Raw genomic sequence first — 133886 nt, forward strand, 5'->3', positions numbered from 1 at the left:
TGAAGAAGGGACTGATTGTCCCGAAAATTTGACAATATTTTACTTCATTGTTCGTGTCGTTGGTTATTTTTAGTGCTTTTTTATATCTCGTCTTATAACCTTGTATCTTTTGATCCGACACTATAGATAACGAGTGTTGTTGGTTTGTTAGTGCTTCATATATATATATATATATATATATATATATATATATATATATATATATATATATATATATATATATATATATATATATATATATATATATATATATATATATGAATCAAATGATGATTTTTTCACTGAAATTCTACCGATTGTGGTAAGTATTCTAATTTCCATTGATTTAAAATCCTTTAAATATCTTACACTTAAGGTTGATAGTCAAGGGAAGACATCTCATCTAGCGATTGCAACTGAAGTTTGTCAATATTTATTCACCTGCAACTAATTTTTCTAAATCTCGTATTCTATTTTTGACAGTAGACTGCCGACTTATGAAGCGATGGTAGCGAAATACAGTAAATAAATAGAAGAAGAACAGCACTTTCATAATACGTATATAGTTGTCATCGGAACGATCGCTGCCCGGTATAAAAACACAATCTGTATGGCGCGCCTAGCTGTTCAAGGAGGGTGGATGGTCTAAAAATCGTCTATCATATTTATCTTGAATTCTAAGGTACATGTACCAATTACCATTTAGTAAAGAAAATACTTTCTTATTTTTCAGCTTTGGAATCTGAACATTTTCCTATACACTGTGGTATAATACGAAGCCCTTGTTTTAAAGGAGATCAATTAGTCCGCTTAGGTACACTGCAAGCTTCTGTCTGATCAGTTGATGTGTCCATAGGTGCGTCCCCTTACTCAATTTTTTGCCTTCCGATCCAATGGCGCTCAATGTTTTTAATATCAATTCAAATCAATTAAGCTTATTTTCTTTCTTTATTCCTAAATTTGCTTTTAACATTGAAACCTTCTATTAAGGTGGTCTGTAACCCTACATGTATGCACATTATCTGTTTTTTGATGTTTTGTAACGTACATGTATACATACCTATTAGATATTAATTCTAAGAATGAAAACGATAAGATTGTTGAATCATTTCAGTTGTCAAGCTGTCACCTTTTCTCTGATACATCGATCCACAAAATCAATAAATTTGGTGACAAAATAGTCCTTGTTTATCCAGGCAATCGGTTTTTAGAACGCAGTTCGCAGTTCGCAGTTCGCAATTGAATAGTGAACTGCGTTCTATAGAACGCAGTTCGCAATTCAAAATTTAGTGCTATTGAATAGTGAACTGCGTTCTATAGAACGCAGTTCGCAATTCAAAATTTAGAATTCATACTTGGGGCCCGCTTGCCTTATATGCAATTGAATAGTGAACTGCGTTCTATAGAACGCAGTTCGCAATTCATAATTTACAATTCATACTTGGGGCCCGCTTGCCTTATATGCAATTGAATAGTGAACTGCGTTCTATAGAACGCAGTTCGCAATTCAAAATTTACAATTCATATTTGGGGCCCGCTTGCCTTATATGCAATTGAATAGTGAACTGCGTTCTATAGAACGCAGTTCGCAATTCAAAATTTAGAATTCATACTTGGGGCCCGCTTGCCTTATATGCAATTGAATAGTGAACTGCGTTCTATAGAACGCAGTTCGCAATTCATAATTTACAATTCATACTTGGGGCCCGCTTGCCTTATATGCAATTGAATAGTGAACTGCGTTCTATAGAACGCAGTTCGCAATTCAAAATTTACAATTCATATTTGGGGCCCGCTTGCCTTATATGCAATTGAATAGTGAACTGCGTTCTATAGAACGCAGTTCGCAATTCAAAATTTAGAATTCATACTTGGGGCCCGCTTGCCTTATATGCAATTGAATAGTGAACTGCGTTCTATAGAACGCAGTTCGCAATTCATAATTTACAATTCATACTTGGGGCCCGCTTGCCTTATATGCAATTGAATAGTGAACTGCGTTCTATAGAACGCAGTTCGCAATTCAAAATTTACAATTCATATTTGGGGCCCGCTTGCCTTATATGCAATTGAATAGTGAACTGCGTTCTATAGAACGCAGTTCGCAATTCAAAATTTAGAATTCATACTTGGGGCCCGCTTGCCTTATATGCAATTGAATAGTGAACTGCGTTCTATAGAACGCAGTTCGCAATTCAAAATTTAGAATTCATACTTGGGGCCCGCTTGTCTAATATGCAATTGAATAGTGAACTGCGTTCTATAGAACGCAGTTCGCAATTCAAAATTTAGAATTCATACTTGGGGCCCGCTTGCCTTAAATTTTGAATTGCGAACTGCGTTCTATAGAACGCAGTTCACTATTCAATTGCATATAAGGCAAGCGGGCCCCAAATATGAATTCTAAATTTTGAATTGCGAACTGCGTTCTATAGAACGCAGTTCACTATTCAATTGCATATAAGGCAAGCGGGCCCCAAGTATGAATTCTAAATTTTGAATTGCGAACTGCTTTCTATAGAACGCAGTTCACTATTCAATTGCATATAAGGCAAGCGGGCCCCTAGTATGAATTCTAAATTTTGAATTGCGAACTGCGTTCTATAGAACGCAGTTCACTATTCAATTGCATATAAGGCAAGCGGGCCCCAAGTATGAATTCTAAATTTTGAATTGCGAACTGCGTTCTATAGAACGCAGTTCACTATTCAATTGCATATAAAGCAAGCGGGCCCCAAGTATGAATTGTAAATTTTGAATTGCGAACTGCGTTCTATAGAACGCAGTTCACTATTCAATTGCATATAAGGCAAGCGGGCCCCAAGTATGAATTCTAAATTTTGAATTGCGAACTGCGTTCTATAGAACGCAGTTCACTATTCAATTGCATATAAGGCAAGCGGGCCCCAAGTATGAATTCTAAATTTTGAATTGCGAACTGCGTTCTATAGAACGCAGTTCACTATTCAATTGCATATAAGGCAAGCGGGCCCCAAGTATGAATTCTAAATTTTGAATTGCGAACTGCGTTCTATAGAACGCAGTTCACTATTCAATTGCATATAAGGCAAGCGGGCCCCAAGTATGAATTCTAAATTTTGAATTGCGAACTGCGTTCTATAGAACGCAGTTCACTATTCAATTGTATATAAGGCAAGTGTATATAAGGCAAGTATGAATTCTAAATTTTGAATTGCGAACTGCGTTCTATAGAACGCAGTTCACTATTCAATTGCATATAAGGCAAGCGGGCCCCAAATATGAATTCTAAATTTTGAATTGCGAACTGCGTTCTATAGAACGCAGTTCACTATTCAATCGCACTAAATTTTGAATTGCGAACTGCGTTCTGTAGAACGCAGTTCACTATTCAATTGCGAACTGCGAACTGCGAACTGCGTTCTAAAAACCGATTGCCGTTTATCCAGGTGAATACTTTAATTTTATTTTATGAAGGTGAAAGGTGGTACATTGAAATAGAGAGAGAAGTTAAAATTTGAGGTTTAAATGGTTTATTAAGAGGACCCGATGCTCTCTGGACCATATGGCTCTCCTTAATAAGAAGAGCTCCTATAAGATATAGGAAAGTATTTAACACTTTAAGATTAAATGTATGTAATTCTTTTTTACTGAATACAAGTTTATTGTTTAAAACATAGTTTAAAAAATTTAAAGTAGATCCGATGGTTAAAATCTTTTGACCACCCAGCCTCCTTCAGGAATATTTATCGCTAAAGTATTTATTACATTTTATTTCTGTGAGTAGTAGTGATTTCCATAAAATTTGGAATCAAAATGCAAAACTATAGCTTAATTTTGCATTTTCGGACTTACACAAAATGAGCACAAGACGTTGCCGATATATATGTTCATATGTAATATATACCTCACGTAGTTCTGCGTCTATTGGATGTTAAGCAAATACGATTCTATACATATAGGGCCCGTGACACCCCCTCCAAAAAATAATAAATAAATGAATTAATTGATAATTTAAAAAAAAATGCCCAGATTGAATACGATACGGTACATCGGTGGCTCGAACCCCATTACCAATGTGTTGTAGAACTTCTTTGAACCACTAAGCCTAGCATTTTGTTGAATAAATGATATACACACTAAAAGACCTTCTTTTTTTTTAATTAAAAAGGTCAATTTATGGTATGAATAAAAATCCGGATAATAAAGAGTTATCGAACATGGCTGACGATCGGAGATCGTTAAGGTGGCTCAATTCACCTTTATAAAAAGTTTCTCAAATCAGCAGAATATTACTTGATTGGGATAGAAAACATAACGATTTAGATAAAAACAAATCAGAAAGTCGTAAACAAATTGCAATTATATGTTAGATTTAAAAAAATTATCGTTTCAAAAATATAGTGAATGTGAAAAAGCGGATGCGAACACGCGATCTACTTTTCACAAGCACAAGTACATTATCCACTTAATTTACAGAATAAAAGAAATGAGCCTCGATGAAATGTTTTTAGATTAAACAACTCTTACATCAATTAATTTTGATATGTTATATTTCAAAATTATTTAAAATTAATTTCACTAAAAATGCTTAAAATGTTTTGTTAGACTGAATATAACATACCACATTAATTAGTTTTACGAGAGAATATTCATCGCTTATTCACACACATATGACCAAAATACATCGATATCTTTCGTTAATTAATGACTTTTTTTACAAGTACAATGTTGTTTTAAATCATAGAGCAAATCATAGAGCAAATAGTGTTTGCACATTTGATTTTTTTATCAACTTTTGTTTCAGCTGATCATGAAGAGAATATCCTAATCATAGAATCTTGATTAGATTTATCAGTTCAACATCATTTTTATTGTAGTATGCTAATTTGAAAATCTCTATTTGATGAAACTAATCTGGTTTTAAAGTCACCTGAGGTACACGATTGACCTATATTGTAATTGGTCTTTGTCCGTCGCCATGCGATGTGCGTGTGCTAACAATTTTACCTTTTTTTGTTAATCATCTTTATAAAAAGAGGAATCGTAATTGTTAAAATAATGTCTCTACCATCCCTTGGGCACCACAAGCGTGGTCATATATGCTAAAAGCTCTAAATTTAAAAAAAAAATCGTCTTCTCTACTCTGAGGAAAAAAACTGAATGCATGGTTATGATGTCCATGAAGTCCACTACCAGAATTGTGAAATTCATGGCCCCTGGGTCAGGGGTTCAAGCCTTAAGGTTGAGCCAATATGACCATATAAATGAAATGTATTTGATCTTAGAGAATCTTCTTCTTTACTACCATATAATTATATTTATCCAAACCTAAATGCATGGTTACGATGTCGTTGAAGTCTTTTACCTAATTTATAAAATTCATGGTCCCACAGACAGGTGTTTATGCCCTAGTGTGTGGCAAATATATCCTTGCAGTGAGAATGTATGAATTCTTAGAAAATCTTCTTCTTTTCCCTCACACATGTGGCAACCAAAACTGAATGCATGTTATGATGTTCACAAACTCCTCTACCTACATGTAAATTGTGAAATTCACGAGGCTCAAAATGAGGATTTGTTAGAAGCATTTCTAATATGATCCGGTAATGGAGTCAGCGTTTGACATTGAAAAGAAAAGATCGGTACATTTAAGATGTTTTCTAATTTGTGGAATTTTAAATTGTACATGTACATGTACATCACCATCTTCCCAAGTCAAGAGGTTCTGATCCTTTCCGCTCTACATAGACTCTTGACCGAAAAGGCAGAGTTTGGCGGGGTTAACATCCTCGAACGCTGGTTGGTGTCATACAAGTTTGCATGATCCAACAAGAAACGTTTCAGATATTAATTGTGAATTGATCAATGTTGAACCGTTGTCAAATGGATTTGAGACAGACTAGTAAGTATTTGCCTTTCTGTTATCGATTTTAAGTCCGAGTGAATCCATATTTTCTAAAAATTTGATTTTGTTCATGAGAGCAGCCATATTGTTCTCTTTATAACACAGTCTCTGATTGGTCAGAACAAGAGGTCACAAAAGTTTCAAAATGAGTACTCTCACTAGATGGCGTAATCGTGTTGTCTTTTCGGTCAAGGGTTTGTGTAGAGCGGAGCGGATCAAAAACCTTTAAGTTTGGAAGATGGTTCGTCACTCGTTCTTAGATTATAATGTGGACTTGTGGACGATATGGTTCTAATTATTCATACAGATACTGAGGTGAAAAACCATTAATGATTAAAAAAAATAAGATTAACTTATGAATTTTCCATCTCGATAGTAAAAGATTCCCATCTAATTCACTATATAGCTTTTTGCGAGAGGAATTACATCTTTATCCTGTGATTATTATGGCAGTTTTATAGCCTTATTTTTGGCCTTTCGGGCTTTATGGGATTTGATCACGTGACTAACCCGTATTTATATCCCGTTAAACATCCAAATGTTATACCTTATTTCTTCCATATTGTCAACAGATTGCTCGATGACATATGTTCTTTTCTTATTAACATATCAGGCTGTGTATTTGCGTTAGCTTTTTGCATACCAAGTTGACATCGGCGTAATTATCTAATATAGCCGTTGATTAGTTGATTAGATGCAAAGAGGGTCAAAGAACAAAGCGATATACTAGTATGTGTTACTTTTTTCATTTACAACATGCAACGTTTGATGACACGTGAATCGACTTTGCTGCCGCTGTCTTACATAAAAAAACAATAAGAAAATTTTTTTAAAAAAATTTAAAAATCTTATTAATAGACTCTTGACTCTTGTAAACTCAATACAATATACACTTAGGTTTGTCTAGTATAAGGTTTCATATGATCTCCAATATCATCTAAATGTCAGCAGCATTACTAAAAAAACACTTCTGTAGTTTCTTTTTTCTACCTTTTACTTAAAAAAAATGTTCTTAAGTTTTGAGACTTAAACATAATGTACATTTCCTGCGATCAATTCTATACATTGAGCAATGACTCTGGGATTGAAAGCTTAACTAAGAGCCGAATGAGTTACAATAATTTAACCTTATGCTTAAGTGAGCATTAAGTAAGATAATAATAAGAAAATTTACTAATCATTATCATATGTCATGCACACAGTTTAAAGACCACAAAATATTGTTGCAATTAATTTTAAAAATCACACTCACCGTCGTAAAATTATTACAAGGTAACAACATTATGACTTATAATATATAATAATCAGGTTGACATTTAAGAAATGACAATCGGGGACTTCAATGAAGATAACTATTGAAAATTGAGTAGAAAAATAGTTATTTGTCATTTGTGCGATTTTAAGTGTCTCATTTTTTCATTCAAAATTCTTTATCTATTTTCAGAGAGTACATGAAAAGAAATCTGTAACAATATCGTCACATAATTATTCTATACAACAAACCTACGTACAAAAATTTGTATAGCATTGCATGTATAACTAGAGCAGAGCTCGTGGCAAAGCCACGAGTAGGTCTTCCGTTGTTGCTGCGGGTTGAAAATATATGTGATATGGTGTCAAACGATTATAATGACTAAACTTTCAGTTCTGCTTTTGTTATAAAAACGTGTTGTGATTGAAAGCCTCTATATAAAACGTGTTTTGAAAAAGAAAGGAAGAAAATGTTTAAGAAAAACTATTTGTCGAACACAATTTGTGTAATCGTTTAAAAAATTCTTCAAAAAATGAGATGTCTAATGGCGAGTTAAATTTTCAAAGGGTAGCAAGCATTGTTATAAACAGTATGTACTCATGATTCATGTCAGGAATTGTATTTTTTTTAAAAACCGAACCCGCCTATAAAACACGTAACCTTTTCTATGGGATAACTTCTTTATTTAAATCTTTCTAAATTTCTGAAGACTATGTGCAAGTTTAGAATTATTACGTGCTGACAAAATTTAGTATTTAGTCAAAATTGATGGCTTTTCTGAACTTTTCTACAGGGAAATGTGTGTTGTCTGATATTATTTAATGATACGAGTAGACTTGGACATTCAAAATATTATATAATCAGCTAAAAAAAAAAGATAAGCGGGAGAATAAATGCAAAAGCGAGCATCTAAATTTTACACCAGATGGTGCTGTTTCATAGAGACACCGCTATGTAACGTGAATTAAATAACCTTATTTACAGAAATGAATATTACTTTTCTCGACAATGTAATCATATGAAAAATCCTTATTTTTATGTCAGTGGGTTGACTAATTAGATTGAAAAAAAACTTCAATTGCGCTTGCGTAAATTGGAATTCTGGGAAGGAATTAGACAGTCCGTGTTAGAGAAATTCGAAGGAGTTATGAAACTGGTTGGTTTTTAGATCAAACTGCGCATTGATGTATTAAAGGACTTTCATGGGTATCGTCTGCCCACGGTCCGTAATCCGTATGTGCAGTCATACATTGTATGTACATCAGATATTCATTGTTCAGCTAAAATTAGTATTCCACTGGCTGTAGCTAACCTTGTAAGTAAATTAAGTTGCATTACAACCTCATGATACACAACTTCAATTTAAAGTTTTTTTTATCAATTTTCATACAATTAGCAATAAATAAAATCCCCAATAACGCACATCTACCTTACTTAAGTGTAACTTTGAGAAGCGCATATATTTTTGGGAGGCAGGTATGTCGCTATATTATAGTCTGCAAGTCAAGTGAATTATCATGGTCTTTCAAAGAAATAGGAAATCTGTCGACACTTGCAGTACTTTGATGAATTCTATGGCGATCGACTGCATTGCATAATGTAGTCGTATTTCCCAAGAACAAAATTTCCTTTGACTTCAAACTTTTAATTATAATACATTATGAATTATTCTGTTCATAACTAAAGAAGTTTAGCGTGTTTAACAGGTTAATTTATTAGCCACATTCTCAGGTTACGATTTCACATCTTCAATGTGAAGATGATTGACTTCGAACAATAGTTTTATTGTTTATAAAAGCATCCTTCCAACTGTTACTCAATTACATATGTTCTGAGAAGCGACACAAGATTTTCGGTCGCACGTGGCGATTGAATTAACACAGACTGACCGAATAAACAAACGAGTGGGAAAACGATACACGTTGAGGAGAAAGTGTTACACATAAGGAGAAGTCACCAAAAATGATTTTCGACAGATCTGGATATCTTTTCGCCAACTTAAAAAAAATCCAGCGCGAGCACTTGTCAGCGGGGCGGGAGGAGGGGGGTGGGGCGCAGCAAACGAACAACCATGTAGAAAAAACTACAGAGTGATTAATATGTGGCCGATAGAATCTAATCTTAATTTGTTTAAAACTCATGTGAATATTCTTTAAAATAATCATCAAATGCCTCAATTCAGGACAATTCAGGACATTCTTTTATCGTGCTAGCACCTACCGCAAACATGTAACATGGGACTTTGATTATAATTTGATTTGATTTGATTTTTAAACTACCTTGTACGCTATCGTATAATTAAATCAATGCTTAATCAACTGTACAAGTAAAACTAGAAAACTGACTAGTCAGGAAGGGCCCCGCTATGACAATTAATATAGAGAAGTGAAAAAAAATTTGAATTCCATCCTCTTTATATTAACAATGATGAAAAATAAATGCCCGGCAGAAGATGTAAAGAACTGGAATATATAGGATCTCGTGATTTGTAGTTGGATATGATTTTCATCCAACAATTAAAGTGTTTTTTTTCTTGAGCCTTAGTGAGGGGATAAAACACACAAGTTGGATAAAAATCATATTATACTACAAATCATGAGATTCTATTTATCCCATATTTTATACACCGCAATCAATGTTTACACTGTTTATAAAACTCTACATTATTTTACTTCATTATGCCTAGGCAAATCCCATTGTAAAGTCACAACTGTGGGATATCAAAAAAATATCCAATGAGTCATATCCACGGGATAAAGTGGGTTAACATGGGATGAAATAAAATTTGTTAAAAAAACAAAGAATTGATACCAATGCAATGATACCTAGGCTTTGCCTCTATTCAATAAAATTATTATAAATCATTGTGTACGGTATTTTAACCAAAATAAAATATGAATATTATATTTTAAATCCATATTTCAAAAAATGTACACAATACTACACATCATTCAAAATTGACCTTAACTTCAAAACAAAGTTCATTTGCAGACACAGGCAGTGCAGTAATTAATCTCAATGTGACAGATAAAGATAAAGCTTAGGATTTTCTTCCTGTGGAAGGTTAATTAATCCCAAAGGAAAAATATTGCACAGCCTTCCATGTATACAATGGTAACATTCTCAGCAGTTATCTCTCTTTGCCCATTCATTCTCAGCAGTTATCTCTCTTTGCCCATTTTTCTTGTGCATAGTTAGGAATCTACCCCACTACCCCAGCTCCAAACCAGAAGACATAGAGAACCAAACTTAGCATCAAAATATATATCTGCCTACTGAACTACCATACCAAATTTGAACTTGATTGGGCAACCATAAAAAAAGTTATTAGAAAAAAACAGGAAATTTGTGGACAGAAGAGTGACAGACGGACGGACGGACAGAAGGACGGACGGACAGAGTGATTACTATAGGGCACCCGCAAATTCTTGCGGGGCCCTAATAATAAATTTATCTTTTCCCCTTAAACCTATAATAGTTGAAAACATAATAAAATATAGTTCTGTCCGTGCAAAATATGAAACATGAACGCGTGATAAGGTACATGTAGAATAACACGAGCCGACCGCGGATCATTGTCCACTCGCTCTGGATCTCCTCGGCCAAGTGCGAGGGATGATCATCATTTAATATTGGTGTGTGTGTGTGTGGGGGGGGGGGGGTTAAAAAATTTTGTATATACAAACCAACCATTAATTTAATTATGTCTGACGATGTTTCCGATTTGGAATAATATCGTTCATTGATATTCACTTACACTCAAATTTTTAATAAAATGAATACAAGATGGACAAACTTTTATAACATAAATAAAACAGTTCTTGTATTTACGGCTATATAAACTCAAACACGTTCATTCATATTCATCAAGTGTGCGTCGCGGTGTGCGAATCTTATGTATTAGATAACCGCTTATCGCTAGCTAGTGCAGCCGTGGCTGATCACCTCGGCCGTGGACGAAGGATAGATTACGTAAAGGTACAACGCACAGACACGCACAGCTCAGAGCCCAGGAAGATTTGAGAAGTTTGCAGTATAATGACCATATTCTATCAAATAGAATTTCTTTATTTTAAACTTGAAACCCACAATTGATATATGTCACATATTGCTTTAGATTGAGAATGACATTGCTTTTATTAATTAACTGAACGATTTCTTAATTGACACCTAATCGTTTAGTCCATAAACTTTTATGTGTAATCAAAACTAAAACAATTCTTGAGTTTGCGGCTAAATAAACTCATATATGAGAGACGCACTCTCGTGTATTAGATAACCGCTGACCGCTAGGTAGCCCAGCCGCGACCATGGTGACCGATTTTCTCGGCCGCGGGCGAGGGAGAGTTTCGTTAACTTGGCCAAATTGCGGCGAGTACTGGTCAACACGTATTACTTTTTACCCTCATATTATGCAATACCCGAACACAAAAACAGTTTTATCAGATCAATTAAGTCACAAACAACATTTTTTGCAGCGACGCCGATATCGAAAAATTTACCGTTTTAGAGTTATGAAGCAAAGACTTTTAAGGAATCTAGACCCCTCATTTTAGGGGCTAGCCCCTTTTTTATGGTATCAAATGAAAGCTCTTAATATTCTGCACAATGTGTTTTTTGAAAAAATTTACAACTAAAAAGTTATTGAGCAAAGATATAAGCAAAATTTAACATTTTTTGAAACCTAAATTTCGATGTAATTTTTTAAGAAGTAAACGTGGGTTAATCAAACATGTAAAACTAGGAGGACAACGTTCAAGATGTCTACTTTAAAGATTTGTAAATTAAAACTACTTGCTACGGATCAACTCGGAGCCTTTGCAGGTACACGAGACCCACTAAAAAAATATTCAAAGGGGAATAACTCAAAACCGGAAGTAGCGATTGCAAAATATTTTGTGATATAGTAAGCTATTGTCATTTCCAATAAACCCTGAAAATTTGAATAAAATCAAATGACAAACAAGCGAGATATTACAGTTTAAAGAAACGTCTAGAAGAAAAAGAAGAAGAAAAATAATAATGAAGAATTTCCAACAGAATCAGTACAAGGTCTTCCGTTGGAAACGGAAGACCTTAATAAAGTGTGTATTTTTATAGCAACAAACGTATTGAAAACGTAAATATATTTACACAGGATTACTATCTATGTATAATCTTTTGTTTATTGCAAAAACTTGAATAATAAATGTTCCACATAAAAGTACATGTAGAAGTTTTTTTTTTATTATTTTGTTCAGATAATTGGGTGGTTTAAAGTTTACCTAATAGATATTTGTGTAAAAGAACCACGCCATGTTAGGGGTTCAAAGCTCGGCACAAATACAAAGATCAAAACTACTTATATTACTCCAGGAATGATTCCTATTTGTTGAAAAATACGGGTAAGTACAAGCAAAATTGTCAAATATGTCGGTGGTGTCAGTGTTGTATAGTTGGCAAGTGCTGAGACTTTATATTCGGGTAATAGTCCAGAGTTTTCTTTGATCATTTGTGCTGAATACGAAATTTTCCAGATTCTTGGTAAACCCGGTTTTTTTTAATGGAGTTTAGGTAAGTCCGAATCATGAGGTGTGTTCGATTGGTCCATTAATGACTTTAAAATATTTCCAACTTAATTATTAATGATGAGAATAAGTTATCCAAAGGAGTAATCTCGCTTCTCATTCCAATTTGTAGTCTGTAAAGCAAAATTTCTTTTGCTAAAATTTAATGAGAAAACTTAAAAGTTTTTCAAAAAAATAATTATTTCTTCTGATCTATTTCTGATATGACGGGTCTAAGACCTACCAGACTTTCACACACATCTGATGGCGTTGATGTTTTCAAGCCTTAAATGTATATGACGAAAACATGTTGAAATTTAATAAATAACTGATAATCCTGTGGTTTTAAACCAGACTCCACATACATAAAGTGTAGAGGGTAATTGCACTTTTAAAATAAAAATAAAGATTCACAAGGGTTACTGGGTTACAGTTTTCACAAAATAATTTTTGTTATTGCATAAAATAATTGACGGCTTCTTTCATTTAGTAATAGACTTTTATTTGCTGTCTTGGATTATACCGAAATGGTTATAATCATTATGTGTGAGCATGATTTCGTCCCCAGTAACTAATAACTGATAGCGTTAAAAGTCAGGTTTGTGATTTTTTCCAAAAAACTATTGTGCTTAAATTGATTTTTCAGCGTTGAAAGCGAAACTCCTTTTGCAAGAAGAGTTGTATGCTGTATCAAGCATGTTTTGAAGTAAATTTGAGTTTCAAAATAAACAAGTGATATCCTCTGCAAGGTCTGGGGGTTGATGATATAATTCTATGAATTCTGAAGTTCTCATTTACGCTTTTAAGCTTGTTAGGTAAGTTATCAATGAAAACTGTATAAAGAAATACAGATAACACGCCCCCTGTTACATAGGAAACCACTTTGACTGTTGATAGTTTACAATGACTGCACTCTTAGGATTGATATGAGAGTGGTCTATGAACACCCACAATTAACCATAAGTGTCCATATTCCTAGTGTGAATAATTTTGTCAAATACTTTAAATAAAGTCGATAGTTATGAAACAGATTGGCAGATATCCGGATTTGTTTTTTGGGTTTTATTTCCACCTTTATAAATTGGGACAATAAAGCGCTGTTTCATACCAAAACGAAATTCGACCCAGGCCAGGTTTTAAAAAACTGTTGAACAAGACACGTATGTTTTCAAACACAACATCTTTTTCATGTATTAAAGGTTTTGTCTTGATTTTATCTGGTCTGAGAGCTTTTGTAAATGTTAATACTGAAATAGAATTGTGAACTTCTTTTTCCGTAATGCTCCCATTTGAACAAAAAATATAATAACGAGTCTCTCGTGACTTGTTGTCATTTTATTTAATAATGATACTAGAAGGCATTATTAGAGGTGTATCATTTTGTTCAGTTTGATATCTTGATGAAAAATATTCAGTAAAGACGGCCGACACGCTTTCCGGTGTATTATCTATCGATCAGCAAACATGTTAAATAGAGAGAGCTATAAGAATAAGCGCTATTGCTCATATCAGATATCTTGTAGGTTGTTTTGTTATTTCACCTTCTTGCAAGAATATTTTTTCCTCAAAATGACCACTCCAAGGTGCATTCATCATTTACAAAGCTGGATAAAATCACAGTTATATACAAACTTATGATAGAGTAAAAATCTATTCTAAAAAATTATATGCAGACGGGCTAATTTACATGAAATTGTAGAATTGTACAATTGTTTGTAACAAGGCATTACAAAACTGAGAGAACACACACAGTTTCTCATCTGAACAAGATGAGAACAAGTAACAATATTTAAGGAATACTGTATGCAGGATTATTTACGTCCAGTGTAAATTTCGCTCTTGTACACTTAAAAACAAACCAAAAATAAAACAGTGGCGAATATTTCCCTGTATACGGTAATTGATATATTCCCAAAAAAAAATTGGTATGCACACGAAGACAAATTCATTCTAAAACACCATCCTATAAGGCTAAAACACTGAAAACTACTGTTAAACCTAACTCAAAATAAGTGATGCATATACACAGAAGGAGACTACGTTGGTACAAATAGTGAATATCATCATACATCTGTCAAGTCTTTTTGCCTGACACATCTTTTTTTCTTGTTTTTTGTTCTGAATATCACTCTGAACTGAGCTTCTTTTCGCAAACATTTCATGCAAAGTACCACTTTGGCCAGAACTGTCTTCTACTAAATCTAATGTACGTGATGAAACGACATCCTTGTAATAAATGTGCAAGACAACCGTCACCATGATAACACTGAAACCATTAAGAATAATCTGAGTTGTAACGTACACGCTAAACCAGGAGATATGTACCGAGTTCTTTGGCATCGAGTCACTAATCATGCTTCCGAACACGGCGAAAGTTAAAAATATGGCCATAGACATTCCCATTTTTTCTCCAGATTCAATAGGCAATAGAGAGCAAAAAGTGTTCATGATTGACAAGGCAATGATCGGAAATATCAAAGACAAAGTTGGAAATAAAGGTATCCTTCTTAGGGTTATTGTCATTTCAAGAGTGTAATAACCAACCTCTTTCACGGCTGTTGAAACTAAATCCCATTCCTCATTTGGAATATAGAATCCTGATTGAAAGCTGGACTGGTTTTGGACCAAATGTATGTTTTGTAGAAAATAATTGGGGGAGAAGAACTCAAAACTACAAGTCTGTGTATCAAAGGGAAAATTTTGAACGTTAAATGAACAAATAATAATACTTTCAATAGTTTCTGAGAGAAAAACACGACCAGTGTTTTCAACACCCACCTCACTACCAGAATTTTTAACTGAACCGTAGGTCACACATTTTTTGCCAGAGATTTCTTGCAGATTACAGACGACTGGAACCCAAACTTTGACCGCAGGTAATCGGAGATACTGAATGTTAGAGAATTCACTCGTATTCCATGTAAGATATTCGTCAGTCCACGTGACTTCTAACCAAGATGCGAGGTGTAATGTTTGCGATTTCACATCCACCTCGTTGAGGGATAGAATATATAAATTAATTCCGACTGGGATTGTTTTGGAATACAATTCAACAGGTTTCCTGTATCTTGTGTAGTTTGTAAACAGCGTGTCTAACAGGATAGTTTCTGTGTCCGCTTTATATTTCCCCTGGCACACGGCTATTTGAACAAGACTAGCAAAGAAAATCACACCCGTCAAAGTCAAACTTATTATTTGGTAACTCATTTTGGAATGTTGCATTTCCTCTTCGTGCTCTAGATATGAAAGTATTTATAAGCGCTTTTTTTAATTCACGATATCCCGGTTGATAAATTTGGATGGATGCATAATTTTATTGAGAATTGGACCATTGATAGGAGATCAAAACTCATACATTCAAAACTTGTTTGCCACTCGGTTTAAAACATACAATCCCATTATTTAACTATGAATTATTCAATGAGCGCCGAGATCATTCCAATTGTTTCATTATTGACCATTTCAATACGTCTAATGATTACACAAATATAGTGCCATTATCTGGTTCATCTTTTTCAACCCAAAACAAATAAAATTCAGGGATGCTTTTTACCATGAAGTGTGCTTGAACTATTTTACATTAAGCTTTTAAATTAACGTATTGCAAAAAAAGTAATTTATGGAATGGGTTAGAAAATTATAAAATGCTGGTTAATTTTGATGACATAAATGCTTTTCAAATTCTCTATATTTAAATTAGCTTTATTTAAAAAAGATTTCTTTATTTGATTACTTAATAAAACGCTAGGTAGAATAATGAAGTTTAAATGTAGCCTCCAACCACTGTCTTTAAGAAGATTTGACTCGACTTTGATTTGATTTGATTTGACTACAAGTCCTTACATTGTTGAATAACACAGCAAAGTCCCTACATTGTTGATACACACAGCAAAGTAACTACATTGTTGATACATATAGTGAAAATATATTTCACAAAATCAAATACAAGTACACATGTTATATACAAGTATATATTAAGTAATATTTGCATATTGTGTTAAATTGCTCTAGTCACTGCATATGTAAACTTTTGTGTTACATTACGTTCATGTATTGCTGTTAAAGGGACCATTTGAGCTCAAAATTTTCAAATTTTACTGTTTTCATTCTTAATGTGTAGAATGATTAATATGGGTTTTGTTAATGATTTCTTAAACTTTTAAAGTCAAATATCGAGAAACAAGCAAGATGAAGAGTTTGAAATTCTTTATTTTGTAAAACAAAGCCGACCAAAGTCTTGTTATTTTTACATATGTGTTGCATTGGTATAAGTTTCAATTCAATTCAATTGGTGCTTTCTTTTGTTGATAATATTATCTATGAACACATTGAATCAGTTTATTTTGGTTGCCACGAGTCATTTTGTCGAAGAAATGGTAATTTCCTTACTTAACATTATTTGTAAACAAATATGAGACTCGAGCCTTGTTTACATAACAATGAATTCTTACCTCTGTATCATACTTGTAACTTGTCATCTAACATTTAAATTTTAGTCTATAATTCAAAATGCACAAGTTAACCATTTTATGCATAAAAATAAAAAAATAACATTTTGATATCAAATCGTGTTTAAGTCTCTTTAAAATATTTCTTAAAAAACTGATCCAGATCCAAATTTCATTATATTTAATTAGTTTTCACGTCACTAATATTTTACACACAGACGAAATTTCAGTAATTTCGGATAGAATCAAGGCCACACACAAAATGAAGACACATTTGCTAAGATAACTCGTCCATGTACACCACGTCATGATAGTTCAAGAAAACGGTATTTGTACAGGGAAATAAGTAAAAAATATGTGATTTTAAAGTTTTATTTAACGAACATTAGCCGTGGTATATTACTTTGTGGGATGTCCATAAAAACACAATTTTTGGGCAAACACACACAAAATCAACAAATACATCAAAATTTATACAACACACAACATATGTTCAAATGGCCACCCCGGGTATAATCTTATGGTTTAACCCCCCCCCCCCTTCACTAGTCAATGATGACAACTTCACAATAATACAAAGCTTAGGTACAACTCAGTTGCTTTTGGTGTGCGCAAGTGCTTATGCCACATAATTTCAAGAAATGAATAGTCTATATAGATAGGTCTTCAACGTTATAATCTGCAAAAACAGAGAAAACCCCGCAGCAAAAAAAAAAAACAAAACAAAACAAAACAAAAGAACAACAACAACAAAACCCAAAAACAACATCAACAACAACAACACCAAAAAAACCCAAAGTGTATATCTGTATTAAAAACTTAGAATTCTAAACAAATTGGGAATGAATGGGCGGGATATTCAAGACGAATGCAAAAACTTTTTTTTTTTACAGGAAATTCTTATATTGCCCTTTCTAAACTATAATATCACTCTTGAGCTTATGTGCATATTGTGCATATGAATTACATCAGGTTTGAAAATCAAATAGCCGGTTACTAAGCAAACATAAACAGTTCTGCGAAAAACAAAATGTCAGGACAACGTTTGCGAGTCGGTAAATACAGTGAGGGTAATCGACTCAAGTGTGAAACGCGCTAAAAACAACAAACGTCAAATTTGCATTTTACGGGGAAAAGAGAACAGGCTTTCGAAATGTCAGCCAGCCAAAATTAATGATGAATAACAACAAGAGATTCGTTGATACACAGAAGTACGACTACAATATGATTTATCAATTTAAAACTATCAAACACCGTTCGCTTTTAAAAAAAAATCTTATATTGAGTTTTAAAATATAAGCAATCTCTATACCAAATTACTTAAGTAATGAAGCTGAGCTCTTTTGATGTGATGAAGATGAACATTGTCATTGAAATTCATGCGCATTGTTTATGTGCACAATTTGTACAGTCTTGTTTTTAAAACACGTAAATAATAAGAAAAACCCTAAAACAAAAACTACATCTCATTAATTCGCAGAAAAAAAAGAAGACAAAACATGGATCTTTGTTAATATGTGGCATAGCAAAAACCTTTATTTTGACGTTCTTCAGTTTTTTCCGTTTATTTATAAAATGGTTCTTTTATGGCAACATTGACAATTTGCCTGCTTTTAGAAAAGCCCGTCTAGAAATACAGTTGTTATTGAAAATATACGCCCCTACACCGCTTCCATATTGGTCAAATGTTAAATACAATGTAACACATATTCCATGTCCTCCCGGGCGACAATACCAACACAATTTTGTCGTTTGATGATAGGAAACATAGTATTTGGCATTGGGCGACATAACACTCCAGACTTTCCTTGTTCCATGGAAGCAAATATTCTGATATGTCGCCCTCAAAGCAATGTAATATTTGTATTATATATTGGAAAAAAGGATTTAAAATGTTTGCACAATATTTTAGATTTTTGTACAATAATCGGAATGATTAAAAGCTCTAATGACAATAAAATTGGAAGGAATTATGTTTTGATAAAATCAAATAAAGGAAAATGAGAATGCCATATACTTGAATGGGCCATCATATATATACACCTATTATTATTTAACTTTGCGCAGAGCAATAAATGTCCTGGTTATAAATACCCTAAAATTCAGTATTACATGTAGATGAAACCCCTCTAAATACATTCTAGACATATACACATGTAGATGTGCTAAAAAGTAACAGAATTCCAATGCTGTTAAAAGCTATTTACCAACTGCAGTTTGGGATCGCATTATCAATGATTATGCTATGATAAGGAGTTTTAAAACGAATATTTGATTGTTATACCCGCACTTTCTAAAGAAAGTTCGGGTATATTGTTGTTACCCTGTTCCGTCCGTCCGTCCGTCTGTCCGTCTGTCATGTTTTACTTTCTCAAACTGCTCTTACATCTTATAAACCAGCAAACTGAACTCTTGGAGTTTGATTTGGGGTATCATGTTGTTTTGTAAAAAGGTTTCAAAAATTTTCTGTTAGTCCTGGGGGTCGAATAATTCGTAAAAAATGACATTTTTTCACAAATAAACCTTCTTTTTCGAACTCCTCCTAGATTTTCAACAGTAGACAAATCATCTCTTGGAATATGTTTTAAGGTATCCTATAGATGCGCAATAAGGTTTCAGAATTTTCAGTTTTGTCCTTGGGGGTCATTTAATGCCTGAAAAATGACGTTTTTTTTAAAGAAAAAAAATGGTTTCAAAAACGTCATTTTTTTGGCAGTAGCCAAATGATCTTCTAGAATATGATTGGGGTGTCATATTGAAGTGTGATCAGGTTCCAGAATTTTATTAAGGGGTTCAGTGGGCAATAAAAAAAAAGTATTGTTCCCAGAACTCCTCTTACAATTTTTGGAGTAGCTATGTCATCTCTCGGGATATAATTGGGGCTGTCCTATAGATGTGCAATAAGGTTTTAAAAATTTAAATTTCATCCAGGAAGTCAAAAAGTAGCAGAAAATTGACGTTTATCACTAAAAGAAACCTCCTAGAACTTTTCTTATGATTTAATGGATAGACACATCATATCTTGGGATATGATAGGGACTGTTCTATAGATGTGCATTACAGTTTTGAAAAATGAAATTTAACCCTGAGGCCCATTACCTACATACCTTTTGATGCCCTTTAATGATCAAGAATATATATGGCTAAGGGGTGGGGATCTCAACCGTTTTCGAGATATTCGTGCTCTTCCTGTTCGAGGGGGGTCACGTCTACCCCCGGGGCCCATGACCTTTATACCGTTTGTTGCCCCTTGACACAAGGAACAAGAATATATATGGTTTAAGGGTGGGGATCTCAGCTGTTTTGAAGATATTATGGGACTTCTTTTCGAAGAGATCAGGACCACCAACAGAGCCCATGACCTACATAACATTTGATGCCCCTTGACATCAGAAACATGAATATATATGGTTTATGGGTCATGATTATAACAGTTTCTGAGATATATGGTAATTTCAAATCCCTGGGGGGTGGGGATGACCCTAGGGGTCAGATCTAATAAACCCTATATATTGCCAGTATTATTATCTTTGTCCGTTTTTAAGTTACCATTTGCAATAGAGTCTACGATTCTTCCTACAAGGTTCAATGTTAGACCCCAAACCCTTTTGACCCCCCCCCCCCAAAAAAAAAGTGGTTGTCTAACCCAAAATGAGAAAAATCAAACCAGGGTGCACAACTAGATATGCAGGCCTATCATATCCTAGAGTTTTGTACAATTCTGTTCAGCCATCTCTGAGAAACAAGTTCAGAGCGGGAAAGAAGAAAAAGAAGAAGACGAAGAATAAAAATACATGTATTAAGAACCGTACAAAAACAATAAGTCTCCAAATTTCATTCGGTAAACTTAATAATAAAGATTAAATAGAGATACCTCCTAGGATCATCAAACATCAATAATTTAAAGATAATTGACAATATATCAAATATATGACTTGGAACCCCCACCCCCAAACAAACTCAAATATAAACTGTTCTCTCCCCCTTAATTGTCGAATGATTTATCAAAATCAAAATATAATTTGGGTGTCTAAAAACTTTTATAAACTGGTAAAAAATGTCATTCTTAAAAAAAAAAAAATTACACCTTGTATAATTGACAAATGATCTATTGAGATATGACCAGAGGTCATATTTCTACCTTGGGATCAATAACTAATATTCATTGACAAGTTAAAATTAATAACAATAAATGATTCAAATTATAAATGTTTATACTCCACATCCACCCCCCCCCCCCCAATCTAACCTGGTTCTAAAGATTCAGTCTTCTTAATACATTCTTACATGTGTACATTAGCACATTTTAAATCATTTCTTGACTGCTTTTTCTCTCCTGATGCACATTAACATTTTGGAAATTGCTTGATTCAATTTTTAGGATTTATAAACAAAATGTTATATGCATGTGTATTCGCCTATTTGGAACAATTGTAAAGTCTCCTAAACAAAGCAGTATCATCATTAGGCTAGGAATTACCCACATGGATCAACCACTGCATATGAATAAGATAAAATACTTTATTATTTCTAGTTCTAAAATGTCAGAGTGTCTCCAAGGGGGCATAACATATATACAATTTGACGCGCAATGACACAAAAAGCAAGAATAAATTATATGGTTTAGTGACGAGGATCTCAGAAGTAAACAAAATATACAGTGTATCATCATTTCCTATTTCATAAAGGGGGGGGGGGTTAAAGACAACACTATTTTATTAGGTAAATAACAGCTTTAAGGTGGTGCAGGGCACTTGCATATTGTGATGTATACTTCCTATTGAGATAAACAATTAAGTATAAATATTAATTAAATATTTACCCCAAAATAATGTTACCTAACATTGAAGCGCAATTGGTTAGAGCGTTTACATGTCTGTGAGAGCATTGTGGTCCAAGGTGTATTTTTGGTAATTTTACTATTGATATAAATCAATTGTCATGGGGGAGGGGGTCTTGACCCCTCACTCCACCGCTTCTCTAAATCTGCATGTGCACACGATGATGTACATGTAGGCACACAGAAGCAAATCTAAACCGGTAACCGCAACGGGGAGGGGACATAATTTAATTTTTAATTTTGTTTGAAATAATTATATAGACCATTATACTTTTCTATGACATGAAATGTTAAGATTATTGATTAACTGAAAATTCACTGCAAACAGTTCAACCCCAAATTGCACATAAAGTGCTGCTCATGTGTATTATCATATGGGATATAATCACATCCTTCAGTTATGAAAATTATAATTTTTAAATTTATTACTTGCATGTCGCCTTCATTTTTAATTAAACTGGTACAAAACATGCAGTGTTTTATGTATTTAGGGGCAAACACTTGGTGCGGGTATTACTGTCTAATGACAGCATCCAGTTATGACTTTATTATTCTTATCATCTTTAACAGTAAATTTCGCAAGACGTTCAAGCAGTGATTTATTTCAAATGCCTCAGTTTAGCGAAATTTTAATCGTAAATCATCCCATTTCCTATTTATACTTAGTAAATAAGGCACAGAACGCAGTATGGTTTGGATATTGACCACAAAATGGTTAAAACAAAATGTGCAAAAGACTGAGATCATTTAAAAGATATTGATTACTCTCCATCAATCTATCGACAAGCTGACCAAATCATAATGCTTTTATCAATCAGCTTATAATAGGCAAATGATTATGTTACTAGTTTTAACCATCGTTCAAAATGGGTTGATGCATTGAATAAGCTTATGTTGACGTAAACTTGTTAGACACCCACTTATCCATTAAAAAAGACACCGTAGCAAAGATCTTTACATTCGATCTGTACAGTGTGGATAACTGCATTCGATACAGCTGGATCTTACCGTCTTCCCTACATTGATTATTATTGAAAAATCAAGATGCGAAAGGTTTCGGTACCTTTAAAGTTAGTGGCTATATTCTTTTGTACTTATGAAGTTGTCGTCTGTGAAGAAAACGAAACTTTGAATACAGAAACGTCTTTGCGTCAAGTGGTGTTTAAAAGCTACGACAGATACAGAAAACCCACGAAGCTTTTTTCAAAACAGTTATCCGTGAGTATCAGTTTGTACATTTTCTCCCTACCAAAGCTGGACATTAAGTCTCAAACTTTACATGCTGCCAACTGGTTGACATATTCTTGGACGGACGAGTACCTTACATGGAATTCCAGTTATTTTTCTGGTATCGATTTCTTAAGACTACCTGCTGATAGAATATGGATTCCAAATGTTTGTAACATGCAGGAAATCTCTGGCAGAAGATGTCTGAGCTATGACTCGGTGAAAGACTCCAGAAGCGAGGCAATAGTTCATAGCTCAGGGTTTGTATATCTGACTGAAACGTTTGATAGCATAATTCTTTGTAAATTCGATGTCACTAATTTCCCTTTTGACACTCAAACTTGTATATTTTCTTTTTTTTCACCAAACGGAAAATTTCAAAATGTAGATCTAAAGTTAAAAGGATCTAGTTATGAATCAAATTATTTCATTGGTAGCGAAGAATGGGATTTGATTTCTACTAGTATTCAAGGAGCTCACGGTATGCTCTATATGAACATTGTGTTAAAAAGAAGACCTTTATTTATTATTTTGACGGTACTTTTGCCTATCATCGCTCTGTCTATTATGAACGCATTTTGCTTTATACTGCCTATGGAGTCTGGAGAAAAAGTTGGAATGGCTGTAGCTTTATTTCTTACATTCGCCGTTTTCGGAAGTATTATCAGTGACACAATGCCCCAAAACGCCGCAAATATTTCGTGGTTTATGGTGTATGTGACAACTCAGATACTTTTAAGTGGGCTGACGGTTATCATGGAAACGGTTGTTTTACACCTGTATCATAAAGACATAGGTACATCAGGTATATCGGACATCAACAACGCAGATGACGTTCACCATGGAACTACAAATAAAATGGACCACACATCCAAGAGAAACGTCAGTTTCAGTAATGTAAAATGGAACATTCGTGCAAAGAAACTTGAGAGAACAATGCTGATTTGTAACGTTTGTGCAAACATCATATCTTTTTGCGTTTGCATATCAATTATCTTGAATTAAACTACAATGCATAAGCATATTTTATTTGAAATTTAAAAAAAAACTACTGTGGAAACAATAGAATTCGTGGTGGCTCATTTTTCGTGGTATTCGTGGGTAGCCCTCCAACACGAATTTAAATCCTCAACGATAACAATTTTAGAAAGAGTTATCTTTGTTGCTGAAACAGTAACCGACGCATCCAAGAAATTACATCCCCACAAATCAGCAAAAAAAGTCATAATCAACGAAAATTGCCCCCCCCCCCCAATTTAAATGATTCCACAGTATTTGAACAACGATGAGTATAATCGTTTGTCACCCAGATGGCAGACTGGGTGTACATGTAGAAAATAAATAGTTTAAACTATACAGCAGCTATTAACAAAAAAGAGGGAACGCAATTTATTGTGATTTCAGTGTTTAAGTAATCAATGTATCAATTTCAATACACTGCTTACTAAAGAAAAATTCTTAATAGAAACATTATTGGCGGAATACCGTGGATTTTTAAGATTAAAATTAAGTTAGATTTTTTTTTTTAAATCCGTTCATGCTATGCATTTTTTTTGTATATGATTGTATTTAATTATGTGTATTTGTATTCAGTGTACATTTCCCTTATGTTTGCATTGGAAAACTGCGACGTTCAATTTTCTATGAATAAATGCGCCATGAGAACAAATATAAACGTCTTCACGTATTTAGAGTAAAATTGTTTTTGTCGGAAGAAATGAAACTTTCAATCTTACATAACCAATTTTAAAATGTACTTTTGAGAAACATTCATATATATATATATATATATATATATATATATATATATATATATATATATATATATATATATATATATATATATATATATATATATATATATATATATTCCCCCATAAAAAAGCTTGATTATCGTGAATGTTAGATTTTTACAGATTAAGTTACTAAAATGAACACTATATATACTACCTTTAAGTTAAAAGGCTCTCTTTTTTTCTTCACGTGTTAATAAAACGAAAATCAGTACGCTTGTTGACTAAAACAAAGAAGATGAATACATGTAGCTACTTTTGAGCAAAACCATCTTGAAATATAAGTGGACACATTTATATTTTTCTCTTTATTACATGTATTCCCCTCAAGGTTTCACTTAATGATCATATGGAACACACGTTTTAATTAAGTTAACCCCCTCTAATGCAATTGAATTTCTAAATCACTAATAAATGATATTGACCAGCATACTCTCTTTTTTTTATCCCTTTATGTTATAACGTTTATTCAGAACGCATTAAAAGCTAATGACAAAGACACTTTGAACACATATTAACTCAGAGCCCGTAATAACACAGAAATGTATTATAATTTGATACAAAAGGATTCAAACAGTATCGAAACAATGAAGAATTTATCAATGTTTACAGACCTAATTCAAAATGATTCGATTTTATTCTACAATGTACATTAGACGATGAGTGGCAAAGTAGTTTCCATTGTTGGTAATTGATGTTATCTCAATGAAGCCATTACCAAATGAAATCAATCAACGTATACACAGTTCACCGGGTCATCCTAAATTAATGCTTTATAAAAGGTTCTTATGAAATTATGAAAAGTTTCATGTTTTGAACACGTATAAAGGAAACATTAAAATATATGGAGGGTTACAAAATGAGTAAACAGATGATATCGTATACTTTGAAGCCCGTGTTTTTAAATTTACCACTAATAAAAAAACTGCGTGTCTAGAAAAAAAACTATACGGATTGATTAAACGTATATGGCCGCATCAGACACAGGAAATCTGTAAAGCTGTATTTCGAAATGATCTGAGTTGTAGTAAATTTTCCATCACTTAATAAGCTGGATATTTAATCGCAAACTTTTCATATTGAATCTTCGGTAGATGTTACGTAGACTAAGAGGTGTCTTACATGAAATTCGATTAAATTCAACGACATCCTGCATGATAATAACGTTCTATATGGAGTAAGCTACTGATAGATAAATAATACCATTCAGTCAACTGAAATGTGACTGATTATTAATTCTCAATATAGAACACAAATTCTAATTTCTTTTCCTTTTAGTAAGTTTGTGTGTTTGAAATGCAAAGTGCAAGGGTGTTAAGTCTGAGTTGCATTTAATTCTGCGAATAAACAAATCGTAACTATAAATTAAGTACTTATACGTGTATGTGTGAAAAACCAAAGAGACAGAACAAATGAATTAGATTAAAAAAACAACATTTTTTCCCGATAAAATAGTTTTTAATACGTAATCTTAGGCATTGATGACGCTATGGGGAAATTGGTGTTCGAAAAACAATGTTAACATATTCAAATTCAAACAATATAAGGGTACTTTTGATTGATTTGTTAAGAATACAACACAGGACTAAAGTATATAAATTTCCTGAAAATTATTAAGAATACTTGTATTCGTTGGCTAGGTTTTCTCATGCCATTGTTTAAAAAAACTACATAAAACAACAACGTTAATTGAATTAAATGAAGTTTGAAGACAATCATATGAGCAATATTAGACAACATGCTATTTTTTTTTATCCCATTCCGTCATGATATTTTCAAAAATTAAGTTTTAAAGCTAACGACAAACACATTCCATCAAAATGATTGATTTTTAATTTAGAACACGTTAGCAGCTAATGCCAAAACTACTATGTATATAATTGATGTTAAAATGCTCTTATTGTTTTCTCCTGAAATATGTTCGTTTTGACTTAAAAAAATGTAATCACATAGAAAATGTGTATTCATTAGTTTAATGGAATACAGCAAGTTTTGAGACAACGAAGTCTCAATTTTTTACAGACTTATTCATAAAGGTACAATTTTCCTTTGTTTAACGTTGTGTGACAAAGTAGTTTAAACTATTGTAATACCGTTAATGAAACCACTTTGATGAAATAAATCAATACCCTCAGTCCAACAGCCTATCGTGAACAAGCGCTTTTTAATTGGCTTCAGAATAGTTAATATTTAAAACACCCATTGCAGACACTTCATAATAGATTAAGAAATATCAGATAAAACTCAAAATGACAGCTTTGATTTTAAAGACTGTGTTTTTCATTTCTACAACTTGTCTAGTGGCCATGTGTCGAGAGAACAATAATACAGACACGGAATTTCGCTTGTTAGACACATTGTTCACGAACTACACCAGATACAGGAAACCTGTGAAGGTGTTTTCGAACACGGTGCCGGTCGGAGTTAATCTATTTATTTTATCTCTCAAAGATCTGGATATGAAATCGCAAATATTACACATCGCATCTTGGTTAGAAGTCATATGGACTGACGAGCATCTTTCATGGAATTCTAGTGAATTCTCTAACATCAAGTATCTCCGATTACCTGCGGACAAAGTCTGGGTCCCGGCCGTTTGTAACCTGCAAGAAATCTCTGGCAAAAAATGTTTGACCTACGGCTCAGTTAAAAACACTGGCAGTGAAGTTGGTGTTGAAAGCTCAGGTCTTGTGACCCTCGCAGAAACGATTGAAAGCATTGTTAGCTGTTCATTTAATGTTCAGAAGTTTCCCTTTGATACTCAGACATGTAAGTTAAACTTTTTCTCCCCAAATTCTTATTTACAGGATACACATCTCCTTTATAACCAGTCCAGCTTTCAGTCAGGATTCTATCTTCCAAATGAGGAATGGGACTTGGTTTTAACAACTGTGGAACAGGAAGAAAACTATTCACTTGAAATGACAATTACGTTTCGAAGGAGGCCTTTATTTCCAACTTTATCTTTGCTTCTTCCAATGATTGCCTTGTCAATTATGAACACCTTTTGTTTTCTGTTGCCAATTGAATCTGGTGAGAAAATGGGAATGTCTATGGCTATATTTTTAACATTCGCCGTGTTCGGAAGCATGATTAGTGACTCAATGCCAAAGAACTCAGAACACATCTCCTGGTTTAGCGTGTACGTCACAACTCAGATTATTCTTAGTGGTTTCAGTGTTATCATGGAAACAGTTGTTTTACATATGCATTACAAGGATGTTGTTTTATCACGTACAGAAGATTTAGTAGATGACGTTGCCTGTCAAATTGGCACTTTGCGTAAATTGTTTAAGAATCTTGAATTTGTAATTAAAGGAGACAGTCAGAACAAGAAACAAGAAAATAAGATGAGTCGAGCGGAAAGATTTGAAAAAAGTTTGTTGATCTTCAGTATTGGCACAAACATAGTTTCATTCTGTACATGTGCAATATTTATTCTTAGTTAGATTAAATTGTAGTTTTCATTGATTTCGGATAGGATTAAAGGAGTAAATTCGTATTTTTGAAAAAGCTCATGAAATTGTGCCTTCCCAATATATTATTAGTATATATTTTGAAATATTATACTTTGTAAGTAATATGTTTTCCTGTTGCGTATAACCTGTCTCATAGGAGAAATGACTATATATGATATGAGCCTAAAATTGCCCCCTAAAATGAACATTACCATTTTATTGTAATTCTTTGTTTTCTTTGTACAGATATACATATATGTGTTGTTTTTATGTAATGTTCATTTTGATTCAACTGCCCACATTTTAGAAAAATGACATCATAAAGACAACCTTTTTCCTGTCATTTTTGCATTTTTAGCATAAAACAGCTTGTTTTCAAGAAGTTTTTCTTTCAGAAAACGTTGAGTGCATTCTTGAACAAACAAAATATTTTAATCAGAGATGTATCTAGCCAAGGCTAATAAGTGACAAAAAAGTTTTCCTTGTTCAAGCATGCGCTCTATATTTCCCATTCATAAAAAGATAGAAAAAAAGTAAATTTTTGACTGATTTTGATTGAATTTTAGAAAAAGCGTCACTTCTGAGTTCTGATGTCATATATTGCCAGTGAGTGCAAATAAATCAAATAAGTGGAACACTATATTTTACATCAACTCTTCTAAAATATAACAAAACATTTTATTGTACCAGAAACAATTTTTAAAAAATGGCGAATTATGGGGGCCAAATTTATCTCTAATCATATATACTTCTTTATAGCGTTTTTTAACTAGGTGTTAATATATTAAACTTTAACTGCATTTCAAAAATGAATATGAAATAAAATAAATGCTAAGTTAAAAATGATTTTTTTCCCTGGTTTGTGTCTTGCAACTTTTAGAGTGTTTTCTATAGAATGCACTGACACTTTTTGGTTTTCATTATGACTACAATATTTTAGTCAAAATATTTGCAAAAAAATTCTAAATGATCAAGATTCCAGATTTTTTTTTCATTTAGCTGATAAAAATACCCTTAATATAAGCTTAGAATTTACACGCATAAAATGACAGAAAAAGAGCTGAAAATAACAAGAGTCTCCCAACCCTGCTTTGTCACACATTTAAAAGGGTGAATATGTTTTTGATTTTTCAGCTACTCCATTTAAATAAATGTATCATCCGAGCTACGATTTACGAAATTTAAAAATAATTGTATCAAACAGGAAACATTGTTAAATTAATATTATAATTGTTTAAGCATCCTAATAAAAACAAGACTGTTTTCTGTAAGTCGTATGCATGATATTAAAGAAGTTTTATCAGTTTACCGATTCAGAGTAAGTTAAGACAGGAATATTTAAAAAACAAAATAGCGTTTTATTTTTTTAACTCATTAATTTTTCATTGTCTTTTTTAAGGGGTAGAGATTGAGCTAGATGCAGACAAGAAAAAGCATGGTAGCAGTTTCAGAAACATAATAGTGAAAAAAAAAAATAAGAAATAAAAATCAACAACAACAACAACAAAAACCCCCACACACACACCACGAAATGATTGTGTCTTCACGTGTTTTATGATGTACACACGATGAAACTCTGTCATTCAGTCAACTGAATGATAACTGAATGGTCTGGAAAGGTGACTGAATGGCATAGCTATGCCATTCAGCCACATTTCAGTTATCTTTCAGTCACCTTTCATTTAACTGAATGGCAGAGATTCATCGTGTGGTAATAAAAACCGATTTATCAACTTTCATCATACAAATATATTAAATATGCATGAAATCCACAAAGGTCGTAATATTTATTTGTATATAAGGATGGAAAATAAAGAAAAATGAATTTAAAAAGTAATGCAAAACTATGATTTCAACGCAACTATACGTTAACAAAATCCTCAGCCAAAAAAAAAAACCCGAAAGAATAAATTACGCTGATGTTGGATATTGTCGTCTAGATGTGGTGACAGGGCTTTTAGAAGTCACTCCCCGGCGGGTTCGCGGAAGTGAACGCCGAGACTGCCAGTAACATCTGTCGGTTCCACATTGAACTCGACAACCGGTACCCCGTTTGACGCCACTTCAGGGGCAAAAAGGCACGCCTGGACGATATTAGAGGATAAACTTCCACAAAGCATAGATCACATTCATCTAGTTTTTGTTGTGCTTTATAAAAAGCTATATCATCTAGGCTCTCTCCGAACCAAACTATATCGGGTCAAAGAAGTCCACCACAATTGTAAATGATGCACAGTGGAAGTTTTTTTATCTGGAAAACGTGTATCCTCGGCTTATAGATCAGGGGCACATTTACCCACCAGAGCTTCATTCATGGGACTTACGCGATTAACCAGTATGTCGAGATATCAAGTGCACCTCGTTTTGAAAAAAGTTCCATGGAGCTTGAGAACATTTGTAAAACCAGCAGGAAAATGAAACTCATCAATATTTCGTGTAATAACTTTAACATCAAGGTTTTCAGGTTTTAGTCTCTCTCACGATCTGTTGTAGCTGTTTGAGCGGGGTTTGGATGTCTGGAAGCCCTGACCTCGCCGAATTTCGAGGCGCCGGAGGACTTTTATTACTAATATAAAGTAATGTAATAAATGTACTTGGTATTATTTAATGACTAGTTATCGATGCAGTCACTACAAGTAATAGAAAAAATGTGAGACACAAGATTTGACAACTCTGGATGCATTTGAAAGAAACCATTGCTTAAAAGTGTTCAACAGCAGCAGTGTCAAAACTAATTTTAATAAGGTTGCTTTTTAATGGTCCACGGTATAGTGAAATTTGAAGAGAAAGAAAAAGAGTACATGAATCACTAAGAATCATGCTGGGAAAAACCTACCAGTTGACCCAATATTGTGTAAATCAAGCTTAAAAGATAAGAATGTGCCTAATTTTGATGACGATGCAAAATCTTTTGACAATATTTCAAATAAACTAAATAAGTGAATAAACTCCAAGCAAAAACTGCAAAATACATTACTTATCGAAAGATTTTTCATAAAAAATGTTTTTGATTTGATGTCATTAATCACTTGCGCCGATACGATTTATAAAGATTATTTGCCATATAAGGATATGCATGTCTCGTGCTTAAGAAGAACATTTGACGCCACAAAAAATGTCTGGTTTAAGTTTTTTCGATAATTTAAATAGTATCGTTTTCCGATGTAAATTTAGCTTCGGACAGCCCCAACACAGATGCGTGTCGGCACACCACTCTTGGCGTTCATGCCAGCTTAAGTTAGTACTTAGATGTATTTAGCCTATCAATCTTTTCCCGGAAAGCACTGAAGTTGGAACTGGTCATATGAAACTAGATTAATCGCAGAGTAAATGATCATATTATTTTTACTTTCTTTTCTAAACGTATAAATAAAAAACCTGTTGGCTAATTTTAAGTTCTTAAGTGAAAGTAAGAAACTCTGTTATTACCATTCTCTAAATAGGTGGCACATCACCAATCATTGTTGTAATTACATTGCCGATAATACGAAATCTCGCAAATGACAAGTTAGTTTTAAAACTTTCTGAATAGCGAATTTTAACTTTTATTTAGTTTATTGCTTTTAAATATTAATGTGTTTAAAATGCAAAGAGCAGTGTGCTAAGCATATTTGATCTGAGTTACATTTAATTCTGCAAATTAACATGTCGTAACTATCATGCGCGTCTATGTATATATTTAAACAACCAAACCTAGACACGGAACAAAATAATTAGATCAGAGACAGCAATTTAAGCTGGATTTCGTTAATTTACATATTGATGACGTCATGTTAAAAATGGTGTTCGAAAATCATTGTAAAAAAATCAAAGCACAAGCATCTAAGAGTTAAAAAAAAAATTTGATTCATTAAGAACAAAACCAGAGAATATTGAAAGAGATGTTACCCTAATTAAAAGGTTTGCTAAAAGTTAGAAACAAAACCTATCATCCTTGGCCAGGTTTTCTTCTGTCGTTGTTCACGAAAAAAAAACCCTGACTTATACAACACTATCCATTAAAATACGAAATTTAAATTAAACACACATGGATAGTTTGAAAGTAACTCAATTCTAAAAGAGCTGTTGGAATCCCTTGTTTTGTATAGTTTTGATTTCCATGCAAATGCAGAAGAGCTGGGAAGATTTTTAGAAATCTAGGTAAATTACTGTTTAGTTAGGAAAAGTTTATCAGTCTTCGAGTACTTTTTATAAAAAACTGATGTTCTGCCTCTATTTGATTTGTTTATTGTTTTGCTTAAGAAATATCGATAGCTATTTATAGTTATCATGTGATGATCAATGTGACTAATGTGAAATTTACAAAATTGTTATTGCATTGATATCTTACAAAAAAAGAAATAAAAAAATACTTTCTTTTTGTTTTGATTGTTCCCCGTTGTCATAAATGCACTGCAGATAAAATACCACTTATAAAAACTACAGCTTAAGGTTCCTCTGGAGTAGTATGTACTTATTGTTTATACTTTAAAATTTAATGTGCAAATCAAATCAATACTACGAATCCATTTGTGCAAATTCTAATAAAATACTGCTGTGTTATGTTTGTTTTGATATTTTAAAGTTCAATAAAAAGGAAAAATAAATGTATTCTGTGGAATAGTAAAAATTATGATTATTTAGGGGTGTTTGAGTATCATTTTTTTTTAAATTATCTATATAATTCAGTTTGAATCTACAATAAAATAGCAATAAAAATTAATGTATTAGTAACCAATAAAAAATGGAAAACAATGGGTTATGTCAAAAAGAATAGGAAAAGAAATATTCAAGATAAATGGTTGAAAATATTAAGGCAAGACTTGTGCGTTCTATTTTCTCCTTAATTTTGTTGTTCTTCATGAAAACTCTACTTCAACTAGCGGTTTGAAATTTGGTAAAGAAAAAATGGTTTATTGCTAAGTGAAGTGATGTTAGAAATATGTTTTATACATCTGAAACTGGAAGTAACGATAACGTATTGCGTACTGTACATGGAGATAATATCTTACATAATGACATTTTTTTGCGATATCGTGATAACATTGAACGATTAGATTATAATCTCGCAAAGATCAAACTATATTAAAAACCAAAAACATGGATCTTGAAAAAATGTCTATTTTTAAATGTTTTATACCGATTCATTACGAAACGTAGTTGACAAATACTACATGTATTTGATTCATTTGAGTCAAACCATTTTAAAATGATCATGATTAGTGTAACTTCTCTTTCATTAAGTTGATTAATTTATCACCAAGCATTTAAATAAATAAATCCTCTAAAAATGCAACGTCATTTGAATTTTTATAGCATTTAAATAAACAATATTGACTGGCGTTCTATAATATTTTTTTTCAAATCTCATTCCATTGTAATGTTTCCGTAAAGAACTGAAAAGCTAATGACAAAACTTATTTCATCATTTTGATTTACAACACGTTAAGAGCTAATGACAAAACTTCTATAGATACAATTGATGTCAAAATGCGTTTTTGTGTTCTACTGAAATATGTTTGATTTGACTTAAAAGAACTTTATAATTCAGCAAATGTGTAATTGTTAGATTAATGGAATTCACCGAGTTTCGAAATAATAAAGAATTGTATACAGACTTATTCATAAATACGCATTTTCCTACGTTTAACGTTGGGTGGCAAAGTACTTTAAATCGTTAATGAAAACATTTTAATGAAGAAAAAATCAATAACCAGTCCACCAGGACATCGCGAACAAGTGCTTTTAAAATGCCTTAAAAATGTTTCATATTTGAAAAAGGTTTTTAGGACATTTTCAAATACATGAAAAGTTAAAAAGCAAGTTACAAAATGATATCGTTAAGTTTAAAGGCTGCGTTTTTCTTCTCTACCACTAATCTTATGGTCATGTGTCAAGAGAACAATAATGCGGACACAGAAGCTTTCCTGTTAGACACGCTGTTTACAAACTACACCAGATACAGGAAACCTGTTAAGGTGTTTTCGAAAACGGTGCCAGTTGGAGTTAATCTATTTATTTTATCTCTCAAAGATCTGGATATGAAATCGCAAATATTACACATCGCATCTTGGCTAGAAGTCATATGGACTGACGAGCATCTTTCATGGAATTCTAGTGAATTCTCTAACATCCAGTATCTCCGATTACCTGCGGACAAAGTCTGGGTCCCGGCCGTTTGTAACCTGCAAGAAATCTCTGGCAAAAAATGTTTGACCTACGGCTCAGTTAAAAACACTGGCAGTGAGGTTGGTGTTGAATGCTCTGGTCTTGTGACCTTGGCAGAAACGATTGAAAGCATTGTTAGCTGTTCATTTAATGTTCAGAAGTTTACCTTTGATACTCAGACATGTTTTTTTCTCCCCGAATCATTATTTACAGGATACAAATCTCCTTTATAACCAGTCCAGTTTTCAATCAGGATACTACATACCAAACGAGGAATGGGATTTAGTTTCAACAATTGTGGAAGGAGACACTGAATACAATATTTATTTAGTCATTACGTTTCGAAGAAGGCCTTTATTTCCAACTTTGTCACTAATTCTCCCAATTATTTGCTTGTCAATCATGAACACTTTTTGCTTTCTGTTGCCAATTGAATCTGGAGAGAAAATGGGAATGTCTATGGCTATATTTTTAACATTCGCCGTGTTCGGATGCATGATTAGTGACTCAATGCCAAAGAACTCGGAACACATCTCCTGGTTTAGCGTGTACGTCACAATACAGATTATTCTTAGTGGTTTCAGTGTTATCATGGAAACAGTTGTTTTACACATGCATTACAAGGATGTCGTTTTATCACGAGCAATAGATTTAGAAGATGACGTTGCTTTTAGCAATGGTGCTTTATGTGAATTGTTTAAAATTCTTGATTGTTTAATTAAGAGAGACAATCAAAACAAAAAACAAGAAAACAAGATGAGTAGAGCGGAAAGATTTGACAAAGGAATGATGATCTTCAGTATTTGCACAAACATAGTTTCATTCTGTACATGTGCAATATTTGTTCTGCGTTAAATTAAAATTTTAGTTTTCGTTTTCGGTGATTTAGGATAGGAATTTGAAAAATCAATTCATATTGTTAAAAATCTTCGTGGAATTGAGCTTTCCCAAAATATTATTAATATACTTGTACATTTGGAAAACATTATACTTTTTAAGTAATAAGTTTTTCTGTTTCGCTAAACCTGTCTTATAGAACAATATTTTATTGATATTTCATAGCGTGATGTAAGTAGGTGTTAATATATGAAACTTGAAATGCATGTTTTAAAAATGTATACGATATAAAATAAATGCTAGGTTAAAATAATGATTTATACTTTCTTTGTAATGCGACTGTAAAGTGTAGAGTGAAAGATAATTCATCTGGATGTGGTGCCAGAGCTTTGGAAGCCACTTCCCGGCGGGTCCCCGGAAGTGAAAGCCGAGACTGTCAGTGACATCTGTCGGTTCCACATTGAACTCGGCAACTGGTACCCGGGCGTGAGGCCACTTCAGGCGCAAAAAAAAAAACAAAAAAAAAAAAAACAAAAAAAAAAAACACGCCGGGTAGACAACAGAGGATGTCCCTACCACCAAGCAAAGATCACAGGCAGCTAGATTTTGCTGTGCCTCATCCAGGCATTGAAGTTTGAACTGGCCAAATGCACCTAGATTAATCGCAGTGTAGATAATCAAACTATAGTTACTTTTTTCTGTTAATGTATAAATATAAAACGTGATGGCTAATTTTCAGTTCTAAAATGAAAGTAAGAAACTCCGTAATTACCATTCTATAAATAGGTGGCGCATTATTAAGCATTGTTGTAATTACATGTGCCAATTATACGGAATCTCGCAATCTGCAAGTTAGTTTTTAAAAACGCTTTGGCACTTGTCTTGCAAACAGACTATACAGGGCAAAATATAGCCGAAAAACATTCCACTGACTGAATAAGTTGTTGTAATGATCGTTCTTGAAAATTTTTTCTCCCTTTATCATTAATCGAATCCTCTTACAAAATTATTTAACTATTCTTTTCGTGCAAAGATAACTTTTTTGGAGTACTTGAAATCCTTTTACAAGTAAATTTAAGGCACTTCGTCACATTTATAATTACCCAACTACCCTAATATTATTTCTTATTCTTAATATATTAAATGCCAAAAACCTCTTCAAGGTTGTCATGTAAGAACATGTAAGTAGTTTAATATTTCTGAATAACTCTAATGTCTTCTTTGATATTAATCCAACAATCCATTGGACAGTTTCTCTATATGGAAATCCCCTGTTTCACCCCATACATCAGAACAAATATTTTTTTTCTGAACTGCGCAGTATATATATATATATATATATATATATATATATATATATATATATATATATATATATATATCGGAAAAAGTTGGGATCTTTCGCTTTAAATGCTATACATATTTCAACCATGCACTTTAACAAAAGGACACTGAATAAAAGATTGCAATAAACCAATATAAGTGACTTTCTAGGGGTCCTTCACATGCATGACTGCATTATTATTGTCCTTCACATGCATGACTGCATTATAATTAAATTATGATTGATTATGGCATTGGACTTATTACTGTGCCTCCACAATTGCATAATTGAAGAATTCCAAAACAAATTTTATAAAACTTGAATCGTAATCAATATAATTGTCTTTTATTTAATCCCAAATCTTTGGCAAGAACACGTGGCGGATTTTTTATATGTATACATCTCTTGTTTCTAAAACTGCTCAATCTTTTTATTTTTCATTTTTAGTTTTCAATTCGTCTTTGGTGATTAAACACGCATACTAAGTTTAAATAAATCATTCACGGTTTCTACATAAATTGCACAAATCTTAATCAAAATAAGGTTACCCATAAAAGATGAGTTTGTTTGCACAAAATCAATGTACATATGAGTATATTTATTCATTTTTTTGTATTGTATTCTTACATTTGTAAACTTCAGATTGATTCCTACTCCTCTATATCTTTAGTGGCAATTCCAGTGTATAATGACGGTGACTAAATTGTCATAACCGAAATTGCATTATTCACAATTCAGATGGGACAAAGGTCTGAAATAATCAGGCCAAAACAAGCGCTAATTTTTGTGTGCTGTAAATTGCAGTTTTTAACTATGGGAGGCGCTGTAGCTCCCAGGTCGTAAATCACATCCACTGATTATATTACCTAGAGATAGTTAGTAAAACTATTCTTCAGCGTTTCAGTGACCAAATTCAAATTTTCAAACCCGGAACTCTTGTTTCCATACAATGTTTATTGGCTCCAATGTGCATAAATTGAATTCAATCTACCAATGCAATTCTTTGCAAGGACAGTATCTCTTTGAAAAGCCCCTTTAATACCCCCACACACAGGAAATAATTTATAAACTGCGCAAAATATTGATTATTAGTTAAGATCTTTCGTACCAACTGCAGACTTTTAAATTAATGCAAGATAAAAATATCTCAATGGAAACAATACCAATGAACCTAATGAAAATGGCATTATGGATACTTTACATGACTGCATTAACCAGGGGTAGCATTTAATGTTAAAATTAAAGGGGCTTGGACCTAATTTTTTGTCTCATCTATTTAATTTAATACTGGGTTTCAAGAACAAGTATTTTAGAATTCGGTTGTTCTCTATATTGATCAAACTTTATGGAACTATAGATGCATACAATTAAGCGTCCTTTTTGTTATCTTCCGTGTTTCTCTTCACCTTTCTCAATCTGCATTAAACTAAATTAAATTCAATTAAATTCTGCCTGAAATTAAATATTATAATAATATACATACTATCGGTGTGTGTTCCATACTTCTAACTTTTCTAATCTAATTCAATACCCACTGATGCGGATCAAAATTTTATATTAAACATGTATTCTTTCTGGTTGGTTTTTGTGTCATTACATTAATGTAATATTTTAATAATGTATATGCAGTGACTGAATTCACTTAAGAAAGAACATAAGGATTTTTTTTTAGATTTGTGTATACAGACTATGTACCTCATTCTGATTTTCAACAAAAAAAAATAAGTTTTGTTAGTTTATTTACTAGGAAATAAGGAATCATTCTTGAGTATTATGAGGTGATAATTTTGGTCGGGGCGTGGTGAAATCCAAAAAACCTTGAAGGGATTTATGACAGATTTAACCACGCTCCGACCGAAATTATCACCTAATGAAATTCAAAGAATGATTCCTTATTACTTATATTTATATTATTTCCAATTTCTACACTTTAAAACAATATAAATTAAAGCCACTATTTTTTATGTAGCACATGCTATGTATAACTATGCGTCGAAGCCAATACCTTTGTACGGGTATGCTTTAAGACACGCCCATTTTGTGTCGCTCATCTTTTATGAAATTAGGTTTTATGCTTCAAAATTGATAAAATTACAGACAAAGACAAAAACAGTAGTAAATATAACCGTTTATTTTCAACACATGAAAACCAAAATAAAAACATTGTATATGTGCATGAATATAATGTGCACGTTATATGAAACTGTTCACAATCGTTTGTAAATTTGTAGTCTTTTTTTATGATTAAATTCACAACAATGATGACATTTGTCCTTGCCTTCAGAGCTAAATGTCTATTGCCAAGTCAAGCCATGTGGAATTACTTTAAGAATCGTGTTTTAATAACTTTACTAATTCTGTTATGAGATCACTTGCTGGCATTCAAGTTCATTGGCTCAGTGATACTTCATTCTTTTAGATTAGTTTGCTATACATTTCATTTTGAATCTAATGAAAATGAATATTTTTTGGATTAAGGATAAAATTCCTGTTACTGTTAAATATTTTCATCTGTTTGAGTTCAAGGGCTTAACTGTTCATCACACAAATATGAATTCAATGTCTAAAGAATACGCTAATAGTACATGTATGTAATATATACTTAGTATTAAAAACCTGTAAACGTACTGCATAAAATATTTTGGCTGTGTATTCTATTTACCGTTTTTGGCTGAATGCGAATTCCGCTAAATCAAGTACATGCCATGCATATATGTATAAGATAAGTCACTCTCAGGAATACGCTAATTATAAAAATCCGCGCCAACTTGTTCAAAACCTTTTTCCGCCAAATATTGTACACGCCAAATATAAAAGGCTTACAGTATGAGATCAGAAAACAGAGGAAAAATATAAAATACAATGTGAAATTCTAAATCCGATACTTCAAAGCAAAATTTACGTTAACGAAATCTGAGCCAAAATTAAAAAAAAAAACGCTCTCTATGACAATGTTCCGATCTTAAATATTTTCGTCTGGGTGTGGTCCCAGGGCTTTTGGAAGCCACTCCCCGGCAGGTCCCCGGAAGTGAAAGCCAAGACTGTCAGTGACATCTGTCGGTTCCACATTAAACTCGGCAACTGGTACCCCGCGTGAGGCCACTTCAGGGGCAAATAAGCACGCCGGGTAGACAACAGACGATGTTCCTACCACCAAGCAAAGATCACATGCATCTAGCTTTCGCTGTGCTGCATTGAGCACTGAACGATCCAAATTCTCCCCAAACCAGACAACATGCGGTCGAAGCAACCCGCCACAATTGTCTTTGGTGCACCGTGGTAGATTCTCTTCCGGAATACGGGCATCCTCGGCTGATGGGTCCGGGGCACCTTTACCCGCCAAAGCATCACATATGGGGCTGTCCCGATTTACTCTAACATCATGACATCGAACGCACCTCGTCTTAAAAAGACTGCCATGAAGTTCCAAAACATTCTTTGAACCGGCGCGATAATGAAGTTCGTCGATGTTCTGTGTAATAACCGTAACATCACGGTTTTGAGGTTTTAGTCTCTTTTCACATTCTGCTATTGCTATATGAGCAGGGTTTGGGTGTTTTGAAGCCATGACCTCGCGGCGGTAATGGTAAAACTCCCACACAAGGGATGGGTTCCTGGCAAACGCCTCCGGAGTTGCCAAATCTTGCGCCGCAAATTTTCTCCATAGTCCTCCGGCGCCTCGAAATGTCGGCACACCACTTTCGGCGCTCACGCCAGCACCAGTCAGTACTACGATGTTTTTAGCCTTACCAAACTTTTCCCGGAAGGCACTGAAGTCTGAACTAGCCATAGTCTGAGAACAAAATAAACTTTGCGGAGATTTACAACTAAATGGATGTAGCCTCGTCCGTCTGCACGCGATATTTAAAACCTTGGGGAAGTTATTTGTAGATAATAAAGTCATTATCAAATCTCGCCAATCCGAGTTCTCCTTTCAGTTTTCATTGTGTGTTCTGTGGTAGCCCACTTACGTCAAAATAGTATTTATAAATAATGTGAAAAATGGTCACAATAGACATATTTCATGATGATGCACGTCTTTGATTGACATGGACAAAGTATATCATGTCTGTTCATGTAAATATTACAATTTAAAATCACTTAAACGAACGACCCGTTCAGCAGAGGTAACAGACAAATCTTTATATGGTTTTAGATCGAAAGCAGTCTAGCTATAACTTCCAGGAATGCCGCCGTATTACAATATTGTCACCACTTCTTCGTTTTTATTCTAGTAGACGTCTGGCATGTATTAGACCTGACGTGTTATTAAAAAAAACCCCGAAAATCTGTGTTGAAAATCACTCTTTAGTTAAAAATCAGAAGGTTCCTTATGTTAAAATGAACGGTTTATTACACGACTACAAAGAGTTGACAAAGTGTTTGTTGTTTTGATTGGGTTTCTTTTAATGGTTTCTTTTTTTCAATTGATTATTTTTTTAAAAAAATATGATTGACATGCACTGACAAAGTGAGTGGGAGTATATCGTCTCAAGACAGGGTCCGGAGTCCGCATAGCTATCTCCAAATGGAAGAGGGCGTGGTTTCCGACGATGCATGATGAGAGTACATCATTAGATATAATTAAAAATCATTAAATTTTACCAATTTAGAGAGAATTTGCAAATTATACACGTTTCAAATTTGTAAATAATTGTCTGTCATTTTAAATTGCACTTCATCTTTGACAATGCACTTTCACAGGGTAAAACTCGGTTTTCAACTCATAACTAAAATACATGATAAAGCTTTATACGTTCCGTGCTACTTTGTCACGAAGAAAACGAAATTGTGAGAGCAGCAAGGCTAATTTTATCATCAATTTCAAAAGACGTACGTTCTTTACAAAAAGGGTATCCGTAATCTCCTAAATTCAACAAGTCTTATATTATAAGGCCATCACCAACATGAAAAGTAAACTTCTCCGGTAGCTCATCAGGTTCCGATACAATGCTAAAAATTATGTGATGTCTACGGGGATTTGTATTGCAATAAGCCCCGATGATAACTTTGAAAAATTGCGCGAGATATTCCGAGTGACTTCCGAGCGGAGAAAAGAGGTAAATATTTCCCATTATAAATCTCCGTAAGAAATCTATTTCGATCTAAATTCTTTTTTTCGAGTGAAAAATGATAATGTGTTAACGAAGATATCTTGGAAATTTTCCTTTTCACCTATTTTAATTGCACTTCTTTCACTTGTATGTATATTTTTTTATTAAAAATCGACCAGATGTGCTGCATAAATATCTTTGGATAGACTTTAAATGACTGTAATCAAAATAAGGCAGTTTGGTGATTCCATAATTGATCATGATTTATCCTTGTGGGTGCGTTAAAAATATTACGTATATAATGAAAAACATACTAGTAAAACAAATCAAAAAAACAATCAGACAGAAAGGGGCATAAGTTGTTATAATAATCAAAATGTCAGCTATGCCCTTATTAATTTTATGTAATAACATTTATTTTTATCTCTATTTGGGTCATGTCAGGTTATTAGTGATACTATTTTCTTCAGGCGGTGTAAAGTGAATCCGCTACAAAATGTTTCGGACCATTCACTTTCAAAAGCAAATAATAATATATTTCGATTAAATTGAATTTTTTTAATGAGACAATGTATGTATACACATTTTTAATTTTATTTATAAAACAGTGCCTAAACGTCGATTGTTTTGGGTGCATTTCCCCCTACAAAAACTTGAAATTTCAACATTTTATCAAAGGGCGCGAAAAGTCTGGACACCGGTTTCTACGGGATAACACTAATATCATCTCATTAAATTGGTACACAGTGGTGCAATATTTTACTATATTAAAGAAATATTACACGTGTCATGTAATCAAACTGAATTTCAAATATCTACTGGAACGGTTTGTAGCATGATTGTTTTTATTATATTCTTATTACATCATTTAAAGTAAAATATTACGATAATTTAGATGTTATCGTGACGTGATTATGTTGCACCACGTGAAAACACAGGGGGGAAAAATGAGTTTGATCGACTGAACATCCAAATTAAAATCAAATTTTCATGGAATATGTTGAAAGACATTATGATGATATGAGTATATCATTTTTTTTTTTTACAAGAAACCGGATAATTATTATTTGGCCGAATCATATAATGTAACATAAAAGATTATAAAAGGAATGAATTTTATGCACTGGTATTTATTTCATCTTACAGATTTTTATAGAACGAATGAACACGAGTTAGGATAAACAATGTCAGACCATAAAGAAACCAACCCATCCTCAACACCAGAACCATCTAAAGAAACAGCAGGGGTACCACCAGAATGTACACAGAATGCAAGAGACCCACCTCCTGTGAATATAATGGAAACATCAGCAGTGTGTGTAACCGATAAAGCGATTGATGGTATGAAGCTACATGATGACGTCAATGCCAGGAGTCCGAAATCTTCCCCTAAGAGACTGAATAAGCGGGCCAGTAAGCGGTACTGGACAGTCCATTTGTACAACTCTGAGGAGGCCACCTCTAAGCTGACCGGTCTCTCGGTGGCGAACTGTAATCCTACTTCAGAGCATGCAGCGGTCCCAGAGACCAAGGAAGTGGGGAAATCAGTGCCAGGAGGTACGCATTGTTATAACTTACATGTATATTGCTAGCTGGTTTTAGCTAGGATATGTAAGGTCAATTGGCAAGGTTATGGTTAAGGTTACGGTATTCTAGGGTGTTCTACGGGTGTGTTTTATTTTGAAAACTTAAAGATCTGGTTTGCTTAAGCCTCACCCACCGCATGTTTCTCTCTGAATTCATGTTAACCCATATACATTGTACATGTACTCTCTCTCTCTCTCTCTCTCTCTCTCTTACATGATACATTGTAATATTCTTTATTTATCTAATTCTTTTAATCATGTGTCTAAGCACAGAGAAAATTGTTATACCATGATTGTATATCAATCATATTACAGACTGAGAAACATGAAACATGTAAACATGATGAAGCTGTCAATAAGTGACACATATTTCTCTTATTTATCAGGGGAAATGCAGCTTGAAACACCACTTTCAGAGCCCACCCCAGAACTGGCCACAATAATTCAGATCCCAGAGAGAATGGCATGTAACTCATGTGTCATGGAATTCCAAACTCGGGAGGATCAGGTACTTGTACTGTGAAGAATGAACAATACGCACTGTAAATTCAGGATGATACTGGCATTATACAATATACTCTGCATTGTATTATTTGTAGTTTAGGTTGAAATATTTTTTAAAACTTGATATTGTTAAAATGAAAAAGTGTGACTGTTTATGTGTGTAAAAAAAGTGTGTTGTAAATGTATGATTTTATTGGCCAAATTGGCATTAGACATGTTAGACAAGTAAAGATTTTAGCTTCCTTGTGTCATGCATTTTGGATACAAATTTTTACTTCATACAAAAATATTGAAAAAAAAATAGGTGGCTGTATAGTAAGAGATTGTACATGTATTAATTTGGTAGCAAAATTTTATTTTCAATTTTAGAAAGACCATTTTAAATCAGACTGGCATCGCTACAATCTGCAGAGAAAACTCAAAGGAAAGACAACTCTGACTGAAGAAGAATTTGATGATGCATGTGGTGAGTTGACCAAGTACATGTAATAAAATCCTTATAAAAAGATTAAAAAGAATATTCATATTAATAGCACCGCCATCTATTCTATTTTATATAATATCTGAATAATGAAAAAAAGTAAAAAGGTGATAATGCTCTGTGTACAAATCTCCCTCGCAAAATGAATATAGATTATTTATCTCCCTTCAGTATATGCATTTAAAGAAAGATGTGCAGCATTTCTAGCTGCCTCTCCTATCAGTATATGTAAACCCATGACAATAGTGAACTGATCTCCCATGTACTTTGTTCCTTGCTTGTGAAATAAAAGTTGGGTCTAGGGGTCTGTATTCCTCCTCAGAAAATTCAAATTTCTTATATTTACATAGAAAAATTATGGAAAATATGCCTCTTACTCCCCTGGCAAACTCAAATAACCAACGGACCCCCATGTAAAAAATTTCTGGATCAGTGCATGATTATGATATTGTTTATTATGTCACAATTGACGATTATATTGTATATCCCTTCACACAGTCTTTTGATTTTTAACCATAACAGGAGGATCGGTGTCGAGTATATCAGGTTCGGACTCAGACTCGGAGACAGAGAATACCCCACCCCCACGACTGCCCCGCCCCCTGCAGCTTCAACAGCAGGACGACGCCCTCAGTAGCTGTGACAGTGAGGGAGAAATAGGTGGAGTCTCTGAAGGAGACACCAATGCAGCACTGGACGACTCCGCTAGGAAATATCCTAAAATTTTCTTCCGAAATTCGGAGGGACTGCTGGTCTCTGTCTATAGATGTGTTGTCTATCATAAAAAGGTACTAGCTGCAGGTCTGCGTGCCATAAATTGCATTATTTTTAACTCACCTGAGCTGAAAGCTCAAGTTAGTTATTCTGATCACCTGTTGTCCATCTATCAATCAGTCTGTCCCTCTGTAAACTTTTCACATTTTTGAGATATGGTACAAATCATCCTTATGGGAAGGGGATTCTAAATTGTTAAAATAAACGGCAAATCCCTTTTCATAAGGGATATAATTGCAAAACAGTGAAAATAGGGTGCATGTCTTAAAAAAGCTTCTTCTTAAGTACCACTGCACAAGAAATGCCAATATTTACACTAAGCTTGAGTTTATAGTGAAGATTCTAAGTTGTAAAAATCGTGACTGTCGGACATATACTGGGGCCCCAAGAGGGGTTCAAAGTGTAGTAAAGAAAAATATAGAAAAAATGTCTAAAAATCTTCTTCTTAAGAACTACAATGCTCCAGTTTGTGATATTACTTAGAAAGCATCCTAAGATAAGATAGATTCTAAATTGTTAAAATTGTGACCCCTGGATTAATACTGGGTCCTAAGAGGGGTTCAAACTTAAACATAAAAATATATAGGAAAAATGTTTAAAAATCTTTTTTCAAGAACTACAATGCTACAATTTGTGGGATTGCTATGCAAGCATTCTCAAATAATGTAGATTCTAAATCTTTATTTCTAGGTTAAGGCCCAGAATCAGACTGAATTAATCTCCTTGATCAGAAATATTCCACAGGAAATGAAGTGGGCTGTGTTAATGTGCGGAGGTGGCCATTTTGCGGGAGCTGTGTTTGATAAGTAAGCATGAATTACTGGTGCTATTTGTAGTGTAAATATCATAATATGTAGTACATATTGTACAGTACTTGCACACCATAGAAAAATGTTGTATTTTATTTCTCAACATATATCTGACTCAGACTTTTAAGAAATTTCTATATCTCAAGATATTCATATTAAATACATCCAAAGATATCTTGTTCTATATTGCAATATTACAAATTTAAGTTCTAGTGGGTAAAGTAAGAAACATTGATGTATGTAAATAAACGTTAAGTCTCTTAATTGTCCTTAAAAGCATTTTCAGTAGATATTCTAAAAAATTAAGTTTAAACCAAGTCAATGTTATGTGAAATTCATTGATAACAGTGTTGCCCTGCAATATACAGTTTTTGCTTCTATTAGGGAAAAACTCGTCCTCCACAAGACATTTCATCGCTATGTGGTCAGAGCCAAAAGAGGGACAGCACAGGGAACCAGGGACAGTCAGGGAAATGCTCCCAAGTCTGCAGGGGCCAGCATAAGGAGACACAATGAAGCAGCTCTGAAAGAGGTACCCAAAGGGGCTCAAATATTACATCCTTTATTCACCATATAGTGTCAACCTTAATTGATAGGTAGTTAATATTTTGTAAATCAAATTAGGTTGAAATTTGTATACTTTAAAAAATTGAGCTTAAAAAAAAAATTTATAAAAATAATTTATTTGCATGTAGTGTAAAATTACAGAGCCCTAAAATTATGACCTAGTTAGGATCAAGAATCTTTGCTTGGTATTTTTCAGGACATTAAAGCATTGCTAGAATCATGGAAATCTGACCTAGCCAGCTGTGATAAGATATTCATCAGAGCTCCTGGAGGCAACAAGAGATTATTTCTGCACGGGAAATCCCCTCCCTTTAACAAAGATGATGAGAGAGTTCGGATGGTTCCTTTCCCGACCCGCAGACCCACGTTAAATGAGGTCAGGAGGGTGTTCGAAATGCTGTCCTCCATCGAGTGTTATGGTAAGGATACAACTTGTCCCTCTCCTTTTGAATATATTTTGTGTATTAGCTGTTCACTTTTCTTTCATTACAGTAACCTCAAATTTACTAGCAATGTCTTATTCTATTCCAGACTACTTGTATTTATTTATTTTTAATCTAATTCATAGCAGGACATGATCTTCTGATTGATATTGAGGGTCATTTACAATGTATATATGTAACTAACAAAATTATGTAATTCAGAAGGAAGTGTTATAACTAACATGTGACAAAAAGGATCATAGATAGAAATAGATTTGAAAATTGTTTAGGGGATGAATCAGACATACAGGATTTCATACCTATTTCACCACCTGTGACCTTTAACCCCACTCTGGGTCACCTGGAGGTCATAGTTAAAGATCCTCTGAAGGGCAGACAAAGGAGGTTCTCGGGAGAGAGGTCAGTCAGAGAGGCGTCACCATTGGCAACAGAGAAAGCCAAGGAAAGGGTGTTAATACAGGCACAACAGATCAAGTTAATAGGTTAGTGACTGACACTAATGGAGGAGCTGATTGCACTGTTAACTGAATACTGTTCATTCATATTGATGTATAGGGGCCAGTTTTATTTTGTAGATTGGTCATAATAACATTATATTGAACAAAGATCATGACAGTTATGTTTAATACTTCTTCTGAGTTTTGACTTCTTGAGTAAGAAATGCCGATCAAATATATAAAAACTGAAACAAACGTGAACTCTAGTTATACCACAGTAGTTATAATTAACATGCAATTATTTATGTAAGCAGATTGTAAAAACATGAAGGAATGGATTATCTTTTCTCTAATTATAAATATTTAAGTGTTTACCTGCAAATGGCATTAATGTGAATGAATTGTTAACCTTTTAAAGTTCTACATGTGCATGCATATCTCTTGTGTTATTGTTAAGTTTGATTTACTTCTTTGGAATGTCAAAGGTTATGTGTCATGAAATGAATGACACAAGCTAAATATGAGGTGTACTTGGGTTATCATGATTATAAAAATTCTGTTTGGTAGAGGATGAAATTCAGGGAGAACACCACCTTTCCTCTTCGGGTGGATCCACCACCAGCAATGCAGATCTTGTGGAATCTATGGAAGCTCTCTCCACTTTGGAGCTACGGGAGTATGAGGCTACAAGAAAACCGAACAAAAAGAAACACAGGAAAAGGAGATTGTCCAAACACCAGCAGGAGCCAGACTCCAATCCACTAGGTTTGTTGATTGAATTCTGAAAATCGAAATTTTTATCATTTGAAAAAGGGCCCACCCCTGTGCATTTAGTATACCAATTATGAAGTCATTGACAAGGGGATAGAACATCTATTGAAAAAAATTGAGAAATAAATAAATATGTGAACAGCAATATGATAGAAGACGTGGTTAGATTGGCAGTTTTGTAAATGAATAAACATAATTTTTTTTGAACCGATGACAGCTACTTATTTCATCATAGGGGCATTGCTTGTACCAGAATTAATTGCTTTTATTCTTTATTGTATGCTTTCAGAAGAAGAAAAATACCATTTAAAGAATTCCCTGTTCACCGCATGCAAGACTGGAGATGTTGATACACTAAGGAATTTACTAGCTGTGTTGTCACAAAATGTTCCAACCCTGGAATCTCCAGAAAAGAAAGCAGACTCCATAGTTTTGGAGAACCAGGACATTTATCTTCAAAATCAGAATAACATAGACAACACATGTAATAAACATAGTGAAGAACGTGACAAAATTCCACAAGATGTCAATTTTAAGAGCAAAGAGGAAATATTATCTGATGAACTTTCTTCGATATCCTCAACAGTGCCAAATACTGAGATACTGCCAAGTGATAATCTAGTTCAAAAAGATGCTTTGCAGAAGTCTCAAGGAAAAACATCTAGTCGACCCGGATCATTTAAGTCAGACGAACTCTTGTCTCCAGTTGATACCAACGACATGCTCAATGAGCCCATAGGTGACAACAAGTACAGTCTGTTACACATTGCAGCTAAAGAGGGACACAGGAAAGTCATTCGGTTACTTATGGAATGTGGTGCAAATCCAGCAACAAGGTACTTGATGATTATTATTAAAATGGAATTTTACTTTTACATATTTATGTCCCATGCAATGACATTGTGAGGGGTTTATTGTTTTGACACATCCCTGAATCGATTAGTCCTGTCATTCTTGCAATGGGCAACTTCCCTTAAACTGCTGCATGGAAGTCTGTGAAACTTTGTATTGTGAAATTCCTAATTAAACCCAAGGAATTCCTAATAGTATAAAATCGTGAAAACACATCTCGCGAATTTTAAAAATCTCGCTTTTTTTTTTTTTTTGGACAGATGTAAATTATTTTGAATCATGAAAAAAACATTTCACGATCACGATTATATATTCTTGTGATTTGATGCAAAATCATTGAATTGCAGAATTAAGTACTCGCATAAAAAAAAGAATCTACAGTATGTATGATGGACTTTTTACCAGGACATTCCAATTCCATTATTTTTCCATTATTTTTCTGGACCTTTAGGCCCTTTTGAAGGTAGAATTGTTAAGTGCAATTTTTACTAAACTGCTGCTCAAAATTTTTCAAAACTGTGTAGGCATTAAGGTTACAATGTGTAGATGTTGATTACCATGAAATTCCGATTCCTTAATTTTTTTTGGAGATTTGGCCCTTTAGAGTCTCATACTATTTTTTTTTAAAAGTTTAATTTACTAGTTGTGTAGTGATAAATGTTGCTTAAAATATAAAATCCAGGTTAAATGAAAAATTCTTTTTTCTATTTTTTTAAAAAGTTTAATTTACTAGTTGTGTAGTGATAAATGTTGCTTAAAATATAAAATCCAGGTTAAATGAAAAATTCATACATGGTGTAGAACATGTAGATTAAAATGTTTTGCAAAGCTTTGTATATTTTCTTTTACATGTTCTACATGAAAAATAATGATAACGAACTGTCAACCATTTAAAAAATCCATATGGTGAAATACAAATTCAAAGCATAGCAACACAGACCTCTAAAAAAATAGCAGTTTGATCAGATGCCTATATAAGAGGAGTTGGCATCTCCTTCGACCGGTCACACCTGCGGGGTGCTCATTCTCAAGATCATGAAAAACGGAAGAAATTGTAGCCTTAATGAAACATTGTACTTGCTTACAAGGTCATTGTAACGACCATAGAACTTGCATAAAGATGATTTTTATAAAGGTTTTTGATATTTATAAGTGCATTATCAATCATTTAACTGTACAGCAAACAAACAATGTTTGTTTTGATAAAAAACTTGTGTATATTCATAAGACTGAGCATTTTTTGCTTTCATGACTCGGGTGCATAAATAATGGTTTTACAAGTACGAAAAACATCAGTCAGCATGTCTTAATGAAACATTTTCTGACAACTTTAACTTTCGTTTTCATGACTCTTTTTGACTTTATGATTGGCAGAGATAAGTTTGGCCAGACTCCATACAACTTTGCCAAGGATAAAGAATCCAGAAATGAGTTCAGAAAATTCATGGGACAATATCCTGACCGATATGATTACAAAACAGCTCAGGTTGGTGGGAGAATTTCACACACTTAAAAAACCTCCTTTTGTTCATGTGACAGAAGACAAAAGTCTGTAAATGTTAAAAACCAAAAGTTCAAGCAAAAGTCAAATATTTTGTGTTCATCCTGTTGACATACATGTATATGTATTGATGATAAAGTGTACATGCAGTACAAAATTCATGCAAATGTTAAATATTGATTAAAAATAATTTAGACCGTTTCTCTTATATGGCTAAAATTTCTGTGTACATGCAATGTATATGTATACAGTAATACTCATTTAGTACGAACACGGATATTGCGAATTCATGGATATAGCGAAGTCATCTTGGATTCCCAGCTATGTAAATTTGATGAATTTCTTATACGGTTATAAAGAATTACGGATATAACGAAGTAATTTCTTAGGTCCCAGTGACTTCGTTATAACTGAGTTTTGCTGTATTTGAAACAATATGATTGAAGCATATTAGGATTAATAATTTTGATCAATCATGTTTTAATTCAAATACATTGTATATTTTTGTCAGATCCCTAGCGCACTGACAAATGATATGGAACTAGAAAGAAAACAGAAGGCAGCAGAAAAGAAAAAACAACAGAAAAAAGCCAAACAGGAAAGGTTAAAAGTAAGTTAAAGAAGGGAAAGGAAGAATTATAGAAAATGAGTGCATTTCACTTTGAATAGTAGAGGTTTAATGTAACTAGTTGTCCTATTTTAATTTTATTTGTTTTAACCTGATTTTGACAAAGCACAACCATGCTGGGCTTTTAATCATACATTTTATTCCCAAAGAAAATTCACAAAGAAATTTTTTTTGTTTCTAAAATAATTTTTTAGGACAATAAAGGTTTTTTTTAATAGTTTTCAATTTTCATTGATTAACAAAATTTTGATGGCACATAAATACTAGTATGTTAAAACCACTTCATAATTATTCAAGAAAACATGTTTATGAATTTTAAAGGAGAGAAGAGAAGAAGATGCTGTAAAAGAAGCTGAAGAAAAAGAGAAGAAAAGATTTCTTGCTCTGTCTGACAGGGAAAAGGTCAGAAGATGTTTTGATAAATAGCTCTGTGGAGAGAGAGAGAGAGAGAGAGAGAGAGAGAGAGAGAAAGAGAGAGAGAGTATGAAATTTTTAATGTAAGTTGTTATCATCAAAAGTGAAGAGAATAAAGTTTTGGCTGCCATTCAATTCATTAGACATTGATGTACATGGGGGGAAACATTAAAAGTTAGATTTGTTCTAAATACCACATTTATTCTAGCGATAAAATCTTGTGTATTCGTGTCCCTTTTATCCCTATTCTGAGCAGATCAAAGCTAATGATGGGCAGGACGTTACAACTCAATTCAAAAGCATTCAGCTTTGAAAATGATATTTAAAGGTATTGATTATAGAAGTTAAATAGGTACCAAGAAGTGTATGTCACAACATGTTTTGGCTATTGCCTAAAAGTCTCATGATGGCCTTGATAGTTAAAGCGTATGTAACTTAGAATGTTTAATATTATTGCAAAAATTGTCTTGGATGACTTACTGATAAAACAAAATCACCAGTTATCTTTATTGGTTATAATATAACCAAGTCATGTTAAAATCTAGAACCATGCATACCCCCAGTAGGACAACAGAGAGATTAACATCTTTCTGTTGCACAATTTTTTTTTATTCTTTAGTTGAACCTTACTGCCAGTGCCTTTAATCAGTAAAGCAACTTTGACGAAATTCTACTATTGATCTTTTTCAGAGGGCATTAGCGGCAGAAAAAAGATTGTTAAAAAACTTAGAGGAGACTGGACAGAATACACCAGTAATGAGGTAACATTGATTTCAATAAAAAAGCAAAACAGTAAAACATGGTTACAGTAAACTCGCTTATAAAGACTCACCAATGGAAAACTGAAGACAGTTTCATTTCTCATTCCCTTGAGCCTAAACAAAAAATGTATGTTATAATCTTTTTTGCAAAAGGGGGCTAATTATAAATCTAACATTTTTTGCCTTTAAATGGATTTAATTTAAAAGAAACAATGCCTCATTTGAAAGGGAGGTTCTGGCCCCGGGGCCATCAAACTTAGACGACCTCACTCTTGACTTTTGATCTCAGTCTCACTTTTCCACTATATGTTCCTTTTGTAAAAGTGAGACTTACATTTAGATCAAAAGTAAGCTCGTCTAAGTTTTATGGCCCCAGGGCCTGTTCTTGATAGGCCCTGGCATGGTAAAGAGCCCCCATTGCTACATGGCCCTTAAGGGCCAAAGTGTAGGTCTAGATTTCAAAGTGTTTGCTGGGTATTTATGATGTTTTATCATGAGAATCTGAAGGGTTTTTAAAGAAATGAATCATTAAAGATGAAGATTACACCTCTTGGCTATTTTTGGCAGTTACATGTTGAGTAACCATAGCGTATCCAGACCAAATATGTCATTTGAATTTTTCAAATCATGTCCTGGTTTTAAACAAACGGTTTATTTAATTGGTTTTAATTATAGAACACATCTGAACGTCCAGTAAAATTCATCTGCAGTGTACTACTTGGTAGATTTTTGTTGACAAAGGACTATGTGCGGTTTTATGCATTTTTTGCCCCCAAAATAAAAGTTTTAGAAAGAGCTTTAAAATTAAAGTGAAAGATAGTTAAAATCATATTGGAAGTAAAGGTGTAAAAGGTTATCACCACAGTGACGTCATAATGTAGGAATGACGTCATGAAGATTGCATTATTTTGATAAATTGGTGTTTTGTAGGAAAATATGGGTGTTTTTCGATGGTTTTTCGACTGGGAAACATCGAGCGCAGGCTTGCTCAAGTACCATTTTTAAGTATAACGTGTATAACTATCTGAAGAAAAACATATGTAAAAATCGCACTTGAGCAGACCTGTGCTCTAGACTTCCGAATGCAAAATATAGTGCAAAAATGAGAATATTTTCATTTGTTTGCAAATTTGCGAGAATTAGGTCATTTAGGTGACGTCATAGATAAACAGCGAATGAGCAATGATGACTAAAATCAGTATTTTAGTTATAGGCATCCTCTATACAATGATTTGTGGAGATTTTATTTTTATACGATACTATTTAAAAATTGGCTGAAATCGGGGGCAGATATTTGACCATACCGCACATAGTCCATTAGGAAATAGATATTATGAAGATATAATGAAGCCACTGTAATGGACACTAATGCTATATCTCATTTTATTGAAATAAAGCGACAAAAGAACCTCAAAAATATCTCATAAAAATGCACTCAATGTTTTTTTTATTTTATTTTAGTACTACATCAAAGGAACCTATTTTTAAAAACAGTCATAAAAATGCACTTTTTATCATCTCATTCTTTTTTATAAAGAGTAAAGAATCATGCCAAGTACAGATGTATGAATTCACGAAAATCAAAAACAAAATTACACATTTTACAATTTTAAATTCACTCATTTCAACACATTTCTGTGGTCAGCACTCGTCATCCTCCTTTACAAGAACAGTAACTATGTATGTAGAATGAGTCGAATTCCAATGGAGGGTATGATCTAAATGTTTCGTCCACAACTAGAATATTGAGCAATGCAGATTCTTCTCGACAAGTGCTGCAGTTTCCCCGGGATCTAAAAATAGAAATATTCAATCAGTATTGAAAAAAAAATCTTAAAAATTTGAAAACAGCTATTGTGAAATCTCAAAACCAACAAAAGTCATCTCACTGTATAAATGTTTGAAACTCAAATTGTTTTTTAATTGAACGACAGGTTTAAAAGATTCTGATTAATAGACATAGAATAAATAATGACATAGTGTCTATAATGTATTGAAGAACTAGATGATATTCCGCGCAAGCGGGGGATTTGAGACTTCATACATTACAATGGTACAATGCTCGATATGCAGAACCATCTTTTTTGTTTCTTTTTGTATATACTGTGACCAAATTTTTCCTTAGTTGCTTTCTTAACGTATTCTTTAAAGTTGAAATTAAAAACAGCAGGGCTGGATATTTAGAAGTGCGGGCAGGGATGAAAATTCTAAACTGATCAACATGATACATGTATATACATGTACCTGGCCTTAATTCTTTTTATTGCTTTTGACTGGAGAAATAGCAAACTTTAAAATTTAATATTGAACCAGTGAGTGGGTATTTTGATTTATTGCGTCGAATCTCTAAATTTTGTTCTTAAGGTCTAATACCTCAGACTATTATTTTTGTCACTGCTCAAATAAGAATTTCAGATAAAAGATTGTTTTGAAGAAAGAAAAAAACCAAAACATTTTGGCCCCTTTCAAATTCCCTGTTTTATGCATATATCTATAGACGTAAAACACGATATGATCAATGTTTACAAATTAATGAATGATGTTTACTACCAATCTGTTGTATTAAAAACAGTACGTTTAAGAAGAAAAAAAAACCCGCTAGTGTTACTATGCATATTTATTTGCATATTTTAGATCAGAGTTGTCAGATATAAGGTATTTGCTAAATGGTTAACTCGCCCTTCACTTTCTGCCGTGGCGTTAATTAGTCTTACTGCGTTCCTCGGCACCCGTACTGGAAAGTTCTTTCCATGAAAACTTAAATCGTATCAAATTAATCCATTTTATTTATTAAAGTTTTATTTTATTAACAATAGATTGCCGATCAAAGTTATCAGCCTGACGTCATGCATGACGATGTCCTATCAACCCGCGTCCTCGATAACCTCGTTCTGGAAATTTCTATGTGATTTTCTCACCAGATGTCGTGCTTCGCAAGCGTCTATCCATCAAAACTAAAATTGCGCATTCAAGATCTTAATTTTAATGTATACCCTAAATAAGTCCCCAGTAAAAATATTCACTCTTTACGTGATCATTCAATAATATTTCACTGCAAGCATATATTTTGATGCAAACTCCAACTGACTTGGATCCTCAATATTGATAGATGTTATATACTCAACCAAAAATCATCGGTATACAAGTATCATAAAATTTACTAATGATGTTTAAGATATATTTCCTGTGGATTTTGTGGTGAGATTTAATATTTCATAACTTGCTCCTATCTTCTATCCCGAAGACATGGGAATGTGGTAAAAGAGCTCATGCAAACAAATACATATAATGAAAAATAAAGAGAAAACAAAACTATCTGACTTTGCATTAATATTTTTTTTAAAATTACAAATAAACCATCCCCGTTTTGTTTATTAATACCTACCTCGTTGGTATATCCAACGAAAAATTATGAACAATTTTATGTTAAAATTCCATATCATTAAGACTGTTAAGACTGTTGAACATGTCCAAGTTTTTTAGCATGCTCTAGAACAAGTCATATAAATGTATCACGTATGACCAAGAATGCTTAAAAACAAGAACTATAAAATAGTCATTTTGTTTTATTACATGTGCTAGAACATGCTTTTAGTTGATGTCTTACATGAATCATTGCCTGTGAATCTCTCCACATTACATTTTAATTTAAAAGGTTTAATGTAAATCGGTGTAAGAAAAAAAAATATTGAATGGTGACTGAAAATATATACTATGAATTGAATTTTTTATTTCAAATTGCTTGCAATTTTTTTCAAACTGGAAATGAATTTTTCAGAATATAATGAATAGTGCAATGCGTTATTGTACGAACAAAAATATAGCTACTGTGAATTGCAGTATGATTAGTCTTCATTTATTTTTTTTGATGTTTTTTTCAAGTCTTTTAAGATGTATTGAAAGAAATCGACGATGACGAACATGTTTTAACTGCAAAATAACTGCCTTAAATCGATTATTTGACAAAAAGAATTGGGCTACATTTGAAGTTTATATCTAAAAAAAAAAATAGGTCGATGCCATTTTTATTTAAAAAAAAATTAAAATAGCCTATTACATAAAAAGAAATGTATTTTTGTAGGTAATAACTTTTGACATGCTCTTCCTCCATGAAAACTTTTAAGTTTTAATGGTATTTAGAAGAACATAAAAAGTGTATTTTTTGTGAAAGCTAAAACACAGCATTTTGAGGTGCTGATATTTATGTTACCGTCGCAAATATTTTTCCCTAATTGAAATTCTGAAGGGCATACACATTATTTTTTTTTTACGAACTTTCAAATTAGCCAAGTTATGATTATGACGTCAAAATGTTTTTTGCATAAGCTTATTGTTTGGCTTGCAACGTCATGCATGTATATGTTAGAAATAAAAACTTAAGCGAATATGATTCTCTTTAACATAAACAATAGAAATTGCGATGTTAAAAACGTTAAAGAGATAAGAATTTGAGTAATTCAGTTATTAATGAGTATATCATCTGACAAGTTCTTCGAACTTTGTAACATCCCTCTTTTTATTTTAGACTTTCTACTCACTGGCATAATCCTCTAGGTATGTACTGATACATGGGGTCTGGCTGCATACCGGGAAAGTGAACAATGATTCGCCTTATCCCGTTGGTGTTTGTCAGATATTCGGGACACATTGCAGAAATTGACCTGTATATGAAAATACATTTTTCGATAAGTTTCTGCAGATCGATCGAGTTATTCCGTCTTTAATATACATGTATAGATATACAAATCATGAAAAAAAAGAACACGTTTTGAGGAATATTAATTTTATTTTTTTTTGGGGGGGGAGGAGGGGGGATTTCAAAGTTGACTATAAGAATGATATTTTAAAGACTTTTCAAAAGAACTTCAATAAAGGTACAATACCGGTACAATGTAAAACTACATGTAAGTACTATGTAAGCTTTGAGAAATACATGTATAAGTGCACTTACGTCGGACAACAAACATCCCCGTCGGTTAAACTCGAACGGCCACATCTCTTTTGTTTCCAAGACTTTGGCTTCCTTAATGACGCTTTATCTCCCTCATATATTTGACATCTCTCTGTGTACTTTTTCGTTTTTATCAGATTTATCTTTATTTCTTCTTTTGTGAAGAATAAACCTATGTGAAATACATGTTTAAAGAGTATTATTTATTTACTCTTATCCACAAGGATGATTTTTTAGAATTATAGTTTTTTATTTTATTTTTTTTTGTTAAGAAAGAAGTCTTTTCACACGCGTTATCAGACATATCAGACATACTTCTGAGAAAAAGAAATTCATGTTTTTACATTGTCAAACATATCATATATCCAAATGATGGTATCAGTTTAATCAAATTTGATTATCTAGTTTTTACATCAAGGTTAGGTCAAGGTCTCTACCTTCTTTCTGTACGTAAAGGGTGATAAAAAGTAACAGTATTTATCTGCAAATATGTAATCATCTGTTTAAAACATAAGGTTTTTATTCTTCAATGAAATGATGGAATAACAGAATGTCTAGCAGCTTATACTACTAAATTGAATTAGCCCTCATTTTCTATAATTTTAAAGATATTTTGATTTTTTCTCCTAAGCATACAATTGTAATTTTTTCTATTTTTTTTTTACATATTATGAAGATTCCACATAAAGATATAAATTGACAAAAAAAACTTTAGTAAGAGAAAAAAATCTGATTTTAGTCATTTTTTTCTACACAAATCTATTAATAGTATATACCCTTAAAAAGCTCATGAAGATGAAATTTTTTTAGACAAAGTATGTTTTAAAAACTTGTCTTGGAGCCCTAGTATCTTATCATTAGTTCACATAAGTTTACAAAAAAATCCAAAATTAATAGTTTTGTTTTTTTTTTCTTTAAATAAAATAATGAATCCACAGCAATTTTGAATTGAAAAAAGTGATATTTTCCTGACCCAAATTTTTGCTAAAACAAATCCTTGTAAAATTCTAAACTTTGAGTATAAGACTCTTTCCTTAAGTTTAATGTTTTCTTTTAAATGCATCCGAACATAGGAAAACGTCAAATTGATATAAAGTAGAATTCATTCATATCTACCTTACATTCATCGTCGCTTTACTTAGATAATAAAATACCCTTGCAAACTGACCTCTATACAAACTTTGAATCCTCTCGTACGGAACTCCAGCGCATTTTCCCGCCATGCAGAAAGGACTTATCTCATTTTTCGAGCCAGAGTTTTCTAATTGCTCCCCAATATGTTCAAGAGTGTTTTGCGAGCAAACTGTAGCAAAACAAAACAAAAACCCAATGCATGTTTCAGCCTTCATTTTGTCGTTGTAGAAATATTATTCTTCACCAAATGGTTGTTTCATGCAAACGATGTCGTTAAATCCAGCGCTCTTTTCTTTGCACGACTGTGACTGTGGCGTATTTATATGGGGGTCGTCATGCTCGGAAATACAAACTTAAATTTTATTGAGCTACCAAGGTTTTTAAACTTGTACCAAGACGGTAGTTCCGGGTTCGAAAGGTGATATATCCTGTAACAAAATCGCTCAGATGTTATCACTATCCTTAAAAGCACCCAGGTGTAAATGTGGTTTTTTTTTTAATGCCACCCCCGACTTTAAACTTGCCCAAAAAGCCGGGTATTGTCTACATTGTTAATTTTTACGTCAAAGCCTTGAAATAGATGTTAATGATAACTTGATGGAAATTCTGATTTTTCTAACCAATCAGAATTTGAAAACACTTGTAGGAGTCGTATGACCGGTATGAAATTATTGCAGCATAAAATAAAAGGGATGAATGTTTACAAAAATATTGACAATAATCACCAAGTTATGCCCTTGGTCTCTTTTCAACTTCAATTATGCATGATTGACACCGGGTTTTTTTTTTGTTTTTTTTTTGTTTTTTTTTTGAAGAATTAAGTTTGTCATTAACAGAAACAGAACTTTGCTGAAAGTTTGAATTAATCATGTTTAATTTTACTGCAAAGGTTTATCCAAATTTTTTGGAAAGCAGCATTTACACACTCACTTGTTTGGAATTATTGTTGTTCATATATATCTTGGATTAACCAAGCTCTGATTTAGCGATTCGGACGTTACTCAACATGGATTTATGTCTAATACGACAAATATGTTTCTAATTTTCATCAATTATATCTAATGCCCAAGCATATCATTTTGGTTGCTGTTGTTATACGGCATACAAGACAAAGAGTGATGTGAGTCATTAAGTTTATATTTGACTTAAGACAAGTGTTTTAAGAATTTGAACTCCATGATTTAGAAATATTTTTACGTATAAACCTATAGATTATATTTAATATTTAGCCTTCCTTTAGAGAATCAGTATCCACACAAGAATACTTCTCTTACTGTTTAAAATATATCAATTACTTTTGTCATTTTTTAAAACGTGATTTCAAATAAATATAATGTGTTGACATGTATTGAATCGATCTTTTTAAATTTGTTTACTTTATGCCCTATTTGTGTATTTAGTAACACAATGAACATTAAATGGTCTATAAATTACACTTTTACTGCCTAAGAAAGCATCCACTTTACGACTTAAACTAGAACTTTAATTCTAATACGGTGTGCCTTATCGTTATTCTATACATTATACTAATAAATTATTTGATTATTTTCAGTCGGTGTTTCCAGTGTGGTTCAGACATGACGGGAAAGGTTCCTTTTGAATATTCGGATTTCAAATTCTGTTCCCCAAAGTGTTTAAAACAGCATCGAATGGTCAAAACATAAATTACAATTCAATATATAAGATCCTTATAGATTATTTTATTGAACATATTTATTTAAAAGAGAAATTTATAAATTAGTCGCAATATAAACCAATAAAATGTGACACATTTCCTGTTTCCTGAGTTTGTTTTGAAAGCAGGATGTCATGAGGGTTGTATTAGTGTTATCAACTTAATTCTCATCCTTTGAGTTCTGTCTCTGAATTATGTTGATTAATGAGATGGGAACTAGATATTCAAATTAACTGAACTTTATTCTGATCTTTGTCCACGCCAATCCAAATATCTGATCAAAGATCAATTAGTTGTTCCATAATTGGCCCATATAAAACCAAACGAAACATAGCTGTTTGCTTAGAAACCAAAATACAGCAAACAAGGTTTTCTGTACAACATGTTTGGATTGATTCTTGTTTTGTGCTTGTCGCATAATACGATGATGACAGCATCTGATTCTTTGAATACGAGTTTTCCTGAAAGGGCGACTCCACAAGGTGCAGATGCGACAGTCTTGCGACAATTGCTGAATCAAGAAACTTTGATAAGAATGTCTTTGGAGAAAAATGTTCACGTGCTGATGAAGGATATGGTGTCACTTAAGGATTCCATGTTATCTTTACAAAGTGAGATGGCGGGGATTAGGCAGATAGCGAAAGATGGAATAGCTGACTCTAAAGAAAAAATAGAAGGTTTGAAAAGTGAGTTACAAGGTTTGAAAGAAACCGAAGAATACTTAGAAGAAAGGCTGGTGGAGCAAAACAAAACTGGTTTGAATTTGTTTGAGAGGTTGACGAAATTCAAGAATGAAATGAATGGTTTCCAAACTGATATTCAGACTAGCCTTGCTCAAAACAACAAGAACACGAGCGAAGTACTGTCAGACATAAAGGTGCAAGTTCGGTTGTTGTCAACAAGTCTGATGGGGCTTGACCAGCATGTAAAACAACTAGACCAGACCGTCCCAACACGCTTAGAAGAAAATTACAAGGTGGTTTCAAGTCAGATGTCCAACATCTCAGCAAATATACTAGGTAAATCATCTTTCATTTATAAGTGCAATGAAAAATAGGCTTTCATTTGTAGTGTCCCAAAATATTCATGGTTTATCGACTGTTGCGCGATCTTTCTTTTTTTTTTTTTTACAAACACTATATTGTAATTCTGTTTACATTGAATACACTTTAAATAAATACATGTACATTTAACAAAATATGTTTCATTTTTCAGAGAAAACCAATGATTCCTTGCACAGTTTAAAATCTGAAATTGCAGAAACCAAGTATGATCAGCTCAAGTTATCGGCCGCCATCTTGTCCCTTGAATGGTTTCGGAACAACATCTCCAGTGGACTGATTGGTGGGGTTTTTTTTAAATAACATAGTATGCTTATTTTCAAAACATGATTTTTAAGGTTTGTAAGTGAATCGCAATACAACTGTTATTTTCTCAAAAATTCATACCAATATAATACATGTCTTTCTTGGTACATGAGGTGCCTGAAGGGAGGAATCATATGAAAAGTATCTTTGCATTAATGTCCATATCTTAAAATGTCAAATATTCAACAGAGCGCGTATGGAATGACACGTTTGTTTAATTTTTGCATGGACATCTAAATATGAAAATGTATTGTGCAAAATAGTCCATCGAGCTGGCTGTGTCTTATTTATTTTGGGGGAGTGGAGAGCAGAGGAAAAACCCCCAGACTTGCTTAATTAACGATAAGAATGATTTTCCTTTTGTAAAATTGTCTAAGTAGTTTGTTTTTTTAAATCAGGAATGAAAAAGTATATTGTAATGAACTAAGGTTAATAATATGTTTACTTAAATGCTTCCCCCAACAAATTACGGTTTTTTCCAGGTTTCGTAAGCAGTTCATTTGTAATGAAGTTTTAGTTTAAATGCCATTTTGTCTTTGTATTAGATCTATTATTAATTTTTCTATAACTTTTATACAAAAGATACGGAAATTATTATTAATCATGATTTTTACAGACTCTAAGGCTCCCATGGTCGTTGCTTTCACCGCTGGAGTGACAGAAAGTAAAAGGTATTGGAGCTCCGGAAACTTGATTTTTTCCACCATTATTTACAATGAAGGTGGGGCATATGATGCCTCGACCGGTGTCTTTACGTCACCGACAGACGGGATATTTGTTTTTTACGTCACAATCACCGCATACAGCTCAAACACTATATACGTTGACATAGTTAAAAACAGGTCTTCTTCTGTTAGAGCGCTTGCATATGGAGGAACTTCCCACCAAACTGGAACAAACATGGCGGTTTTTAGTTTGAGACGTGGTGACAAAGTCTGGGTAAAATATCACTCGGGGCAAGGATTCTACACTGATTCGACACCAATCACATCGTTCACGGGTTTCATGATCTCTTGAGGTCATAATCTTATTATTTAAATAAAAGGAAAGGAGCCTTCATGTTTATGAAATCTGAGAGATTTGTTCTTTAAAAAAAGTTCTATACAAAAGCATGGTTTCTTTTTGTCAGACTTTCATTTTCAATGAAATAAAATAAATGTACAATTTTTAAACCGTGTCTACAATTTAAGAATATGTTCTTAACATCCACTTTAAAATGGCACTAAATTAAGCGTTCGTATGGAAGCCCATGGGCTTTCGTACGTTCCTCTGTATATATATATATATATATGTAATGCCAAAAAATGCTTTTTACATAATTCATTGCAAAGACCTAATATACGAGAAAAAGGTATATCCACTCAACTTTTTTGTTGCAGTAGTTGTAGCACAATGAATACACTCAGATTATTTTACTAAGTTTTGATCATGACCTACAAGCTGCTAAGTTGTTTGTACATGTATATTAAATTTTATGTACGCTACAAAAATTGAATTTATTTCGTGTTAGTTTTTGTTTCCATTTTACATAAGTAATCATTAAAAAATTATATTTTCGGCTACAGTAATCATATTTCTAATCGATTATGTAAAATTTGGGCTGATCAACCAAGTCATTTAGGGATATAACCATTTTCTTGATTTTTCTTCTTCTTTCTACTGATGCCTACATGACGCAAGGAATTTTTTGTGACAAAAAACATTTTTTTAACTAGAATATTTTTTTCTCCAAGAGTAAAGTTTATTTTGCAGTTGTCTTTGTAAAAATTCTGTTGTGTAATATGCTCGCACATTTAATAAACACATACTTTATTTTAACAAATAGGTGGTGCTCTAAGACATGTTTTGATGATAATTTGTTATTGTACATTTATATGACCTGATTCCTCTTCTACTAAAGAAAATCCGTTTGCAACTTAAAAGGGATGAATAGTCATGATCATTTTTTAATAGACTGGACCAAATTGCTAACGCACCATTTAAAATAAAATGATATTTACATCCTAAAATTTTTCAAAGATGTATTTAATGTTTAAATAGGTCACCTTAATTATAAGTAAGACATTTAAGTGCCCAGACGGATAAATGGATGCAATGTTAACCGAAGCGTGATTGTTCTTTAGAAATGCACAAATCGTGCTCACACTTCTTTTTGGAAAGATAAATCTTTATATTCTTTTTGTGATTTTATTATTGATGCATGCATTACTAAAACCTCACAAAAAACCCGACGGGGTATGGTGCGTTTGACCACAGATGAGCGTGGTCGGGCAGTTGGTTGGTCTCTGAAGGATGCTCCTTTAGTGAGGTTAGAAATTTTTTTTAATAATTTAACGATTACCGGTGATATTGGCTAAAACATGACGGAGCATGTTTATCAAATAAAAACAATGTTGTTTTAGGTAGCCACAGTGTTTAAAAGGCACCACACGTCAATTGCAAGGTTGTACTGGAAATTTTTACAAACCGGAAGTGTGAGAGACCGACCAAGAACTCCAAAGCGCCGCGTAAATACTAGGCGACAAGACAGACACATCCCATTGATCCGAGCAAATGGAGCCCACACCTGATATTGATATTTGAATCACATAATGGGGAGTACCATGTTTCATAAACAGTACTCAAAGCAACTGGTCAATAAGATTGCAACAAAGGATGTGTCATTTTCTGTATTATCATAAACTGTTAAAATACTATACTAATCAATCTTTGCTGCGTTCAGATCTAAAACAATCAAAGAAATAGTAAGTGGTGCGTTAGCAATTTTGCCTAGTGTATAAATATTTCCTTCTTAAAAAGAGCTTTGTGTAAAGATATATGAAAACATCCAAATTTAAAATTTAAATTACTATTTAAATTACTACGTATGGATTTTAATTTAAAATTTAAATTACTATGTATGAATTTTTTTCTTTACTAAATAATACTTTGTAGTTAATCAAAACATGATTTTTTTTATAGATCTAATAGACATTGTTTTTACCACCCAGGTTTCTTGTACCCAGTAAATTTCTATAAAAGGATAATTTGGTTTTATTTTAATAATTAGTGTTTTAAAACACAAAGAACATGTAGTTTGACATGCATGCTCAACTTGGTGTAATGTCCGTCTCATGCTTCTATATATCGCAAAGGCGAAGTAAAGTTTACAACAAAACACCCTTTGATGTGGCGTTATTAAACCGCAGGGCTGTATCTATTATCATACATATAACAAGAAGTCTTCAGTACTAATGTCATAAACTCCTCTTTTTTCAAATCATGTGACAAACAAATTTTATCATTTTTGACTTGTAAATAATGCCTAAATGGCATATAAAATTTAAAACAACAAAGTGTTAAGCGAGATAGTTCAAGTTTTTATTAAAATAAAGATAGTATAATAATGGCGAAAAAGGGAAGCTCGTAAATATATCTACCAGGTTATTTCAATTGTTCATCTTAAAAAAACATTGTGCAAATGTCCGAGAAGCGCCAGTCTTTATAAAGTATGTAGCGCAAAATGAATAGATAAAAAGTCTCATATTTCGTTGATATGACTCGTCTTCAGTTTCATTGATTTATTCTCTCTAGATCTCCAATTGGATGGCGATTCGAGCATTACTTCACCCCCATTGTCGTGTACATGGTATGCATCCGAAATTTCGGGGTTTGTTGCAACAGTTCGTAAATGTATACATTTGTCTCGATTCAATTTATTGCAGCATTTGTTTGCAAAATAATAGAAGCCGAATTCGATAATCAAAACTAATAATCCTGCAACAATACCAACTCCCGTTAGATAAAAAGCCGCTTGAATGTCGATTAAGGAAATGGATTTCGATTGAAGACCAGAAGGTGCAAAACAAAAAATCGACTTCGGCCAGTGTTTTTCTTGAAAGGTGTGTAGAATGCCTCCTTCCTGTAGTGATATTATTCTGCAATTGACAACGTAATTATTTAATTCTGATTTGCATATACACAAACGTTCTCTATCCAACATAATGAAGACTGCATATCTCTTTTGAGTAGAAGCAGTATAATCAAGAATGTCCGTGCTTGCTATATGAAAAAAATCTGGAAAATTATTTTTTAAGGTTCAATATAACAATGTAAAAAAACATTTAGAGGTCAGTATTTCTTTTATTTTAAAATACTGTTGTTTAATTCTTTTAAACCAAATTGAGTCCAGCTTTGCTTGCTAAATTATCTTTCATTTTATTTCAATAATGAAAACATATTAATGAATGTGATACTAGTAAACTTCTAACGATGTGATTTACCGGTTACATAATTATACAAACGAGTTTTCGAGGAGCATGTTGTAAAGTTGGTCCATAAAAGCAACTGACGTAATCATAGATTTTATATCTTGATATTTTTGAAAACTATGGTGGGTCGCGGGTTTGCTTTCGTCATCAAATTCTGTACTCAATTTTGACAACTCGATTGGCTGTTTGTGCACATTTGTTTATGACGTCATAAAGAAGACATCTCAAGGTTTCCTGCTTGACATTTTCTAACGTCAAATGCTCTTAGTTATAATAAAGTAATTTAGGTCTATAGTGTAAATATTAAAGTAGTAATTCATACAAAGTTCTTAGTTTTCATTTAAGAATCGTACGTTGGAAATGCAGATTGGAAGCAATATATCATAACTACGTAGATTATAAGCAAGAATTGGAGCGTTACTTTTTTACTCTATGTGAAATTGTACTCAAAAGCTAATTTATGACAGTCATGTAGTCTCAAACGAGAGAGAGAGAGAGAGAGAGAGAGGGGGGGTCTGTAAAATAGTTTTAAGTCCGTAATAATCCTTCAAAAGAAAAAAATTACAAACATTAATAGAAAGTATATCGTAACTATTTTGAGCAATATCAAAGTACTGATAGTACTGTTAGACGGTGGCGCCGTTTGAAAGTGGCATATTACATGTATGATATTTAGTTATTATTGTTGTCGAAAATCCAAAGCCAGTATCCCATACATGTACTAATACTTAACGCTTACTCGCACAACTGGTCGTGAGTTTTCTACATGAATAATTCTGTGGAAATTATAGTTGTGATCACAATCCACACTTTACAAATGTTGTCGTCTCTCTTTATCGTCATCTTTTGGGGAAAACCATAGATTTATCACAGTAGCCTTTGTAGTATAGAAGTTTGTATCTTTATGTTTGTATCTATATCAGTTGACATTAAAACTCCGTTTAAGGTAATACATGTACTACATGTTTGTATTTTGATTGCCCCAGAATGACTCATTAAATATGTGGGTTGCCACCACATATTGAATGAATAATTAAAATCAAATCCAAAGCGATTTCATCACAGTACGCCCAAATATTTGATTGTATAAAAAAGGGGATTTTTGGGTTGTTTTCCCTTTTGACATTTGGGTTGACCCCGTAAAGGGGAACAACTTTTGAAAAGTGTGGATTGGATATAATAAATGGATAAAATACTTATCAGGTTTTTACTGATTATTTGGTAGACATGTAGTATGTTTATTGTCCCTCTCGACAGCATTTTCCGTTAATTTCTTCACGGGGAAAAAGTTGCAGTTTTGTGAACAATTAACTTGCTTTTGTCTTCATAGTCAGTTGGTACATTTAAGTGTAAAGGAAACAGAATAGTTTACAAGAACCTGTTTGATAAAACTGGTATTGCTTGTCATCATGAAACAGAAGAGTCAATCAATATTTTATCTTCGACTTTAGTGGATCCATTTGCTCACAGCGAAAGCGAATAAAAATTTGAAAAAAATATCATACAATAAACAGTTGCGGCAGTTTTATTAATCATTAATTGTGTTTAGCTATAGATTCATTCAAACCATTTGAATGGATTTGGGAAAGTCACATGTATATTTTATCGCTTCTCAGTACACTTTAACACGCATAATTTACTTGCTACATTAAACTCTTCTAGTAAACTTACAACAAATATTGATTAATTATTCAAAATTAGTTTTCAAAAAAACCAAACAAACAATATCCAAGTTGAACGCATGTTTTTCTGACCGTACAGCTGTGTATATAAATATTATTTTATTCTTTGCATGTACTATATACACTATATCTAGGGTTCGCAAATCCCAGCAATATTTCCGGAAAGCTATAGTTCTGTAGCTCAGCAGAAAACAACAGTCATCTATGAAGCACATTTTTTGCCTTCATGTTTCATTATTTATCGCAAATATATAGCATGGATGTATACGCTATGGCTGATGTAGCATTTCGTTGAGTGATGACACTTTCTAACGGTTGTGTATTTCGATTGCGAGTCGCAACAAACTGGCGCATTTATATATAAGGCCTGCCTATTATGGAAACAAATGTCGAAGATAGCTCATAATAGAGTTGTACTCGCGAGATAAAAATTATTTGAGAACAAAAGGGGCGATATTTACGTACATGTGTAATAATGTTATCTGTTAGTGAAAAAATCCCCCCAAAACAAAAGAAAAGGTTCTCTAATAGCAGAGACGTCGACGGGCGCATATGGATTTAAGTCACAGAATGAGATTGTACTTCGCTCATCAAATTGCGTTATTCAGTTTATTGCGAAAAAATTCGTCAGAAACTGGTTAGTGAACAAAACTATTATCTCTTACATTACCGTTCACAATGTACAATAAATGTATATGGAATATTGCATGAGTTGAACCGATTGTTTTTTCTCACAAAAAAAAAAGCGTTTGCTGCAAATTATTTAGAGATACACGAGCTGACACGCCGTGAAATCCATAAGACGTTTTACAGCATATGTCTTCAATCCCTTATTTGCTTACAAAAAATCTGAACTGAAAATCTTTGAAACACATATCGTAAAATGTGGTTTGTTTATATATGTAAAATTGTAAAATGGCGACTCGATTTGCACGTGATTTTTACAATCTGAGGTCGATCGATTAGCGTGTTTGAGAAAAAGTCAGTAGCAAGTAAAGTGTCAAATTCAGTAGTAAATATTGTCTGATGAATATTGAGGTTCCTGTAATAAAATTGATGTTCCTACAGACTGAGTGGGTTACAAAATAAGGTTCATGTAAATCACAGGTCAGTCCAAAATTAAACACATTTTTATCGTAAATTTCAAGTTTTTTGTATGTTTGTTTTTTGTATGTTTGAAAACACATGCACACTTGTAGAAGAAAGTGTGCCATTGATCGGTTGAAGTTCAATAAAATGTAATTTATGTAATATTTATCGTCAGTATCTGTTGTGAATTCTTTGGAATAAGCTACAACAAAATAAATATTCTGCCTCAACTAAAATTAAAGCGATTATTGTGAGATCTATTAGCAAATGATCGCAGTGATATAGATTATGCAGCCCTGATACAGAGTTTAACGTCACAACTGGCAGTTGGTGCATAAATTATCGATACCGCGTAAGCAGACAGGGTAACGGCCAATTTAAAATAAAACACAATTTCATAAATTATTTAAACATATGTACAAAATAATTAGCAGCTATAATGCTTAAAATATCTGATAAGATTAAAATTAGTTCTCATACTAAAATCGACACATAGATAAAACATTGCCTGTAACAGAGTTATCGTTCCTTATCCGCTAGGGTCCCTGTGAGAAATACTCTTCCGGTCAGGACGGTAGCAATAGACAGTGGCTAATTATAGCCACCGTCTAAAAAGGGAGGAGCAAAGCCGGAAAATTAATTTGTTTAAATTAGTTGTGTAGATTTTGCAAAAATAAAACTCCATATCTTACAAATATCATCTGCTTTCTAGATTTGTGACTATTCGCATATATTTACATTAACATTTAGCAACATTTGACAAAGAAAATGTGAAGATTGGGAACCTATTCAAAAATTTGGTACCACCCTTTCCTCTAAATTTTATATATAAAAAAAATACTTTGCTCTACATTCTTTGCTCTAATTCTCTGATTTAGAATAAGAGGGCAAAGGCGGGCTTTTTAATTTAAAATTCTTAATAGCAACTAAACAAATCTTTTTAATTGTTTAAAAAGAAAGTCTTTATAATACAAAAGCAAAATTAAGAATAATTGTTTTTTATTGGCCGATGCTAACCGGGGTACACGGGAGGCCTTGTAAATTCGAATTCATAATAATCGTGAGATTTTTTATGGGGTAAACCCGCGACCCACCTTAACGATGCTATTTTTTTTTTAAATTACCGCAACTGATTCCTAAGAACAGTGATGGATTCAAAATTAAATCCATATATAATGTATTCAAGATAATGGTATGATACTTACTGATCGGAGAAGGTTTTTGTGTATAAAGAGTTATTTGGTAGACCCACTGCATAATAGTTATTCGGAATTTCCTCCTCAGCTGTCATCAAGTCGCATTGATTTGATTTTCGAATGTCCATAAAAACTTTATCTCCAAAGAAAACATAGTTCTCCCGATACATTTTGTCGATGTGGACATTGGGATCCGGACTTAACACCTCTGGATCCGTCTCGTTAAATTTTTTGATCCCTGCCCACACAGCTTGTAGAGTATCCACTGTAGATGACTGCAATTATTTTTTAGAGTACTGTCTTCTTACAAATGATCAATTTATATTATTTCCTATACATTTGCATTAAGAATTTCTGTCTCGAGAGCAGTATTTTTCCTATAGTATTATTATTTTTTATTTAAAGAAACACATTTAACTCCAGTTAGGTAAGGACCTATACATTCTCTGGTTTTTCTCTGATATATCATATGAAAAAGGTATACATGTTCAAGGCGTGTTTGTAAACTAGTCTAAGTGCAAAATACACCATACTTTGACTGGCAAAAAAATCTGGTACAGTGTTAAAAAAAAATATATTCAAAATATCTTACATTAAACCAAGTCACATAGAAGGATGCACCAATTGTACCCCATTTATACTCTGACTGAGCAATCATCTCATCCAGAGAATTAAATGGCGGTTTATCTAATGGTACAGTTAGGAAAGCGATCAGGTTTCCACTGTACGTTCCAACCAGAACGATAGAAAACAACCAGAAAGCGCTGACAAAGGTACGGCCACTGGGGGATTTAGGAACACTTTCGCCTCCTTCAACAGAACAATGATGGTCATACACAATTTACTTGTGACTTCTCATAGTTTTAGTAGAGTAAGTATTTAAAGGGATCTAGGAATTCATACACATACATTAATCGCAGGAATAAAGTTTTGTTTAAGATTAAGACTCAAAATGAAGCAATATCATGGTTTAATGATGTCCTCGAATTAATCATAGTTACTCGTACATTTCATTCAACGATAGATATATTGTTTGAAATTTTATAAGAAACATCTACATTTTATCTATCGGATGATACAGTGAAACCGGTTATAGCGAACACGCTTATAATGAACTGACGCTTACAGCGCAGTGATTTATATTTACCAAGGCTAAATTACATGTATTAAACGTGACGGATATAAATAATTACGTTTATAACAAAGTAAATTCAAACGTCACTGCCGTTTCATTTTAAGCGTGTTTTACTGCATATTGTCTCCACTGAACTTCTTAAGTTTATTTTTGTTCATAGTTTTTGGTTGCAGAGTACCTTGAGTCAGCAGAGCACCAAACATGTACCAAAAGGAGTGCTGGAAATCCTGTTGACCCTGTGTACCATGGACTTTGTAATATGCAGACAGTTGTTCTGTTATACAGAGAAAGAAGGTAGAAACTACCAGAACTACCGCCGTGCATACCATTACCTGTAATACATAAACGTTTACAGATATAAAGTTGAGGGTAAGTTCGATTTTTATTTGCAAATCAAAGAAATCTTTCTTGAACTAGACTTACGGCAATCATATTTGTGTGAGGCATTATACATGTAACACCTATGTTAACAATTCTAGACATCAAAAGAAGTAAAAAAATGGAAATAGTTCTGAGCTGAATAGTGTCTATGTCATTGATATTTACCTCCCATCGTAGTGGTTTCGCAAGAATGAAGAGTTTCTTTTCATTAGGGTCAGGTTTTTTCATCAGAAGGGTAGAAGTATCGTAATAGTACGGAATAGTGAAGTCCATCACCATTTCTCTGTCAGGGCGAACAGAGGTAGTAGCTACCATTAAATCAACTTCCTGTTTAGGATTCAAATCATATGTAGAGTACATATTGTAACTGCAAGGTTTCATAATAAGTCAATGTGGCTTTTTAGATTGAAACACCAATCGAAAATGTTGAGAACTGAACTTTCGGATCGAGAAAACAGACCTCATTTACTTTTTTTAGTATGCGCTTATGTTAGTAATTCGCTTTTCTTATCTGTGAAATTGTATATAATAAATTTGTATATTTTTACGCATGTCCTACAATTCTTTTGCTTTTTTTATTGTAATTAATGATCACGTATGATATTTATATAAAATTTCCTATTCTGAAACAATTTCTATCAAAAATAGTTAATAAATGCGGTTTGGTGGACCACTTTGTAGATTCTTTTAAACATCCGAACAAAAATGTGTTTCATAAGATTCTTCAATGCGCGAGTTATCAAACCAATACTTTACCAAAATGGAAGAAAACTAATTTCTTAATTCAGGTGTCATTTTGTTTGAAGAGACAGTGCAGTTGAAAACACATGTGTGTATAACTTCAGATTTACCTATTGTATCGTTAGGAAATAAAAAATAACAATAAATGATTGTAATAGTTGAAATACATGAAAATCCCTTTCACATACCTAATTAACGTAATTACAAGCTTCCGGAAATTCAAGGGCCGTACAAACCGGAATAATCTTATATCGTTTATTTGTTCCACGTGGACTTTGATTGACAGTAATTGACATGTGCTGAAAACTACAAGATCTTCGTCCCACGGTCATCATGGTAAACGAGGTTAAAGCGATTCTCTAAATTAAACACATCCTTACTTACTCGATAATTTATAAATGGTTTACCAATTTAGGTTCATTTTAAAATGAATAGACATGAATATGTCAAATAACCTCTCAAGGGGCCTCATTTATAAAAATAAATTTAGGTTGTAGCAATTCCTATGATAAACACGATAAATACGCGATTACAAAATAATGATTGTGGTTATTTTAAAAACTTTGAACAGTTATTACATATGAGAAGTAGAAAAGACATATTGTTATCAACAAACCTGTCCAGGAGATTCTTTGCGAGCCCCGCACGTGTTTTGTTTACAGTAAATACGCATGCGTAATAATATAGAAGGCTGAACCCCGAACACGTTGCGATGTAAATATGTGATAGGTTATACGTAATTATAAATTTTAATAAAATAATAATATTTATTGCATAGAGAACTTTGAAATTTTCTGAAAGTTTATACATTCATGAGTAGTACAAAAATACCGAACCCGATCGGAAAAAATTTTCAAGTCGGTTTTTTGATAAGATGCGCTGTACTGTCTCTTTATATTATTATAAAGTAGTAAATTTTATGGAAGATTATAAAAGTATGTAATGTTTGGCTTTCGTTGGCTACACTACCCGTCTTTCTAACTGCCCAACCATTCCACTCCATGACCCATTTTGCAGCAGTGTCCCGAATTCCCCATCTGGCACTTCTATCACAGTGTATCTACGTTGAAAGAAACGAAATGAACAGTTAAGTTCATAACATTTATTAAAAGATCGAAAACAATACCTTTAGATTAATATATCGGTGTTCTAAAAGTTACGGCTGACTACGAAATCTATGTGCACGCTTCTGAAAACTTGGCTGAAATTATTTGTTTTCTCTCTACGATATGCTATTCGGATAATTTACCATAAATCTAGTACCTGTACATGTAACTATAATATGTTTCATATTTGTATATGTGCAAATACTCACAACAGCCCCGATGGAACTTTGTTTTCTCTACAATATACTGTAGAAGCACATATTATCGTTGGGTTAATATTTCGTTGTTTTTAGATTAAATTGTAATGCGCAGTATATTCAGTTTGTAATGTGATATTTACAATACATATGTAGAAACCAGACACAACCTAATACTATTAAACAAGACCCCAAAAGCTGACTGCGGGTCTACTAAGGGTCTGGTTGGGGTTCACTTTTAAAGAATTGAATCTGCTCTGGGTCTGCTTTGGATTTATAAGAGGTCAGCACTTGAGGTGTGCTTTTTGCGCTAAAGTGTGAAGCAGACCCGTCCTTTTTTTCTACCGCCTTTAAGCCCGACACTTGTGTATTTTAGTTACACATTTAGGGACAAATTCTAGTAGCAAAATAAGAGTTGCCTTATGAAATTGGGGTCTGCATTTTAATTCTGTTTTGGGTCTGCTCTGTGTCAGCCTGACGTCTGCTTGGGGTCTGCTCTGAATCCTACATAACAGACCCGATGCAGACCCTGAGCCGACACAGAAAATACACCCGGGGTATCATTGGTTTTGAATGCACTTACGTAAAGTTGAGTGCTTTTGCTAACTCTCGAAGAAGATCCATACAGTATCCGAAATATTTCACAGTCGTTCCATTCTTAATAAATCTTTCCGTGAACGGTGGCCACTTGGAAAACCAGAAACTTTTAACAGTTAAGTTAATGTTTGATATTAGTACAAGATAACAGAATATAAATATACACATTTATGACCAAATGCCGGAAATTTTAAGTTTTATTTTATTTATTATGATATTTCAATGAACATATCGTACCCTGTCTTAAACTCATAACAAACAAACATGATAACGAGAGAAATACAATCTTCTGTATACTTTTCGATTGTGAATTACAATTTTTGTTTATCTGATTGCGTTTCACAGACCAAGTTTCCTTTTTTGTTAAAGAAATATCTATAGAATTTAATTGAAAAGAATGTTTGTCTGGTTTTAAGTTAAAGCAAGGATACTATGTCATGTATTAATTGAGATATTTTCAATAAGTGAGCTTCCCTTAAGGAAAAAGATAAAATAAGAAAACCTGTACTGCATGCTAGTATATTTTTCGTCTGGCTGCAGGTAATTCACCAGAACAGTTACTTTCAAAAGCCTTAATTACGGTTACTTGAATTTAATTGATCTATATTACCTACCCAGATTGTTGTGACAAACAAGTGTCGGCGATTGAATCCAAAATAGGAATTAGGAAAAAACGAGGAATACGTTAGTAGTCCATTTGAATCAACACAGCCAATTGGTTCGAATTGTCGATAAAGATTGCACCGAGGCGAACAGTCTAATTTTGTTTTCCACATCAATGTGTATAAGAAGAAAATGTTGGCATCGCTTTTTCTTGTAGTACAGTTCTACAATCAATTTTGAAGTTTCTGTAAATTTTTATTGTTCTTGAGGATGTATGACACAGGTGACAATAGGCACTGCATATCGACTAATTACAAGATAAAAGAAAAGGAACAATATCCGAATTGTATTACTGCAATTCGAAATATCATCTGTCGTGTTTTACAAATATTTAAGCCCACTGACGTCAATTTCTATATTTGTTATTTCTTCGAAAAACAGTTCTTTTAATCCTTTTGTAGGATTGTACAATACTATTATCAAACTAGACACGATTTAGTTGCGAGCAACGAGTAGGCCTTCCTTACGATTGTAGACGGTAAAAAAGGACTTTGACGAAAAAATTGTCGTTTTTAAACAAAATCTGAAAAACAATTTGTTGAGTCATCTTTTGGGGATACAAACTCTTTTTTAATCAAAGAATTGAGGTATAAAAAAGGGATTTATGAGTATTTTTGTCCCCAATTTTCAGTGTCAGTCCATTTTCTTAAAGTTGAATGAAAATTCTTGCCATTTCAAACATATTTAGTTCAACATACATTGAATGTTTAAAAATTATGTATCGTTCTCGAGATATCTGCAAAAGAGCGATATAGAAACCAACCCTATAACTCCGTTTAGGGACCTTTTAGGAAAAATAGTGTTGCATATTGTGAAGCACATGATCTTGAGTATCTTTTCTTTAATACTGCTTTTCAATTTTTTTTCTCCATTTTGAGATATTGAAAATCATAATTTTGGATTTCAGGCCCCTTAAAACCCCTTAATTACGTATAAAAGGAACAAACAATTGTACTATACACTTAAAAAACATCAAAATAATTCATTGTAAAACGTTATTATAAGTATACATAAAAGATATCTCGGTCCATTTTTAAAAGGGTAATTAAAACCGCTTTTTTTTCTTTTGTCAAATGGAAGCTCTTATTTGTTACACATGTTTTAACAAAATACGTTCGCGAAAAAAGATATTAAAAGACAATCAGGAAAAATCTCGACCTTTTTCGAGCCTTGATTTATTTACCTCAGGTGGGCGTCGGCTCCATTGGTCAAAGAATGATGTAAATACACATATCAAAATTAAATCATTTGTCTTCAATTCTGGATCTAATTACTTCAAATCAATATCTTTAATTATAAAGTAGAAAAAAATCTGATAAGCTGATTCTCTGAAAATTAGTAAAGCATCGATATATCAAAAACTGAAATGACGTCATCAATACAAACAATATTCTAATAAGGTTAAAAGACATTTAACATTTTACATTTTAGTTCTGACAGGTTATTTAAATCGCTTGAGCTATTTTTTTTTAACCTTTTAAGAGGACTAGATTGTTGTGGCCAGTTGTATGTTAATGTCCTTAAATACCAGCGCTATTTACATTTAATAAGGTACATGTACTAGTATATGAAAAAGGAAATTTTCAAAGCTAAAATATATGAAACATTTACTTACTAAGTAGAATATAATGGCTGACAAATTTATATTCAAAATTTCAAGTAAGATATAATGGTTAATTTGTTGACGACCCTGAGCCTCTATAATTAAGGAATTAGAATAAGCAAACCTTAGGCTATCTGATAAGATGAACATAAATTCAATGACATAATTAACATATTGGTGTCATCGACATTCACAAGTTTAGAACTCTATGAAAAAGGTTGCTAGCAACTCCGACTGAATCAGGCTTCGTTATTCTGATAAGATTTGTTTATTGGCGTTAGTTTGATAACCCTAATGCATAAAAAATTATATACCTTAACAATGACCACTTCAAACTGTAATACATATATACCTTAACATTGACCACAGGTTCAAATTCCTTTTCAATAAGATTCAGCAAAATGACGTTGTCAAGGATGGAATTGTTGGTCCCTATGTCATCATCAAAGTCTGGAGACGTGGTAACAACGAACCACGAAGAATGGTCTCTTAGCTCAGTAAAACGAAAGTTTCCTTTGGATTGGTCGAAAGCACTCGCCTAAAATTATTTCAACGTTATGCAAAAAAAATCTACAAGGTCACCAGATTTAAAGATAAAATAATAAATCATATCAAAATTTTCTACATGATTTAAAAATTGATGAGAGAGAGAGAGAGAGAGAGAGAGAGAGAGAGAGAGAGAGAGAGAGAGAGAGAGATAATTCATTACATTGTTTATCATTTTTAAGCAGTTGCGCTTTCATTTACAAACCAGAAAAAAAATCATTAATGATTTAAGGTAATGACAACTTGACAAAAAACTATAAGTGTGAATATTCCTACTCTCAGGTCGGTATATCTTTACAATCCCCCTTATCCTTAGAGCATTTACCTTGCGGATATAATGTCCAATTTTACATAAAGTAATTATGATACTGTTGCAAAGATTGAGCAGCAATGATCAGTAAATTATTTATATTCCCCTGCCAATAATCTATAACTGTTTACGTTTTGAACAAAAGAAAACCATTAGTTTACAGCGAAGATGCGTTTGTTTCATTCTGTATTTTATGTCTCTCTGATGCAAGTTTATGTTTTACATACTTTAAGTCACAAGTAAAAAGAATTATAAAGGAGCTTAAGTTTAATTCAAATATATACACTAAACACGCACATAACGGAAAATACATCTTGTTGTTTCTTCTCCAAACATACAAAAGCAAACTACTGATTAATCACTGCTATTTCGTTTCACCATTTGAACCACGGGGCGTTTATCACCAAAATTCCTTTTTTAAAAACAATAAACTTTTGAATAGAACTAAAAACTTCTAATTTCTTTGTACTACACTTTTCAGTGAAATTATCCAGCGTATAAACAGAAGTTAGACCTGTATTTTTATAAAAAAAATAGTCTGAACATGAGCCATCAGCCAATTAATCAACAGTTAAAACAACTAACCCCATACGTATTTCTATACAATTAAGCCTTCATTTAATGTTGTATTGGTCGTAAATTTGTTTTTATAAAACAATGTGATGTCTCAGTTTACCAGTTTCAGAATCCTTCTTGTATTATTTGGGCTACAGAAAATGGTAAAGTTGATGTGATGTTCAGCCAATTCAAGATATAGCCCTTTCAGAAGCATCAACAAACTGTCCTCATCAGTAATGTCGTCAACATTGTAAAGTTTTTGTACAAAATAATCTTGGTTAATTCGCTCAGTGAATAAATCAACAAGAATAGCTTTGAAAGAAATTTGGACGAGTAAGTAAAACATGACTGTTACTGTCTTAAGGCGAGTAAAATACAAACGATCAATAAAATAGATTTAAAAAAGAATACACTGATTAAATAAAAACACAATGGCTTTGAAAACATGAAGATTAATTTTCCAATAAAGCTTAAAGACGAATATTAATCATTTATTTACCAATGGTTCAATAAAATTCATCAGCTGCAGTGCGAATTTTCGTACCATACAGATTGTCGAAGAAAATGACGGACAAACGCAGCCTTAGTTCCTTGAAGATTGCAATTGACATGGAAGCGACCTTTTGAAGTTGAAATTGACGTCTGCTTTCTTTTACGATCCGGCGACCATCGCTGATTACATCTAATGCTGTGGCTTCGGGATTGTTTACAGAGGGCCAACAGTTCCTTGCCTGTTCGGTAATTATTGTTTTGCTGGTGAAATATCCAGCGATGTCTTGGATAAATGTCGGGATGTTTGAGGGAAAAAAGATAAAATAGTAGTCCTTTTTGCTCATCTCATGAACTATGAAAGAGATATAAAACAGTGAATTCAGATTTATTGTCAAATAAATGGAGGAAAAAGAAGATCAAATCTAATATGTTGATAATATTTTGATAGATAAATTAAAAAAAGACAGACATTTATACATAAATGTATACACAAATACACACTAAAAAAGAGCATTTATATGTAAAAATTTAATATTACTTTAAATGTTCACAAATATATTATCCTAAGATCAAATACAATATATATTACCTTTCTGTAGAACAAGATATGGTTCAGAAAAGTCCACAAAATAGATTATGCATCTGTTGTTTTGTATTTCATCAAGGTTTCATTCTTGTAATTTACTGTAAACTATACCTGTACAAAAATGTTTTCATGGTGGTTAAGTTTACCTCATTATTTTCCTCATTTGAAAAAGGGCCAACCCCTGTACGTTTAGTATAATTATAAAGTCATTGACAAGGGGATAGAACATCTATTGAAAAAATTGAGAAATAAATAAATATGTGAACAGCAATATGATAGAAGACGTGGTTAGATTAGCAGTTTTGTAAATGAATATGAATTATTTATTTGAACCCGTGACAGCTATTTATTTCATCATATTTCATCATAGAGGCATTGCCTGTACCTGAATTAATTGCTTCAATTCTTTGTTGCATGATTTCAGAAGAAGAAAAATACCATTGAAAGAATTCCCTGTTCACAGCATGCAAGACTGGAGATGTTGATACACTGACGAATTTACTAGCTGTGGTGTCACAAAATGTTCCTACCCTGGAATCTCCAGAAAAGAAAGCAGACTCCATAGTTTTGGAGAACCAGGACATTTATCTTCAAAATCAGAATAACATAAACAACACGTGTAATAAACATAGCGAAGAAAGTGACCAAATTCCACAAGATGCCAATTTTAAGAGCAAAGAGGAAATATTATCTGATGAACTTTCTTTGATATCCTCAACAGTGCCAGAGACTGAGGTGCTGCTCAGTGATAATCTAGTTCAGAAAGATGCTTTGCAGAAGTCTCAAGGAAAAACATCTAGTCGACCCGGATCATTTAAGTCAGATGAACTCTTGTCCCCAGTTGATACCAACGACGTGCTCAATGAGCCCATAGGTGACAACAAGTACAGTCTGTTACACATTGCAGCTAAAGACAGACATAGGAAAGTCATTCAGTTACTTATGGAATGTGGTGCAAATCCAGCAACAAGATACTTGATGATTATTATTAAAAGGGAATTTACTTTTACATACATGTATTTAAGTCCCATGCAAAGACGTTGTGAGGGGTTTAATGTGTTGACACGTCCCTGAATCAGTCAGTCCTGTCTTTCTTGCAATGGGCAACTCCCCTTAAACTGCTGCATGGAAGTTTGTGAAACTTTGTGTACTGTAAATTCCTAATTGAACCCAAGGAATTCCTAACGGTGTAAAATCGTGAAAAACATGTCTCGCGAACTTTAAAAATCTCGCTTTTATTTTTTGGACAGATGTAAATTATTTGGAATCATGAAAAAACATTTTGCGATCGTTATTCTATATTCTCGTGATTTGATTTTATAATCGTTGATTTGCAGAATTAAGTTCTCGCATAAAATAAAGAATCTACAGTACATGTATGAAGGACTTTTTACCAAGACATTCCATTTCCATTATTTTTCCATTATTTTTCTGGACATTTAGGCCCTTTTGAAGGTAGAATTTTTAAGTGCAATTTTTACTAAACTGCTGCTCAAAATTTTTTAAAAGTGTGTAAACATTTAGGTTACAATGTGTAGATGTTGAGTTACCATGAAATTCTGATTACTTAATTTTTCTTGGAATTTTGGCCCTTTAGAGTCTCATATTATTATTTTTAAAAGTTTAATTTACTAGTTGTTTATTGATCAATGTTCCTTAAGATATAAAATCCAGGTTAAATGAAAAATTCATACATGGTGTAGAACATGTAGATTAAAATGTTTTGCAAACTTAAGCTTTGTATATTTCTTGTACATGTTAAACATGAAAAATGATGATAACATACTGTCAATCATGTAAAAAATCCATATGGGGAAGTATAAATTCAAAGCATAGCAACACAGACCTCTAAAAAATATAGCAGTTTGATCAGATGCTTATATAAGAGGAATTGGCATCTCCTGCCGACCGGTCACACCTGCCGTGTGCTCATTCTCAAGATCATGAAAAACAGAAGAAATCGTAGTCTTAATGAAACGTTGTACTTGCTTACAAGGTAATTGTAACGACCATAGAACTCGCATAAAGATGATTTTGATAAAGGTTCTTGATATTTATAAATGCATTATCAATCATTTAACTTTACAGCAAACAACCAATTTTTGTTTTGATAAAAAAACCTGTGTATATTTATTAGACTGAGCATTTTTTGCTTTCATGACTCTTTTTGACTTTATGATTGGCAGAGATAAGTTTGGCCAGACTCCATACAACTTTGCCAAGGATAAAGAGTCCAGAAATGAGTTCAGAAAATTCATGGGACAATATCCTGACCGATATGATTACAAAACAGCTCAGGTTGGTGGGAGAATTCAACACATTTAAAAGACCTCCTTTTGTTCATTTGACAGAAGAGAAAAGTCTGCAAATGTTAACAAGAAGCCCAGTTGCCACATCGCTCACCTGAGCAACAATTGCCTTAATTCTGATCAAATTAGCATTACAGTATCAAAATATCTTGACACTAAGTACAGTACATCTTGCTAGAAAAAATTGAAAATCTGCCAATTTTTATCCACCTCTTTTTTTTCGGTAAATACCAAGCCCCTTTTGTTGTTGTACATGTAAGAAGGTCTTTCTTTATTCCTATATACCCCCCCCCCTTTCGTGGCCCCACTTTTCTCTAGGGAATCATGGTTTCATCAAACTTAAATCTGCATAACCTGTGCTTTCACACTAAGTACCAAGTTATGGACCGAAAACTTTCCCAGAATATTTTTGAAGATTTTCTCTTTATATTCCTATGTCAAAATTCAAACCGTCATCACGGCCCCACCCTATCACTAGGGACTGTGATTTTGCAAACTTGAATTTACACTACCTGAGGATGCCTCTACACAAGTTTAAGCTTTTTTGGCCAAATAGTCTTTAAAAAGAAGATTTTTAAAGATTTTCCCTATATATTCCTATGTAAAAATTTATCCTCCATTGTGGCCTCACCATACCCCTGGACTATTATTTAAACAAACTTAAATCTATACGATCTGGGGATGCTTCCACTCAAATTTGGGCTTTCCTGGCCTAATAGTTTTGAGAAGAAGATTTTTAAAGATGTTCTCTATATATAAAAATTTATCCCCCATTGTGGCCCCACCCTACCCCCAGGGACCATGATTTGAACAAACTTGAATCTACATTATCTGAGGATGGTTACACGCCAATTTGAGCTTTCTTGGCCAAATAATTTTTAAAAGAAATTTTTAAAAAGATTTTATCTATATATTCCTGTATAAAAATTTATCCTCTAATTGTGGCCCCACCCTACCCCCTGGGACCATGATTTGAACAAACTTGAATCTACACTACCAGAGGATGCTTCCATTTTAATTTGAGCTTTTCTGGCCTAATAGTTTTTGAGAAGAAGATTTTTAAAAATTTTCTTTATATATTCCTATGTAAAAATCCATTCCCTCATTGTGGCCCCACCATACCACCAGGGACAAACTTGAATCTACAATACCTGAGGATGCTTCCACTTTAATTTGAGCTTTTCTGGCCTAATAGTTTTTGAGAAGAAGATTTTAAAAGATTTTCTATATATATTCCTATGTAAAACTTTATCCCCCAATTGTGGCCCCACCCTACCCCGGGGACCATGATTTGAACAAACTTGAATCTACACTATCTGAGGATGCTCCCATTTTAATTTGAGCTTTTCTGGCCTGATAGTTTTTGAGAAGAAGATTTTTAAAGATTTTCTATATATATTCTTATGTAAAACTTGATCCCCCAATTGTGGCCCCTCCTTACCCCCGGGGACCATGATTTGAATAAACTTGAATCTACACTACCTGGGGATGCTTCCACACAAGTTTAAGCTTTTCAGGCCAAATAGTTTTTGAGAAGATTTTTAAAAAATACCAACAAATTTTCAATAATTCTCAATTATCTCCCCTTTAAAGATCTTCATTTGAAGATACCTGAATCCCCTTCACCTAGTGGTGCTTTGTGCCAAATTTTGTTGAAATCTGCCCAGTGGTTCTCGAGAGGAAGATGAAAATGTGAAAAGTTTACAACGACGACGACAACGACGACTACGACGACAAATTGTGATCAATTAATTGGCTCAAGTGAGCTAAAAACCAAAAGTTCAAGCAAAACTCAAATATTTTGTGTTCATCCTATTGACATACATGTATTGATGATAAAGTGTACATGCAGTACAAAATTCATGCAAACATTAAGAATTGATTAAGAATAATTTAGACTGTTTCTCTTATATGGCTAAAACTTCTGTGTGCATACAATGTACTTGTATATTTGAAAAAAATTGATTGAAGCATTTGAGGATTTATAATTTTGATAAATCATGTTTTAATTCAAATACATTGTATATTTTTGTCAGATCCCTAGCGCACTGACAAATGATATGGAACTAGAAAGAAAACAGAAGGCAGCAGAAAAGAAAAGACAACAGAAAAAAAGCCAAACAGGACAGGTTAAAAGTAAGTTAAAGTAAGGAAAGGAAGAATTATAAGAAATGAGTGCATTTCACTTTGAATAGTAGAGATTTAATGTAACTAGTTGTCCTATTTTAATTTTATTTGTTTTAACCTGATTTTGACAAAGCACAACCATGCTGGGCTTTTAATCATACATTTTATTCCCAAAGAAAATTTACAAAGAATTTTTTTTTGTTTTCTAAAATAATTTTTTCAGACAATAAAGCTTTTTTTTTTTTTATAGTTTTGAATTTTCATTGATTAACAAAATTTTGATGGCATATAAATACTAGTATGTTAAAACCACTTCATGATTATTCAAGAAAACATGTTTATGAATTTTAAAGGAGAGAAGAGAAGAAGATGCTGTGAAAGAAGCTGAAGAAAAAGAGAAGAAAAGATTTCTTGTTCTGTCTGACAGGGAAAAGGTCAAAAGATGTTTTGATAAATAGCTCTGTGGAGAGAGAGAGAGAGAGAGAGAGAGAGAGAGAGAGAGAGAGAGAGAGAGAGAGAGAGAGAGAGTATGAAATTTTTAATGTAAGTTGTTATCATCAAAAGTGAAGAGAATAAAGTTTTGGCTGCCATTCAATTCATTAGACATTGATGTACATGGGGGGGGGGGGGAACATTAAAAGATTTGTTTAAAATACCACATTTATTCTAGCGATAAAATCTTGTGTGTTCGTGTCCCTTATATCCCCATTCTGGACAGATCAAAGCTAATGATAGGCTGGAAGTTACAACTCAATTCAAAAGCATTCAACTTTGAAAATGATATTTAAAGGTATTGATTATAGAAGTTAAATAGGTACCAAGAAGTGTATGTCACAACATGTTTTGGCTATTGCCTAAAAATCTCATGATGGCCTTGATAGTTAAAGCGTATGTAACTTAGAATGTTTAATATTATTGCAAAAATTGTCTTGGATGACTTACTGATAAAACAAAATCACCAGTTTTCTTTATTGGTTTTGAAATAACCATGTCAAGTTAAAATATAGAACCATGCATTCCCCCAGTAGGACAACAGAGAGATTAACATCTTTCTGTTGCACAATTTTTTTCTATTCTTTAGTTGAACCTTCTGCCAGTGCCTTTAATCAGTTAATCAACTATGACGAAATTCTACTATTGATCTTTTTCAGAGGGCATTAGCGGCAGAGAAAAGATTGTTAAAAAACTTAGAGGAGACTGGACAGAATACACCAGTAATGAGGTAACATTGATTTCAGTCAAAAAAGTAAAACAGTAACATGGTTACAGTAGACTCACCAATGGAAAACTGAAGACAGTTTCATTTCTTATTCCTTTGAGACTGAACAAAAAATGTATGTTATAATTTTTTTTTTGAAAAAAGGGGGCTAATTCTTATTTTTACATTTTTTGCATTAAAATGGATTTAATTTAAAAGAAACGATGCCTCATTTGAAAGGGAGGTTCTGTTCTTGATATGCCCTGGTACGATAAAGAACTGTCACTGCTACAAAGCCTTAAGGGCCAAAGTGTAGGTCTAGATTTCAAGTTGTTTGCTGGGTATTTATGATGTTTGATCATGAGTTATAGAATCTGAAGGGTTTTTAAAGAAATAAATCATTAATTTAAAGGTGAAGATTACACCTCTTGGCTATTTTTGGTAGTTACATGTTGAGTAACCATAGCGCATCCAGACCAAATATGTCATTTGAATTTTTCAAATCATGTCCTGGTTTTAAACAAACGGTTTATTTAATTGGTTTTAATTATAGATCACATCTGAACGTCAAGTAAAATTCATCTGCAGTGTACTACTTGGTAGATTTTTGTTGACAAATTTAGGAAATAGATATTATGAAGATATAATGAAGCCACTGTAATGGAAAAAGAAATGCACTAATGCCATTTCTTATTTTATTGAAATAAAGCGACAAAAGAACCTCAAAAATATCTCATAAAAATGCACTCAATGTTTTTTTTTAATTTTATTTTAGTACTACATCAAAGGAACCTATTTTTAAAAACAGTCATAAAAATGCACATTTTATCATCTCATTCTCTTTTTATAAAGAGTAAAGAATCATGCCAAGTACAGATGTATGAATTCACGAAAATCAAAAACAAAATTATACATTTTACAATTTTAAATTCACTCATGTCAACACATTTTTGTGGTCAGCACTCGTCATCATCCTTTACAAGAACAGTAACTATGTATGTAGAATGAATCGAATTCCAATGGAGGGTATGATCTAAATGTTTCGTCCACAACTAGAATATTGAGCAATGCAAATTCTTGTCGACAGGTTTGGCAGTTTCCCCCGGATCTAAAAATAGAAATATTCAATCAGTATTGAAGAAAAAAATCTAAAAAATTTGAAAACAGCTATTGTGAAATCTCAAAACCAACAAAAGTCATCTCACTGTATAAATGTTTGAAACCCAAAATGTTTTTTAATTGAACGACAGGTTTTAAAAGATTCTGATTAATAGACATAGAACAAATAATAACGAAGTGTCTATAATGTATTGATGAACTAGATGATATTCCGCGCAAGCGAGGGATTTGAGACTTTATACATTACAATGGTACAATGCTTGATATGCAGAACCATCTGTTTTGTTTCTTTTTGTATATACTGTGACCAAATTTTTCTTAGTTTCTTTCTTAACGTATTCTTTAAAGTTGAAATTAAAAACAGCAGGGCTGGATATTTAGAGGTGCGGGCAGGGATGAAAATTCTAAACTGATCAACATGATAGATGTATATACATGTACCTGGCCTTAATTCTTTTTATTGCTTTTGACTGGAGAAATAGCAAACTTTAAAATTTAATATTGAACCAGTGAGTGGGTATTTTGATTAATTGCGTCGAATCTCTAAATTTTGTTCTTAAGGTCAAATACCTCAGACTATTATTTTTGTCACTGCTCAAATAAGAATTTCAGATAAAAGATTGTTTTGAAGAAAGAAAAAAACCAAAACATTTTGCCCCCCTTCCAAATTCCCTGTTTTATGCATATATAGACGTAGAACACGATATGATCAATGTTTACAAATTAATGAATGATGTTTACTACCAATCTGTTGTATTAAAAACAGTATTTTTAAGAAGAACAAAAAACCCCGCTAGTGTTACTGTGCATATTTATTTGCATATTTTAGATCAGAGTTGTCAGATATAAGGTATTTGCTCAATGGTTAACTCGCCCTTCACTTTCTGCCGTGGCGTTAATTAGTCTTACTGCGTTCCTCGGCACCCGTACTGGAAAGTTCTTTCCATGAAAACTTAAATCGTATCAAATTAATCCATTTTATTTATTAAAGTTTTATTTTATTAACAATAGATTGCCGATCAAAGTTATCAGCCTGACGTCATGCATGACGATGTCCTATCAACCCGCGTCCTCGATAACCTCGTTCTGGAAATGTCTATGTGATTTTCTCACCAGATGTCGTGCTTCGCAAGCGTCTATCCATCAAAACTAAAATTGCGCATTCAAGATCTTAATTTTAATGTATACCCTAAGTAAGTCTCCAGTACAAATATTCACTCTTTTAGTGATCATTCAATAATATTTCACTGCAAGCATAATTATATTTTGATGCAAACTCCAACTGACTTGGATCCTCAATATTGATAGATGTTATATGCTCAACCAAAAATCATCGGTATACTAGTATTATAAAATTTACTAATGATGTTTAAGATATATTTCCTGTGGATTTTGTGGTGAGATTTAATATTTCATAACTTGCTCCTACATGTATCTTCTATCCCGAAGACATGGGAATGTGGTAAAAGAGCTCATGCAAACAAATACATATAATGAAAAATAAAGAGAAAACAAAACTATCTGACTTTGCATAAATATTTTTTTAAAATTACAAATTAACCATACCCGTTTTGTTTATTAATACCTACCTCATTGGTATATCCAACGAAAAATTATTAACAATTTTATATTAAAATTCCATATCATTAAGACTGTTAAGACTGTTGAACATGTCCAAGTTTTTTAGCATGCTCTAGAACAAGTCATATAAAGGTATCACGTATGACCAAGAATGCTTAAAAACAAGAACTATAAGAAAGACATTTTGTTTTATTACATGTGCTAGAACATGCTTTTAGTTGAGGTCTTACATGAATCATTATGTAAATCGGTGTAAGAAAAAAAATATTGAATGGTGACTGAAAATATATACTTTGAATTAATTTTTTTTTATTTCAAATTGCTTGCAATTTTTTTCAAACTGCAACTGAGTTTTTCAAAATATAACGTTACTGTACTAACAAAAATATAGCTAATGTTAATTGCAGTATGATTAGTCTTCATTTATTTATTTTTTTTTTGCTGATGTTTTTTTCAAGTTTTTTAAGATGTATTGAAAGAAATCGACGATGACGAACATGTTTTTACTGCAAAATAACTGCCTTAAATCGATTATTTGACAAAAAGAAATGGGCTATATTTGAAGTTTATATTAAAAAAAAAAATAGGTCCATACCAGTTTTATTTAAAAAAAAATTAAAATAGGCTATTATATGAAAAGAAATTTATTTTTGTAGGTAATAATTTTTGACATGCTCCTCCTCCATGAAAACTTTTAAGTTTTAATGGGATTGAAAAAGAACATAAAAAGTGTATTATTTGTGAAAGCTAAAACACGGCATTTTAAGGTGCTGGTATTTATGTTACCGTCGCAAATATTTTTCCTTAATTGAAATTCTGAAGGGCATACACATTTATTTTTTTTTACGAACTTTCAAATAAGAAAAGTTATGATTATGACGCTTAAATGTTATATGATTCTCTTGAACATAAACAACAGAAATTGCGATGTTAAAAAAGTTAAAGAGATAAGAATTTGATTAATTCAGTTATTAACGAGTATATTTTCTGACAAGTTCTTCGAACTTTGTAACATCACTCTTTATATTTTAGAATTTCTACTCACTGGCATAATCCTCTAGGTATGAACTGGTACATGGGGTCTGGCTTCATATCGGGAAAGTGAACAATGATTCGTCTTGTCCCGTTGGTGTTTGTCAGATATTCGGGACACATTGCAGAAATTGACCTGTATATGAAAATACATTTGACGATAAGTTTCTGCAGATTGATCGAGTTATTCCGTCTTTAATATACATGTATAGATATACAAATCATGAAAAAAACACGTTTTGAGGAATATTAATTTTTTTTTTTTTTGGGGGGGGGATTTCAATGTTGACTATAAGAATGATATTTTAAAGACTTTTCAAAAGAACTTCAATAAAGGTACAATACCGGTACAATGTAAAACTACATGTAAGTACTATGTGTGCTTTGAGAAATACATAAGTGCACTTACGTCGGACAACAAACATCCCCGTCGGTTAAACTCGAACGGCCACATCTCTTTTGTTTCCAAGACTTTGGCTTCCTTAATGACGCTTTATATCCCTAATATATTTGACATCTTCTCTCTGAGTACTTTTTCGTTTTTATCAGATTTATCTTTATTTCTTCTTTTGTGAAGAATAAACCTATGTGAAATACATGTTTAAAGAGTATTATTTATTTACTCTTATCCACAAGGATGATTTTTTAGAATTATAGTTTTTTATTTATTTTTTTTTTTTGTTAAGAAAGAAGTCTTTTCACATGCGTTATAAGACATATCAGACATACTTCTGAGAAAAAGAAATTTATGTTTTTACATTGTCAAACATATCATATATCCAAATGATGGTATCAGTTTAATCAAATTTGATTATCTAGTTTTTACATCAAGGTTAGGTCAAGGTCTCTACCTTCTTTCTGTACGTAAAGGGTGATAAAAAGTAACAGTATTTATCTGCAAATATGTAATCATCTGTTTAAAACATAAGGTTTTTATTCTTCAATGAAATGATGGAATAACAGAATGTCTAGCAGCTTATACTACTAAATTGAATTAGCCCTCATTTTCTATAATTTTAAAGGTATTTTGATTTTTTCTCCTAAGCCTACAATTGTAATTTTTTCTATTTTTTTTTTTTTTACATATTATGAAGATTCCACATAAAGATATAAATTGACAAAAAAAACCTTTAGTAAGAGAAAAAATCTGATTTTAGTCATTTTTTTCTACACAAATCTATTAATAGTATATACCCTTAAAAAGCTCATGAAGATGAAATTTTTTTAGACAAAGTATGTTTTAAAAATCATTAGTTCACATAAGTTTACAAAAAAATCCAAAATTAATAGTTTTGTTTTTTTTTCTTTCAATAAAATAATGAATCCACAGCAATTTTGAATTGAAAAAAGTGATATTTTCCTGACCCAAATTTTTGCTAAAACAAATCCTTGTAAAATTCTATACTTTGAGTATAAGACTCTTTCCTTAAGTTTAATGTTTTCTTTTAAATGCATCCGAACATAGGAAACGTCAAATTGATATAAAGTAGAATTCATTCATATCTACCTTACATTCATCGTCGCTTTACTTAGATAATAAAATACCCTTGCAAACTGACCTCTATACAAACTTTGAATCTTCTCGTACGGAACTCCAGCGCATTTTCCCGCCATGCAGAAAGGACTTATCTCATTTTTCGAGCCAGAGTTTTCTAATTGCTCCCCAATATGTTCAAGAGTGTTTTGCGAGCAAACTGTAGCGAAACAAAACAAAAACCCTATGCATGTTTCAGTCTTCATTTTGTCGTTGTAGAAATATTATTCTTCACCAAATGGTTGTTTCATGCAAACGATGTCGTTAAATCCAGCGCTCTTTTCTTTGCACGACTGTGATTGTGGCGTATTTATATGGAGGTCGTCATGCTAGGAAATACAAGCCCAAATCTGACCTCACTCTATCATGTCTGCGCAGGGCTAATGAAATTCGTACTTTGGTTTACTTATTTTTTGTTTTATTGAGCTACCAAGGTTTTTAAACTTGTACCAAGACGGTAGTTCCGGGTTCGAAAGGTGATATATCCTGTAACAAAATTGCTCAGGTGTTATCACTATCCTTAAAATCACCCAGGTGTAAATGTGGTTTTTTTTTAATGCCACCCCCGACATTAAACTTGCCGAAAAAGCCGGGTATTGTCTACATTGTTAATTTTTACGTCAAAGCCTTGAAATAGATGTTAATAATAACTTGATGGAAATTCTGATTTTTCTAACCAATCAGAATTTGAAAACATTTGTAGGAGTCGTATGACCGGTATGAAATTATTGCAGCATAAAATAAAAGGGATGAATGTTTACAAAAATATTGACAATAATCACCATGTTATGCCCTTGGTCTCTTTTCAACTTCAAATTTGCATGATTGACACCGGTTTTTGTTTTTGGTTTTTGAAGAATTAAGTTTGTCATCAACAGAAACAGAACTTTGCTGAAAGTTTGATTTGATCATATTTATTTTTACTACAAAGGTTTATCCAAATTTTTGGGAAAGCAGCATTTACACACTCACTTGTTTGGAATTATTGTTGTTCATATATATCTTGGATGAACCAAGCTCTGATTTAGCGATTCGGACGTTACTCAACATGGATTTATGTCTAATACGACAAATATGTTTCTAATTTTCATCAATTATATCTAATGCTCAAGCATATAATTTTTGTTGCTGTTGTTATACGGCATACAAGACAAAGAGTGATGTGAGTCATTGATTTTATATTTGACTTAAGACAAGTGTTTTAAGAATTTGAACTCCATGATTTAGAAATATTTTTACGTATAAACCTATAGATTATATTTAATATTTAGCCTTCCTTTAGAGAATCAGTATCCACACAAGAATACTTCTCTTACTGTTTAAAATATATCAATTACTTTTGTCATTTTTTAAAACGTGATTTCAAATAAATATAATGTGTTGACATGTATTGAATCGATCTTTTTAAATTTGTTTACTTTATGCCCTATTTGTGTATTTAGTAACACAATGAACATTAAATGGTCTATAAATTACACTTTTACTGCCTAAGAAAGCATCCACTTTACGACTTAAACTAGAACTTTAATTCTAATACGGTGTGCCTTATCGTTATTCTATACATTATACTAATAAATTATTTGATTATTTTCAGTCGGTGTTTCCAGTGTGGTTCAGACATGACGGGAAAGGTTCCTTTTGAATATTCGGATTTCAAATTCTGTTCCCCAAAGTGTTTAAAACAGCATCGAATGGTCAAAACATAAATTACAATTCAATATATAAGATCCTTATAGATTATTTTATTGAACATATTTATTTAAAAGAGAAATTTATAAATTAGTCGCAATATAAACCAATAAAATGTGACACATTTCCTGTTTCCTGAGTTTGTTTTGAAAGCAGGATGTCATGAGGGTTGTATTAGTGTTATCAACTTAATTCTCATCCTTTGAGTTCTGTCTCTGAATTATGTTGATTAATGAGATGGGAACTAGATATTCAAATTAACTGAACTTTATTCTGATCTTTGTCCACGCCAATCCAAATATCTGATCAAAGATCAATTAGTTGTTCCATAATTGGCCCATATAAAACCAAACAAAACGTAGCTGTTTGCTTAGAAACCAAACTACAGTGAATAAGGTTTTCTGTACAACATGTTTGGTTTGATTCTTGTTTTGTGCTTGTCGCATAATACGATGATGGCAGCATCTGATTCTTTGAATACGAGTATTCCTGAAAGGGCGACTCCACAAGGTGCAGATGCGACAGTCTTGCGACAATTGCTGAATCAAGAAACTTTGATAAGAATGTCCGTAGAGAAAAATGTTCATGTACTGATGAAGGATATGGTGTCACTTAAGGATTCCCTGTTATCTTTACAAAGCGAGATGGTGGGAATTAGGCAGATAGCGAAAGATGGAATAGCTGACTCCAAAGAAAAAATAGAAGGTTTGAAAAGTGAGTTACAAGGTTTGAAAGAAACCGAAGAAAACTTAGAAGAAAGGCTGGTGGAGCAAAACAAAACTGGTTTGAATTTGTTTGAGAAGTTGACGAAATTCAAGAATGAAATGAATGGTTTCCAAACTGATATTAAGACTAGCCTTGCTCAAAACAACAAGAACACGAGCGAAGTACTGTCAGACATAAAGGTGCAAGTTCGATTGTTGTCAACAAGTCTGATGGGGCTTGACCAGCGTGTAAAACAACTAGACCAGACCGTACCAACACGCTTAGAAGAAAATTACAAGATGGTTTCAAGTCAGATGTCCAACATCTCAGCAAATATACTAGGTAAATCATCTTTCATTTATAAGTGCAATGAAAAATAGGCTTTCATTTGTAGTGTCCCCAAATATTCATGGTTTATCGACTGTTGCGCGATCTTTTTTCTTTTTTTACAAACACGATATTGTAATTCTGTTTACATTGAATACACTTTAAATAAATATATGTACATTTAACAAAATATGTATCATTTTTCAGAGAAAACCAATGAATCCTTGCACAGTTTAAAATCTGAAATTGCAGAAACCAAGTATGATCAGCTCAAGTTATCGGCCGCCATCTTGTCCCTTGAATGGTTTCGGAACAACATCTCCAGTGGACTGATTGGTGGGTTTTTTTTAATAACATAGTATGCTTATTTTCAAAACATGAGTTTTAAGGTTTGTAAGTGAATCGCAATACAATTGTTATTTTATCAAAAATTCATACCAATATAATACATGTCTTTCTTGGTACATGAGGTGCTTGAAGGGAGGAATCATATGAAAAGTATATTTGCATTAATGTCCATATCTTAAAATGTCAAATATTCAACAGAGCACGTATGGAATGACACGTTTGTTTAATTTTTGCATGGAAATATAAATATGAAAATGTATTGTGCAAAATAGTTCATCGAGCTGGCTGTGTCTTATTTATTTTGGGGGAGTGGAGAGCAGAGGAAAAAACCCGAGACTTGCTTAATTAACGATAAGAATGAGTTTCCTTTTGTAAAATTGTCTTGGTAGTTTGTTTTTTAAAATCAGGAATAAAAAAGTATATTATAATGAACTAAGGTTAATAATATGTTTACTTAAATGCTTCTCCCAACAAATTACGGTTTTTTTTTCAGGTTTCGTAAGCAGTTCATTTGTAATGAAGTTTTAGTTTAAATGCCATTTTGTCTTTGTATTAGAAATATTATCAATTTTTCTATAACTTTTATACAAAAGATACGGAAATTATTAATAATCATGACTTTTACAGATTCTAAGGCTCCCATGGTCGTTGCTTTCACCGCTGGAGTAACAGAAAGTAAAAGTTATTGGAGCTCCGGAAACTTGATTTTTTCCACCATTATTTACAATGAAGGTGGGGCATATGATGCCTCGACCGGTGTCTTTACGTCACCGACAGACGGGATATTTGTTTTTTACGTCACAATCACCGCATACAGCTCAAATACTATTTCCGTTGACATAGTCAAAAACAGGTCTTCTTCTGTAAGAGCGCTTGCATATGGTGGGAGTTCCTACCAAACTGGAACAAACATGGCGGTTTTCAGTTTGGGACGTGGTGACAAAGTCTGGGTAAAACAGCATTCAGGACAAGGATTCTACACTGCTTCGACACCAATCACGTCGTTCACGGGTTTCATGATCTCTTGAGGTCATAATCTTATTATTTAAATAAAAGGAAAGGAGCCTTCATGTTTATGAAATATGAAAGATTAGTTCTTTAAAAAAGCTCTATACAAAAGCTTGGTTTCTATTTGTCAGACTTTCATTTTCAATGAAATAAAATAAATGTACAATTTTAACCCATGTCTACGATTTAAGAATATGTTCTATCTTAACATCCACTTTAATATGGCACTAAATTAAGCGTTCGTACGGAAGCCCATGGGCTTCCGTATACAGCTTACTCCACTTATATTAAAATCGCTTAATTTGAAATTCCGCTTATTTTGAAATAGAAATAAATCCCTAGTTTTTGCCTTTAATTTTCTTTGCATTGATATAACGGATATAATGAAATCGTTTATTTTGAAATATCGCTCATATTGAAGCCACTGATCGGTCCCCGTAGGCGATAATTAGTTGTTTTTATAACGGTTATATTGAAGTACTCCCTGGCGGCTGTCGTCACGGTTGGTGACAGTAATCATGCCTGACTGACCGGTTGAAATACAAACGTGTGAATTGATAAGTTCTCATCATGTTTGTTTTTATACTTCTATTAAAAAGTAAACTTTATTCACCGTTGAATTTTTTTTTTACATATACGGATGTATTGAGGCTAGACGCAATATGGAAACCCCCCGGAGAAGAAAAACATTATCTTCGGACACTAAATACGAACTAGTTATGGCTATTGATAAAAGGACAAAGCCTAAATTCGAAATAGCAAAGGGTGTTGAGATTATCGGGAGTACACTAACGATGATATACAAGCAGCGTTTAGCAGTACTGATTTGAATCGTTTGAGTCTGGTGATTTTTATCTAAAACGTAAAAGAATGCGATCGGAGATTATGATGATTTTTAAGATAGTGAACAAAATGAAACTTACAAAACTTACGGATATAATTTTAATCAAACTTTCAAGGACTAATGTTCCATGTAATCTGTTCATTGTAATAGATAAATGATGACCGAATAATGTGTTCGGGTTTGGTTTTCTATGCTTACATCAGGATTGAACTTTCAAAAATGGCGGCTTCACGTCAGTCAATTTCGCTTATATTGAAATACGGATATATTGAAATAATTTGCATGGTCCCCTGAATTTCAATATATCCGGAGTAGGCTATATATATATATATATATATATATATATATATATATATATATATATATATATATATATATATATATATATATATATATATATATATATATATATATATATCATACGTGTGGTGTATATTACCCGTGTGATAAACCTTTGCTATATCTAACGGGTGATGCTTTATCAAATACTTCCGGTCCGAACTATTTTTGACACAACCCCTCGCTTCAACAGATTTGCTAGTACTTTCAACATAACTATATCTACTACAAAAATAAATATAAAATTGATTTTGTCAAAGATTTAAATTACAAATATGAAGGAAAACACATAACTGCGCAGCACAGGCGTCGGAACTGGGGGGGGGGGGGGGCTCTTGTGAGTGGGGGGGGGGGGGGTAGCCCGCCCCCCCCCCACTTTTTTTTCAAAGTTATTCATAACCGTAACCACAAGACCTTTTTTTGTCAAGATTTTTGATAAGTTTAGACCACTTCCAACTTTCAATTTGCTTTGTGAAGTTTATAAAACTGCAAATTACGTTAACTATCAAGGAGTTCATTCTGACGACGCGATGAAAACAGAGCGCTCTGTTTGTGTTTATATACAAGAACTTACCGAAATAATGTTTCATAAGACTTTTATTTCACCACCAGTAAGCATCCTTACTCACTACTTTCAATTTCGAATCATAAGGCTAGCCTAGTGTTTGTTTTATTAAACATCAACAACTGTTCCTCGTTCGAGTCAATTCAAACTAACAAGCATTCGCAACAATGTATGTCAACAAACCTGATTATTCAAGCAGGGCTGTATCTATTAGCATACATATAACAAGAAGTCTTCAGTACTAATGTCATAAACTCCTCTTTTTTAAATCATGTGACACAAACAAATTTTATTATTTTTGACTTGTTGTAAGTAATGCCTAAATGGCATATAAAATTTAAGACAACAAAGTTTTAAGCGAGATAGTTCAAGTTTTTATTAAAATATAGATACACGTAGTATAATAATGGCGAAAAAGGGAAACTCGTAAATATATCTACCAGGTTATTTTAATTGTTCATCTTAAAAAAACATTTTTGTCACTAGGTGCAAATGTCCGAGAAGCCCCAGTCTTTATGAAAGGAATGTGTAGCACAAAATGAATGGATAAAAAGTCTCATATTTCGTTGATATGACTCGTCTTCAGTTTCATTGATTTATTCTCTCTAGATCTCCTATTGGATGGCGATTCGAGCATTACTTCACCCCCATTGTCGTGTACATGGTATACATCCGACATTTCGGGGTTTGTTGCAACAGTTCGTAAATGTATACATTTGTCTCGATTCAATTTATTGCAGCATTTGTTTGCAAAATAATAGAAGCCGAATTCGATAATCAAAACTAATAATCCTGCAACAATACCAACTCCCGTTAGATAAAAAGCCGCTTGAATGTCGATTAAGGAAATGGATTTCGATTGAAGACCAGAAGGTGCAAAACAAAAAATCGACTTCGGCCAGTGTTTTTCTTGAAAGGTGTGTAGAATGCCTCCTTCCTGTAGTGATATTATTCTGCAATTGACAACGTAATTATTTAATTCTGATTTGCATATACACAAACGTTCTCTATCCAACATAATGAAGACTGCATATCTCTTTTGAGTAGAAGCAGTATAATCAAGAATGTCCGTGCTTGCTATATGAAAAAAATCTGGAAAATTATTTTTTAAGGTTCAATATAACAATGTAAAAAACATTTAGAGGTCAGTATTTCTTTTATTGTAAAATACTGTTGTTTAATTCTTTTAAACCAAATTGAGTTCAGCTTTGCTTGCTAAATTATCTTTCATTTTAATGATTTTATTTCAATAATGAAAACATATTAATGAATGTGATACTAGTAAACTTCTAACGATGTGATTTTCCGGTTACATAATTATACAAACGAGTTTTCGAGGAGCATGTTGTAAAGTTGGTCCATAAAAGCAACTGACGTAATCATAGATTTTATATCTTGATATTTTTTAAAACTATGGTGGGTCGCGGGTTTGCTTTCGTCATCAAATTCTGTACTCAATTTTGACAACTCGATTGGCTGTTTTGTGCACATTTGTTTATGACGTCATAAAGAAGACATCTCAAGGTTTCCCGCTTGACATTTTCTAACGTCAAATGCTCTTAGTTATAATAAAGTAATTCGATTTAGGTCTATAGTGTAAATATTAAAGTAGTAATTCATACAAAGTTCTTAGTTTTCATATAAGAATCGTACGTTGGAAATGCAGATTGGAAGCAATATATCATAACTACGTAGATTATCAGCAAGAATTGGAGCGTTACTTTTTTACTCTATGTGAAATTGTACTCAAAAGCTAAGTTATGACAGTCATGTAGTCTCAAACGAGAGAGAGGGAGAGAGGGGGGGGGGTCTGTAAAATAGTTTTAGGTCCGTAATAATTCCTTCAAAAGAAAAAAATTACAAACATTAATAGAAAGTATATCGTAACTATTTTGAGCAATATCAAAGTACTGATAGTACTGTTAGACGGTGGCGCCGTTTGAAAGTGGCATATTACATGTATGATATTTAGTTATTAATGTTGTCGAAAATCCAAAGGCAGTATCCCATACATGTACTAATACTTAACGCTTACTCGCACAACTGGTCGTGAGTTTTCTACATGAATAATTCTGTGGAAATTATAGTTGTGATCACAATCCACACTTTACAAATGTTGTCGTCTCTCTTTATCGTCATCTTTTGGGGAAAACCCATAGATTTATCACAGTAGCCTTTGTAGTATAGAAGTTTGTATCTTTATGTTTGTAGCTATATCAGTTGACATTAAAACTCCGTTTTAGGTAATACATGTACTACATGTTTGTATTTTGATTGCCCCAGAATGACTCATTAAATATGTGGGTTGCCACCACATATTGAATGAATAATTAAAATCAAATCCAAAGCGATTTCATCACAATACGCCCAAATATTTGATTGTATAAAAAAGGGGATTTTTGGGTTGTTTTCCCTTTTGACATTTGGGTTGACCCCGTAAAGGGGAACAACTTTTGAAAAGTGTGGATTGGATATAATAAATGGATAAAATACTTATCAGGTTTTTACTGATTATTTGGTAGACATGTAGTATGCTTATTGTCCCTCTCGACAGCATTTTCCGTTAATTTCTTCACGGGGAAAAAAGTGCAGTTTTGTGAACCATTAACTTGCTTTTGTCTTCATAGTCAGTTGGTACATTTAAGTGTAAAGGAAACAGAATAGTTTACAAGAACCTGTTTGATAAAACTGGTATTGCTTGTCATCGTGAAACAGAAGAGTCAATCAATATTTTATCTTCGACTTTAGTGGATCCATTTGCTCACAGCGAAAGCGAATAAAAATTTGAAAAACAATATCATACAATAAACAGTCGCGGCAGTTTTATTAATCATTAATTGTATTTAGCTATAGATTCATTCAAACCATTTGAATGGATTTGGGAAAGTCACATGTATATTTTATCGCTTCTCATTTGTTCACAGCGAAAGTGAATAAAAATTTGTAAAACTAATATCATACAATAAACAGTCGCGGCAGTTTCATTAATCATTAAATGTATTTAGCTATAGATTCATTCAAATCATTTGAATGGATTTTGGAAAGTCAGATGTATATTTCATCGCTTCTCAGTACACTTTAACACGCATAATTTACTTGCTACATTAAACTCTTCTAGTAAACTTACAACAAATATTGATTAATTATTCAAAATTAGTTTTCAAAAAAAACCAAACAAACAAAATCCAAGTTGAACGCGTGTTTTTCTGACCGTACAGCTGTGTATATAAATATCATTTTATTCTTTGCATGTACTATATACACTATATCTAGGGTTCGCAAATCCCAGCAATATTTCCGGAAAGCTATAGTTCTGTAGCTCAGCAGAAAACAACAGTCATCTATGAAGCACATTTTTTGCCTTCATGTTTCATTATTTATCGCAAATATATAGCATGGATGTATACGCTATGGCTGATGTAGCATTTCGTTGAGTGATGACACTTTCTAACCGTTGTGTATTTCGATTGCGGGTCGCAACAAACTGGCGCATTTATATATAAGGCCTGCCTATTATGGAAACAAATGTCGAAGATAGCTCATAATAGAGTTGTACTCGCGAGACAAAAATTATTTGAGAAGAAAAGGGGCGATATTTACGTACATGTGTAATAATGTTATCTGTTAGTGAAAAAATCCCCCCAAAACCAAAGAAAAGGTTCTCTAATAGCAGAGACGTCGACGGGCGCATATGGATTTAAGTCACAGAATGAGATTGTACTTCGCTCATCAAATTGCGTTATTCAGTTTATTGCGAAAAAAATTCGTCAGAAACTGGTTAGTGAACAAAACTATTATCTCTTACATTACCGTTCACAATGTACAATAAATGTATATGGAATATTGCATGAGTTGAACCGATTGTTTTTTCTCACAAAAAAGAAAGCGTTTGCTGCAAATTATTAAGAGATACACGAGCTGACACGCCGTGAAATCCATAAGACGTTTTACAGCATATATCTTCAATCCCTTATTTGCTTACAAAAAATCTGAACTGAAAATCTTTGAAACACATATCGTAAAATGTGGTTTGTTTATATATGTAAAATTGTAAAATGGCGACTCGATTTGCACGTGATTTTTACAATCCGAGGTCGATCGATTAGCGTGTTTGAGAAAAAGTCAGTAGCAAGTAAAGTGTCAAATTCAGTAGTAAATATTGTCTGATGAATATTGAGGTTCCTGTAATAAAATTGATGTTCCTACAGACTGAGTGGGTTACAAAATAAGGTTCATGTAAATCACAGGTCAGTCCAAAATTAAACATTTGTATCGTAAATTTCAAGTTTTTTGTATGTTTGTTTTTTGTATGTTTGAAAACACATGCACACTTGTAGAAGAAAGTGTGCCATTGATCGGTTGAAGTTCAATAAAATGTAATTTATGTAATATTTATCGTCAGTATCTGTTGTGAATTCTTTGGAATAAGCTACAACAAAATAAATATTCTGCCTCAACTAAAATTAAAGCGATTATTGTGAGATCTCTTAGCAAATTATCGCAGTGATATAGTTTATGCAGCCCTGATACAGAGTTTAACGTCACAACTGGCAGTTGGTGCATAAATTATCGATACCGCGTAAGCAGACAGGGTAACGGCCAATTTAAAATAAAACACAATTTCATAAATTATTTAAACATATGTACAAAATAATTAGCAGCTATAATGCTTAAAATATCCGATAAGATTAAAATAAGTTCTCATACAAAAATCGACACATAGATAAAACATTGTCTGTAACAGAGTTATCGTTTCTTATCCGCTAGGGTCCCTGTGAGAAATACTCTTCCGGTCAGGACGGTAGCAATAGACCGTGGCTATTTATAGCCACCGTCTAAAAAGGGAGGAGCAAAGCCGGAAAATTAATTTGTTTAAATTAGTTGTGTAGATTTTGCAAAAATAAAACTCCATATCTTACAAATATCATCTGCTTTCTAGATTTGAGACTATTCGCATATATTTACATTAACATTTAACAACATTTGACAAAGAAAATGTGAAGATTGGGAACCTATTCAAAAATTTGGTACCACCCTTTCCTCTAAATTTTATATACTGTAGATTCCTTATTTTATGCGAGTACTTAATTCCGCGATTCAACGGTTTTCCATCAAATCACGAGAACGTAAAATCGCTAATGCCGAAATTTTATCATAGTTTCATGTAGTTTACATATCTCAGAAAATTAAAAGCGAGATTTTAAAATTCGCGAGACGGGCTTCTCGCGATTTTACGCGGATATTAATTCCTCGCGTTTAATTAGGAATTTACAGTATATAAAAAAAATACTTTGCTCTACATTCTTTGCTCTACATTCTCTGATTTAGAATATGAGGGCAAAGGCGGGCTTTTTAATTTAAAATTCTTAATAGCAACTAAACAAATCTTTTTAATTGTTTAAAAAGAAAGTCTTTATAATACAAAAGTAAAATTAAGAATTATTGTTTTTTATAGGCCGATGCTAACCGGGGTACACGGGAGGCCTTGTAACTTCGAATTCATAATAATCGTGAGATTTTTTTATGGGGTAAACCCGCGACCCACCTTAACGATTCTATTTTTATTAAATTACCGCAATTGATTCCTAAGAACAGTGATGGATTCAAAATTAAATCCATATATAATGTATTCAAGATAATGGTATGATACTTACTGATCGGAGAAGGTTTTTGTGTATAAAGAGTTATTTGGTAGACCCACTGCATAATAGTTATTCGGAATTTCCTCCTCAGCTGTCATCAAGTCGCATTGATTTGATTTTCGAATGTCCATAAAAACTTTATCTCCAAAGAAAACATAGTTCTCCCGATACATTTTGTCGATGTGGACATTAGGATCCGGACTTAACACCTCTGGATCCGTCTCGTTAAATTTTTTGATCCCTGCCCACACAGCTTGTAGAGTATCCACTGTAGATGACTGCAATTATTTTTTAAAGTACTGTCTTTTTACAAATGATCAATTTATATTATTTTCTATACATTTGCATTAAGAATTTCTGTCTCGAGAGCAATATTTTTCCTATAGTATTATTTTTTTTTTATTTAAAGAAACACATTTAATTCCAGTTAGGTAAGGACCTATACATTCTCTGGTTTTTCTCTGATATATCATATGAAAAAGGTATACATGTTCAAGGCGTGTTTGTAAACTAGTGTAAGTGCAAAATACACCATACTTTGACTGGCAAAAAAATCTGGTACAGTGTTAAAAAAAATATATCTAAAATATCTTACATTAAACCAAGTCACATAGAAGGATGCACCAATTGTACCCCATTTATACTCTGACTGAGCAATCATCCCATCCAGAGAATTAAATGGCGGTTTATCTAATGGTACAGTTAGGAAAGCGATCAGGTTTCCACTGTACGTTCCAACCAGAACGATAGAAATCAACCAGAAAGCGCTGACGAGGGTACGGCCACTGGGGGATTTAGGAACACTTTCGCCTCCTTCAACAGAACAATGATGGTCATACACAATTTACTTGTGACTTCTCATAGTTTTAGTAGAGTAAGTATTTAAAGGGATCTAGGAATTCATACACATACATTAATCGCAGGAATAAAGTTTTGTTTAAGATTAAGACTCAAAATGAAGCAATATCATGGATTAATGATGTCCTCGAATTAATCATAGTTACTCGTACATTTCATTGAACGATAGATATATTTGTTTGAAATTTTATAAGAAACATCTACATTTTATCTATCGGATGATACAGTGAAACCGGTTATAGCGAACACGCTTATAATGAACTGACGCTTACAGCGCAGTGATTTTTATTTACCAAGGCTAAATTACATGTATTAAACGTGACGGATATAAATAATTACGTTTATAACAAAGTAAATTCAAACGTCACTGCCGTTTCATTTTAAGCGTGTTTTACTGCATATTGTCTCCACTGAACTTCTTAAGTTTATTTTTGTTCATAGTTTTTGGTTGCAGAGTACCTTGAGTCAGCAGAGCACCAAACATGTACCAAAAGGAGTGCTGGAAATCCTGTTGACCCTGGGTACCATGGACTTTGTAATATGGAGACAGTTGTTCTGTTATACAGAGAAAGAAGGCAGAAACTACCAGAACTACCGCCGTGCATACCATTACCTGTAATACATAAACGTTTACAGATATAAAGTTAAGGGTAAGTTCGATTTTTATTTGCAATTCAAAGAAATCTTTCTTGAACTAGACTTACGGCAATCATATTTGTGTGAGGCATTATACATGTAACACCCATGCTAACAATTCTAGACATCAAAAGAAGAAGAAAATGGAAATAGTTCTGAGCTGAAAGAGTGTCTATGTCATTGATATTTACCTCCCATCGTAGTGGTTTCGCAAGAATGAACAGTTTCTTTTCATTAGGGTCAGGTTTTTTCATCAGAAGGGTAGAAGTATCGTAATAGAACGGAATAGTGAAGTCCATCACCATTTCTCTGTCAGGGCGTACAGAGGTAGTAGCTACCATTAAATCAACTTCCTGTTTTGGATTCAATTCATATGTAGAGTACATATTGTAACTGCAAGGTTTCATAATAAGTCAATGTGGCTTTTTAGATTGAAACACCAATCGAACATTTTGAGAACTGAACTTTCGGATCGAGAAAACAGACCTCATTTATTTTTTTTAGTATGCGCTTATGTTAGTAATTCGCTTTTCTTATCTATGAAATTGTATATAATAAATTTGTATATTTTTACGCATGTCCTACAATTCTTTTGCTTTTTTTATTGTAATTAATGATCACGTATAATATTTATATAAAATTTCCTATTCTGAAACAATTTCTATCAAAAATATTTAATAAATGCGGTTTGGTGGACCACTTTGTAGATTCTTTTAAACATCCGAACAAAAATGTGTTTCATAAGATTCTTCAATGCGCGAGTTATCAAACCAATACTTTACCAAAATGGAAGAAAACTAATTTCTTAATTCAAGTGTCATTTTGTTTGAAGAGACAGTGCAGTTGAAAACACATGTTTGAATAACTTCAGATTTACCTATTGTATCGTTAGGAAATAAAAAATAACAATAAATGATTGTAATAGTTGAAATACATGAAAATCCCTTTCACATACCTAATTAACGTAATTACAAGCTTCCGGAAATTCAAGGGCCGTACAAACCGGAATAATCTTATATCGTTTATTTGTTCCACGTGGACTTTGATTGACAGTAATTGACACGTGCTGAAAACTACAAGATCTTCGTCCCACGGTCATCATGGTAAACGAGGTTAAAGCGATTCTCTAAATTAAACACATCCTTACTTACTCGATATTTGACATGAATATGTCAAATAACCTCTCAAGGGGCCTCATTTATAAAAATAAATTTAGGTTGTAGCAATTCCTATGATAAACACGATAAATACGCGATTACAAAATAATGATTCTGGTTATTTTAAAAACTTTGAACAGTTATTACATATGAGAAGTAGAAAAGACATATTGTTATCAACAAACCTGCCCAGGAGATTCTTTGCGAGCCGCGCACGTGTTTTGTTTACAGTAAATACGCATGCGTAATAGTATAGAAGGCTGAACCCCGAACACGTTGCGATGTAAATATGTGATAGGTTATACGTAATTATAAATTTTAATAAAATAATAATATTTATTGCGTAGAGAACTTTGAAATTTTCTGAAAGTTTATACATTCAAGAGTAGTACAAAAATACCGAACCCGATCGGAAAAAATTTTCAAGTCGGTTTTTTGATAAGATGCGCCGTACTGTCTCTTTATATTATTATAAAGTAGTAAATTTTATGGAAGATTATAAAAGTATGTAATGTTTGGCTTTCGTTGGCTACACTACCCGTCTTTCTAACTGCCCCACCATTCCACTCCATGACCCATTTTGCAGCAGTGCCCCGAATTCCCCATCTGGCACTTCTATCACAGTGTATCTACGTTGAAAGAAACGAAATGAACAGTTAAGTTCATAACATTCATTAAAAGATCGAAAACAATACCTTTAGATTAATATATCGGTGTTCTAAAAGTTACGACTGACTACGAAATCTATGTGCACGCTTCTGAAAACTTGGCTGAAATTATTTGTTTTCTCTCTACGATATGCTATTCGGATAATTTACCATAAATCTAGTACCTGTACATGCAACTATAATATGTTTCATATTTGTATATGTGCAAATACTCACAACAGCCCCGATGGAACTTTGTTTTCTCTACAATATACTGTAGAAGCACATATTATCGTTGGGTTAATATTTCGTTGTTTTTCAATTAAATTGTAATGCACAGTATATTCAGTTTGTAATGTGATATTTACAATACATATGTAGAAACCAGACACAACCTAATACTATTAAACAAGACCCCAAAAGCTGACTGCGGGTCTACTAAGGGTCTGGTTGGGGTTCACTTTTAAAGAATTGAATCTGCTCTGGGTCTGCTTTGGATTTATAAGAGGTCAGCACTTGAGGTGTGCTTTTTGCACTTAACGAGGCCGGGTCTAATTTGTTCTGCCCTAGATTTTTGGATGAAATTTTTTACATGAATTTCTACTGATATAATTATTTTTTAAAGATTAAAAAATAAGACATTTACCACACCGTTTGTTTAGGGGGTCATCTCAAAGTTTGTTAATCTTTAACATAGGCCCCTATGGGGTTTTGCATGAAATGTATCAATTTTGCACATTTTTTACATTTTTTTTAAACTTCTGCCCTAGGGATTTCTTTTTCTGTTCTACATATTAAAGTTATTGCTAAAAGGCATCAAATGGTCAAATAAAAAAAACCTTTTACCTCCTGGTTTGTTCCAGGGGTCTTATCAAAGTTGATTTTTGTATGTCCAATTTCCCAGATTCGTCAGATAATGGCTATTTTTTATTTGACAAAGGCGGAAAAGGTGATCTATATAGTATTATTAAAACATTAAGACATATTTAAGTAATAAAAAGATATATAACATCACATATTAAGGGTCATTAATATAAATTACATAGTTACTGTCTTGAAATATATGAATAAAGCTATATTTACGCGGGTTAAGAAAACGTGACAGAGGGCTAGGCTTGCTGAATCCTCTTCATGTTTTCGACCCGAGCCCAAATATACTTATACTTCGAGACATTTATGTTTATTCCACAGTATAACATTAATTTTACGTATCAAACGAGCTATTTTCAACAAACTTCGCTGAATATCTGCAGTTGAAACTATCACGCCATGGTGTCAACCAAGCAAAAAGATGACGTCACAATCCAAATGAAACGCTGCGCGAAAGCGTGCGTACTCGTTCTGTACTCGGCCTCGTTAAGTGTGAAGCAGACCCGTCCTTTTTTTCTACCGCCTTTAGGCCCGACACTTGTGTATTTTAGTTACACATTTAGGGACAAATTCCAGTAGCAAAATAAGAGTTGCCTTCTGAAATTGGGGTCTGCATTTTAATTCTGTTCTGGGTCTGCTCTGTGTCAGCCTGACGTCTGCTTGGGGTCTTCTCTGAATCCTCCATAACAGACCCGATGCAGACCCTGAGCCGACACAGAAATTACACCCGGGGTATCATTGGTGTCTCTCTTCTGTTAGGTTGGGTCTGGTTTTGAATGCACTTACGTAAAGTTGAGTGCTTTTGCTAACTCTCGAAGAAGATCCATACAGTATCCGAAATATTTCACAGTCGTTCCATTCTTAATAAATCTTTCCGTGAACGGTGGCCACTTGGAAAACCAAAAACTTTTAACAGTTAAGTTAATTTTTGATATTAGTACAAGATAACAGAATATAAATATACACATTTATGACCAAATGCCGGAAATTTTAAGTTTTATTTTATTTATTATGATATTTCAATGAACATATCGTACCCTGTCTTAAACTCATAACAAACAAACATGATAGCGAGAGAAATACAATCTTCTGTATACTTTTCGATTGTGAATTACAATTTTTGTTTATCTGAATGCGTTTCAGGGACCAAGTTTCCTTTTTTAGACGGTGGCTATTTATAGCCACTGTCTATTGCTACGGTCCTGACCGGAAGGGTATTTCTCACGGGGACCCTAGCGGATAACGAACGATAACTCTGTTAGGTACATGTATGCAGTGTTTTATCTACGTGTCGATTTCAGTATGAGAACTCATTTTAATCTTATCAGATATTTTAAGCATTATAGCTGCTAATTATTTTGTACATACATTTAAATAATGTATGAAATTGTGTTTTATTTTAAATGAGCCGTTACCCTATCTGCTTACGCGGTATTAATAATATAAGGCTCAAACTGCCAGTTTTGACGTTTAACTCTGTATCAGGACTGCATATAAACTATATCACTGCGATAATTGGTCAAGAGATCTCACAATCATTGCTTCTTGTTTTTTATGATATGAATAATTGTCAGAAACACACTATTTAAACTGGTTTGCCATTTCATATTTCAGCAATTATGCTTCATCGATAAATTCAGCCATTTTCAACGCATTAGTTTTAGTTGAGCAGTATATTTTTTGTTGTTGTAGCTTATTCCAAAGAATTCACAACAGATACTGACAATGAATATTACATAAATTACATTTTATTGAACTTCAACCGATCAATGGCACAGTTTCTTCTACAAGTGTGCATGTGTTTTCAAACACACAAAAACTTTAAATTTACGATACAAATGTGTTAAATTTTCGACTGACCTGTGATTTACAATGTACCTTATTTTGTACCTCACTCAGTCTGTAGAAACATAAATTTTATTACAGGCACCTCAATATTCATCAGACAATATTTACTGCAGATGTTGACGCTTTACTTGCTGCTGACTTTCTCTCAAACACGCTAATCGACGTCGGATTGTAAAATTCACGTGCAAATCGAGTCGCCATTTTAAATGTTTATAAACTACATTTTACGATGTTTCAAAGATTTTTAGTTCAGATTTTTTTTACATATGCTGTAAAACGTCTTATGGATTTCACGGCGTGTCAGCTCGTGTATCTCTAATTTGCAGCAAACGCTAGCTTTTTTGTGAGAAAAAACATGCGATATTCCATATACATTTATGGTACATAATGAACGGTAATGTAAGAGAGCATCTTTTCTTTGGTTTGGGGGCATTTTTTCACTAACAGATAACATTATTTACATATGTACGTAAACATCGCCCCGTTTGTTCTCAAATGATTCTTAATTCGCGAGTACAACTCTATTATGAACTTTCTTCGACATTTGTTTCCAAGTGTTAGCATCATTTTGTCAACATGCATTTACAAATAGGCGGGCCTATATAAATGCGCCAGTTTGTTGCGACTCGCAATTGAAATACACACCGGTTAGAAAGTGTCATCACTTAACACAATGCTACATCGGCCGTAGCGTATACATTCATGCTATATTTGCGATAAATAATGAAACATGAAGGCAAAAAAAATGTGCTTCATAGATGACTGTAGAATTCTGCTGAGCTACAGAAATAAAGCTTTCCGAAAATATTGCCGGGATTTGCGAACCCTAGATCTATTGTTTAGTACATGCAAAGAATAAAATCAAAGAAGATGGGCGAATAAGGCGTGTAAAATGACCATATGAGGACTGATTAGATAGATCAGATTAACTTCAATTCATTTTCTTTCATAGAGTGGGTCTGAGCTCAATATTTTTTTTTTACAGTCTAAATGTGGTTTAATGGAATTTAATAAACCGATTGGACTCAACAAAAATGTGGAGAGATGACCCACTACAGTTCAAAAATGTCATTTTGTAGCTCAACAATTGAAAGTTTTAGAAATATAATACAAGTCCGAAAATTCGTGGTCATTGTCTCATATAGCATTTAAACAACGCACTTTGTTGTGAATGAAATGGCTCAGTGGTTAGAGCACCAGCCATTAGGAAACTTTATAGAACTTGGGTTCGATACCACCAAAACTTAAAAATTTATTATTTTTTTCTTATCTTTTTGAAATATTTCAAACTGAATATAGGTAGAAATTACCATTTTGTAAACTTGTATAATAACATATCAAATATATTTAATTGAAAAAATGCTAAATTTGAAATTGTATTTTACAACTAAACCAAAAGGGCAGTTGCGCCATCTTACCCCCCCCCCCCCATCTTCTTTATATACACAGCTGTACGGTCAGAAAAACGTGTGTTCAGCTTGAATTTTGTTTGTTTGGTGTTTTAAAAAACTTATTTTGTATAATTAATCAATATTTGTTGTAAGTTTACTAGAAAAGTTTAATGTAGCAAGTAATTTATGCGTGTTAAAGTGTACTGAGAAGCGATAAAATATACATGTGACTTTCCCGAATTCATTCAAATGGTTTGAATAAATCTATAGCTAAATACAATAGAACAAATGTTTAAAACGTTGATTAATGAAACTGCCGCGACCGAATGCTGTATGATATTTTTTTAAAATTTTCATTCACTTTCGTTGTGAGCAAATGGAAATAATCCCCTAAAGTCAAAGATAAAATATTGATTTACTCTTCTGTTTCATGATGACGTGCACTCCAAAAGCAATACCAGTTTTATCAGACAGGTTCTTGTAAACCCATTCCATTTTCTTTACACCTTAATGTATTAACTGACTATGAGGGGAAAAAAAGCAAATGTGATGATCCACAAGACTGCAACTTTTTCCCCGTGAAGAAAATGAGGGAAAATGCTGTCGAGAGGGACAATTAACATACTATATGTATGCCCAAATAGTTAGTAAAAATAAGTATTTTATCATACCAAAGCTTTATTTGTTCTCGTTACTTTGAGAAATCCACAATATATTTAAAGCACAATAGTTCAATCCACACTTTTCAAAAGTTGTTCCCATTTGCGGGGTCAACCCAAAGGTCAAAAAGGAAAAAACCAAAATTCCCCTTCTTCAAACAATCAAATATTTGGGCGTACTGTGATGAAATCGCTTTGGATTTGATTTATTCATTCAATATGTGGTGGCAACCATTCAAACGGGGTTTTAATGTCAACTGATATATATACAAACATATTGATACAAAATATAGATACAAACTTCTATACGACAAAGACTACTGTGATAAATCTTTGGGTCTTTCCCAAAAGATGACGACCAAGAGACACAGCATTTGTAAAGTGTAGAGTGAGATCACAGCTACGATTTCCACAGAGTTATCCATGTAGGAAACTCACGACTAGTTGTGCGAGTAAACGTTAAGTATTAGTACATGAATGCGATACTGGCCGCGGTTTTCTACAAAAATAATTATCATACATCACTCATTGTTATATGTAATATGCCACTTTCAAACGACGCCACCGTCTAACAGTACTTTCAGTACTTTGATTGTTAAAGAAATATCTATAGAAATTTATTGAAAAGAAGGTTTGTCTGGTTTTAAGTTAAAGCAATGGTACTATGTCATGTATTAATTCAGATATTTTCAATAAGTGAGCTTCCCTTTAGAAAAAAGATAGAATAAGAACACCTGTACTGCATGCTAGTATATTTTTGGTCTGGCTGCAGGTAATTCACCATAAAAGTTACTTTCAAAATCCTTAATTACGGTTACTTTAATTTAATTGATCTCTATTACTTACCCATATTGTTGTGACAAACAAGTGTCGGCGATTGAATCCAAAATTGGAATTTGGAAAAAACGAGGAATACTTTAGTAGTCCATTTGAATCAATACAGCCAATTGGTTCGAATTTTCGATAAAGATTGCACTGAGGCGAACAGTCTAATTTTGTTTTCCACATCAATGTGTATAAGAAGAAAATGTTGGCATTGCTTGTCGTACAGTTCTACAATCAATTTAGAAGTTTCCATAAATTGATATCGTTCTAGAGGATGTATGACACAGGTGACAAAAGGCACTGCATATCGACTAATTACAAGATAAAAGAAAATGAACAATATCCGAATTGTATTACTGCAATTCGAAATATCATCTGTCGTGTTTTACAAATATTTAAGCCCACTGGCGTCAATTTCTATATTTGTTATTACTTCGAAAAACAGTTCTTTTAATCCTTTTGTAGGATTGTACAATACTATTATCAGACTAGACACGATCTATTTACGAGAAACGAGTAGGCCTTCCTTACGATTGTAGACAGTAAAAAAAACTTTGACTAAAAATTGTCGTTTTTTAAACAAAATCTGAAAAACAGTTGGTTGAGTCATCATTTGATTATACAAACTCTTTTTTAATCAAAGAATTGAGGTGTAAAAAAGGATTTATGAGTATTGTAGCCCCTAAGTCCCCCCCATTTTCTTAAAGTTGAATGAAAATTCTTGCCATTTCTCAACATACATTGAATGTTTAAAAATTATGTATCGTTCTCGAGATATCTGGAAAAGAGCGATATAGAAACCGACCCTATAACTCCTTTTAGGGACCTTTTAGGAAAAATCATGGTTGCATATTGTGAAGTACATGATCTTGAGTATCTTTTTTTTTATACTGCTTTTCAATTTTTTTTTCTCCATTTTGAGATATTGAAAATCATAATTTTGGATTTCATGCCCCTTAAAACCCCTTAATTACGTATAAAAGGAACAAACAATTGTACTATTCACTTCAAAAACATCAAAATGCTTCATTGTAAAACGTTATTATTAGTATACATAAATTACATCTCGGTCCATTTTTAAGAGGTAAACCGCTTTTTCTTTTGTCAAATGGAAGCTCTTATTTGTTACACATGTTTTAAAAAAGTTTCGCGAAAAAAGATATTAAAAGACAATCAGGAAAAATCTCGACTTTTTTCGAGCCTTGATTTATTTACCTCAGGTGAGCTTCGGCTCTATTGGTCAAAGAATGATGTAAATACACATATCAAAATTAAATCATTTGTCTTCAATTCTGGATCTAATTACTTCAAATCAATATCTTTAATTATAAAGTAGAAAAAAATCAGATAAGCTGATTCTCTGAAAATTAGTAAAGCATCGATATATCAAATACTGAAATGACGTCATCAATACAAACAATATTCTAATAAGGTTAAAAGACACTTAACATTTTACATTTTAGTTCTGACAGGTTATTTAAATCGCTGGAGCTATTTTTTTTAACCTTTTAAGAGGACTAGATTGTTGTGGCCAGTTGTATGTTAATGTCCTTTAATACCAGCGCTATTTACATTTAAAAAGGTACATGTACTAGTATATGAAAAAGGAAATTTTCAAAGCTAAAATATATGAAACATTTACTTACTAAGTAGAATATAATGGCTGACAAATTTATATTCAAAATTTCAAGTAAGATATAATGGTTAATTTGTTGACGACCCTGAGCCTCTATATTTAAGGAATTAGAATAAGCAAACCTTAGGCTATCTGATAAGATGAACATAAATTCAATGACATAATTAACATATTGGTGTCATCGACATTCACAAGTTTAGAACTCTATGAAAAAGGTTGCTAGCAACTCCGACTGAATCAGGCTTCGTTATTCTGATAAGATTTGTTTATTGGCGTTAGATTAATAACCCTAATGCATAAAAAATTATATACCTTAACAATGACCACTTCAAACTGTAATACATATATACCTTAACATTGACCACAGGTTCAAATTCCTTTTCAATAAGATTCAGCAAAATGACGTTGTCAAGGATGGAATTGTTGGTCCCTATGTCATCATCAAAGTCTGGAGACGTGGTAACAACGAACCACGAAGAATGGTCTCTTAGCGCAGTAAAACGAAAGTTTCCTTTGGATTGGTCGAAAGCACTCGCCTAAAATTATTTCAACGTTATGCAAAAAAAATCTACAAGGTCACCAGATTTAAAGATAAAATAATAAATCATATCAACATTTTCTGCATGATATAAAAATTGATGAGAGAGAGAAAGAGAGAGAGAGATGAAGAGAGATAATTCATTACATTGTTTATCATTTTTAAGCAGTTGCGTTTTCAATTACAAACCAGAGAAAAAAAAGATCATTAATGATTTAAGGTAATGACAACTTGACAAAAAACTATAAGTGTGAATAGTCCTACTCTCAGGTCGGTACATCTGGTACATCTTTACAATCAACCTTTTCCTTAGAGCATTTACCTTGCGGATATAATGTTCAATTTTACATAAAGTCACTATGATACTGTTGTAATGATTGAGCAGCAATGATCAGTAAATTATTTATATTCCCCTGCCAATAATCTATAACTGTTTAGGTTTTGAACAAAAGAAAATCATTAGTTTACATAGAAGATGCGTTTATTTCATTCTATATTTTATGTCTCTCTGATGCAAGTTTATTATAAAGGAGCTTAAGTTTAATTCAAACATATACACTAAACACGCACATGAGATTTATTTCATTACGGAAAATACATCTTGTTGTTTCTTCTCCAAACATACAAAAGCAAACTACTGATTAATCACTGCTATTTCGTTTCACCATTTGAATCCACGGGGCGTTTATCACCAAAATTCCTTCTTTAAAAACAATAAACATTTGAATAGAACCAAAAACTTCTAATTTCTTTGTACTTCACTGTTCAGTGAAATTATCCAGCGTATAAACAGAAAATAGACCAGTATTAAAAAAGAATAGTTTGAACTTGTCTATAGTCTGAACATGAGCCATCAGCCAATAATCAACAGTTAAAACAAATAACCCCATACGTATTTCTATACAATTAAGCCTACTTTTAATGTTGTATAGGTCGAATATTTGTTTTTATAAAACAATGTGATGTCTCAGTTTACCTGTTTCAGAATCCTTCTTGTATTATTTGGGCTACAGAAAATGGTAAAGTTGATGTGATGTTCAGCCAATTCAAGATATAGCCCTTTCAGAAGCATCAACAAATTGTACTCATCAGAAATGTCGTCAACATTGTAAAGTTTTTGTACAAAATAATCTTGGTTGATTCGCTCAGTGAATACATCAACAAGAAGAGCTTAAAAAGAAATTTGGACGAGTAAGTAAAACATGACTGTTACTGTCATAAGGCGAGTAAAATACAAAACCATCGATAAAATAAATTTAAAAAAGAATAGACTGATTAAGATAAAAACACAATGGCTTTGAAAACATGAAGATTATTTTTCCAATAAAGCTTAAAGACGAATATAAATAATTTTTTTTACCAATGGTTCAATAAAATTCATCAGCTGCATTGCGAATTTTCTTACCATACAGATTGTCGAAGAAAATGACGGACAAACGCCACCTTAGTTCCTTGAAGATAGCAATTGACATGGAAGCGACCTTTAGAAGTTGAAATTGACGTCTGCTTTCTTTTACGATCCGGCGACCATCGCTGATTACATCTAATGCTGTGGCTTCGGGATTGTTTACAGAGGGCCAACAGTGACTTGTCTGTTCGGTAATTATTGTTTTGCTGGTGAAATATCTGGCGAAGTCTTGGATAAATGTCGGGATGTTTGAGGGAAAAAAGATAAAATCGTAGTCTTTTTTGCTCATTTCATGAACTATGAAAGAGATATAAAACAGTAAATTCAGATTTATTGTCAAATAAATGGAGGATAAAGAAGATCAAATCTAATATGTTGATAGATAAATTTTAAAAAAACCATACATTTATACATAAATGTTTACACAAATACACACTAAAAAAAGATAGAGCATTTATATGTTAAAATTTAATATTACTTTAAATTTTCACAAATATATTATCCTAAGATCAAATACAATATATACCTTTCTGTAGAACAAGATATGGTTCAGAAAAGTCCACAAAATAGATTATGCATCTGTTGTTTTGTATTTCATCAAGGTTTACTTCTTGTAATTTACTGTAAACTATACCTGTGCAAAAATGTTTTCATAGTGGTTAAGTTTACTGCATTATTTTCTTCATATACAACTGAAACAGTGGCAGTAAATTTGATCTCATCGTATACGTTATTCATGTCTTACACTGTTCTTCCTGAAACGAGCAGCTCACCGCAGCTCGCTTTTTGTCTTTAAGGTGGAATAACACATCGTCACAAAATGGCTGACCTCTGATCGAAACGATTATTTGTTTCATTAAAAATTTTTTTAATGGCAACATGTAACTTACTCCATAGCCGAGAGGATAAGGACTCGGTCTTGTGATCCGTACATCCGGAGTTTGAATCCTGCAGAGGCTTTTTGTTGTTACTTACTGAATTAATTTTTTTACATAATCATTGTTTATCCCAAACTGCAATTTATTGTAAATATGAGTGCTTTTCCAGGTGTGTTATTCCACCTTAATTGAAGTATACATGTATAAGTTGTTTATGTGAATGAAAAATGTCATTATTTAAAAACAGTAAATGACGAAAAAGAGGTTTTACAAGGCAAGGGGAAATCAGCAAAATATCAAACAATTTGCGCAAGACAATACATGTACATGTAGATTACAAATAGAAAGGTATAACGAGGAACCATTTTTGATTTACCAAAAGAACACTAGATCAAAACAAAATCATGAATAACGAACCTATATATATATATATATATATATATATATATATATATATATATATATATATATATATATATATATATATATATATATATATATATATATATATATATATATATCAGGCTTGGGGTAATGCTAAATGTAATGGTAATGCATTGCAATGCATTACATGTTTTCAAAGTAATGCTAGTAATGTGTAATGCCACAAAATTAGCATTACAAGTAATGCTAATGTAATTCATTACTATCCAAAATATAGTGTAATGCTGGCATTACATGGCATTACTTTGCATTACTATGCTTATTTATGCATGATCACTTAAAAAATGTGATGAATAAATGAATAGTTGAAATTGGATTTGACTAAATTTATTTTTTAAGAAGAAAGAATAATGTTTTAATTGTATTATTAAAAAAGATTTTTAAAAATTCATTTTTGAATTGTTAATATTACTAAATATAACAGCACAATTTCATGACATTTTTAAGAGTGTTGTTATTAAGAGTTTTTAATCATCAAAACAATTTACTCCAATTTGTTTGCACTTCAATAAGAAATGTGTCAACAACACACTATGCCCCCAGGATAATATATTGTATCAAAACAATCTATGCTAAACACCCTAAACCCCTTCCCTTCGCTATGTCCCAATAGAATAGGAGACAGACATGCACCTTTAAATCAAAATGAATGCACTGTCCATCCATGATGAAAATTAATATCACTTCCAATATTATAACCCATTTGAAAATAATTTTACTTACTTATTCTCTCTCTCTCTCTCTCTCTCTCTTTCTCTCTCTCTCTCTCTCTTGTATATTAAGTACACTGTACATTAGTTTGGACTGATATAAAATACAAGATTTATGGGGTTTTTTTCTATTATTGCACTTAATGTATCCTAAGATAAAGATTGTCAAACAGTACTTTTCAGTCCTAGCTGCGACTGCTCCTGTAAAACATTTATTTAGTATAGCTCGGAAGATTTTCAAACTAACAGGATGCAGTTAAAAGATGAACCCTTTGAAACTTCGATCATAAAGTGCAACATCAATCTTTTGTCTTAAAGTGTCCTCAGTAGAAAGAAATACGATTCAAATACAGTATCTTAAGAAATATAACTGGGAAAAACCATCTGTTTATGAATTACTACAATTAAGTGTCCAAAATTATAAAGGTTTGAGTAATCTGGGGAAATATCTCTGTTTAGCTTTTGATAACCGCAACATACGATTATTCCATAAATTGTTTTTTGTTATGCATGTAGTTCTGTGTCTCTAGTTCGTATCCTACATTGTATCATGCCAAATGTCTATAAATATCATTTTACTTATGTAATATGTTGTTCATAATGCCACAAGATGATTATAGATTGAGCAAATAAAGAATGACTCTTCTATAGTCATTGAATTTGAACCTGATACTGAGCATGAACCTGTAGATATGTTTAAGAGTCTTTTATATATTTGAAACATTTGCAAAAACTCTTTACTAGCTTTACTTTTTGAAACAAAGTAATGGTAATGGTAATGCATTACTTTACTCATGTAATGGTAATGTAATGCATTACTTCAAGAAAATCAAATAATTGTAATGGTAATTTAATGCCCAAATTCATGAAGTAATGGTAATGTAATGCATTACTTTACAATGTAATTCGCCCCAAGCCTGATATATATATATATATATATATATATATATATATATATATATATATATATATATATATATATATATATATATATATATATATATATATATATATATATATATATAACTAGGAATTACGTTTACCGATCTTTTCTAAATAGAACAAATTTTGTTTTTTTCATCCAAAATGATGAAATCTTACCTACCAATATGTTTACTCTCGCATTCACTAACATTGTTTTCCTTAGCGTGATGAAATAAAATAAAGCACATTATTACGATCACATATTTGCTATATTTCTGTGTGTCCCACATTGTTTGTAGCTGATTTCGCTGCTTCATCTAAAACTTCTTTACATTTTATGCAGATGGAATGCAACATAGTTTTATTCTTTAATGCCATAAATAACGATTATTGAAAGCAAGTCTAAAATCTATAGCATAGGTCATTATAAACCTCCCATTCAGAAAACGTGCTGATGGCTGCTGCTCTGTCATGATTCTTAAACTGCACTCTTCTGCGTTATAATCAGTATGAAAGATCCAAAAGAGAAAGCTAATGTTTGCCACAAACTTTACCTTAGAGACAAACTCCAGAAATACTCTGACAGGTTATGAGATGAAATTAAGTGTATTTTTTTCTCCTTGTTTTGAATTTTGAAAAAAAAATCGATGCGTTTTTGCTAAAATGCCATGCTGATCATCCACCAAATCGACCAGACTCTTCATGATGTAAAGTAATTACCAATGACACAATTAAGTGCATACTTTACTAGGGTAGAACTTTTCCAGGTATAATTAAAGTCCATTGTGATAAAGTTCCTTTAAGAGTTTGATTTTGTTTTTCGTATTCGCCAAGAGTGTATAAACTATTTATTCCAAGTAGTTCCACATTATTAAACACAGTTTTATTTTGAAAAGCAATTGCAGGAAAACATCACATTATTAATATTGATTACATGCTTTGGTAATTTATGACGTGTGGAGTTTTTTTTAACTGGAAGAAATAGAAAAGAGACAATATATCAATTACATAATATTGTGGTTTCATCAATATCCGATGAATACCAATTTTCGTCCATTTCGTTATTAAGTTGATTAAGTGTTCATTTAAGTGCAATTTCTATCAACATTTTGTACTGATAGGGTTATTGGCCATGAATTTACGTATCCTTGAAACTGCGATTTTCACTTTATCCACGAAAATTATTACCCTTGAATATTAATGAAACCTCTGTAGCTAATTATATTTCTGATGAATATTTTATAAAGTTAATCGAACGTTTTTCTTTATTTGTGACGTATGTTTATATTTTTAATGATCAAAGAATAGCAATGACATCTTCAAAGGATATCATCTTTTTATGATGACAATTATTGATGCATTGTTTGTCGGTAACGAAAGGAAATAGTGTAAACATATATCATGTACAGGTCATGTACAATAAAATTGGTAAATGAATAATTTGAAATTTAAATGCTTGTGTGTTTCAGCCAAAAGGACTTGGAATTTGAAAAAAAAAATTGGGTACGAATTGTCCACACATAAGTAAAAACCAAAAACTTTAATAACTTGAAAATTACAGTGTAATACATTTGCAAAAAGAACACCTTTAGAGTTATGTAATTCATTCATTTTTTTTTATAGTTGTTTAATAGTGGAATATTCAAAATATCCCTTTTGTCGACCATGTTTCTATGTAATGGATAGATAACGAGATAGCGTTGAATAGTTTAAAGAAAACATTCTCTCCGAGGGCCGAAGGCCCGAGGAGGGGATGTTTTCTCTAAACTATTCAACACTATCGAGTTATTTATCTTACTTAAAAAAATTCCCCTCACTGGACCTCAGAGAAGCAATGACCCATTCATATATCCAACTGTGCTGTAATACAAAAGCACCTAGCTCATTTATAATTCAAACAGTACCATACACAATAGTCTTACCAAACATGGACGAGTGTACAGGTGCTCATATTAAGGAAAACCATTCCGCTGTACTGAGCAGACATAGATTTAGATGATGAATTTTTTAACGCAAAGTATAGAAGTCCACAGTTCCGGGAAAGGCACGGATACCGTTTGAATGATATTTTAGAATTGCAATGACAAAGGAAAAATCAGAATTTTGACGTAAATTAACAGACGATGATTTGTGAAAAAATTTGATAGGAGTCTTACGAAGTCATAGTGCGACAATATCCCTTTTATTGTTAAAACTAATGAAAAGGAGTGTTATGGTTCAAGGCTCAAAGAGGAAGTCTAAAAGTGTTTATGGAAGTGATGTAATATGTGATCCCAAGTCTATTAAAATTAAGAAAAAGGAAATACATGTATTTCTGCTGAAATTTCATTCGTGGCTTATCGGATGTACATGTATGGATGACAAGATTCTGTGTTATGAATTTGGATTTATGTTGGAAATACACGTTTTCAACATTTTGTCATTTTTATTTGTTTGATGCACTGTTGGATATTTGAATGTCCAATTGATCGGCGGTTGGATATTAAAAATATCCAACTGCCCATCAGTTGGATATTAATATATCCAACAACTGCTGATTGAATAGTGAAAGTAAACGTTGACGAAATACAATGGGTGACGTCATAGAAGTTTTAAAAAACCCATACATGTGATATCTAAATCATTTAAACTATTCTAAAGTAAAATATAAAAAAAAATAAACAGATCATACAACACATAATAGGGCTTAAAATATACTTAACGAGAGTAGTTACACATTTTTCTTTAAAAATCATATCGGTACTCACCAATGGTTTTCCTATCAATCAATAATATAAATTGAAGAAAAGATCAGCTGGGCAGTGGTATTATGATTAAACAGTTACATGTACTGTTTTATTAATAACACCTTTTTACACCCCTCCCCCATTCTGCATTCTTCCAAATGTCTTCTGCAATAAACCTTTAAGTCACAGTGATCTTTTTTGTATATCAACGTTTCGAGGATTACAAAATATTTGAAATATACAGATATTTTTTAAACAATAAATTAACTGCGGTTATTGATTTCGTAACCGATTCATCGTTCCAACAGAGTTTGCTAGTTTACTAATCAGCTATCTCCATCCTTAAAATATAATAGTATGAACCACGTGCAGGAAACATAACACACATTCTCTTTAATTCTGTATTGACATCTGGTCATTGATTTGAATTTCATATTGAATAATTGAATAACAAAAATGTTATTTTTAGGTCACCTGAGTTCACTATTTCACTGAAATATGCATGATAATCTATGATCAATTTAGTATTTCTATGAATATTTCATTGTGTATAACATCAGACATGCAATTCTAGTTAAAATGTCTCGTATCATGTTCAGTTATATACTGTTTACCTGTCAAAAACCTGTTATTGATTTACCAAAAAATTTACCTATGATTTACCAAAATATTAATGTTTACATATTCTGAATTATCGATTGTGTTTTGACACTACCCCCGTACTTTGGTTACATTTTTTCGAGATCAAATGATCTGCTTTGACCCGTAATAAGATCAAGTAAATACATGATAACTGTTTTAAACATTTTTATATTTACCGTATTAATCACCCTGTTCAGTTTTATGCCATTTTAATGCTTTTTCCGTGAGATAATCGTCATTTTACCTCCCACAAAATTCTCTGTACGGAACATGCTGTTTGACGAACCGCTTCACTCATCGACATGCAAACGTATTCTGACACTTATTTTTCACAGGTGCTTGAGGACAGGATCAACCCCCTCCCCCCTTCTACCCCCCCCCCCCCCCCAGTACATAGACCCCCGGAACTTTAAATTTTTTTTCAATTAAATTATCCTTTTATGACATATTTCTAAAATAATATATTCATCCATTGCCCAAAATTACATAAAACAAACATTTTTTTTTTTAATCAGACCCTCTGAATACAAGAATAATACAAGAAGGTTGCTAACTTCGTCTGCCAGCCGAGAGGCACTGCAGATGAATATTTGTTGAAATGTACTATCAAACTACATCTACCAGTAAAAAGGGTGACATCATGCTTCTCCAGCTAGCTAAACTTCTCCAACCAATGAGTACTCATTGGTTGGAGAAGTTTAGCTAGATTGAGAAGCTAGTTCCAGCAGCAGTATCACTTGATCACTCGATCACATCCCGATCGGTTGAGCACTCCTCAGAGAACTCCATATAAGGAAGTTAAGCAAAATGAACCTGGTCGTACACGATGCTAATTTTTATAAGGACTTTGTCGTCCGGACAGAATCTGTATAGTATAGCAACCATGTAGACCAGTCTTTCCAGTGTTATAGTTCTAGTTATTAGTTGTGGTCTATAAAGGGATATGTTATATTTGAACTGTTTCAAGTTTAGAATTACGAGTTGTCAGGACTGACCGGAATCCGTATTATTGCTGTTCGAATTTTCTTTATTCATTCCTGAACTTTAATTATTTTACAACGATTGATAAGCAAGTTCTACAACTTATATTAATATCTCTCGTTGGCAATTTTACATTTTTACCTTCTTGTTTAAAACTACAAGGCTGATTGTTACCATTTTTGGTGGAGGCATCTCTATGGTAAGAGGAATCTAAATTGTTAAATCCATGGCTCTACCACCCAGGGGCGCCACAGATGGGGCCAAATATGCAAAAAAAAATGCCAAATTTTCCAAAAATCTTCTTCTCTAATCCAACACAGGTGAGGAAAAAAATGGTTGCATAGTTATGATGTCCATGAAGCCCTCTACCAAAATTGTGAAATTCATGGCCCCTGGGACAGGGGTTCAGGCTCTAGGGTGGGGCCAATATGGTCATAAAGTTACAATGTATTAAATCTTAGACAATCTTCTTCTCTACTCCCATATATATATATATATATATATATATTTGTTAAAAACTCAATGCATGATTATGATGCCCATAAGTCCCTCCATCAAAATTGTGAAATTCATGACCCATGGGTCAGGGGTTCAGGCTCTAAGGTGGAGCCAATATGGCCATATAGTAAAAATGTATTAAATCTTAGAAAATATTCTTCTCTACTCCCATATATATTTGTTAAAAACTAAATGCTTGGTTATAATGTCCATAAAGCCCTCTACCAAAATTCTGAAATTCATGACCCCTTTGTTAGGGGTTCAGGCTCTAGGCTGGGGCCAATATGGCCACATAGTAAAAATATATTAAATCTTAAAAAATCTTCTTCTCTACTCCCATACATGTGGGCAAAAAACTGAATACATGGTTATGATGTCCACTAACTCCTCTACATAAATTGTGAAATTCATGGCCCCTGGGTCAGGGTTTCAGGACATGGGGAGGGCAATATGGCAATACAGTGTTAATGCATATAATGTTTAAAAATTTTCTTCTCTATTCTCACACATCTGTACAAAAAAACTGACTTATAATTCTGTTTACCAGAAAGTCCTCTCCTGAAATTTTAATTTTCATTAACTCTAGGGCAGGGCCAAAATGGATGAATAGGTGTTAATGCACATCATGTTAAAAAATTATCTTCTTTACTCCCACACACCTGAAAGGAAAACTGAAATCATGATTTTGTATACCAGATATTTAAGTTTTTATATATTTTATTATAGGTTTCACAGTTCTTTTTGAAGATTCCAAGCAGGGAGGTGGTCGTCATTACAAATTTATAATTTTTTAACTCCAGAATAAAACCTAATTAAATGCATATATGAGACTCCTTGACAAGTTTGTGTATGGGTTATATGCTACTCACTTGACCATTAATGCCAATTAGCCTCTCGTTAACAAATACGGTTATGGTCGAGTATATGTAATTACTTACTCGAATACAATTTTCAGCCGGGCTCTGCTGAGAGTAGAGTCCTGGCTGTAGGGAGGCAAATCGCCAATGTTACTATAAATAGCACAACTTCAAAAGTAAACAAAAACCAAACAGCGTCAAAGTAAAAGCTTCCGCTATATCAAATAGTTACACAAAGAGATACGTTTAACCAAGAAGTGTTGGCATTCTGTTTCTTTTTTCTTAATTTCGAGAGAAATTAGTTTTCATATTAATAACGTGTTTTAAAAACAAAACTTTGCATTTTGGACACATACAATGCGCAGGAATTTCCATGAACTACTTTACTGCACGTTGAAGAAATGGGGATTGAATATATAGCGCTTGTTGCAAAATTCAAGGCAGCAACTGTTGAACTCGTTTCTACTAGTCAGACACAATTTTGTTTATAGCCGCTTACAAAATGTGGTCTCTCTCTGACGCTTTGCCGACATTAAAAGCATGAGAGAGAGAGAGAGAGAGAGAGAGAGAGAGAGAGATTTTCAGTCTTTACTACGTGTATAAAGACACACCAAAAGAGCCCGGCTTTCAGTACTTCAATTTTTTGATTTTTACATGAACATTTAAGCATTTTAAACAGCAAACAATATTAACAACAACTGAGAAATTGATGTTACATGTTTTTTTTTAAATGTTAGAATATTAAAAGTTAGAAATTTTGACTAGCAAACATGTAATATAGATTTGTAGAAAGCTTTATTGTTGTTTTCAACAAAAGTTCAAAATTTGAACTAATGCAAAGCGACATTATGATATAAAACGAAGTAATCAGGGTCCCTTTATTGACACTATCTAAGACGACAATTTATTGATTGCATCGGATACAGTTGTGGTAAGTGTCTCCAGTCCTGAAACAATACACACCAACACCTAGACTAGTACATACCGGTGTGTTCGGGGATAAAGAGGCTGAATGGTCAACATATTAACCATCACGTTTGCCTAAAATTCAATATGATTTGTTTTATAAGCTATAAATAATCAATAAGTAAGGAAATATTTTTACCTTTTCAATTTAGGTTTTTTCCTTCATTTTTATATAGAACTCTTTTTTTTAAGGAGATTTTTACGGTGTAAAATTTGTCAAGACCATAATACGAAAATATAAGGAAGTTAAGACAGCAAGTTTCCATGTATACGTACCAGTATGTAATAGATAAATAGAGTCCACGGAAGTTTGGATACAACTACATTGCTTTAAATAATTATGCGTTCAAATTTTACGGACTTATAAAACTTGAAAATTAAATATGAATTAGCAACAAATATACCCGTTATACGGTAATTCATTACAATAAAAAAAACTTTTGTTATTCCACAGTAAATGGAACATTTTATACCTTTAAGATAAGCATACAACTATGTGACATAATTAATACATTTATAGATTTACATTGATAGCAAATAAATAAATGACTAGACATTCAAACAATCTGATGATATTAAATAGTTCACGATTAATCATTACATTGTCCTAAACCAACAGCAAAACCTTAAGCTTCCAATTTGATCATATAACATCTACATGCAACTATGACACCAGTTTAAAATTCAAATATTCTGACAGGTTTCAAAAACAACACATTTACAGTTGATAGCTTTTGACAACAAAACAATTTAATTGTTTGCAATTATGTACAATGTGCGCGAAACAATTCAACTTTTAATTTTATATTAAACCTACCACCTTTGAAATTTACTCGTAGAATCATATACATGTATTTAAGAAAAAAACATAATATCAAGTGCATAACTTGTACAAGAAATCCAAACTAAATCCACAAAAATGTTTTAAAATATTAAATTGGGTAAAACATTATTTGAGAATTAGAGAAAACGACAATCAGTTGCGGGTTCTGTTGTCTGCGCTGACAACCTTAATGACGAAAAAGCCGCAAACCTCCGTTTTGAATCTAGTGTCCGTGAAAAAATAAACAGCGGGATTAAGAACCCCATTGAAAGAAACAACATCAGGCAAGTACTCTAGCACCCTATCCCACTCTTCCGTTATCTTCATCTCGTGGACGAAGTACCTTCTGAAACACAAATACGTTTGTAATGCAGCAAACGTCAGGTAACAAGCAAGAAGCAACGATATGACGATGGAGAATGTACGAATGATTTTTCTGTTTTTTGCATTTTCGCCGTTGCTTTTCATACCATCCCGTCCGCTCTTTTGATTTTGGATTTCAGTGAAGTTGTCGCCCATTTCATTGGAACGTTCTGATTGGGTATAGATAGTTCGAATTTTCTCCGACCTTTTAAAATTGGCATCTTTGGTCTTGAACCTGGTCTGTCGTAGCAAACGTTTCTGAATTTTACTCATAAGAATTATTATCCCGATGATGGCGAGTGTTATCTGAATTGCTTGGAAAGTAAAGAAATAGATAGACAAGGGGTTTCGGTCGTAGCTATTTTTGACAGAGCATCTTGTAGCATTTCTTGAATCTATAACAACATCTCTTCTGCCAATGATGAAAATCATGGGAATATTCATCACTGCACTGGCGACTAATGTAACAAGACACATCATCTTCGACTGAAATATAGTGATTTGCCTCTTAAATGGTGTACAAATTTTTCGATGCCTCTCAATGGTAATGAATAGGGCCATTATCATCGACCCTTGCCCAACCGAGTTCCCCAAGTAATGGGATAATGTACAGGTAATCTCAAGACGATATGCTTGGCGGTCTCCAGAAAACATTCTATTCATTTCCTTAGCAATATGTGCAATACATGTTCCAGTATCTTGGACCGCCATGTAAACCACAAACACCTTATAATTTGTAGGTTGGTTGTACCGCTTGAGGAATACAAAAAGCACTAAGGAGTTTCCAATTATTCCTACCACATTACTTAGATAGGAAAGAATCCCTAGCGGTAGTCTGTCCATAATGATTGACATTTTGTGATCGTTTGTTGATCTTCTTTTGTGATATATTTGTATCTGAAACAAAATCAGTTTGCAACAGATGCAAATAAATGTTTTTTCTGTAACAAATAGCTGATTCAAATGTTAGTCAATGTCGATATAACACAATGTTGTTTTTTTTATTACAACACTGGAATATGATCTCAATTTGACACGTTTAATTTAGAAAAACAAAATGTTTTTTTTTCATTTTGTACTCTTTGAAGGTACATTAGTTAAATTATAATTTTTAAATATTTCATTTTCAAAAACACAAAAGATTATGTTATATCATTTACATTTAAACAGTTATTTTCCCATAGCCCAACATTAAAATTAAAATTCGTAACTGTCTGATGGCTAACACAAATACACATCACCAAAAAGTCAATGTACGAGTGTATGTCATATGCAGATATTTTAGTAAGTATACTTTTGACTGGCAATAAACGTACCCTTGACAATGTTGTAAGGATTCAGCGATGTTCGTAAAAAATCTCGTTACTTCAAAAATTAAAATAAAATTAAGGAAAAAAGCAAACAGCATAAAAACATTAACAACTACCTGGCCTACCTTTGAACAACCAAATCTGCTATGCAACAAACACGCGTTTAAGAGTTCGTTTATATATAATCTTCAAAAAAAAATCAAAGATGTGTTTGAACGTGATTTGAATATAATATATTATGTAAATATATTAAAAAATTATTGATTAAGAAGCATGTGTTTGAACGTGCTGAATGGTATTGGATTTCTTATCAATCTGTTCACGAAAGTCAGTTTCATGAGAATTATATGTAGTACTAGTAGAGGTAATACGAGACAGTCATGACATTGGTTATCGCTCGGCATCCTTGAAGGGCCTTAACTAAACAAAGATTGTTCAGACACTCAACATATCATAATGACTGGCTACTCATCTTTAATACACGAACCATTTTTTTTTTTGCTGCAAAAACCTACTAGTATGATAAGTCTACATATAACTTAAACTTTTATGATAAATAAGGTTTGAAAAAAAACATTAATTTTTTTTGTCAAAGGAAATATTTCTTTTCTAAGGAATATATAGCAAATCATTTTTGTACAGGACGACAATAATTCAATTTTGCTCCAAATAAGGCTTCTTAACGGCCTTTTCCACAAAAATATCATGGCTAGCAGAAATTCAGAAACCATGATATTTTTGTCATTTTAGTAGAAAAGAAGATTTTAGTAAAAGAAAAAAAAATTCAACATGAAAAATAACCATAGGAATCTCCATTATAGCCTTCAATAATAGTTCTTGGTTGTTTTCTCTTGGTTGTATAAAATTATATACAGGGTCTATATCAAGAATACGGCATGAATGATAAGAGGTATGATTTATTTTTTTTTCTTTTGTGAATATATAAACGACATATGAAGAATTCAGATCATTTAATACTGATGGCACAACAATAAACCGTGGATTATTTTTTTGATCGATTAAAACTAGACAATGATCAAAAATTAATTGTTATAATCATATTAAATTTAAATTGAAACACATTAAATGCCATGTACATGTAATTGGTCTCTATATATACACATGCATACTAACGTAAAAGATCTTGGAAATGTTTTTGACTCTGTTAAAGAAGAAGCACAAAGTAGTAAAAAATTGCCAACAGCAACAAAAATGAAATTCTTAAAACTACCACAGCCCAAAAGAGCCTCGAAGACAAAGTGAATAAGGAACTGAAAGAAATGAGAGAAGCCAGTGAGAGTATTAAAGAATCCCTGGCGGATTTAAAAGCATGCTCCATGCGGGATAATCTTAAATTATCTTCACTAGAATCCCAGAAGAGAGATGGGAAAATACAGAGGTGGCACTCCAAGATGTCCTACAAAAGAGATACAAACTAGAGCAGAGCTCGTGGCAAAGCCACGAGTAGGTCTTCCGTTGTTGCTGCGAGTTGAAAATGTATGTGATATGGTGTCAATAATTTATAATGACTAAACTTTCAGTTCTGCTTTTGTTATAAAAATGTGTTGTGATTGAAAGCCTGTATATAAAACGTGTTTTGAAAAAGAAAGAAAGAAAATGTTTTAGGAAAACTATCTGTCGAACACAGTTTATGTAAGCGTTTCAAACATTCTTTAAAAAATGAGATGTTTAATGGCGAGTTAGATTTTCAGAGGGTAGCAAGCATTGTTACATGTACTCATGATTCATGTGAGGAATTGTGTTTTTTGGGAGTTGATCTTAATCAACTCTCCTATGCAGTTACTCTAGCATACCGAAACTGAAACTGTGTTTGCACCTAAGCACAAATCATCGCCGCTGACAAGACTTAGTTCTTGAAAATAATGAAGCATTTTTTTAAAGGACACCTTTTTTTAGTTTTTTTAGTCGTGTGTATTCCTACGCCAGAGTTCAATATATAGTCTCGTTCAACCATCGGCTGTCTCCTTACATCTCCGGAAAGTAGAGAGTCAGTCTATATTTAGAGGTCGCATCATCAAGCTATCACGTGACCTGGTATCTCTTACTTGTCGGAGATTAACAGAGACAGCCAATCATCTGGTTGAACGAGACTAGAGTTCATTATTGGTTGGATCCATACAATTTTTGAAATATTTGGAATACCAAAACATAGTTTGATGAAATCAATTCTATTTTAAAAAATTACACAACATGATTCATTAGAGGTTTTCTCGAAATTCTAGTCGGAAAAGTCAGAGAATTCATATTATAAAAATGTGTATAATTCAAATGCAGATTATAAACTACTTGCCAAGCAAACTAGCATATCGTTGATTTTAAAATAAATACTATTCGATAAAATCAACTCTCGTCAGTACATCAGTACTAGTACTTTGATTTAAAAACCGAACCCGCCTACAAAACACGTAACCTTTTCTCTAAGATAACTTCTTTATTTAAAAATAGTTCTAAATTTTTGAAAACTATGTGCAAGTTTAGAATTGTTGCGTGATGACAAAATTTACAGACCCTGCAACGTACTACTACACCAAAAAACGTGCGACTTACTTGCGAGAAACGTTTCGTGTAAACCGTTTAGCGTTTCGTGTGATTGTGAAGCGTTTCGTGTAAACCGTTTAGCGTTTCGGGCAAAGCGTGTTAATCGTTTCGGGCAAAGCGTGCGAGAACCGCGTGAAACATTCATCAGATTTCATTCGGAACTCACTGACACTTCAATTCACTTTCAATTGATGAAAGGGAATATATCCAAGATATCTTCATTGAACAATTTTCACTCATAAAATTTCACAGGAACGAAAACAATTTTCTTACGAAGATTTATAATGGGAAATGTTTACATCTTTTCTCCATTCGGAAGTACTCGGGATACCTCGCGCAATTTTTAAACGTTTTCATCCGGGCTTATTAATGGCTGATGCAATGCAAAATCCCCGTAGACTTTCAATATTGGGATGTGTATTGAAACCTGAAGCGGTAGAGGGGGCGTTTCAACACATATAATCTGGACATTTTTCATATAAGTGGATGAACGTAGTTTGAGCACAAAGGTATTTACTATTATTAAAATATCAAGCAAAAAGTGGTGGAAGAAAAAACTCGGACATAGTATATTTTATAAATTTATGAAACTTTGAAGTGTTTTGAAATTCTTTAACCAGGGAACAACGATGTCTATATATAGATCAGTAATAGGATAAGGTAATGTCAAACATCGCAGACTGTACGAATATTTAAGAAACTGTTTTTATTACAAGTGTTACCGTTAATAATTAAATCAAAGTTTGCCGAATCTTCCTGGAATTAAACATAGGTTGTAAATTTACTTTGTATAAAAACTTTCTTCATGGTTACTCAGTGTGAAACATTCTTTACCTTAGACGTTTTACTTTTCCACTAAGCATCCGCCTTCGTTGCCTTTCCTTTACACTACATCTTAATTTATCATGTTCATAAGTGATTATTCGTTCGCATTTTAAAATATTTAATGTCCGTATTCTCGGACTCCATGCTAGGAAATTTAGTTGAATATAAGCTACGTCATTCTTATCCATGTGCATGTTGTCGACGGCGCGCGGCCAAAGAAATTTTCTCAATCGTTCTTTAAAAAGCTTTAAAGTTATACAATATAGAATATACAAGTAATTTTTATATACATACCTTAATTAATTTGTTTGCAAGTTTATAACTAATGATTATTCCTTTATCGGCACCACTTATAATTTACTCAAAACTCTCTCTCTTTCTCTCTCATTCTCTCTCTCTCTCTTCTTTCTCTCATTCAAGTCACGAGCGGCAATGTCTTAACTCCGCCCAGCTACGATCTGATTGGACAAAGGTCAGTGAAAACATTAGGTAGAAACTTTTCCGGAGTAAACCCCTATTAAAGGCTTCAATGTACTTCGCTGTAACTTAAACGATCATGTTTTGATAAGCATATAATTTTTTTTATTCTTACTGAGACCATTCGACTTTGTACAAGCAGCACACATAACCTCGGACATCGAGTGTCTCCTGCACCTGGCTGAACCTGTAAATCAACCTCTGTGTATTTGTTTTCATTGGATGGTCAAGGGTCTCTTTATTTGTCAATAGCCAATGGAAAATTAATGACTTCAAGGTAATCGGAATCAGTATTTCATGAAGCATACAATTCAAATGACAAAAATTTTATTAATTATCTGAAAATTATTTAAACCACTGTTAATGGAAAACAAAGAGTCTAAGAAGTAATTAACACACAGGGATTTGCCTACAATGAACACAGTCATGCAATTACTAGTAATTATTATGGGAATCTTTACGCATGGTACTTAATTCGAACAGATTATAATAATCTATACACTGTATGCCGTTACACATGTACGAAGCGCCGGTAATATATACGAATATTGAGTCAAAAATTTAACTCATTTTTATTTCTTGTTCTTTTCAATACAATGTGAAATTACTTTCAGAAAAAAAATCCGAAATACTAATTACAACTTTCTTTTTTGTGTAATCATTTGAATTTTTTCTGGGTTCATGTATATATATGTACAGAACATACTTATTTATGTTACGAATGATACGATATAGGAAAAAAATAATCGGTTGTTCGTAGAACATTTTTATCTTACGAATGTGACTAATTTAATTTTAAATATTTTTCAACATTATCAATGTAAATAATATCAGGTGTATTTACTGTTTGTGTTTTTACATCGTAATCTCTGAAACAAAAAAAAATACTAATGTTAGCAGAAAAATCAAATCCCGCCGAATACTGAAAAACCGATTTCAGTTAGCAATCATACGGATTTTATTTTTGGTATTGACTATTGAGTTACGGTAACTTTTTTTCTGGGTGATTTTATTATTTATTTTTTTATGTAAAAGCACCATTCCAACAGTTACTCAATTATATAACAATTGATGACCTGGGGCTATATATATATGGTCCGAGCTGTGTGCGCTGAAGCGACACAAGATTCTCGGTCGCATGTGGCGATTGAATTTACACAGACTGACCGAATAAACAAACGGGTGGGAAAGTGAAACAAATTGTTACACATGAGAAGAAGCCACCAAAAATGATTTTCGATAGATCTTGATATCGTTTTGACAATTAAAAAAGTCCAGCGCGAGCTACTGTCAGCGGGGCGGGAGGGGGCAGCAATGAGTTCGCTTCTACAAAGAAACGAACGACCATGTAGAAAAACTACAGAAGTGATTAATATGTGACCGATAGAATCTAATCTAAAGTTGTTTAAAATTCATGTGAATTTTTTTTGAAAAAAATCATCGAATGCCTCAATTCAGGACATTTTTTATCGTGCTAGCACCTACTGCAAACATGTTACATGGAACTTTGATTATGATTTGATTTCTTTAAACTACCTTGTATGCTATCTATAAATCAATGCTTAATCAACTGTACAAGTTTAATGAATTTATCTTTTCATCTTAAACGAATATAATAGTTGAAAACATAATAAAATATAGTTGTGTCCGTGCAAAATATGAAACATGAACGCGCGATAAGGTACATGTAGAAGAACACGAACCGTCCCCGGATTACTTGTCCACTCGCCCCGGTTCTCCTCAGCCATGTGCGAGGGATGATCATCATTTAAAGGTTTACAATTTGTGTGTGTGTGGGGGGGGGGGGTTGATTTAAAACATTATTTGTGCAGTTTCTAAAATATTTTACATAAACAAACTAACCATTAATTTATGTCTTACATGTACGATGTTTACGATTTGGAGTAATATCGCTCATTAATATTCATTTACACTCAAATGTTCAATTGAATAAATACAAGATGGACAAACTTTTATAGGATTAAATTAAAACAGTTCCTGTTTTTACGGCTATATTAACTCAAACACGTTCATATGCATGTAAGTGTGCGTCGCGGTGTGAGAATCTTGTGTATTAAATACCCGCTTAATTACCGCTAGGTAGTGCAGCCGTGGCTGATCTCATCGGCCGTTGGCGAAGGATATATTACCTAAAGGTACATGTACAACGCACAGACAGATTTCACACAGAGATTTTCTCTATTTGTGAATATGATTAAGTTGGGGAATAGCTTGGTAGGATGCCACTCGGCTTTCTACTGGTTGCTAATGGAAAAGAGAAACAATTCCGTAAAATTAAAACAAGTTCTTTATTCTTTAAACGTCGGATGGAAAGTCAATTAAGTAAATTCACCAACCATCCGGCTTAATTTGGAATTGCTCTCATTGACTAATCAGGATACTTGATTTAAATGCTAGCGGGCTAATTTCACAGAATTTCTTTTACGAGCTGACACTGATTACTAAAGGCCAAAAAGGTGATATAGTCAATTAGATGAATTTCGATGTACGTATGTTAACAAAGAGAAGATTAAGTAAAGCCGAAACGAGTAAAGTGTCGCTCTGATAACACAAAGAATTTATCTTGAAAGGTTTGCCTGAACAAGGAATTTGTCAGTTTATTTAACAAATTAACTTATTGTCCGACAATCTGTCGTAACTAAATAATTTCCAGAAAAGTGTTAAATTGTTTAGATGCCATGGTTATACAATTAAAAAGTAAAACGCTACCAATAAATTTTCTCGATCAAGAAACACTTTTTTTTTAACACTGAGAAAAAATACAAAGCATTTAAAATAAGTAAAATTTAAATGATTTTGAAATAAAAATTGTAACTCTAAAATGCTAAAAATAGAAAAATTAACTTGTGCTGAGTTAACACTCAGAAATTATAACCTATAGATAGTTTTCTGAATTTTAAAACTTTAATGTAACACAGACACAGTTCAGAACCTAGGAAGATTTGAAAAGTTTGCAGTATAATGACCATACTCTATTAAATAGAAGTTATTTATTTTAAACTTAAAACCCACAATTGATCTGTGTCTATTATTGCTTTAGATTTAGAATGACATTGCTTTTATTAATTAACTGAACGATTTCTCAATTGACATCCAATCGTTTAATCCATAAAAAAATTATGTGTAATCAAAACGAAACCAATTATCAAGTTCGCAGCTAAATAAACTCATACATGTATATGAGAGACACAGGTCTCGTGTATTAGATAACCGCTGACCGCTACAGCCGCGAGCATGGTGACTAATCAGCCAGGAAAGCTGAAACTTGTATGAAAGCATCCTCTGGTAGTGTAGGTTCAAAGTTGTGAAAATCATGACCCCTGGGGGTAGGGTGGGGCCACAATGGGGGGTCGAACTTTTACATAGGAATATACAGAGTAAATCTTTAAAAATCTTCTTCTCATGAACCATAGGATCAGGAAAGCTGAAACTTGTGTGGAAGCATCCTCAGGTAGTGTAGATACAATGTTGTGAAAATCATGACCTCCGGGGGTAGGATGGGGCCACAATGGGGGGGGGGTCAAACTTTTACATAGGAATATCTAGAGTAAATCTTTAAAAATCTTCTTCTCAGAAAGTAATCAGCCAGGAAAGCTGAAACTTGTGTGGAAGCATCTTCAGGTACTGTAGATACAAAGTTGTTAAAATTATGTCCCCCCGGGGGTAGGATGGGGCCACAATGGGGGGTTGAAGTTTAATATAGGAATATATAGAGTTAATCTTTAAAAAACTTCTTCTCAGACACTAATCAGCCAGGAAAGCTGAAACTTGTGTGGTAGCATCCTCAGGTAGTGTAGATACAAAGTTGTAAAAAATCATGACCCCCGGGGGTAGGATGGGGCCACAATGGGGGGTCGAAGTTTAACACATGAATATATAGAGTAAATCTTTAAAAATCTTCTTCTCAGAAACTAATCAGCCAGGAAAGCTGAAACTTGTGTGGAAGCATCCTCAGGTAGTGTATATTCAAAGTTAGGAAAATCATGACCCCCGGGGATAGGGTGGGGCCACAATGGGGGGTTGAAATTAAACATAGGAATATATACAGTAAATCTTTAAAAATCTTCTTCTCAGAAACTAATCAGCCAGATGATTCTTTATAATTGTTTAGACTTTGGCCCCAGGACAATTCTTTGGCTTTACAAGAAGGTTCAGAGTTTGATGTAGGTTTATATCCCATATATAAACTATTGTTAAGGATCTTTTTGAGAACTGCAATACTCAACATATGATAGGACTATAAAATCATCCTGTTAGAAAAGGGACTAATGATTATAAACATAAGAATATCCAGGGGTAAATGGATTTTATTTATACATGATCTACATGAATTATTGTACATTGTCCAGATAGTTTGTATTAATTATGACTCCATTAAGCTGATTTTATTATACCTATTGTTCCTCAGGTGAGCGATGTGGCCCATGAGCCTCTTGTTTTTTCTTCTTTCCACTGATGCCTAC

General features: G+C 32.8%; 6 protein-coding genes and 2 long non-coding RNA genes across 12 annotated transcripts; 3 read left to right on the top strand and 5 right to left on the bottom strand.

Annotated features, from left to right (window-relative positions):
* Positions 1-38854: 38854 nt before the first annotated feature.
* LOC105331278 (NAD-dependent protein deacylase) lies at positions 38855-40715 on the bottom strand. The gene has a single exon (XM_011433395.4). The coding sequence runs from the start codon at positions 40640-40642 to the stop codon at positions 39701-39703; it is 942 nt and encodes a 313-aa protein (XP_011431697.3). The 5' UTR covers positions 40643-40715; the 3' UTR covers positions 38855-39700.
* A 1775-nt stretch (positions 40716-42490) lies between these two features.
* LOC105331279 (tRNA endonuclease ANKZF1) lies at positions 42491-91294 on the top strand. Of its 4 annotated transcripts, XR_010709945.1 has the most exons (20): positions 42491-42618; positions 42939-43349; positions 43765-43886; positions 44252-44348; positions 44886-45151; positions 45828-45943; positions 46331-46478; positions 46710-46932; positions 47226-47438; positions 47961-48158; positions 48454-49000; positions 50391-50502; positions 51029-51127; positions 51467-51547; positions 52250-52320; positions 80766-80877; positions 82925-83024; positions 83369-83449; positions 84167-84237; positions 91074-91142. XR_010709945.1 is itself a non-coding variant. In XM_066072873.1 (17 exons), exons 2-17 carry the CDS (start codon positions 42977-42979, stop codon positions 59984-59986), a joined length of 2724 nt encoding a protein of 907 aa, XP_065928945.1. In that variant the 5' UTR covers positions 42491-42618; positions 42939-42976; the 3' UTR covers positions 59987-60178. The 4 variants fall into 4 exon arrangements, 3 of the variants coding, with proteins under 3 accessions (XP_065928945.1, XP_065928944.1, XP_065928943.1); XM_066072873.1 differs by lacking the exons at positions 80766-80877; positions 82925-83024; positions 83369-83449; positions 84167-84237; positions 91074-91142 and adding exons at positions 56846-56874; positions 59958-60178; XM_066072872.1 differs by lacking the exons at positions 51467-51547; positions 52250-52320; positions 80766-80877; positions 82925-83024 and having other exon boundaries at positions 91074-91294.
* Positions 53760-58758, bottom strand: LOC105331280 (uncharacterized). The gene is made up of 4 exons (XR_010709947.1): positions 58440-58758; positions 57272-57443; positions 56859-56981; positions 53760-54113 (listed from the first exon to the last, which is right to left on the bottom strand). It is a non-coding gene; the product is annotated as an uncharacterized lncRNA (long non-coding RNA).
* LOC136272063 (uncharacterized) lies at positions 60416-62596 on the top strand. Its single transcript, XM_066072875.1, has 3 exons — positions 60416-61099; positions 61296-61424; positions 62064-62596. The coding sequence occupies exons 1-3, from the start codon at positions 60463-60465 to the stop codon at positions 62462-62464; spliced, it is 1167 nt and encodes a 388-aa protein (XP_065928947.1). The 5' UTR covers positions 60416-60462; the 3' UTR covers positions 62465-62596.
* On the bottom strand, positions 64945-73937 carry LOC117683438 (glutamate receptor ionotropic, kainate glr-3-like). Of its 2 annotated transcripts, XM_066073966.1 has the most exons (6): positions 73808-73937; positions 71346-72981; positions 70978-71131; positions 70257-70474; positions 69674-69939; positions 64945-65364 (listed from the first exon to the last, which is right to left on the bottom strand). In XM_066073966.1, exons 2-6 carry the CDS (start codon positions 71559-71561, stop codon positions 64968-64970), a joined length of 1251 nt encoding a protein of 416 aa, XP_065930038.1. In that variant the 5' UTR covers positions 71562-72981; positions 73808-73937; the 3' UTR covers positions 64945-64967. The 2 variants fall into 2 exon arrangements, with proteins under 2 accessions (XP_065930038.1, XP_034308500.2); XM_034452609.2 differs by lacking the exon at positions 73808-73937 and having other exon boundaries at positions 71346-73786.
* On the bottom strand, positions 84965-89862 carry LOC109617455 (uncharacterized). The gene is made up of 4 exons (XR_010709946.1): positions 89505-89862; positions 88355-88529; positions 87959-88081; positions 84965-85321 (listed from the first exon to the last, which is right to left on the bottom strand). It is a non-coding gene; the product is annotated as an uncharacterized lncRNA (long non-coding RNA).
* Positions 91281-94164, top strand: LOC105340263 (uncharacterized). Its single transcript, XM_066072874.1, has 3 exons — positions 91281-92215; positions 92408-92536; positions 93176-94164. Exons 1-3 carry the CDS (start codon positions 91579-91581, stop codon positions 93574-93576), a joined length of 1167 nt encoding a protein of 388 aa, XP_065928946.1. The 5' UTR covers positions 91281-91578; the 3' UTR covers positions 93577-94164.
* Positions 94165-95666: 1502 nt separating this feature from the next.
* LOC105321956 (glutamate receptor ionotropic, kainate 3) lies at positions 95667-117234 on the bottom strand. Its single transcript, XM_034453397.2, has 13 exons — positions 116557-117234; positions 113946-114053; positions 113417-113716; positions 112988-113181; positions 111824-112009; positions 109859-110065; positions 105901-106004; positions 104136-104226; positions 102632-102793; positions 102264-102417; positions 101542-101759; positions 100959-101224; positions 95667-96257 (listed from the first exon to the last, which is right to left on the bottom strand). Exons 1-13 carry the CDS (start codon positions 116690-116692, stop codon positions 95861-95863), a joined length of 2523 nt encoding a protein of 840 aa, XP_034309288.2. The 5' UTR covers positions 116693-117234; the 3' UTR covers positions 95667-95860.
* Between the last annotated feature and the right edge of the window lie 16652 nt (positions 117235-133886).

This window comes from Magallana gigas, chromosome 10, assembly GCF_963853765.1.
Source record: "Magallana gigas chromosome 10, xbMagGiga1.1, whole genome shotgun sequence".
NCBI classification, from domain to species: Eukaryota; Metazoa; Mollusca; class Bivalvia; order Ostreida; family Ostreidae; genus Magallana; species Magallana gigas.

Coding starts and splice junctions, on each gene's coding strand:
- LOC105340263 (XM_066072874.1), top strand. CDS start 91,579: ATGTTTGGTTTGATTCTTGTTTTGTGCTTGTCGCATAATACGATGATG. Junction 92,216..92,407: donor CATCTCAGCAAATATACTAG/GTAAATCATCTT, acceptor ATCATTTTTCAG/AGAAAACCAATGAATCCTTG. Junction 92,537..93,175: donor CATCTCCAGTGGACTGATTG/GTGGGTTTTTTT, acceptor TGACTTTTACAG/ATTCTAAGGCTCCCATGGTC.
- LOC136272063 (XM_066072875.1), top strand. CDS start 60,463: ATGTTTGGATTGATTCTTGTTTTGTGCTTGTCGCATAATACGATGATG. Junction 61,100..61,295: donor CATCTCAGCAAATATACTAG/GTAAATCATCTT, acceptor TTCATTTTTCAG/AGAAAACCAATGATTCCTTG. Junction 61,425..62,063: donor CATCTCCAGTGGACTGATTG/GTGGGGTTTTTT, acceptor TGATTTTTACAG/ACTCTAAGGCTCCCATGGTC.
- LOC117683438 (XM_066073966.1), bottom strand. CDS start 71,561: ATGAAACCTTGCAGTTACAATATGTACTCTACATATGATTTGAATCCT. Junction 71,132..71,345: donor CGAAACCACTACGATGGGAG/GTAAATATCAAT, acceptor TATGTATTACAG/GTAATGGTATGCACGGCGGT. Junction 69,940..70,256: donor TCTATGTGACTTGGTTTAAT/GTAAGATATTTT, acceptor AAATAATTGCAG/TCATCTACAGTGGATACTCT.
- LOC105321956 (XM_034453397.2), bottom strand. CDS start 116,692: ATGAAGCAGCGAAATCAGCTACAAACAATGTGGGACACACAGAAATAT. Junction 113,717..113,945: donor ATATCTTGTTCTACAGAAAG/GTATATATTGTA, acceptor TCTCTTTCATAG/TTCATGAAATGAGCAAAAAA. Junction 113,182..113,416: donor TTTCTTCGACAATCTGTATG/GTAAGAAAATTC, acceptor TTTCTTTTTAAG/CTCTTCTTGTTGATGTATTC.
- LOC105331278 (XM_011433395.4), bottom strand. CDS start 40,642: ATGACTTTATTATCTACAAATAACTTCCCCAAGGTTTTAAATATCGCG.
- LOC105331279 (XM_066072872.1), top strand. CDS start 42,977: ATGTCAGACCATAAAGAAACCAACCCATCCTCAACACCAGAACCATCT. Junction 50,503..51,028: donor ATGATTACAAAACAGCTCAG/GTTGGTGGGAGA, acceptor TATTTTTGTCAG/ATCCCTAGCGCACTGACAAA. Junction 84,238..91,073: donor CAGAATACACCAGTAATGAG/GTAACATTGATT, acceptor GATTATTTTCAG/TCGGTGTTTCCAGTGTGGTT.